We start from the raw sequence: 136,719 nt of genomic DNA, 5'->3' as shown, positions 1-136,719 counted from the left end.
TCGGACAAAAAGGAACAAAGAGAAATAAATATAATTGTTAATTTAGTTCCACGAGTCCACACTACCCACAGTGTAGCGTAGAACATCCGTAGCGAGCCGAAGCACGTAGGTTGCTTCGATGAGGCACTTGTACCGCACTAACCTCTTGATGAAATGCACCGTGTCCGAGAAGAACTCTACCACGTGGTCGTTTCCGCTTCGGTCACTTTGGACATCACCTTGTTCACCCATCCCAAAAAGATTGTAAAAAGATCGTCGTGCGTTGGCCACAGCTTGTCCTTTTTGCTCGGAGTGTTCGTACAAGTGGAACACTCCCAAAACAGAGCTGAGTCTACTTCGTAAGGAGCGAACTTGCCTAACACAACCAGGTCAATGAGCAGTTCCGGTGCAGTCACAAAGAAGTCGTTTTTTTTCTTACGTTCTTTAGGGCAGATTCCTATTTCGCTCCAGCGAGGGTTTTCTCCCGTGAAAATAGTCAGGCGTCCTCTCGCAAACATCTCGGCAGCTCGATCTTCCTCGAACGAATGACGGAAAACGTTCATGGCCTGGGGGCATATGACACATTGCGAAGATGTCAACATATTGAAAGTCACCCATGAGATAAGCCCCGCAACTTCGACATATGCTGGGAATATCACCGATTGTTCCAAACTGGACATGGCGACATCCAGCGCCGTACCCCTATATATTCCCACGAATACACATTATGCGACACCTTGTGGGAATATCACCAACTCTTCCAACTGGACAGGGCGGCATCCAGCGGCGTCTCCCATCACTTTCTCACGAGTACGTTTCAAGCGACAGCTTGTGGGAATATCACCAGATATTTTGAATTGCATATGGCGCCATTCAGCCATGTGTCTCAACAAATTCCCACGAGTATATCTCAAGCGCCACCTTGTAAAAGTATCTCCAATTATACTCTGAACTTGACATAACGTAACAGAAAAGCGAGTCCACGCACTTCCCACGATTGCACACGACATCTAAGCACGGCAGAGACACTTGCATCCGTGGCGGGGAGCGGTCGCGTCGGACTTCTAAAAAAAAGGTCGCTGGTTCGACTCCAGCCGAGGGGCAAGGACGTTCGGAGGAATTTTAACATTCCCAGATTTCAATACCAATAGGTCTATCCAATGACCGATGATCGATAATCGGTCGATGATCAAATTTATTAATCGATTATCAATATTCAACAACGAATAAAGTTGTGCAAGTTGGTTTGACATTATGAAAGGGGGACAGCGCGAAAATAAATGAGGGACAAGTAGAAGAGGTATGGCAGACACAGCTCCGTGTCTGTCGTTACCGCTTCTACTCGTCTCTCGTTTATTTTTGAGATGTTCCCTTCTCATGATATCAATATTCAGTTATCGAAAAAAAATTTTCCCGATATCAGGATTACCTGTTTCTGATATCTTAATAGCTTAGGATATGATAGGACCGTCTAACTGGTCGAGCGCTTCTAGGTCACAACAAGCAGCGGTCGACAGTCCAGTCAGTTAGATTTCGAAATAGTTAGGATCGATATCAGAAAATATATATCTGGATACCGGAAAGACTTGCAATTCTGAAGCGGGTGGTCTCATCCGAAACACAAGTTTTAGCATCGATTGATTATTGGGCTGATCGTATAGACTTTTGCTACTACTCCCGAGACTACCCGGCAATTTGTTTTCATGTCCGCCGCTTTGCAGAGCCGTGGGGCCCGTCTCCTTATAGCAACAGTGATAGTTGTCGACTTTCTAGTGATCGAATTCTTAGCAATCAAAAACGGTGGTTACGCTGTCCTCGGCAGAGCTGGTCATTCGGGTCCGTTTACATTGAGATCTTGTATTATCGACATTACTCCGCACACACAGAATAAAAAAAAAAAAAAAGAACAAGCGTCGCGGGAAAGGCTGTCTGCGTTTGTTGTGATCCAAGATCCACATGCTCCAATCATGCCGACCTCTCCGATTGGCTATTTGTGTACCCGAAGACGCTGTAACTATAGAAACAGCCTGCTCTCGCGGTGGTCGAGAACTTGCGGGACACCGGAAGCTCTATTTTTCCGCACGAAAAAGTCGTTTTCCGCCTCTCACTTCAAAATGCACCAGTGACGATCAATTTTACATTACTTAGGATGTGCATAACCTATGAACATTTTAGCTAAGTTATCGTAGCCCAAGAATTTCTTCGTGAATTTGGCATCTGGTGCTGAGGCAAACTCATCCGGTTAATAATGCTGGTAGAGGCATCACGGCCTCTTCAGCAAGAAGATGGGAAGTACCCTACCACCTTAGCAAGAAGCCCCCCAACCTGTCTTGCGAACTGGTGCATCGCGAATTTGTGAAGAATTCTAGTCAATTAATTTATCCGACTTGAAGGTTTTTTTTTATGAATCCGAGGAGGTAGAGGTGTCGCAAGCTCCCGATAGCATCGATTCACTAGACCTCTCGGAAGATTCCACACCGTAACTGGCGCAATACAACCCGCGACGGCGGCAAAGACGGTGAAAGAGGGAGCACGATCCTCAAGTAAATTATTTCCATGCCCTCATTGTTTGTTTGTTCTGTGTTTTTTTTTTTGTGGTGGGGGTGGGGGGGGGGGGGGACGCAGGGGGAGAGAAGAGAGAATAGCTCCCGTAGTGCAGTTGGGCGGGCGTCGTTCTGGGGCGCAACCATTTATTCCTGCAGCGCCACGACATCATTTTGTTTAAATTTGTAGTGCCTTGTGGAAGAGACGTAGCGGCAGTGACGCAGCCCACATCATCTATCCCACCACAGCCACATCCGTACCGTCCGGAAATACGTCGCCCCCGCGCTCGCTAATCTGCGAAGGCTCGACCATTGGTGACACGGAAGGAAATTAACTTTTAAGCCATCCCCTATTTATTTTTGGGGAGAGAAAAGGGCGATGTGTGGGCAACCTGGTGATCTAAAACATTCGACAATGTTGCCCGCATGTTAAATCATCCAGGATCATTTCCACCCTGCGGGGGCTAAGTGCAATCGGTCAGGCGATCGGTGCTCCGCCTCTGATAAAAGGCCATCGTAGCCTATGCGAGGGGGCTCTTTGAGTCGACGCGCTCTCGATAACTTAATAAATGACTACGTGCTGTTGAACGAGTGTGTTGTGTTACTCTCTGAAATGAGTAGCAGGAAGGGAAATCCCACACACTTTAATCATCCGTGTTCATGCGCCGGCCCCAGTCACTGTTCGAGAAAGACGACAGTGTTCGCGTGAGGGGGTTCGGTGCCTACGGGAGCGTGGTGTGATTGATGTAGCTTTAATCAGATGGCGCTTGACACGACAAAAAAAGTTGGAATTGCGCCGCTTGTATTCACGTAGATATTTAAGCTCTAAGTATGTAAGCAACCAGAGGGCTAGGCGAGGAGGAGCTCGGCCACCTTTTTGCACTGAGGGAGAGGAGCTCGTGAGCATGGAAGGCTCTGGAAGATTGCCAGGTTTATCAGACCCAAGAGCGGTAGTATCGTTGGTTGTTGGATACGTTTTATTCATATTTAGAAGGGGTACGACGCGACCGGTTTCATGCCTTGTCGTGAAGGGGAAGGGTATGAGGATGCAGGAAAGGGAGAGGGGGTGCGAGGGGGAAGAGGGCTTACAGAAGGCCGGCCAGACCGGCCGTCCTTACGTTAGCCAAGAGTGAGTTGAAGACCCGCCTCTTGACGTCTGGGGGGCCTGTCGGTGCTGTCCAGGCCTCGAACGTCATTTGTGGTGGTGGACCGTGCTGCGCGAGTGCTATGTCCCTCTCCTTTCGCCTTGCCGGGCACTCCCAGAGCAGGTGGCGCAGGGTGGCGAGATGCGCTGAGGACTGGGTGTTAATGGAAGTATCGGGGATTAGCCCGGCGGTTTGATTGACTTGAGGTGGCGATGTAGGGGTCGAACTACATCGGTCGCATATTGCATATTCTGGCGAACGTAGCTCGAAGCGGGCCAGGCGATACGGTGTCCATGCAAAACCGGTTGTGATTCGGCGTAGCCGGACCTCGGCCGCCCGCGGGTATCCCCTAGGGATACAGGTCGGGCACTCAGGCAGAAGGGTGGACAGGTGCGCGGGTGCTGTGGTGGTGAAGGGTCAGTGCTAGCGTCGGAGCCAGATGGTGCATCCAAGGGTCGCAGAAGCGGCTGACCGGCCGAGGGGAGAGACAAGAACGCCCTTGCCAGCCGGTGCGCCGCTTCATTGCCCTCTATGCCCGCGTGGCCCGGAACCCAAACGACCCTTATGTGTGCGGCCGATCCCAGGACCAACTCGAGTCCCGCTACAGCCGCCCGGATGGAGCAGACCGTTGGAGACCGAGGGGGGAGGGGGGGGGGGGGGCGCAGAAGAAAGACATGCCTTAAGGCTGCGGTCCCACGGCGGCCATGACATATGACGCTTTCAGCACGTTTTCGAAATGCGATCGTGGCGTGTTCAAGCTTGCTAAAATTATGTGTTATATATCATCTTGTAGTGTACAACATTATCTTTTATCTGATGTAGGATTTGTTTTCCTAGTGCAAAAAGCTAATTCAGAGGGCACCCGCGAACATTGACCTTTTCGGCAAAACATGGTTTCGTAATACAGTGGTACAGGGTGCACTATTGGAGCAATTTCTTTCTAATTTTAAAATGTTATAGAAGAAGAGTGCGTTCATTGTCAACGGAGGCCCTTTTTTCGTTTTTTATTTTATTTTGACAGATATTTACTTTAGAAAAATTGACTTTGCGGAAGCACTTCAGTCGCGAAGTTTTGGGCGCCTACTCGGTCATTTTATTTGAAACTTTTTACATCAGTTTGTAATTATGGTCGAAAGAGTTACGCTAAATTTCATTGTAATATGGCTTAAACTTTTTTCGGAATGCTCACGTGAAATGTGACAAAAACCGTTAATTTTGGCAAACTTCATTTGGTAGTACAGTGGTACAGCGCTTAGGGATTGGCACACATGAATAAAATTGTAGGCCCGCAAAGAAAAACATATTCTGCTTTGCAAAGCGAGGCCCTTTTTCTAAATTTCACTTTTGATTTTCCATAAAAAAAGTTTGAATATAGGTGAAATCACGTATTTGTTGATAGTCAAAAACGAGTATTTTGACCCCTTTTGGCAGACATTTAGGCCGATATTTTTAGTATTAAATGGAGATTACTGTTCCAGGTCCTGATTATTAGCCCACATTTTCACTAATCGAGCCTATTTATTAAAAAGAATCATAAAACTCACAGAAAACACAAATTGGATGTCTGGTTGCGCCCTCTATGTGGCGGTGGCTGAAATGTGACTACGCGAGGTTCAGGAAACTGCCGAGGATGGCGCTGATTCCAGCTGTGGTTGCCAGCTTCGGAAACTGGTTGTACACTTGGCTTCTTCCGTTTCTTGCAAAATAACGTGCTGGAAAACTTGGTCGAAACTCGTGAGGTCCTTTATAACACGGTACTTTCTGCTAATATAGCTTTTAGGAAGAATTTCAGTCGCTTTCATATTGTTAAATGATTTTTTTTTTATGCGAGGCTCCACCGGTTCAGTTTGCTGAATAAATTGTTCACGGAATCGATATCGAAGTTTCAAATTACCGAAATGCCAAAATCGCCAGTTCTGCGTAGATACGCAGCGTGACGCACGTGCTTCTGGTGCGTGTGCACGTACGTGTTTGCTGCGTAGTTCTTCGGTTGCTGCGAGTTTTCGCGTATTTATTGTGCACTGCTTACCTCCGTCTGCGCACGCATCTCATCCTTGTAACTACCCCTGCTCTGTTTGCCTAGAGTGAAGTTTGTGTCTGTCTTTTCGTTCGCTGACTAAGCTCGTGTCGGTGTCCTTCCTACTGGCTGCTGTTCGTGTTTGCGTACCGTGTGTGTCGCTTTGATTACTAGGTCCCCTGCTTATGGGGTGGAGCAAGCGGTGGGCGTCGCGCCAGGAGTGGGTCGTGATTGGGGAAACAGCTTAGCAGCCGACGCCGACTTCGGCGCGTTTCTTCTGCGCACGCGCGTACTGTCATTGAAATCGCTACTTCGCGCCGTGACGATGCGCTGATCTACAGGCCGGTCGGCGCTCGCGTGATATTGTTGAAAATTCTCGAGCGTGTATTTACGTTTCGAAAGCCATAATAGAATTAAAGTGGACATTTGGCCGGCAGCCGGCATACCGTGGCTCTGAAAACAGATTGCTAGGAGTGCCCTCTCATTCGCTGGTTCCACGCTGGGTGCGCGCAGTCCGTGCTTCTGGCCTCCCCGGCCGCCCAAATGCGTTTTTCAGATACTTGTTTTGTTTTCAGTAAACAGACAATAGATTCCTGCTGATATTCTCCTTTATAATCTTTACTCTTGACAACTCTTTAGTGTTGGAAGGAACTCCGTCAAATTTGACGATAATGCATGTGTAAGTACAACTGGAACCTCATAGTTGCAAGAATACTTTTCCTGGGTTGTCTGCATTAGAGTGCCTCCATGTGCGCTTCGCGCACATGAAGGCTCCCTAGTCTGCGCCTTTCTGATAATATGATCGGTCTCCATAAATTGCACTTCCCCGCTTCGGGAGCACGGCCAGCGGTGGTTCTCTGTCGGTCATCGAACCTCACACACGTGAAGCGTTGTCAAAGCTGTGATATACCGGGCGTTTTATTATTGTTTTTTTTTTTTTTGCTGAAAGAAATTATACTTTTGGTATTCCCGGGGATAACATTATCGGCTGCGGCGGACGTAAAGGAACGAGCGTAAATTGACAGTTAGTGGCCTAATAAACTAATATTTGCCATTTGCGAACGCTGGAGAGGGGGCGACCTCCTCTCCCCCGTTCGCTCCGCTGAAGTGGAACAGGGTGGGAGGAGCTCCCACTTCGTTCTTGACCTGTCACCGACTACAGTTGCGAATTCCACTTGTCATTTTGGAGCGATGACGAGATAGAGCTGAGTCATGTATTGCGTTCTCTGAGATGAAGAACGCAATGCGCGCGGAGTTGCTCCACGTATGCACCAGTCACCAGTAAAAACGACCTGTCCTCCGAGGAGGTCGAGCGAGACGCCGGCTGACATGGGGGTCGGTCACCTCACCGTCACCACCGTCTACCGTGCCTTCAAAAACACGGGGCGCAATATGTTTCTGCAGTATAACAAAAAATTGAACAAACAAGGTGCAAACTTTCATTTTTTTCCTAAGTGTGGTTTGCAGGGCTGAACCGAATACAAAAACGATACGCCGTGCTGGGATGACGTCGACTACAATGGTACACAATCATAACAAGAGCACAAATCCTGCCACGTTATTTTGCTACAGTGATAAGAGCATATATATCTTTGTCCGCGATGCGGCAACAGAGACATTATTTCCAAATTAGAGTTCGAAGTTAGCCTTCGATGCTAGCACTGACCAACTCACTTCACTCACAGGGTGAAAACGTGAAACTTTGTATCATTCGGACAGAGATCGAAAAATAACACGCACCGCTTCAACTTGGACACCCCAAAATAATTAACTGTAGTGGATCGCACGCAAAAGCTTCGCGTACGCAATAAAATTGCCGGTCAGAAGTACGGTTCCGCAAACAAAATCAACATATGAGTCATCAAATTATGAAGAAAAACCAGGTGTGAACGTGCCAAAAATATTCGACAATTATTGTTGTCAATATTTGTTTTTCTATCCACGTGCTTATGTCGCAGTGGAAAGCCGTGAAACTCCCTATAAAATTATTTTGGGCAGTGTTTCCGACGGTGCTCGCTCGATCGTAAAATGTCGCTTTGTTGCTACTTTGGCGAATCAAACAAGGAAGCCACGTTCACCTACAATGCCCTGTCCACAAGAAAGGAAATCGAAATTTTCGCTTCGTTTTCTTTTTTTTTTTATATTCTTCTCTTCTGCGCGATATAGGGTATGAATTATTATCCTTCCCTGTACTCTCGCTGCGACGAACAGTCCGATAAACGAGTCACCCTATGACATAGATGGGGGTCCCGAAAATCTCCTAAAATCGTGTTTGTTCTCAGAGACACATCCGTGTGTAAGAAAAACCGCGGCCCTCTCCACGAAGTACGGACATATTTGATAAATAGCGTTGACTTGAGGTTGAACTTTTCATTTGCTTTGTAAACACAAGCGTGACGTCACGTGCGCATCCCACGCGACCCGACTGAAGTCTGAACTGGTGTACTATGTGTGGACAATAGGGCATTATTTTGACTTCCCGGCCGCGACGACCTTGGCGAGGGAGGACAGATGGGGGTCCCGAAAATCCTAGAATCGTGGTTTGTTCGCAGGGACACACACATCCGTGTGTAACAAAAAACGCGGCCCTCTCCACGAAGCTTACACAGGCATTGTTGTGTGACTACTGAAGATGCCTCCCGCAAGGGAGGCGAAACTGGTCAGAACTTCAGCTTGGGCGAGCTGGTTATTCATGATTCATGGAGGCGTTTATTCATGGAGGCGAAACGTCTAGTGAAATTGTTTTTTCCTGTTCTGTGAAGTCGGTGCTTTTATTTTAATTATGTTACCAGTCGGCCTGTGTGACCAGTGCTCATTTGAAGAATCGCCTTTGTCTTTTTTGAACCCTAACAAAAACACCCTCATAACATTTTTTTTTACTGTTCGGCTACGTTGGCATAGCCTATAATCGACATAATTTTTGCGAAAGCCTACTTTTATTTTATAATTATCTGTAACCATTTCTAATTGAAGAAGTGACAAGTATAATAATTACATTATGATTTCATATCAAAATTCGATGAACCGGGAGATGCGAAATTCGGTGAAACAGCTTTTCAAAAAAATATCCGGTGCCCGAAACTTGCTTATATTAAAATGTCTAACATGTGTATGTGTTCTAATACAGAAGATGAGTGCAATGTGGAAACTGAATGGCCTCACAAACAATTGTCAACGAGTTGGAATTTTTGATGAATTACCCTTTGTCGAGTCATCCTACTACCGATTGGCCTCTTCAATCAATTGCCCGTCGACAAATATTGTTGTTGGTTTATTTGCCATCTGCTGTAAGGGGAGAGTGTGGGGCTCGTCAAGCCGACATCTGCCAGCATTTTCATCACGCCTCCAGCGCCTGTACCGACTGACGCCGACGAGTTGGCCTAGAAATAAATACCCACGGACTATACTAAAGCCGCTAAATATCTCTACGCGAACATGATTTGTTTTCAAAGGGGCACCCCCCTGTCGGTGCTTCTTTAAATTATACATACGTCACGGTCAAAACGTTCCGCAGCTAATGAGTGAAGGCCGACCAACCTATTTTGTCCAAATATCCGTGTATGGGAGATGAGAATGCCACTGCGTCAAAGGCAAGACGTGTGCGAGCGTCGCTAAAAATAGAGATCACTATCGATGTTTTAGTATACATGGTTTCATTCTTAGTCAGAGCGCAAACAGAGGTTAGATGTCACGAAAACACATACACAAAGACAAAAAGCACTTTATCACGGCGCATTGTATGAGTTGTTATATTAGTGGGTGGAATCACCCAAACAAAGATAGTGAATGCCGTGGCGTTTAGGTGTTGAGCTGTTGGTGATGCTTGATCGGCGCAATGTGTCAGTCGAGCTCCAACTGAGGGTGATATGCGGCGGGGCAGCTCTGTGGTTTTACTTGTTGTGTTGCATAGTTAGTTTCGGCCGTCAGCAAATAGTGAAAAATATCTATCTACCTATCTCTCTCTCTCTCTCTCTATATATATATATATATATATATATATATATATATACAAAGGCAAAAATGCGTACTGTCAGAGTTACTAATTCGAAGTTTACTACGACGTTTTGAGCGGGGACCACTCTTCATCACCTAATGAAGAACGGTCCCCGCTCGAAACGTCGGAATAAACTTCGAATTAATAACTCCGACAGTACGCATTTTTGACTTTATTTATATATATATATATATATATATATATATATATATATATATATATATATATATATATATATATATATATATATATATATATACATACATTTTACTAATACAATGTCTGGACATTTACACTTACCAAGTAACCATTTTCAGCTGTGATTTGAGACTGTGTTGCGCTTATCCCGCTCTTATTTATTTATTTTTTGTTTCTCTTGTTTCTGGCCTTTTTAGTATAGGCTTCCACCAGCTCGCTTGCGCGTGAACTCTAATTTCAAGTGAAACAAGTTTGTAAATTAGGGCGACACTATATAGGTTTAAAATCCTATAGCAATTTTATTGCCATTTGGTGAGCCACGTACGAATTTTGAAATATATCTTTTCATACAAATAATCGATTACTAAATCGAATAGCGATTCGGACGAATTTACTACGGCGGGAAGAACGAATTTGCAAATCTCATGGCAATTAGGAAATTTCAGCCATCCTTGGTTTCCGATTGGTCGCGCTCAGTAGCGGCTCCCTCCGCACAGAGTAGCCTCGAGTCAGAATTCGCGGAGTCTCTACTGACCGGCCAAAAAAGTGCGGCGCTTCAACTGCTCCCGCCCAGACGACTTGATGTATTTGTATACGCCCATGACATCGGCCGCGATCGGCGATTGAGGTTCCGTTAGCCGACGCAAGCGTCAGCGGACGTCTCATATTTCCATACTCTCATTTAACTACAGAAACAAAAACAACAACAAAAAAATCATCCAGTTCATGCTCAATATGTTCACCACTGACAAGATAGTCGGTAGTTTACGAGTTTCCGTGCAAAGCCGATCAAAACGAGGCACCAGATCAACTTTTACGGCTGCCATCAGGAAAGATCTGGCTTGTCGCGTTCCCTCAACGTCACTCCGAATATTGTTTGTGCCCCACGCACCATCCTCTTGTAGCAATATTTTTATTGTCCCCATGTGATTTCTTTTTTTATGTTCTTACTGGTGTTTGATCATAATTCGGTCATTGAAATCGTTTTTCCTGCCGACCCTACCATTATTTTGACCCTCTGGCAGCAAAGGAATATTATGCCGGCATTACACACGAAATAAGAATGTAGACACTCCGTCCCATATCTCAAATTACATCACAACGTGTTTACACAACTGTAGTGCAGAGGTACGATGAGCAGGGTCTGAGAAAATATTAGTTTCAGTATTTTCAAAAGAGCGACGAAACAAAATAAAGAAAGGACCGCCAATCGGCAGCGCGTGCAAGCAGAGGCAGTAGTGACAGGAAGCGCGAGGTGTGTCTTTCGTACGGCCGGCATCAACTCACGCACTGTCCGAAGATGTACTCTGTTTTACTCGTAGGATTGCAACGCTGCGGAATGTAGGCGTGTGATTTCAGAAAGCGCGTCCTACCATTTCTACGCGCGAGTGCTCCTGCAACCCAAGCATTGTATACAGTTACGTCCTCGCGCCCGTGCCTTGGCCAGCCCCGTACACAACTTATGCAGTATCGAAAAGGCATAGTTCAAAATTGACGGTCCCACTTTTCCATACCGCTTCAAAACCCCATCTCGCTCAAATCACTTGGCAGCCGGACAATTTTGGCAGGGGGCCTCAAGTTGGGGATTATCCGGTACATTGTCCTCCCAACAATGAACGTGGGCGCGACGCGCCAGAGGGTGAACACGTGAAAGGAGGGGCGTAAGAGTGGAGAAGGAAACTCAAGGTCGCAAGCGACGGGAAAAAGGGTTTCGAAATTGGCGCGCAGGTTTTGCAGCATTTGCTCATACGGACAGCCAACGCCGCCCTGGTGGTTCAACTAATGTTTTGTTCAAGATGGCCGCCGTGGTACCGCAGCCTTAACCGCTTCCGCAGAGTCTCTGCGCAGGAGGATCTCGGTGGGAGATAGCCCTCCGGTGGCGTTGTCGCGGAGCGCCAGTTCCGCTCTCAGCAGGATCGCCCGCAGCTCAGCCTCCAGCGAGTCAAGCCCCGGTGGAAGCCGGGCCGGGGCGGTAGTATCGCTCAATTTTAGGAAGAACAATCGAGTGTACACATGGTAGGCACTAAACTATCTGATGAAGAGTGCCGTCCAGGTACGTGACTGGCGTCTGGAAACTCAGAGAATTTCTAAACCTTTGCGCTGCTAGAATGTTATACTTATGCAGTACTATTGCCTATTGATTCGCCATACGTTTCAGTAAGGTTAGTTTGTCTGTGAAGTCCAGAAGCCTTTAGAATTAACGGTCGAATTTATCCAGAAGTTGGACGGCCCAGTCTGCTGGAAACTCTCGATTCCAGATGTAGAAACATGAAGAATGTATTCAAATTTGGTTATACACTCTCGTACATCTAGGCTATTGTTGTCTTCGCTTTCGGTTTCTTATAGTCCAAATAATGTTAAGCTATCTTTTTCAACTTTGGGTTTCAAATTCGTCCATCTTTTTTCTAGAGAGCAGATAGTATTCTCAAGTTTTTCGAGCTCGCTACTTTGCTCTTTCAAAACGATTTTGAACATGATCAACATCTTAACTCTCAGCGTCCATTGCATTCAATGTACTACGGGTTGCTTTTTGGCTTGATTTATTTTTCTTTATGTCGCTACCATTAAAGGGATACTGAAGCGAAACTTGAAATACACCTATTTTGGTCAGAAATAGGTTCAATATGATCAATGATATTCATAAATCATAATCGCGCGTTTGTATTTTGAACTGATGGCTATATTTTTCACCCTAAAGGGCCCGATTGGGCGCGCGCTCAAAAATCGGCCATCGGAGAGCGCGATGCGTCTTGGGATATTGGGCGCATTCGTGACGTCACTTGTGCCAGACGGGAAAGGCTACGGCGTGATTGTTGTGGTTACGAGTGTTGCCACTTGGTGGCGCGTCGACGATTTACGACCTGTGACAACGTGGCCGTTTGAGATGTGCAAGGGCTGCACGCACGCTGCACCACGGCAAGTCGGCAACCACGGCAGCACTGACAAAGCCAGCTCTGAGGCCGGATTCTCAAAGCGAACTCACGACGAAAAAAGTGCGTACGACAAATTTGAGAGAAAACCCGTACTCTCGAAACGAAATTGTCGCAACTTTTGCGCAGGTTACGACAGAATCCTACGACAGCTCCGAAGCTGTCTTACGCACTTTTTACGATCAAATCAACAAGGCCGACAGCGTCGCTCAGCTACTTGGTAGCGGCCACCAACGGACATTTATTTTTCTACGTGCTCTTCTCGTGCGTCCCGACTTCAACCAGCAAGGAAAAATGAAGGAGTACTTAAAACAGACCACGACGATCAAGAACGCAGGATCCACAAACACACGAGAAGAGCTACAACTGCTACAACGGCCACGATTCTGCCGACCGAGCGAGCTCGGCAGAATATAGTAGGCCTAGCAGCAACATCGACTCGGCGCACCGTTGCTCCGGCGGTCCTTGGCCAAGACCGTCTGTCCATGACCGGCTGACCCGCTGAATGAAATATGCCCGCGCGACCCTTGTGGACCCTTACCGGATGAGTAGTTTGATCCCTGAACTAAATTTTAGAGGTCAATATTTTCCCCTTGTCATCTCGATCTCCTTGTTTTCCGAGACCGCAGTGACGAACGCTGTCGTCGAAAAGCGACTCTCATTGATTCTATCTCCTTGTTTTGTATGATATAGAGCTCAAATAAACGCCATACGGATTACCTTCGCAACTCGGTATGTACACTCTGTTATTAGTATGCTATTTTTATTCTGACATGACGCTACGTCACTGTCGAGCTATAGCAGTTCGTGGGAGCTACGCGATGTCGGTCTAACCTTTCTTTGCCGAGTGTCATGTCAGTATCGCGTTGCAATTGTAAAAGATCGGTCCAGAAGCGCTTACCGAGACGCGGTCTAACAGAGCGAATCCAGCACTTCGATCAAACGCGCGTGTCCGCTCCGAGTGTGAACAGGTATTTTCGTGGCTCTTGCTGACACCCTTGTAGTTCAAACATATCCTTTTTAACGTCGGCTCGCAGCTCGCGACTCGCAGCAACTAATACCGGCCGTGCCAGAAGCATGCTCGGGTCGTGTCGTGCAAAGAGCCGCAACGAGAACGAGCTCACTGTGGCCAACTACACTTTGGCTTTCTCCGCCAAGGCTTTGCAAACGCGTTCAGGCCTAGGCGAATTATGCCGGCACGCCGTATTGCCGCAGAACGGTGCTGGTCCTAAGCCGCAAGTGATGTCACGAGAACTTCCCCCCTTCCACCAGATGAGAATTTGAAATCGTTTAATTATGTTTAAAATTAGTTCTCCTGTGTTTTACAGCGCGATATTTATATTTCCGAGGTGGTGCCTGTCCCTAGCCCATATTTATGCAACAAGATGGGCGCTAAAATTTCGTTTCACTACCCCTTTAACAGCAAGTGTTTTTCTTTATTGTCTCTATGCCGATACGACCTGGGTTAAGATCGATGTCTCCGCACAACACAAGCCAGCGTTTTAGCATCAGTGAGATATTGCAAAAAAAAAAAAAAAAATATATATATATATATATATATATATACATATATTTAAATTTACCAATTTAAGAAGAAAACATTTCCCCATAACTCTCTAATACTACTTTGTAAATAGAGGGCATCGCTCAATAACTCTAGGTGAAAAGCAGCACTCAACTTGCCATCTCCGCGGTCACCGATTCGGCTGCCGTTGCGGGCATGAAGGAGGAAGTTGTGGTACCCCTTTTTAAATCGCCACCAGACCGCGCTGCGTGCGAATCCGTGAAATGAAGGAACGGGAGCACCCTCCTTCCCTTCCGATGGTGACAAGAAAAAAAAAATATTTTCTACAATTCCATTTTTTGAGTAGGGAGAAAGAAAGAGAGCTTCAGCTGCGAAACCTAGGAATAATATGTCCTTAATCCCCACCCCTGCGCAAAGCCCCTCAATGTGTTTGCGTTTGTCTTCCAAGAAGCGCCAAAAGGGCCAGTGCACAAGGCCCGTGTCAGGAGTGGCCCTTGGAAGCAGATGGCGGCGCTAGGGTGTATAGATATACACACAACCAATGGAGTTCTAGGGTGTATAAATATACACACAACCTTTTCTTCTTTTTTTTTTTTTTTTGAAGCGAGTGGTGGCAGAGCAGCCACTCGTGGCATGTGTCTTGCGAGTTTGTACAACAATGGTGAGCGGTACTTGAAAACGTGAATTTTATCAAAGGGCTCTGCTCCTGCCCGTTCCCATCTGGGTAGCATCGCACCCGATTGCGATCGGATATAACCACTAGATAACGATGTTAGGAACCATAGGCTAGCAATCACACTGCTCTGGACAAATTGCGGATCTAGTGCAGAGACACGAGGCGTTCATTGAGGGTTACTTACCTGTACAGACAATACAATTACTGACTATAATTCGTTTTATACTCAGTGTACAACGTTAGCAATACTACTTGATCAAGCACGTGGCTCCACGAGGCGTGTTATTAGAGCTAGAGCACGGCCAAAATAACTTCAAACTGCTGGAAACGCCTCACGCCATTTCCAGCAGCTCTGATAGTTGAGTACAGTAACTATGAAACGGAGTTAATCCTTACCAGGGAGACAGAAATAAATGTAGCGCTGCAGCCTCAGTCTAGATCATCTCAGTCGGTGGCTTTGTCGTTTTTTTCAAAACGAACGGCATTATAGCCGAGTGGTCGTGTATTCAAAGAATACCGCATTGTGCTTCTTAAAGTTCCTAAGTTATCACTTGTAGCGATTTGTTTAGTACCGGAAATTTCGTTCACCCTTGCCTTAACCACCGCTCAAGTGTCTCGCAATATTGTTAAACAAAAACATTCCAAGGACACCTAAGCACTTATTATGGTTTGTGAATGTGAGAGCATGAATGCCGCTCTTCCCTTTCCTTAGTTCGTCTGCGGTTTATTGGCGTGGACGGCCACATTTCGCTACAGCTGAGGGTTGCAGCCTCCCACGATGCAGATGCCTCCGGCGCTGCCATGTTCCTCGGTGCCGAGAGGAGAAGTAGCGGCCGCAGCCCCCTCCCCCCTCCGGGAAACGCCTGACACGAGTGCGGCGGCCGACCGTGCGCTCTCGTCAAGCGGCCGCCAATGGCTATCGAGGAGCCGTTTCGGTCAGTCAATGGGAGAATGGGCATTTCTTTCGCGTTCTTTCGCGGTGCACAAGCCGCCTCCTCCGCACCGTGGTATAGTTGATGCTCTCGCATGAACGAAAAAAAAATAAATACGTGTGATCTGTGTCATCAGAACGTGCAGCGCCTCGGCTGTTGCCTCAGTTAACCTACAGAACACAAGAAAAAGTAGTAGTTTCTAATTTTCACCTTCCAGTTTTTGTTAAGTGGGAATCTTTCTATAGCTTGTCCCAAAAAATTAAGGAACTTTCAGTTCCTAATTTTTGATTAACAGTGACGTATGCTATAAATGCAGCAACACCGTTTTTTTTTTGCTGTTGCTGTTGTTTGGTTTAGACTGTGGCGTGTTCTAGATGCAGTGTAAGTATTTTGGTTAAGAACTTTGTCATTTGAACAGAAAACCGCAGAAACGTCGACAAGAGATTATATTGAATCGGGACCTATTTAAGCCAAATGAGACCATGAGACGTTTATATAAACTTACCTCACACACGATTGTTATGTGGCGCTGTAGCTCCAGAAGTAGCGATTTGTGTTTTGTAATTGGTAGAAATATAGCTATACCAGTTTTGTGCGAAGTCTGCCATTACTTTATTTCGGTAATTTCCGTGGATATGTCTAAGGAACCGCAATTTATTTGTTGGAAGAAGTGACCTCTGTTTTACCTTCAGATTAATCTGTACGCATCTTGTCCCCATGACTGACAATACCATCACCGTATTGTAGTGCACACTCTTGTTATGTTTGTTGAATGTGGCCCTTTTAGGAAGACGTGGAGGTAGCGCTGGCCTTGATGTTTGGTCCATCTACTTCTTGACGCATTTTTGCTTCAAACAATGCTGGAACATCAAAAGAATTAGCTTTTTAATTGAAACTGGAAGGAATTGACTTGAACTTGCTTCGGCGGTCGCCGTGTTGCTCGCCGCTGTAAGGTAAACACATGGTAACCTAACTATAAAAGCCTAAGTTAGGTTACTAAGGTGGTAACGCAGCGTGCAATAGGAGTAATTTTTTTTTGTTTCTGACTTTGATCGGTTGAATAATGTTGAAGCAGAAATGACTTTCCATTATCGTCTGAAAAAGAAATTGTTGACAAAGCGGAGTTTTCAGGGTATGCTGAAATTTATACGAAAGCGAATGATGGCAACATAGCATCATGGACTTTCGACTGTAGGGCTCCACGCAATACAATGCCGGCCTCACCTGCCGTTGGTAAGCTTGTAAGCGTTATACTACAAGGTTCTGAAGGTAGACGAAATACCTCATGTTTTTTTTTATGGAATTAGGCCACTTTGCCCAACTCTGAAACAAGGTCAATTTTGGGGGGAAGTGTTATCATTCGTAAACATTGCCCCTTCCCATTTATAAATCAGTTTTTGATATATATGAGGATAGACTTACACGCTCATCATCAATCCGTTCTGATAACAATAGAGAATTCGTGTGAAGACAACCAATCTGACTTTTTTTAAATTAGTAGTTTTCTGGTTGTTACCAAATATTGAAGGAAACATTTTTTAAATATTTTTGTCAGGTTTATTTCTTCCGGATTCAAATTTTGTGGTGTTTATTATCTTAAAATGCACTACTTTCGGAGGCTCTTGCTAGGAGTTTTGGACGAGAACACATGTTAGCTGGTGTTATTTCGTATCTCACGGAAGAAAGAAACGGCACACCGTTAAGTTGCATCGGCACCCTTCCTCACCTTTTATTTAGTTTCGCTACGGTGCTCGAAACACATCTCCGACTGGTGTGTTTACCGCGCCTAAAAAAGTGGTATCTCGATTTTCTCCCGATTACGTCATAAGTGCGTCATGCTGTTGCCGGCCGCAATCCTGGAGGTGTCCCAGCATCGGTGGTGCATGCGGCAGACGCCTGTGCCGCTGCACTGCGCCAGTTAACGGAAGCTTCGGCAGCCAGAAGTTGGGACGCCGCGGCGAGAGCGACACTCACGTTCGCTCGTTCTTTTCGCCAGCAGGTTTGCGACGCCCAACAGCATGACACGCCGGCCTCTATGACGTCATTTGTTGCCACTTCGGAATTACTTTTGCCGTAGGCTCAGACTGGTACGCCAAACACACCATCTGGAGGCGCGCTCTAGGCACCTTAATTGCGGGATAGCTGGGCCGTGATTATTCGAAGCGCTAAGATCGTCTGCGACTTTTGCAGGAGTTGAGGTGACGTTAAAACGCCGAGCTCTGATTGGTTCTGATTGTATGACAGTGGGTGTCGACCTCAAATCATATTGCCTTGAGATCACCCACTATCCTTAAATCAGAGGCAATCGGAGCTCGGCGTTGTGACCTAAACTCAACCCCTGCGATAGAAGCAGAAGAAGTCGCTCTCTGCATAGGCTGCGAAATCCATGTCGTCACGCAGACAGCCGGGGCGGAAGAAAACTCTTTTTGGACCTTCTGTGTTATTTCTTGATCCGAATTCGATTTCGTTTAAGTCGCCAGTAGTTCGTGATACAAGTTGGAAAAAAGTAAAACTTACATGTCCGTCTTTGCATTGCATTCCGTCCACAAGCACAACTTCCATGCACGTGCCGAAACGTTCAGAACAGCACCATGTGTAGCACTCAGAGGGTTTCCGGTCTTTCTGTGGACAAGACAGGTTGACGCATACTTTTGTGACCGGGGTACGAACGCGTATGCTGATGTTCTCATCCGGTACCTTTCGTGACACAAAAGAAAAGTAGCCTCGCAATGCATTGATGTTAATATTTTCTTTGCGGCAAAAGCACAAATAAAGTTCCGCACTTTTCGACTGAGAAACCGCTCTCTGACCTGGCCTAAGCTCTGCCTCGCTGGACACATTGGTACCCGAGGTCGGGATACTGTTTTTAGGTCTTCTGAGCCTTATTTAAAATTAGAGGATGTGCGTGTTTTCAAGATATTGAAATGCTGCTCTTGAGATTTTTATGTTCGTGACTTATAATACGGTGAGTAAGATGCAATATTATACATATGAATTCTGTTGGGCATAGTCGGGAGTAATAGCACCGCAAAATGTCCCCTCTCCTTAACGGGCAAAATGCACCGAACGACGTCAAGAAGGCAAAGCCGTACTACTCTGAAGAGCCCAGCTTTAGTCGTATACATTTATGCATAATTCTCCTGTAAGACGAGCTAATTTACTATACTTCAACCGCGTGCACTTCAGCTCCCCGAATGTAATTTCAGGTGTTTCGGTGCCGCACTGAAAAAAAAAAAAAAAATTGCCACGCGAAAGCATAAAAAGAAAAAAAAACGGTGAGACAAGTACTATTATACATTTCAAGCATTGAAGCCAAGTTATTAATGTCTCTGAAATGTTTTATACTTTCAAAACAAGACACGTTACAAAATAAGTCTACGTTAATGATGTTTGCACCAAGTGGATGCTTCTGGTGGATCCTCACTGGAAGAATCAGATCTAAATTTGGCGTTACGCTTCATCCTACGGAGGTCTGCGAGGAAGCCCTCACGATGCCTCCTTAAACCATTCGGATCGGGTTTTCTCATAGAGAAGTGGTTCTCAAATGTGGTTCCGCGGACTCTCTGAGTTCCGCGAAGCCCTGCGTCATCAGTCAAGCCTGGCAATAAGGTTTTTTTTTTTTAAAGTCGAGAAGATAGGTTAAGGTAGGGTTATTTTTGTTTTAGGACGAGTTTTCTCGTGTGTATGGAAGTAGGTTCTATTCTTCTCTGCTAAGATAGCATTGAAATCACTTAATTTTCGTCGCCTCTAAGGTCTTCACCTTGGCGATCATCTTGGTAATGATCGAGCCTGAACTTTCAGGCTAAGCCCATTCTGCTATTATTACTCATCTCTCTTTCCTCTCTTTCATTTTTTTTTTAAATTAATTATAGAAAACAAATTATGCTACGCATTTCTATGCTGTTTTCTTTTATCCTTGAATCGCTTCTAAGCAGTAGATCGAGTGAAAGGAGTTTGTCAAACTCACTTGGAGTCGAGTATGTTTCTCAGAAAGAAGCCGTGTGGCTCACTATTCAAATGACATTATAGGCGAAGTGCGCTCGGTTGGAGTGCAATAAGCTCGTTTCACAGAGGTATTATATGTTCATGTGCGCTACTGCATTTATCCGTACTTTTTATTGGAAAATACAATGTCACAATTGGAGTAAGGTGACCCCGTAACCCTCCTTCATGTAATACAAGGAGTACAGTCGTAACATGTTTCGTGCAAAAATGGTGCCGCGAAGGTGCACGTACGAGTGCCGGAATCTCATTATTATAGTGCGGCATCTTAATCTACACTCCGAGAAATCTGGAGAAGCTACTTCCCCGCCCGTAATTCGGGACGTCCGCTGCAATCTACAAAGTGATTTTGGCAAAGGAAAAGGGTAATCAAAAGCTTAGACCGGAAAAAAGGAATAGGCTGTGACATTTAACATGATGAAACATGATGCTCAGCATTACAACGGAAGCTATTTGTTAGGTATAAGCCGTGTCCAGCCTTGTCATTTTCAAAGGTCGACTGCAGCGAGTGGCTTTCCAGAGTGCTTTGCGGGAAAGTAGACGTTCCAGGGTTCTTAGAGTGTACAATGCTGCACAATGTCGCTATTTGTTTTTTTCTTGCTTAAGATATGTTTGAACCTCGATCGCCATGCCTTGGGACTTAGCTAAAAATAAGCCCCTGTTCGCGTTGAAAGCAGGGAAAGCGCACAATAAAGACGAATACGAAGACGGAGAGGCAAACAGGACGAGCGTTGCCTCTCCGTCTTCGTATTCGGCTTTATTGTGCGCTTTCACTACTTTCAACATGCATAACCAACTCGCCTGCATCGCCACATTAGTACACCTGTTCACGTGTTAGACTCGAAAAGAAAAATATTCCACAAAGTTCGGCTGTTAACATCATGTGTGAGAGACTCGGGCTCGGAAATAAAAAAAAAAAACAAAAAAAAAACAGAGGTACATATACCATAAGGTCTGCATTTAAATACTTGCCTTTATGTTGGTTGCTGCGCGCTTGATATTAGCTACAGAACACCTTGAAGCTCTTGCTTGGCTACATAGACCAGATTCCACCACCTTCAATGGTACTATATATTTGCTTATTGTCAAACCTGAGTGAAACATAAGGTCTTGCCTATTGTTTAATAACTTCAATATTCTTTATTACAACTGAAATTAGAGCCGATTATAAATTGTGGTGGGGCCATTTTTATGCCGCGTTTATTTGACACATAGACGTTAATTGTGTCCAGTGAAGACGACTAACGCCATAATCATATTGAAAGAGCGCGACTATTGACATGAACCAAGCGATAAGATGAACTAAAGGAAAGCTATCCGCTTCGATCGTGTCCAGATTCTCTTTTAATAAGAATACGTACCATCTCTCCAAGCAGGGGCGGACGCAAGTATTTCTTGAGGGGGGGGGGGGGGGGGGGGGGTCAGGTGTTGGTCAGCATATCATATGTTGAAGACCCCCCCCCCCCCTTTTCCCGCTCTTCCGCGCCCTAAATTTTTACAAATGCAGAATTCAAGAGGGGTGTCAGGACATCCCAACCCCCCTTCTGAATCCGCCCTTGTCTTCAAGTGTACCGTATTGGTACCGCAATAAAACACGAAATATAACGATACGAATAGAAACCGAGGGAGCGAGGGAGATTAGAGAGCGACGGAATGTCAAAGCACCAAGCTCTAGTTGTAATTATCACGTGGTTAACGCAAAAATAGGTCACTTTGTCTCTACCCTCTACTCAAAAGCAATCGTCCAAGGGCGGCGTCCGGCGTTCTAACGCGTTTCAACAATGAGTGGAGACCGGGGCAGAGTGATCTGGGTTATTCCACTGATGAGTCAAACCAGAGCTTGATGCTTCGACGTCCCCGCGCTTCTCCTTTCCTTCTTTTTTTTTAGTTCTTATGTCGTATAGACGAGATTTCTTTTAGCCGCGCCAGCAGAGGCGAGCGGTGCTCTACTTGGGACACGAACGGTATTTGCGGCGCTGGGGATTGCGGAAATCGCGGTGGTATGCCGCAAAATGCAGAGCCTACACGATTTCCTTTGGTGTGCCCCCTTTTTCTTTCGTCGTGTATTGGTTTCAGCCCCAAATGTACAAGAACTGTTCAACTGGACGGCATTTCAGTCCCCCTGCAAAACCACAGTTTCCACGAAGTGCCCGCGTGGAGCCGTCCCATTCGGCACAATATGGCCGCACGCTAAGATGACGAAAATTATTGTCTATACTCTACCCATATGTTTTCTACAGTCCTGGCGAAACCAACACCACCCAGACGGTAAAGACAGCACCCCCCCCCCCCTCGCCCCCCCGCCCCCCCCCCCCCCCCAAAAAAAAAAAAGAAAAGAGGCATCTACATTGCGTTAGCATCACCATCCGCGCTTGTCGGATTCGCAGTTTCTCACAATGAGCGCGACACTTTCACGCGGCGTCGCCAAGACGACCGGGTCCGTCCCTTTGCGTCTACTCTTGATTCACTGCAGGCATTTTCTTCGGAGTGACATCGCAAAGACACGAGCGTGCGGCTTTCAAGATGCCCTATTTGTGCTTGAGTTCGGGAGCACAACGCTTCCCACAGGGCCCCATTAAGTTGGACACTCAACGAGAAAGTTGGGAAGATCTCCGATCGCCCGGATGGGCCAGTCTTAAGGTGGAGCGTGGCACTGGCCGATCACGGCGCTCAGCGATCTCGCCGACTTTCTCGCCGAGCGTCCGGCATTGGGCCCGAGAGCTTCAGTACAGGCGCTCGCGATGAGACCAATCTCACCGGACAGTTTTCTGCGCTGCCTCGGCGGCGGTACATTAAAAACAACTTTTTTCATTCTGCACCTGTGAGAACACCACCGGAGCAATACGCGTGCAGAGGACGAGACGGCATCAGCCGTCTCCTACACTTTCGCTTGACTTGTGTCAACTAAAGCTATGGCGACGTTACACATGTACTGAAACCATAGAGATATCGGTATGTTGGCCATTAGAGACGCCGACTTGTGACAAAAATTGCACGATTAATTCTTATTTTTTACACATAGCGGAGTTTTCTTAAATAGCTTTCCAGAAAAGGTATTGTTGTAAGGCATACACATTAAACATATGACACCGTTGGGAGTGTAAATGGCTTGTCTATAACTAACGCCCTTGCTGGTGTAGCAAAACGCCCTAAGAAGAGGGTGTTATTCCTAACACCCCTAAAGGACAGCGTTATTCCGAACACCCTTAAATTAGAGTGTGATTCTACTGTACACAATTTTATTAGGGTGTTATGACTGTGCAGTACGCCCTCTAAATTGGGTGTACCACCGCTAGAAAGGAAAATAAAAAAAGCCGCGATGACCAACACCCATAAATGGGGTGTAATAACCCAAAAGAGCGAACGAAAAAAATGACTACGAATGATTCGAAACATGCCTGGTTCACTTTTTATTTTTCGATCAAGGTTGTACCAGGTTCTACTAAGTTCTCTACAGACGATTGCATGCAGGTTATCTGGCCGGAGCCATGTCTCTGCTTATGCGGGCAAGTGCGTGCAATTACCAGCTTGCCAAAGGGCAAATCTTTGTTCACGCGCACGTCATCAAACTTGGCGAAGGCAAGACTGAAAGAAATAGTTTTCCTTTATCCTAGCGATTCCACGGCGACGAGACGCTTCTGAACCAGTGGCGGTCCGTGCGTGTAAGGTTATGAACATTCCAATCGGATATTGTTTCATAACCCCTTCAAATTGTTCAATCGAAGGCCATAGTTATATCTCCAATTTTACTTTCTTGCGGCATTTATGCTTTCTAACACCGGTGACGTGAGCAAAACTGGCAGGCTTGCAAAGACGGAACGGCCGGGAGTTGCTTGGGACGTAAGCGGCAGTTCGTGTTTGTAAACAGTAAAATGGTCTATTGAGACGGAAGCAGGACTACTATCAAAAGCATGCTTGCAGAGTACTTACAAAGAAAACAGCGATCTCATGTAATCCTTGATAGATGAATAATCCGATTTGGGCAGCACAGAACAATCCACAAACACAGTGTTGAGGTTGAAGGCGGTCGATCACTGTCAACGAAAGTCTCACGGCCGCCGATGAGCAGCTCTTTGTCGAAAAGCGTCCAACACGCACAGCACAATAATTCCAGGGACTCCGACGAAACAAACGACAATTACCGGAAAGTTAGTATGGACGTATTCCGACCGTTCACGACGAAAAATCACGGCCGCGACTGCAACGCAATAAAAACAGGAAAACATTGACGGGCGCTTTTTGAAAGCCTGACCTACGTGGCCTCTACAACTCACCATAACTTGGCATACCGCAAAGACTACAGCCCCAGTGAGTCCATTAGCGCGTGAGAGCGAGTCACACGACAAATTTTCGTCCAAGCGTTTTTGTTCTTCGAAGAGCGGTCACGTGTTTCGCTCCACCCTTCTGATTTGCTAGAAGCGGCCTTCGCACTCGCTCATAGCCACCCGAAGACACAAAAGGTGTGGAAGCTCATCAGAAGACGCGGTCAAAGGGGGGTGGACAAAGCTGCTAATCTCCCTCCGCTGCTTTGTATTGCAAAACGCACTGTCTAGGGAAAGTCGCGAAATGGAACTCGTCAGGACTTGCTTTACAACCTTGAGCGTTTCCAACTGCCGGTTATGTAGAAGCGCATGCTCTTATGCGGACGGCGAGGTCACAAAATATAAATACAGAAAACAAATTTGAACGCCGTTGAAGCACGGGACAAAGCTAAGACGCTGAGAGCATGAAATAATAAGAAATGCGGCTTCATTAATACCCCCCCCCAAAAAAAAAAAAAAAAAAACGGGAAAAAGAAAGCGTCGGGACGCTAAATATTTTGGTGTCACCACGCAGAGTAAGAATTGCGGACCCGAGCGGGGGGTGTCATGAATCCGGCACTTTCGATCGTCTTGCGACATTGTTTCTTCAGAAGTGCACACAAAAACAAATAAAATTGAAGAGAAGGTGCTATAAGTAGTGCGAAACCCAGTCAGGTGAGATTGTAATACCCGTAATGAAGGCGCCACAGTTTGTTCAAGGCTTGAGCGCAGGAGGTCTTTCTCAGGTTAAATGTAAGCAGATTCCGTTTTGCTTAATCTTGTTTTGTGTTATTTTTAGCGTCGGATTTTAGGCAGTCAAGAAAAAAAAACATACCTAGCCGGCATAGCCGATTCACGCAGGACAATCTTGACACTCGACCAAAAGCGGCGCCGCGTACGGGATGTCAAGATGGCGTAGGCGCGACCCATCGCATTTTTTTACAGATATTGGCTATACCAAAATTGTGTGGGCACAATCTTTCCTATATAAACACACAACGGCGCAGTACTGTGTGCTGTCTGGGTTGTATATTATCTCGTGTTCGTTCTTTTTTTTTTTTTTTGCGAGCGGAGATAATTTTATTTTAATCAAAGTTGAACTAATAAAACGGATGCACGCGCGACACGCAATTTTCGGCTCGGGTCGTACGGAGAGTTCAATAGAAGATGCAAAAACTATTCTCCAGCACTTCCTAATCATACGCGACTCCGTGTGGCGATTAATGGTACTCGATGTTTGTACCGCCGTACATCAGCATGTTTCAGCAACGCAATAAATATGAACGGCTATGAAATCATGGGCGTATTTGACAGCATCACCATTACGCCCCTTTCACACCGTGTGAATGAAGGGCGTAAAATTCGCCCATACACCCTTTTTACACGATTTTAGACACCATAGCTTCAAGTGGGGCGTAAAAAGGGCGTGTAAGGGTGAAAAACGTCAGCACAATTTTTTTCACTCACCGATATTCAGAAATGGCGTGAAAAGGTGTAAAAAGGGTGTTTTTCTTAACTTACACCCTTCTCACACCCTTTTTACACGATTATGGTTGTTACAATGTTTAGTGTAGTTTAGCAAAGATTACTCGTCCAGTTCGCGTACGTCGTCGCCTGCCTTCCGGCACTGAAGTACACTTTCGGTTGGGCCTTTGCTGCCGAGCCATAGCAGCAGATTTTTGCGTCGTTTGCTTCTATGATTCTTGGCACAAACGTGGGAAACTTACGTAAATCAAAGGACCGAAGTCTGGAAAAGAGTCGCGACACAATTGTTCCTTCGTGATTTTCGCTCCCGGGAGTTCCGTCATATTTATATTGTAGCGTGTCTGTGACCTCACATCAAGGCAGGCTTGATCCAGAGTCCTAAAAAAAGCAAAAGTAAAGAACGCCTAATGATCCCCAAAGATCGAATATTGATTAAACCATCACACATTCGCGTGTTGCGCTACTTAAATGTATATGAAAGTTGCACAAACAAACAAGATATTCAGGAATATACCGATCTCACCAAGCGTCAGGCGCATGCGTGACGCCGCCATAACTATAGTTTGCTGCATGCAAGCTCCAGTGCGCGAGACGGCCTGTGCGAAGCCACATGTCAGGCGGCAATGCCCGAGACGGCTTGTCACGCGCAGAAATCTAGCGAAGTTGCCGCACGTTCAGAAAGACTAAAGTTCTCTCGACGCACTGTAGCAGCGGTGGCGCAGCGAAATTGACTGGAGAGATCGGTCTATTGTTAACAGCTCACTAAGAAAACTCGTCTCGGAGACTGCTCAATGTTCTCTGCAAAGAACCCTATCAGATGAAGTGGAACCCAAATTTGAGAAGTGTCTTTAGAATGCGTTTCAGATGTCACTGCTCGCCCCTGTCGGATACTTGACTCAAACTCATCTGCAGCGCTAGCTGTCGTTAGCTTGCGCCATACGAAATTATATCGTTCCGCCTAAAAAACGAAGTCTATCTTTCTAGTGAGGAAAAGACTGCCTGACCCGAAACATTAGCTTGGATTCCATTCTCCAAAAAGGCCTTTCAAGGGTTAATAACCCTAACATTTTGAGTGGATGGTTGGGTGGGGGAATGAACTGAACCCTTTGATTCTGGCGGCAGCTTTGGCCAACTGGCCAAAGCTTGAACTGTCTTCAATAGAGTTGTCTAAGGTCCGGGACATTTCTATCTGGCGAACTCTCATGGAAGTTTTAAACAAACCTCTCTAAGCAAATTATTTTTTTACAGTTGACTTAGGACTGCGTATTGTTTAATTTTTAACGAAATAAATAACCAAGGCAATGATAAATACAATTATAAATCACGAAAATCTGGAGAACGCACACTTTTTTTTACTAGGCTCGGCATAGTTCTGTGCATTGGATTCTAGTAACACATCTAGAAAATTCTTTTATTGTACCTACCACAATGAAGAACTAATATTGACATTTATTCTAGTAGTACGATACTCAGAGGAAATGTCGATATTAATGACTCAATATTTCCTAAATAAATATTTGATTTTTGGGTAATTTCTTGCATTTACCACTGTACCTGCGTTTGTAAAGTTACCATTCCAGTGTACGCCGAATAAATAAAACCATCTAAAGTTTAGAAGCGCTCCTACTATAAGATCAGCGCTATGAGGCGTTTGTCAAACCTTGAAAGTTTAAACACGACGTGTGGCCACTCACTGAAACTCATACAAAGCTTCTTACAATGTTGGCCTTGGTTCATCATTGTTGGACTCTATATAAGATGCTTGATTTTAAATCGAACAAAGTTCTTTCTTAGTTGTAGTTAACGCGGTTTTTTTCTTCATCGTGTCTTTATCAGGTTCGCGGGTATTAAATGATGATGACTGTCAAGTGAACGAATTTTAAAAGCGGTATCATGCGTCACAACAACTAATTGTAATAGCTTTACCGGCTATTACAATTAAAGGCTTTATCAATTTAAGCAAGTCTTCAAATTTGTATTAGGCGTAGAGGTATTGATTGATCATTTTTGATAGTTTTTTGTAAAATTAATATAAACTAAACGGAAACGAAGCACCAGGGCGTATTGGAACCTTTGATACATAAAAAACTTTGAGTACAAAGTTTTTTATGTATCCTACATACATAAAAAACTTTGTAAAGTAGTAGGGATAATGAACAAATATAGAAATGTATTTCCTGTAACTATAAAAAAATTAGTATATAATTCCCTTTTTCACTCAATTCTTTGTTATTGCCACCTGGTATGGGGGACAACAACAAAAAGTAACTTTGACAGGTTGAGGTTAATGCAAAAAAAAGCAATAAGGATACTTGAAAATGTCCCACGTGACCATAGTTCTCTTCCTTTATTTGCAAAGCATAAAAAACTTGACGTATCTAACATGTACTCTAATAGATTAACGGTCACATATCATCGTGCCTTAAGAGAACATATTACAGTAATTTTTGACCTCGCTAAACTTGAAAATAATGTATCATTATATTCCTCACGCCATTGGCGTCCATGGAGAATCCCATCATCTAGAACTAATTTTGGCTTCCAGAGGTTGAGTTACAGATTACCGTCACTGTTGAACACCTTATATTCCCAAGAAGTTGATTCACCTTCATTAAATGCCCATAGAACTGAGGCTTTCTTATATTGAGTGAAAATGTTTGTCATATGTTTGGTATATTTTCTACTTCAGTCTGTTTTTGAAGCGCAACCTATTTCCAATGACACTTATTTTATGCGATATCTTATATAAGTTATCTTTATTGTGTTTTTCTTTCGTGTCTGGAGATGAGTGTTGGTAAACTTTCGTTAAATGTCCATAAAACTTAAACTTGCCGGTAATAAATAGATTCTTTGCCTTATGTTTGTTATATCTATCTATCTCAATGTGTATTGAGACGATGCTTAATATATTGCTAAATATCATGTTACATCAGTTATTTTCACTGTTTTTTTTGTGTGTGTTTTTGATGACAGTGCCGCTCTGCCCTGTGTTTTTTGGGGGGCAGGAACCCGTCAAGCTGCAAACTTGCAGCTTTTTTTCCTGGCCCCCCTTGTCACATGTGTGTAAAAGCGCTGTAACAAAAATAAACTGATTCTGATTCTGATTCTGATTCTGAGTTGGAAAACAATAGAAGATCACAGGAACCACTTGGGGGAGTATTAAAGAGGGAACATAATATGGCCTTAAAGGTAAGTTCCAACTGAGCATTACACTTAGGACTTAATAGAATACCAAATATGGGTAGGACACAATGAAGCATTAAAGGTGTGCACAATACAGCCTTAAGGAAGTATAAAAAATAAAGCACGATTAATCATTAAAGATGGAACGCAACCAAGCAACCATGGTAGGACACAATGAGTCATGAAAAAATAGGTCGCTATAAAGCATCAAAATGAGGAAACAACGGAGCATTACAGGTGGGACACAAAGATGTTTAAAGCTATGTCAAAATAGACCACGAAATGAAGCACACAATGGAGCCCCAAATCTAGTACACACTGGAGAATCAGAATAGAACACTATGATGCTTCAAAGATGGGGCATAATGAATGATCAAAGGTTGGACATAATAAAACATCCATTATAGGACACAATGAGGCATGAAAATAGGACACAAGAAAGCGTAAAGAGTATAAGACAATACAGGATCAAACGTAGGTGGCAGTGAATAATCAAAAGTAGTGCGAAACGGAGCATTACGGGAGGGTCGCAGTGAAACCTTAGACATGACAATGTAGAACCTCAAAGGTAGGACACAATAGAGAGTCAAAGGTAGAACACAATAGCGACTGAAACCAAGGGCACATAGGAGCACCGAAGATGGAATACAAAGAAACATAAAAAATGGGGAATAGTGAATAAAATAAAGCATCAATGACGTACACGATGAGGCATAAATATAGGACGGTATAAAACAAAAGTAGAAGAAAATGAAGCACACAAAGGGGGGGGGGGGGAACAATGAAGCGCCAAATATAGGAGACCATCAGGAATAAAAAGTAGGACACAACGCAACATTACAGATAGGACACAGTGGAGCCTTAACGTTCTGACAAAATAGAACATCAATGGTAAGACACAATGAAGCAACAATGTTATGACAAAATAGAGCGTAAAAGGTAGGAAACATTAGAGCGTCAAATGGAGGACACAATAGAGCCTCGAATTTAGGACAGAATGGAGCATCAAAGGTAGGCTAGAATGGTACATTGCTATTAAATAATATAAATTCGTACCTAACAAACCCTTTCAATTGATCCAAGGAACACTCAGACCATTGTCCATTTCGTGCGCCGTTTGCACGTGGCGCCATTATGTAGCCATCTTTTGGGTTGCACACAAGATTTTTGTAAGCAGGAGTGTAATACCCCGGTTTGTCACCGTCGTGCACCATTCCAAGCCTGTTGAAAAAGTTAAAATTTCCAGGTTTGTTAGTGGCGTTCTCCCGAATTTATTAGATGCAGGTTTAAAGTGCACCAACATGTGCAATCAATATGTCAATAACATGTGAATATATCACGATATATGAGGGGACCGGATTTCAGAAGAAAACAGAGTCCAAGGGACAAGAACTGTCCCAACGAAATATCTTCTACAGATACCTTCTTGTTATCTGTCAAAAAATGAAAACTACGAGATTCGTTTGTGGCTTCCTTTTGAAATCGGAGGTCAAAGCAGGCACAAAAATCATCCACGTGTGACATATTATGCATCAGAAACACCTGTGAATATATTCCGATATGTAAGGGAAGTCATTTAAACAAATAATATTAATATCTAGTTGTTGCTTCGCCCCACCGTACATGTTGTAACGCGGGTGGGTGTTCACGTCATCATGAATGCCCGATAACTTAACTCAGCGCCACCGGTCGCTCTTGCATTGCCAGTTTTTCGCAAGATCTAACAGCGTCCCAAGGACACGAGTTTTCCCCAAGGCAAATCTGGTACTAAGTGTCCCCCCTAAATTGTTTCGTCTTTTTTTTAGTCGCAGAAGAAAAAATAAAGCGTGTATTCTGGAACGCAGTCTTTCCGCAAATATGGCGCTAGCGGTGCTGACTACACACGAAACATCAATGTTGACTGCAATCTGGTTAAATATACTACTCAATCTTCGGCAGTTTTAAATGGGGAAAGGGCGGATGACGAGGTTCAGAAATTCATGGAGAGTAATGGCGTCAGCCACCCCCAGGAATGGGCTCCACTTTTCCAATTAAGGTACTGAGAAATAATTTATAAATGTTAATTAACATGACGTTTATTTCTGAAAGATTGCCACCTGGTCCCTAACGCTAGCGCTATTATTTGGCAGTGACTCTGCATTCAACAAGCAACAAAATTGTTTTGTGAAAAAAAAAAAAAATTTGTAGACGCGCTGTAGTATGTTTGAAAGGGTTCGATTTGCTAATGTGTACAAACCAATATAATTTACAATTACGATGATAGTTCGAGTTTTACTGCACTTTCAACTCTGCAGAGGAATGAAACAATATGACATTCACGAAACAATGTCAGTGTTTCAAAGTATTTTCCGTGCATGTCCAGTGAATGCTACCATTGTTTTGGTATCTCTCTGTTTTTGCGTAGAAAAATCTGGTTTGCGGAGCTGCAGTCGGAAGAACGTGAGCGCGCGGTGTATTCGTTATCGGCGCTCACATTTTGCCTAACTGTTTACTCCATTCGTAAACTCTTCGCAATGATAGCGTCAGTTCCTGATAATGGGCTTGTAATCTGTCTGAATTGAAACTAGATGAAATTTCTTATTTAGAAGAAATTTGATTGTTCACCACTTTTTCAGGCGCACAAACGCATTGCTCTATGTGGTCGCGTGAGTTAACGCAAGCGCTAAAATTGAGTATGTTATTCAAAAACTCCCTATTGAGAAGGACGTGTACATGCGGTGCGTCGGCACTTTGAGAAGGATGCGTACATGAAGTTCCTTCGAGCTGTGCAACATGCTTTTTTTTTTTTTTTAATGAGCGTATTCTTAGCTTTTTGAAGGCCATAAAAATTGGGGTTCATATTTCCTTTTTAAATATTGAACGTGTTTCTTAGAAAGCACACGACTTTGAATATATTTGGCATACATAGTTTGAAGCTACTTGACCATAAAAACAAGAGCGAGTGGGACTGAAACCGGATAATTCTCGACCGGCTCTTTTTTAGGAGGAAAGAAAACAATTTCCAGTCTCCAATTGTGTTCTGCGTAGTTAGCCCTTATAGGTCATGTTCGAATAAAAACCTCGGCGAGCTTAAATACCCTTTAAGTGCGATAAGAAAAGAAGGGCATTGAAGACAAACAGACATGACAGGCTTTCGACGTTCAACAAAACGTTTACTGGCTCGACTTCGCTTCCTGAAGCTTGAGGGGGGTCGTCGGGGAGGTAGAAAGGGAGGGTGGTGGATGAGAGAAGCGTGAGCCATGTGGCCTTGCTTGAGGCTATGCCTGAACGGCGGAAGGTAGGGTTCTGCTCTGTGTCAATCGGCACGTCGCCGTAAACGCATGGCTGCGAGCAGGGTCTCACCTTCCGCCGTGCACCCATAGCTGCGATAAGGCCCACATTGCTCAAGCGCGAGACACATGGGCGGCAGAATCGTCCGATCCGACTTCCGATCCGGCAGTCCGAACGCCGCTCCGAATCGCCACACGCGACAGTTTGAGACACACGCTTCCGACCTTGCATGCGGCACGACGATCCGTTCGGCTCCGCCGAGGAGATCCAAGCACTTCAGCGGAGGTTCGCGTTCATAGATCTCTGGTCTCAAATTGATGGTTTAGCTTGCACGAGCGAAGTTAGGAGCTCGTTCTCTCTAGCGCGTGCATTCTCTACCGGGGCCATCTATTTCGAATGGGTCAGCGGGATCCACGCGTCCGGCTTCCCGTCGCCCGTCCCGTTTTCTTACTCGTCCCGCCAGATCCAGTACGTCATCATGACGTTCGCGCTAGCTGTGCTGTCATTGGCTGGACGCATTCGACAATCTCTCCGCCGTGCGAAACTATCTAGCGCGTTGGACGCACGTCGGATCGCCGATCCGACGTCTGAAGCGACAAAATTTTTCGGATCAGGCAGTCGTATTGCCGGATCGGGCGTCAGATCAGATATATTTTTCGCACGTGTCTCTCGCGCTTCACGCTACTCTCCCCAGCACCCTCCCTCTCTCCCAAGTAGCACGGATATTGGCCAAGCAACGGCCAATGGCTGGCGATGGTCCTTTGGCCAGTGGCCAAAGAATCGCCGTTCATTGGCCAACACTTGGCCGATGGCTGATTGCCAGTGGCCATTGGCCAATGGCAAGAGAAAGGCCGTTCATCGGCCAATCACAGGCCACCCAAGCAGCACGGATTTTGGCCAAGCAATGACCAATGTCTGGCGATGGTCTTTTGGCCAGTGGCCAGAGAGTGGCCATTCATTGGCCAATGCTTGGCCGATGGCTGATGGCCAGTGGCCATTGGCCAATGGCTAGATAAAGGCCAGTCACCGGCCAGTCTCTGGCCACTGTCTGGCTACTTGGCTAAGGACCATTGCCAGCCATTGGCCGATGACTGGCCAACTCTGTGCTGCTTGGGCACTGTCTAGCCGCTGGCCAAAGGAACATTTCTAGCCACTGGCCAATGATAGGCCCACTCTGTGCTGCTTGGGTCTACCTCTCAGACGCCCCCCGTCGAGTTTCAAAAGGCGAAGTTGAGTCAGTTAATGTTTTGTTTAAAGTCGAAAGGCCTGTCTTGTCCGTTTGTCTTCAATGCCCCTCTTTCCTTATCCTAAAATAGAAACCTAGACGCTGATTGGAGCGGAGCAATTGCGGCCAGTGTAGACTGCGAAACACGGTGCTCATTTTCCAAGCCCTGCTTCAGGCCATCGTAAGTACCCTTAGATGGGCATTTTGGTAACACAAGCAGAGTGCACAAAATGGCAAGCCAGCGGAGCCGTGACTTGTACAATTGCCTTTGTTCAAAGACCCGACCCGGCGCTTATTGAAAACCGTTAATGGTCTGATTGGTATGCACTCGGTGAATCACATGCTGCTTCTCATCGCATAAAGTTACAGCCGAGCCTGTTTCAGAAGGCCCTATGTAAGCGGCCAGGGACAGAGAAGCACATTTCCACCTGAAGGGTAAGTGGCGTTCGGACGGTAGCTGCTATAGCGTATGGTACACTTGTGCTGGTGATTTGAAAAATTTAATGACTTAAAATTACAAAATGCCGAGTCTCATATGTAATGCATTACCGTTACAAATTACTTTCGCTGACAAATGACGGATTAGATTACTCGTCACGTTACCAATTACTTTCACGTCATTTTTTTCCGTAGAACATTCAGAAGATAATAAAAACAATTATGATATTTTTTCAGAAGTTTTCACTATTTTCCTCTACTCATTCTTCCGTATTAGGGTAGTCTTTCTGAAAATAAAACATTCCATTAAAGAGAAAGAGTGTAGGTTCATTCCGTTCACCTGTAGGCTGACAAGGCACCGAAAGCTGCACCCAGACCCGCCATCCCGCTAGCTTACGGCCTCCGGAAATGATCCCTGAAATTGTGCAGACAAAGCTAGCGGTGCGTATGCTCAGTAGCAGCGTCTACGAGATTCGGAGCTAAAGAAGCGATCTACGAAAGCTTCCTTATGAGTCGGGGGTTTCGCCTGTTATTCACACGAAAGAAAAAACTCGGTGCTAACGTTACAATGTATAGCCAATGTAGAATGCAAGTGTCCCAGTTTACTTTGATGTGTTTACGTAGATTAGAGTTTGTTGTGTTGTTGATGACAATATGTGGTTTTTGGCAAGAAAGTAACACTGAAACTCTAGATTTCGTTCTCCTTAATGCTCTGTCTGAATTTTGAACATTTCCTTAAGAGATGGCCATGGAGACGACGGACTCTTCATGGCCGAAAACACGAGCAGTCAGTGAAAAAGTAGCGGATACGGGAACAGCGGTTCTCACTTTCATGCCAATATTCGTGGAGGCCAGGGAAGGGGAGGGCATAGAGAGTGAGAAAATCAGTGGCCATCGGTCTGACAAAACAATGAAGGAGCACACTACATTTACTCTCTCTCTGTCAGCACTCTTTAGGCGGCCTATCCACCCCTCCCCCCACCTCTTTATGTTGACAGTTGACTGTAAAGTAAGGAGTGGACTCGACAACCATGTCTACACAAGTAAACCAAAAGACGTATCGTCCGAACCCTCGAAAACGATGCTGTTATCCTCGCGCCAGACGCTTTTCAGCCGTGCCTCAAGAGCACGCTAGAATAAAGTAGCGCACCTCAAAGACAGAAAGAGTTCGACCACCTCGCGCGAGGCTACATCGCCTGTTACGCGACTCGAAGCCCGCGAATTGAGGGAATATGGACCCGCGTTTGATGTCTGTGCAGGTGGCGGGAAACGTCCAAGAAGTTGCAAAGGGTGAAACGGTGTAAAAAGATAAAAACAAACCGGAAGAACTTTCTCCTGTCTTAAAGAAAAAACAACAACAACAACAACAACAAAAAAACGGGATGGCAGGTGACGGAGACCGTTCTCGGCATTGTCTTACATGGTCTTGTATTTCACTAGTTGTGCATGCCTTGCCAGTCTTTCTAGTGGTTCTAGTGACCAGTCATACAAAAAATCGTGTTTTCTTTTCGGCTACTCTCCCCTTCCTTTTGTCTTCTATTTTGTTGAACTTGCTCTCTTTATGCTGCTGAATGTTCAGCTCTTATTGTTCCAGTTACTTTATTATGCTCTTATTTTGTTTTAAAGAAAGAGTAATTAAAGTAATTCGTTTCCAACTTGTTGTAACGAAATTACATTACAACCTAACTCCGAAAAAAAGTAACATGGTATTATGCAATTGCTTGAAAAAGTAACGAATTACCAATGATCCGTTACTTGTAACGGATTACTTCCCAAGTCTGGCATATTGGACCGGGGCCGCCATAGCATGCGGGACCGTGCCCAAGCAAGCCTGCTGCGGAAAGGGGGGGGGGGGGGGAGGCGCAAAGGCCTCGAAGAGCTCGTGGCATTGACAATGAATCACGACAGGCATTCAGAGCTAAATACCGGCCTCTACTGCCCTGGCGGGGAGCGCAAATTGCGCTTGGGATAAGTGAGGCGTCTTATGAGGAATGCGAGCTCATTGAGGACAGCCACTGGCCACGCCCTCAAAAGTAGGGGTTGCAGCAGTACTTACACACCTTGTCTCATAAATAACACCCCCAAAACAACAATTAGATGTCTAGTTTATTGACGTCGAACCGACGATGCCAAATAATACGAGCAGTTCGAATAGTAGAGTGGCACAAGTTATTAAAATAGGTAATGTACGCATAAAAACTACAAAAAAATATTAAAGTTTTTGTTAGTGGTGCTGCAAAACATCAGTGTTTTATGCTGTAGTCTTTTATGCTTACTTTAGCTATTTAGTATGTTATATCGCACAGCTCACAAGTTGCTTGTAAATGTTGAATCGTCAGTTCGACGTCAGTGGCCCGAACGTCGAAATGTAGTTTTGGGGTGTTATGTATGGGACAAGGGGTGTGAGCACTACACCACCTATTTCTGAGAATGCGGGACAGAGCCCGAAAGAATCAAGCTAAGCCGAGAGCGGTGATATGTTTGCTGTAGCATATGACAACTTTCAAATCTCAGCTCGCAGTTTTTTCACCTTGTGACGGCAGGGGTGGACACTAAACATTTAAAGTTGTAACGAGTATTTTTAGCTCGGAGGTGGAAGAACAATAGATACAGCGTAAAAAAAAAAAATAACAAGCAAGCGCTGTAAACGGGTTTTTCTGATGCATAATGCACACTCATATAAAGAGTCTCGATATCCCCTCACAAAGTCAACAAACTAGAGAAAAAGCGCTTGAAAGTAGCAACCGGGTCGGCGTGCATTGCCCTTTTCATGTTCCTGAAATGCGCTCTAGCCTCGTCCTGAAGGTAACACAGGCGCATCGTATTTTCTGATGCGGATACTTACAAGTGTCCCCATTCATGGGTGAGAATGCTGACCATGCTGAATGTATGGGGCATATCTTCTGTTGCGGCAACACGTAAAAATCTGCACAGTTGCCCAATGTAGGCAGCACCTGCAAGCAATATTGAAAAAAAAAAAAAAGAAATTCAAATTTCGAGTATGAAGCACTATTGTTTCTGTTTCTAATCAGTTTAATAACATGTACAAATACTGCGTGGTTGAAATTTTGAAGGGGATACATGAGTGCAAACATGAAAATGCACGCGCAAAACAGCAAAAAAAGTATTTTAAATTTTATAATGTAGGTCCATAATATTATGTCGTAAAAAAAATTACAATCGGCAATACTTATTACTTTTGTACGATATGAGCGTGTTGATGCTTTTTTTAAGGGTAAGAAACGGGAGACGCATAGGGACGAAACAGACAGGACAATCTTCCAACTTGAACTACATTTATTTTCGGCTTTAAGCACGGTGCCCCACCGCTGCGTTGGACGAAGAAAAATGAAAAGCTCTTGGGGAAGAAGGGAGGCGAGAAGAATGAAAGAAAAAGCCCCAAAAAAGAAGAGAGAGGGGGGAGCGTGCGAGCGGGATTACGGGATTACATAACGAAGACGGGTATACGTAACCGCCTCTGCTGGTGACCTCGTCGACTCGCCGTGTTCGTCAAAGTTCGACGTTCATCGTCGGCCTCGAGAAGGCTAGCTCCGTATATGATAGCAAGAAGGATAGAGTACCTATGTTCTGCGGGCTAATTGCGATTTGAAACGCCTAGATTATTTCTCTCCCGATGCGCTTGCGGTGGCCTCCCAGGTTCGTTGTGGCGGCAAAAACGCAGCCAGCGCAACTTTCCCATGAATGACAGTCGGGCGCTGGGAATCTGAAACAGCATTTTTTGCGTCTATCTGATGCTCTCGAAGCCGGTTGTTACTGGACCGGCTCCGAGAGCATCATATAAGGCGGTGTCGTCCCCATCCGGCTGAAGCCTCAATTCGGCTAGTGCCTCAATTCGGCTAGAAGTTTCAATTCGGCTGGACGTTCCAGTTCGGCTACATCCTCAATTCGGCTAGATGTTTCAATTCGGCTGGACGCTTCAGTTTGGCTAAATCTTCACTTCGGCTACAAGTTTCAATTCGGCTGCATGCTTCAGTTCGGCTAGATCCTTGTTTCAATTCGGCTGGACGTTCCAAGTTTATCAAGCTAGACACCCAAGCATAAGGTGCCCCCAATTTTTTTAGAGAGACGTTAACTATATCTGCATCTTGCCTTAACATTGCAACGTCCAAGCACAGATCAATAAGTTCAAGCAGCTACAGATGTTGGTGGGCGGTGAGCCAGCTTTTTAGGGCACTCCTTGGAGCCCGTAGGGTGGGCGCCTGTGCATAGAGCACATCGGGGCGTACACTCGTGGCCTTGTTCCGCCGCCTTTGCTCGTCCCACAAAATCTGCGGGCTAATGGCTTCCTTCATGATAGAAACTGTACCCGTCTTCACGTTACGAAGCCCAAATGGTTCGTTCGAAACTCTTATTTGTTTGGAGCATGGCTAGCACAACCACATCAGAGAACAGAATGGAACATATTTCTTTCGTGCTGCTGAGCTATTGTTGGGGTTCCGCAGGCTTTATTTGTTGCATTCGAAATTCTTCTAATCAGTTGGAAACAAGTTCTACTGCCAAAACCCAACCCCTCCCCACCCCGACGTCACAAATAGTGATGTCACATAGACTAGGGGAACACAACTACACCATAAACAGAATCACTTCTGCGCACTAAGGCATACATTGCCAAGATTGCAGATGTCGAGCAGAACTAAAAACATTGCCCCGTAATAAGTAAAAATAATAATCAACTAATTAGGGAAATTATTGAAGCTGAAAAGATTTCGAGGTTAGAAGAAAACTGTGTCACTAAACTTTGTCCAAATTTATTAAAAAAAAAATTAGATTATCTTGCATCCAGATGAAACCAGAAATAACAATAAAAAATCGTTTTGTTTAAAAAGACAGGCGCAGGCAGAGAAGAAAAAATACAAATCTGTGTTGCAAGTCAGAGCTTCATGAATGTCTTTTCCTTTTGTGTGTCCCTGTGCTTCGTTGCGATTTTTTCGCGCTGAGGAGGAGTATGCAACACCAGTTTGCCCGAGCCTCCATATTTTTAATACTGCCAGTAGAAACTTTCACTTTGAAAATATGATGAGGACCGAATTTGAAAATTAAATGTCGCCAAACAATGTTTTGCGGACGTAAAGTTTTGGTTACGAGGTCAGTCACAGCTACTGGTGTGTTTAGCCAATTTTGAGGCAAATTTGTGACCTTGAAAAAAAATTACAGGTATACTTTTACATCCTCCTTAGCCTCCTGAAGATGTAAATCACTGGATTGAACCCCTACCATATTGTTTTGTCTCATAACTGATGAAGGTATCTTCTTTTTTTCTTCAACTCAGTTCGACGTAGGAGCTGCCAAGGCGTCCTGTCCCTTTCACGTGAACAGTGGCCAGCACTGGAAGAAGCAATCTCTGGACTGCTGTAATCCATTCTTTGGGCAAGTGAATAAATTTCTTTGAAGCAGAGACCTGGTGTTCGCACAGCAGCTCCACAGAACAAACAACACAAACGCAAATGTTTCTGTGCCCAAAGCCTTCGTAGCTGCTTGAACTTATTGATCTGAGCTTGCACGTTGCAATGTTAAGGCAAGATGCAGATATAGTTAACATCTGTCTAAAAAAATTGGGGGCACCTTACGCTTGGATGTCTAGCTTGATCAACTTGGAACGTCCAGCCGAATTGAAACAAGGATCTAGCCGAACTGAAGCATGCAGCCGAATTGAAACTTGTAGCCGAACTGAAGATTTAGCCAAACTGAAGCGTCCAGCCGAATTGAAACTTCTAGCCGAATTGAGGATGTAGCCGAACTGGAACGTCCAGCCGAATTGAAACTTCTAGCCGAATTGAGGCACTATCCGAATTGAGGCTTCAGCCGGATTGGGACGTAACCATATAAGGCCGGGAGCTTAAGTCGGTCGGAAAAGCCGAGATAGGCTCCTGGCTTATCCGACCCCAAGATGCAGCAAAAAAAAAAAAAGAAAAAAGGCGGCGTCCACCGCCGTCAAGTTAAGAGTAGGAAAGGGGAAAATGGGGAGGTGACGAATGGAATTTTCAGCCTGGTTAAAACATATTGTGCTTGTAGGCGTTTAACGACCACCTGGGAAGACCGGCGTACTTGGCCCCGCAGGGCAGGCGAATAAGGAGCACCTTTGACTTGCAGACGGTGAACTTGCCTGCATGAACACCACCTGGCAGGCTAGTTAGTTATACATATAAGAATATCAAAGCGCATAACGACGAGGAAGAAAAAAAGAGTGAGACAGGAAAGAGCGCGCTTTGTCTTGTACCCAACTGTTTTCCTTCATCGTCGTTTTGCGCTTTAATATTCTAAAATTGCTTCGATGTTTTTGAGGCAGCTAAGGGGGGGGGGGGGGGGGGTCCCTCCGTGCTTAAGATCTTACACATGTCGCCGAGCCTAGGTTTGCACGTAAAACCGACTTTTTTTGACAAAATTGGAGACGAGTGCTTCTATGCGGTGAGATGTATGAACATACGAAATGCAAGGTGGTCTTCTTGTGGCAGGCGATGTGTTGACGTCTCCCTTAGGCGGGTGTTCTGTGGCAAATATTTTCTAGTTGGCCGGAGTAAGATCGCTAGGATAGCCTGCCCTCTGTGCACGCGCGCAATTCTGGTTTATGCTAGCAACCGGTGGTGGGTGCAAGATTTGGCGCACGCTGAGGAGTGCAGGCACCTGACGATGGCGTTTTTTATGTTTCCATTGTGCGCTTGAGAATGAGATCAGCGGCTTTGTTGTTCGCTGTTGTAACGAGCAGCATACTCTTTTTTCAGAAGATTGGAACCCTCTAGAAACTGCAATTCGCCTTCCGTAGAGCTCTCCCTCTTGAATGTCAGGTACCCAGGCGAAGCCGATGATTGACGTCGAGCGTCGACGAGCGCGATGAGATACGAGGTCATATATAAGAAGAGGCTGTTACGCAGATCCCCTTCATTTCGTAATCTCGCTATTCCCACCTCCTTCCCCCCCCCCCCCCCTTCCTCATAGAGGCTTCCTTAAAATCCCATACAACGGAGGAAATGAATTTGTAGGTGTATATTTACGGCGCGAAACGAATGTGTAGTTAGCGCCCGCGGGAGCCGCCGCGGGTCACGTGGTAGACCATTGCGCCGCCGCGCCGCGCCGCCGCCGCCGCACGCTGAGCGTGGTGCGCCGCCGGTTCAACTTGTTTGTTCTCGCCGCCACCGCCGCCGCGCTAATTCATCTGCTCCGGGGCGCCGTCGCCGGCACTTGACCGGAGCAAAGGTATATCACGTCAGCTTGCGCTTTATCAGGAGCTTCCTTCATTCTATAAAAGTTACTAAAAAACTTTCGTTTTTTTTTTTTTTTTTTTTTTTGCCTTTTAATCGAAGTGCAAATAAGTAACTCTCAGAGAACATAGGAAGCTTCCGAAAGAGCGGAAGCACCACGCGACAAATAGCGACCAGTCATGTGATAAATAGCGGCCACTTTTGCGCAGCGCCCGCGGTCGCCAACTGGAAATTTGCATCGCCCCGTAAATATAGCTCTAGAAACTTTTATATTCGTTGTAAATTCGTTTTTATGACTTCCCTTTCTCAACCATGCTGTTAAAAAAAATTATCTTGGCATGTGTCCTTTAAGTACATTTCTATATTGCATAGTTTTAACAAAAAACGAAAGGCAAAATTAGGTTGTATGGGAGCGAATATTTTCAACTTTGTAGAGTTATCCCAATCTGGACACATTGGGCGATGGAAGAATGTAGCAGCCTCTTTTGATACCTGTAGGTCTGTGATATATCCTAGCAAGAAAATAAACCTAAATAATCTTTTATTTTGCTTAGGAGGGATTGGGTTATACCAATCTTCTTTCTGTTTAGTTTTAGTGCAACTTGAATAGGCGATGTAATCGGTGGTCACAAAGCGCTTGATTTATAAATCGCTTTATCTTAGTTTCGAGGTTACCTCTCAGATGGGTTCCAAATACCACAAGCTAGTTTTAAAGCCGGTCTGAGAGAATAAGAATTAATGCTTGTTTCACACGGCGGAATGTATTCCCCAAACGTTTTTGTATAAAATACATAATTATTGTGGCCTTAACCACATTATTATCTTCTTGATCGTTTCATTTTAAGGGAGATCAATAATACACTTTGGAATCCTTAAAGTGTCTACATTTTGAAATATTTTATTTACTTGCCACAGAAGTGCCGAAGGACAGATAAAAAGTGAAGAAGGTAACGACAACACGAAGCGCGCTAAAAATTTAACGTTTATTACAAAACACGCTGACATAAATACCTAAATAACCCACGTCACTTCCAGCCACCCCAGTATCTCTCTCTCTCTCTCTCTTTAAAAAGCTTATAGGACATTTAAGCTTCGCCTTTAATTTTGAACGCGATAGCGTTATCGGGTCCCGATCACATCGCTTTCTCATTCGCCGTGCAAGAATGTCCTGCGTGGCCTACTCAGTAGCCTGCCTGGCTGGGGCAAACGACGGGTCGTTGGTTCAAATCACGCGTAACATTCCTCAATTTTTTTCTCCAAGGCAAGTGAACTACTTTATAAATTGAAATCATTTGAGACAAGCGGCGACGCTTAATACGCACTGTATGCCATGTTTTCTTCACTTTCGTTCCACGCGTGGCGTCACGGTCCACGTTAGCGTTGTGGGTTGTTCGAAATTCCCGGGCGAGGCCATGTGGCCGTGACGTCATGTCTCTATCAACGAATCAGGACTTTGTCGTCAAACGAACCAACGCCGGCTTTTCTGCGACACGAGCTCCTTAACGCTCTCGAGTTAACATAACATTTCCTTATCTCACAGGGTCATAGACGGCTCAGCGATACACTTCTCGGCGCACCCTGTTTCGATGACAAGCGATTTTGTGAATTTCCTGAACGGTTCTTCTGGTGTGCCGTTTCAGGATGGTTCTGTTTGAAAACAAGGGCTTGCTCCGGCCTTGATCGCAATGCACTGCCAAACGCCCAGGCGGCGTTTGTCTGAAAGCTCCTGCGTGTTCTCTAGCTCAGTAATTATCTAGTTCGTATTCATTAGCTCACAGCTTCGGTAAAAACGAATGTATTTAGAGTTCTGGTAAATTAGGATTTTTTTTTCAAGTATGACATTAGTCCTTTAGCACATATATGACAAATGCGAACCTTAAAAAAGCAAAAACAGACAAACAAAAACATCAGGTTTTTTTTTTATATGAGAATAATGAAGGAAATGGCCGCATAATCAGTATGCGTTTCTACGTACCCAGGACAACGCTGGAAAGTACGCCATTTTCATCAAGACTTGCGATGTCACGCCTAAAAAAATGTTAGAAGGTAATAGAAATACATTTTAACATTATAGAATAACGTTTCAATCACACACTCAACTAGACTCGTTTTCTGCATAAACGGAGGAATGGTTCAACTCTCTTTCTGCACTCACTGACAGTCTATAAAACACAATGCTTGGACAGTTCTATGAATGCAATTGTCGCTTCGCGGCCACTGAAATTGCGAAATGAACCAATAAAAATGAAAGCCGTTTACAACTCCCTGTAACGCCGAATTAGAGCGCAGCTCTGGAGGGGTCCTCCGGGGTTCACGTCCCCTCGGGAAGGGGGGGGGGGGGGGGGGGGAGGGGAGGAGAGGAATGGGGGGTTTCACGTGACCTTCCAGAAAAAATTTTCCGCTAGATTTAGCGCGGAAATTTTTCCGCTAAATCTAGAGGGGGCAATTTTTCCGCTACATTTATCGGGAAAACTTTTCTGCTACATTTAGCGGGGAAATTTTTCCGCTAGATTTAGCGGGGAAAATTTTTGCGCTAGATTTAGTTGGGAAATTATTCCGTTCGATTTAGCGGGAAAAGTGATTCGCTAAATTTAGCGGTGAAATCTTTCCGCTAGATTTAACGGGAAAATTTCCGCTAGATTTAGTGGGGAAATTATCCCGCTAAATGTAGCGGGGAACTTTTTCCCCAAGATTTAGCGGGAAAAATTTTTCCCTTAGATCTAGCGGGTAAATTTTTGCGCTAGATTTAGCAGGAAATTTTTGCGCTAGATTTAGCGGGAAAGTTTTCCGCTAGATATCGCGGGGAAATTTTTCCGGTTGATTTAGCGGGGAATGACTGAAAAGGAAACATCGCACCCTCAAAACAAGCACTCTAACCGTTCATGCACACAAAAAAAAAGAGCCACTTACACAGCGCTCACTGGCAACTTTACATTATATTTACAATATTCGTTTTCGTCTTTCTTTGGGACTAGGGTTTCTATGGCAATAAATTGCACTTTTCTTCTTCCTTCTTTTTCCTGTGTTTTTGTAATAGGAAGCTAAACCATAAAATTATTGTATGGCTAAGTACTCTAGTTCTTTGTTGGATAACGTTATGGAAGGAGTGCTGACACATCTCTCCTTTTGGCTGGCAACGTTCTCTGCTTCCATGATTTCTCTTGTCAACTTGTCGTAGTTCTTGCCTAACACTGTGCATTTCTCCAGCTGCGTTGTGCAGCCACAGTCTCGGCACTGAATTCCCAGGTGTCCGGAGTTTTTTTTGGTGATAGTGTAGTTCTGCTCACGAAGGCGATCGTTGACGCACGGTCCGGTCTGTCCTATGTATTGTCGTCCACAGGATAGAGGGAAGGAGTAAACCACCTTTTAGGTACACTGTACGACGTTGTTTTTATGTTTCTTCGTGCACTTGACTGTGGTTCTTGTGAATGTATTTACTCTCTTGCACAGGCTATGAAGTTTGTTAGGGGCTGAGAAGACGATGTCCAGGTTAACTCTATTAGCTATTTTCTTTAGAACGTGGGAAAAGTTGTGAATATATGGCACAATGATCGGTTTCTTGGCCCTGTCCTTTTCTTTTTGTTTAATGTGGTCCCCTTGCTTGATGACTTTGATGAGTCTTTTGGCCACTGATGTTAGTAAGTGGTTGGATGTCCTCCGCATTTTAATCGAGAGACTTGCCCGTTGAATCTTGTTTGCATGGAATGGTAGCATGATTTTGTAAGTGCGTTGTTGAGACTTAACCGCACAATGCTCCGCTTAACAAGTTTCGAGTGCGCCGAGTTGAAAGGTAGAAGTGGCTTTTTCCCCCTGGGCTCATAGGACCAGCATACATGATAAGGTAAAATAAAAAGTTGCAGATCCAGGAATCTTAACGAGTGATCAACTGGAAGTTCGTGCGTAATGTTTAATTGGTTCATGCACCTATTAAAGCTGTCTAGAACTTCGGCAACCATGGTTGTAAAGTCGTGATCATCTGTTTCTAGTACGATTAAATAATCGTCAACATACCGGAAGACTGATAACTATAGAAGCATCCAAGGTGTGCCCTAACTGCCTGTCTTGGTGGGCAAGATAGAGGTCGCTAATGACAGGGGCAATGCATGATCCTATGCAGACGCCCTGCTTTTGTATGTAGGTATGACCATCCCAAGTAGCGAACGTGGATTTGAGACAGAGGTTAATCGAGTTCAAAAATTCTCCTTGGAGATATGCCTGATGCATTCTGGAATGAAATAGTGCCATAGGTGTCTATGCGTTCCTCAATGCACTTTAGGAGACGGTCTTGGGGCAGTGCATAGTAGAGGTCCTTAATAACGATGGAGAACATTTGTAGATTTTTTCGGCTCTGATGCTCATGGTAGAAGGTGAAGACGTCGTAGGAACTTCTGATCAGGTACGGGTCGTCAACGGTGAGCATATTCAGTCTTTCTTGTCAATATTATTTTCTATCACAATAGCCACCTTAAAGAATCACTGCTATCACCTCCCCATCGTATTTTCCCGCGTCTAGATCACCTATGTAAATTACGTCCAATTCGATCATCAACTGTTTCTCACCAGACTTCCACACTACCATTGGCCATCGAGGATTGGAATTCACTACCTCATAACATCGTTTGTATTAATGATACTACTAAATTTGTTGAAGCCATTACCCTCTTTTTATCTAACCTACCTAGCTAGCTTACAGTGTTATAATTGCGTTTACTGTTCTATTTGTTTTTGTTCTATTGCCACCCCCTTGTATAATGCCCCACGGGCCCTCAAGGAAAATAAATGATGATGATTAGGCCACAGACTTTTGCCACGTTCTCCATTCAGAAATGATAACTCCAAGGGGACAGTTTGTTTTATGAGTTTTTGCGCTGAAGAATAATTCTAAGCTCAACTTTTTACTGCGATCAATATAGGAGCAGAGTTGTTTTAAATCTTGCGATTGGCAAAATTGTTTAGCTTCCCTTTTCACCTTTCCTAGAGAAGTCTCGTTGCGGCTGCAGAAAACAGATTCGATCGCTGTTAATGCCTTTTCTCGAAATGTGTCCTTCTGCATGAGGACTCTTTCCCTCTATCCTGTGGACGACAATACATAGCACAGACCGGACGGTGCGTCAACGATCGCCTTCGTGAGCACAACTGCACTATCACCAACAAGAACTCCGGACACCTGGGAATTCACTGCCGAGACTGTGGCTGCACAGCGCAGCTGGAGACATGCACAGTGTTAGGAAAGAACTACGACAAGCTGACAAGAGGAATCATGGAAGCAGAGAACATTGCCAGCCAAAAGGAGAGATGTGTCAGCGCTCCTTCCATAACGTTATCCAACAAAGAACTAGAGTACTTAGCCATACAATAATTTTATGGTTTAGCTTCCTATTACAAAAACACAGGAAAAAGAAGGAAGAAGAAAAGGGCATTTTTTTTGCCATATAAAGCCTAGTTCAAAGAAAGACGAAAACGAAAATTGTAAATATAACGTAGAGTTGTCAGTCAGCGCTGTGTAAGTGGCCCTTTCTTTTGTGTGCATGAACGGTTAGAGTGCTTGTTTTGAGGGTGCGCTGTTTCCTTGTCAGTCATGAACAACAAAATCGCCCGAACCTCCGTTTTAGCGGGGAAGTTTTCCCGCTAGATTTAGCGGGGAAATTCTTCCGCTAGATTTACCGGGGAAATTTTTACGCTAGATTTAGCGGGGATATTTTCCCTAGAATTAGTGGGGAAATTTTTTCGATAGATATAGGGGGCGAATTTTTCCGCTAGATTTAGCGGGGAAGTTTTTCCACTAGATTTAGCGGGGGAAGTTTTTCCGCTAGATTTAGCGGGTGAATTTTCCCGCTAGATTCAGTGGGGAAATTTTTCCACTAGATTTATTGGGGAAATTCACCCATAATGCACCGCGATTTTACGCCGACGCCGATGCCGACGTCGACGGCGACGCCGCTCAAGACGGAAACGGGCGCCTAAGAGCTGCGCTCTAACAACCCGGTGAATAAAACTCGAGGGATCAGGCCTGAACATAACTAGAAATATCCTGCCTTCTTCGGCAGTCAGGGACAACAAGAACTGAAAGCCGTTTACAAGCCCCTGTAACGCCGGATTAGAGCCCAGCTCTTGAGGAGGAGGATGGAAGGGCACTGAGGTGTAGGTGACTCCCTTAGGTCACGTGACCTCGGGGGGGGGGGGGGGTCACGTGACCTGCAAGGGATCACATGACCTAAAAAGGTCACGTGACCTCAGGGGGTAACGTGACATGAGGGGATCACGTGACCTGAGGGGGTCACGCGACTTCAGGGGGCCACATGACATTAGGGGGTCAATGACATCAGGGCCGGTTTGCTCATCTTGCGGCTGCGGCTGCGGCCGCGCACAAGAGGGATTTTCACGTCACGTGACCAGCTCCATGGGGACAAAGAAGTACCTAGCGTCCCTGCCTAATGGCGGAGAGATCCGCATCGCTTCAAGCACAAAAGCCTAATGTCGCTCGCAGGAACTGATTGCAGGGACTTTCAACTGAAGTCCAATTGACCGCCCCGTTATACTGTAGGAGCGGCAGGTAAAGTTACGGCCAGGGAGGGTAAATAGGAGCCCAAAGAAAGAAAAAAACACACGAGATAAAAGCGGTGGCAGCATATTTATCTACCTCTGCCGGCGCCGGCGCCTCGCGCGTTCTGCTGTGGTCGAGAGGTTAAACCGCCGGTACTTGTCGTCGCGGCGTGAAAGTTCCGGGTTCAAATTGCACTAGGGGCTTCTTTTTTTTTTCTTTTTTTGTATTTTGCGCGTGTCTTACTTTTTAACTGTGATCCTTTTTAGGAAATCATCCACTTGCACTACTGCACCTTAAACGGTTTTTACTGTTAGTCCCACCTGTTCAATCGAAACACCTGGAAGAAAAAAAAAAAAGGATCAACGCAAGTTAACGCGTTACTAGAATCATTTCATAATGTTCATTAAAAGGAAATCAAGATAACAGCATCGCTATGGCTTTCACACTAACGGAGCCGAAACAAGCATCCTTTCCCCAGCAACTAGTTTTATGTGTTTTTAAATATACAACGCTCTTGCTACGATTCCTTTCAATAACAAGAGATGCCTATTTAGGACTAATAAAAACTGCAGTTGTGACAATTAAAAAAAAAGCCTAGCAACTGTGGCTACACTGATTGACCGAAATCCTACAGGCAAGGCAGCAAGTCAAACGTCTAAGAAAGTAGTAAAACCGAAATAAAAGCGATCATACTTTTACTTGCATGGAATGTGATAAAAAGTATATTTATACTCTTTACATTTTGTTGTGGCAATCGTTTTGTAATAGTACCACATTACTTGTTGAATTTTAGTTAGATTAGCGGACGATCACGACCGAATGCAAAAATGAATCAGGCGTCGACATCGCAAACCCTCTCTCTAATGCAAACACCAAAAATGACTTTGGAACAACAAATGGAATTCATTATAATTAATTCCATTTATGATCCAAAGTCATTTTAGGTCCCTCAGTCTAATTCAAACTCCTAAAATGACTTTGGATCAACAAATGGAATGAAATGATTGTATTAGCGCGTTAACTTGCGTTCGTCTTTTTTTTTCTTCCCGATGTTTCGATTGAACAGGTGGGACTAACAGAAAAAAACGTGTAAGGCGCAGTAGTGCAAGTGGATGATTTCCTAAAAAGGATCACAGCTAAAAAGTAAGGCGCTCACGAAATACAAAAAAAAAGCAAAAAAAAAAGAAAGAAATCCTTAGCGCGATTTGGACCCGGAACTTTCACGCCGCGACGACAAGTACCGGCGCTTTAACCTCTGGACCAATGCAGAAGGCGCCGGCGCCGGCGGAGGTAGATAAATATACTGCTACCGCTTTTATCTCCTGTGGTTTCTTCTTTATTTTGACTCCTATTTACCCTCCCTGGCCGTAACTTTACCTGCCGCTCCTACAGTATAAAGGGGCGGTCAATTAGATTCCAGATGAAAGTCCCTGCAATCAGTTTCTGCGAGCGAAATTAGGCTTTTGTGCTTCAAGCCATGCGGATCACTCCGCCATAAGGCAGGGACGCTAGGTACTTCGTTGTCCCCATGGAGCTGGTCACGTGACGTAAAAATCCCTCCTGGCCGCAGCCGCGACCGCAGCCGCAAGATGAGCAAACCGGCCCAGGGGTCCCCGTGACCTCAGGGGGTAACCCTCATTACCCTCGTGAGGGTAACCCTATTGACTCTCGTGACCCTCGTGAGGGTAACCACCGTGACCCTCGTGACCCTTGTGAGGGCAACTCTCATGGCCCTTGTGAGGGTAACTCTCACGACCCTCGTGAGAGTAACTCTGGTGATCCTCGTGAGGGTGACTGTCATAACCCTGGTGAGGGTAACGCTCATAACCCTCGTGACCCTCGTGAGGGTAACCCTTTTGAGGGTAACTAACCTTCGTAACCCTCGTGAGGGTGACAAGAGTTTTCAGGGTTATTCTCACGAGGGTTACGAAGGTAACCCTCGTGATCCTCGTGAGGGTAACCCTCGTGAGAGCAACCCTCGTTATTCTTCACGAGGGTTACGAGGGTTGCGCGCGGTTATGCCGACGGCGATGCCGACGCCAACGCCGACATGACATCAGGGGTCATGTGACCTCAGGGGGATCACGTGACCTCAGAGGGTCACGTGACCTGAGGGGGTCACGTGATCCAGGGTGTCACTTGACATGAGGGTGGTGACGTGACCCCAGGGGGTCACGTGACTTGAGGGGGGTTACGTGACCTCGGGGGGTCACGTGACATCAGAGGTCATGGACACCAGGAGGTCACGTGATTTCAGGGGGGTCACGTGTCCTCAGGGGGTAACCCTCATGACATTCATGAGGTTAGCCCTCGTGAACCTCGTGAGGGTAACCCTCGCGACCCTCGTGAAGGTAACCCTAGTAACCCCCGTGAGAGTAATTCTCGTGACCCTCGTGAAGGTAATCCTCGTAACCCTCGTGAGAGTAAACCTGCTAACCCTCGTAACCCTCACGAGGGTTATGAGGGTTATTTATCTTCAAAAGGGTTACCCTCACGAGGGTTACGAGGGTTACGCACAGTTATGCCGATGGCGACGCCGCTCAAGCCGGAAACGGGCACCTAAGGGCTGCGCTCTAAAACAGAGATAAGCAGCAAGCTTGTTTCCACATCTAAATAAAACGAAAGATAAATAAAAATTAAACACCTTTACAATCCCCTGTAACACAGAATAAGAACCCATCTATTGAGGAGGAGGAGAAGAAGGTTCGGAGAGGAGGCTATGCCTATCCTCTTCATTTGTATCCTCCCCTCCTCCTCTTCTGCTCGCCTCCCATTTAGCGCCAAACTTTTCGGTAAATTTTCCGGTAAATTTAGCGTGGACATTTACATATAATGCAACGCGCGGTGACTTTACGAGTAACGTCACTCGTGACCCTTGTGTTTTCACACGGAACGTCACGTTCGACGTCATTCCGAGAAACATCCCATAATGCACCGCGCGGCTACGCCGACGCCGACGCAGCTCAAGCCGAAAACGGGCGACTAAGAGCTGTGCTCTCAAAAAAATATCAGCAATTGATTAAATGGCTCGCAGAAAACGCCCCTCCGCGTGGAAGTACAGGCAACGATTAAAAAAAATATTATCCCTCATTTTTTTTGTTGATTTTGCAAATTTCTACAAAATGACAAAAACGCTGATTTAAGAAAGCCTTTTGGGATAAGTCACCTCGTTGGTTTGGTGTTTTGAACACGATTAAGCGTCAATAAACCTCAAGACAGCAAAACCAGCGTAACAGGTGTTCTGGGCAAGACAAGGAGTGATAAAACAACAAGGTCACGGCATTCACCTCCTTTTAACGCCATAGCGTTAAGAAGTTCGTGTTGCGGAGGAAGCGGCGCCGGTGGCGTGACTGGAAAATGCTGATTGGTCGATAGGGTCCTTACGTCAACTCTACATGAACTCTCGCAAAAATTTCAAACAACCCGAAACCCTCAAAGCTCACGTGAAATGTGATGTCACGCTTGAGATAAAAGCCATTGAAACATGACATGTAATGCAAATTAAAGATCGCCGCACGTCTCGAATGATTTCACTTAAAAAAAATATCATGTATTGGCCTTAAAGAAAAAAAAAGGATTTTTGGGCGTGGTTGGAACCCATGACCCTTCGGTTCCAAGCCGGGCACGCTACTGGTTAGGCCACGCACGGTACGCGTGCTCGGTTTGGGAAGGGGCGGATCTTGTATGTTTAAATGCGTGCCGGTTATATGCGTGCCCGCTTTTCCGAGCATGAAAAGCGAATGAGAAGGGGATGCGAACGGAGCCCCATGACGCTATGGCGTGTCACTCGTAAGGGCGAAGTTTAAGCGTCCTCCAAATGTTGTGCTTGTGCTATGATCGGCTCAACTAATCAACTACGGTGAAGGAACCACGACCTTGAGGTTGAAGTATACCTGTTCGTATTTGTATGTATTAACCGCGCTCTGACCTGTTATAAAAAGAAGTCTAGGGTTTTACTGGCTGGTTTTAGAAAACGAACAATTTAAATAATGTCTCAAACTTATTTATACCTCTGATTTGAAATAAGAGCAAATAGAAATGCTTAGCTGAACGCCAAATTTCGATAATCATTTACTATTTACCGTGTGACTTAGCTAGTAGACTAGGACAGAAGCATGCTAATCTGTGGCCTCCAACAATATCTGGACTACCTGTTAAGACGGATACGATATGTGCAGAATGAGTGTTTGGAAATAATGGCGCAGGTACGGGTTGCAAGCTCTAGCTCGATTATTTGGCCACAGAAAACAAGAAGGAATTTTCGGGAAGGCTGACTCACCGCCTAAACCAGAAAGAGAGTTATTAATATAACATACAAAACTAAATCAAATATTCGTTTTTATCCATAGATGTATCTTCTTTTATGATTTATGCTGTTTGGCTAATCATTTTACACTAATTTTATCTTCAATAAATAAACAGAATATTGCGTAGAGCTTGATTGTTCTTACGATGTAACCAAGGTGACGAGGTCTCCGGGAAACTTGATCCTTGCGGTGTTGACTTTCCAGGCTAACTTAAGCAACGCTGGTCGCAAAAGGACATATCTTTTATTGTAGCCGGGCGGCTTGGCATAATCTTGAGCCACAACTGTTTTAATCTTAAGAAAAATGCGTTGTTAAATAACACAAGCCTTATCAACGCACATCGAACAATGTTTACTTCAGAGCTACTCATAAAAATAACATACCCCTGATATCTCAAGAACAGCAACCAGAACAAATTGAACTTTTGGATCCGAAGTGACGTCATATCGCATGTTGATCTAGACAGAACGCGTGGTAAATATTAGAACGTGTTTTCTATCAGCAAACAATAGAACTACTGTTTTCAACAATTTCCAGCCTCACCCGACGGCAGAAATGAGCCTTCAACTAAGTGTTGTAGATGACAAACCGAGTCAGTCAGCACTGCAAATTATAACTATTAAGATAAATTCAGTTACGAAATTTTACAAGCTGAAACAGCTCTTATCATGAGAAAACTCACACGCACATTGCGAGCGTACCCTATGTTCATCGGCGGTACAGCGTTCTGTGCGCGCTCCATTCACGAAATGTTCCGAGCGAAGTCGAGAGGATGGCGTTGAGGAAACGCCTTTTTGGTTTACGGACGCAATCCACTGCCGCCGGAGACAGGGGTCAACTGGAAAGCGATGGAGCTCAAAGACATTGCAGCCGCTCTCACCTTGCCGGGTTCCTTGCAAGCTACATATGTCCTCGGAGAGTATTCTATGCTTTCTGTTTTTATTCCTGCACCCTATGACCCAGCAATGGTGTCCCGATAAACGGGGGACTGCTGCCATCGAAGCCTCTGGCTCTAATTAAGTTTGCGAGTTTAAAAAGGGAAAGAAAGCGCGAACGAAGTTCGGGCACAGCAGACACCCAACACCGGCGAAGCCTCTCATCCGGGACTTTCGCTCTTTCTACACAATCAGAAAGGGGGAAAGCGAAGGTAGCCCTTTCCCCTTTTCTCTCTCGCCCTCTTTCAGTAAAACGGTCAATACACTGGTAAGTAATATTCTATTCTCGTGGTTTCCGGATTCTTTTTCAGCAGAAGGCGAGTGATTTCAGACTTTGGACTAAGAAAAGAAAAGTAAACTCCCTGTTTTTGAATTTTTGCGGAAAAGAAAACACGGAGGTCCTTAACTAGTAAAATACTCCCATTGAAAACAAAAGCTTATTTATATAACCAACATGCTGTAATACTATATAGAGGAACAATATGGATGCATGACCCGTTAGATGCATTTTTCTCAATGACGGGAGAGCAACTGAATATGATATTTGGTAGTTGAAAGGTTTTTGCGAACCATACTTTTACCTACTTGCTTACACTTTCGGATTGCACGAAAATTAGATTTTTTCTTACCTGTCGTAATAAATGCGTCAATAATCGATATTTGAATCAAGTTCATGTCACGCGCAAAACTGGCAACGTTGCTCTTGTTTTATGTTCATAATACGTGTTCGAGATAGGAAGATTATTTTGGATAAATCAAAATATAAAAGGTCCTCTTATGAAAAAATCTAATTTTAAGATGTTTACACGGACGAGTACTTTTTATTGTATTATGACGAATGAGTCGTACGGGTACATATGATTTTTTTCAGCAGGTTTTGGTGTTGCTCTCCTCCTGGTAATAAGGAGCTCACGAAACAAAAATATTTTGTGTTATCCCTCTTGTCGGTTGTCTCCTGGTTTTCTGAATTTTATAAAGGATTCAATTTGGTTCACTATTGTTTTTTTTTTCTTACATACACCAATAAATAAATGTACGCCTATACACTTTCATGGTCATTTTACGCAAATGCACTATAGAAAAAAGCTCGAAATTAATCCACAACAGACACGTTTATAAATTCTGCATGACCACGTTTCGATGTCTTCTAGGAAGACGTGCATTTTTTATAGGATGAGTTCTAGTACAAATATTTGTTTTTGTTTTTATTTTCTTAGATGAAATGCACCTTCGGAAAATGAGGATTTTAGCTGATACCTCTGCTTGAAGTCAATGATTTGCAAAGTGGAAATTCAAGTTCGCTGCTGGCTAAAACAAGTTTGCCAACAACAAGATATGTGTTGCAGTATTGTAAAGAAAGATAAAATAAAAACATTTTCGTGCAATTGACCATATCGAGCATTACCTCATGCACAAATTGAAAAAAAAAAGAATCGCAATAAACAATCCCGAACAAATTTCTATCATTAACAACACCTACACTTGCTTCCCCACCAAGATAGCCACTCGATCGCATACCACGATTTCCGAATTTCTTTTAATGTTTTATGCTTAGTAATGCTAACTTTGCATATCTGCGCCTCTAGCTTTCTTTGTAAACCTTATACAACATTTAATTATCGCAGATCCGTCGCGCATAATGTTTAAGAAAAGATAAAATGAATATATTACATAGAAAGGTAAACATTAACCTTGCCCTGAATAAAGCAAGCTCTCTTATATGTGGTGCTCGGCATTGCTTTATGATATTTTATAAGGTTCGGCAGGTTGTAGTTTTTCTTGGTCATCACTAAACAATATTTTGACCGTATATAAAACTGCGTATCATCTTCTGTATTGTGCCTAACGAATGGAGATATTAAAAAATAAACTTCCACAAAGAGTTAATCTTGAATATTGGGCGAAGCTTCTTTGTGTGATTGCTCTCAAGGCAAGCCACATTTAAATAATGTATTTCTTCGTCATGACCAGCACAGATCGTGTGAGGGTAAGTAGGACAACTCTACAGTTGCTAATAACTCTCTAATATTATTTCTGAATTATGGGAAAAAAAGCATTCAGAAACAGCTTAAGCTGCTTTTTTCGCACGTCATGAGTAGACAATAATGTGACACACAGAAAACTAAAACTTGCACGATAAACTTCACCAAGTAAGACGTCATACCAATTGAACAGTGAGTCCAGCATATTGCAAGAGGCTTTCTTTAGTCTTAAATTGCTTTCTGTGGTGCTGATCGAACACCATTGCCACCTCGACAAAGAAAACGCTCGGAATTTGTGTGGCTGATTGGTTTCCTGAAAAAGAATATGTCATCAAAGGGTCCATTCGAAGGTTTAAATTGAAGTACATAGAACGTTTGATACGTTTCATAAATTTGCAAGTGATATTTCAGTGACAAGTAAATGTTATTCACAAGTGAATAGCACTCCACGTGGTTCGATGCGAGCCCTAACTTATAGCCCCTTCACCGGGCAAATACCGAGCGCTCAGCGCTGGCGGTCGTCGAGCGGTCGGCCTGCGTGAGCGATCGGTCACGTGATCTATCCCAGTGGCACGCGTTGCGGAGCAAAATTGAGCGTAACGCTCCCAGCGCCACCGCTTACAGAGCGTCTGCTCTCGCTTTTGAACAGCTTAGGCTTTCACTGTTATCTTGCTGAAAGCATGAAGTTTAGAACTGAAGTTTATGCTTTGACAAAAAATTTATTATTTATTACTTGATTAGTGGTGACCCCGACGTTAAGACACAATTTTTGTTTTTACAGTTATAAAAGCCCGATAAAGACAACCAGAGGCACTTGTATGAGCCGTTGGATGCTATTAAGCAATACCAAACACGTATGCATCACTAAAAAATAGCGCAGGGACGACGGTGATGTTTACCCAACTGGCGCACCAGGTGATTTTAATGCAAAAACGTATGCCGTAAAGCGATCGTCATCTCCGAAGGCGACTTCCATCTGCGGAGTATTTGGCGTGTTGTCTCCTAATTATTCTAATCACATCACAGAGACCACTTCCGAATAGGCGCGCTCAAGCCTTCGACGTAACGCGTCATCTTGGGCCTCTTCGCTGGCCAGGCAAACGACGCGGCAAACACTTCGCTGGAACGGCTGCCTCGTCGTCACTCGAGCGGCAGCTAAGCTAATATCTTCGTCGCTGTCACAGCGCTTTATTAGACCTCCTGAAATTAACTGCAACGATGGCGTCGCCGTAGTATGCTCGGGCGAGTCGGTCATGAGGGGGGGGGGGGGGGGGGGCGAAAGCAATCACAGCAAGAAAGCCCACCCAGCAATCGAAAAAAGAGAGCCGCGAAACTCCTTCGCTCCCCCGTGGGAATGTCAATAACAGAACTGAAACGTTGCGAGTGACGACTGCAGATCGTACTCCTCCGAAAAGGGCTGAGCGGAGATCTACTCCGGACCGCTCGACGCGCTCCGCCACTTTTCCACGAAGCGGTTGGAGCCGCTCGGCGAGCAGAGAGCCCCACTGGCTCCGGATCTACAAGCGGCACACGGATAGATTGCTCCCCTTTAGCGAGGGAAACAGGAATACGCCCTGCGAGCACGCGCCGAGCGCTAGCTATTTGCCAGGGGAAGGAGCTATTACTCATAAACCAAAAGTTATCTATAAGAATAACTCTCGCAGTTAGAGAGAGTTTTGCTACTCTTATAAGCAGACTACCTGGGTTCTTACAAATCTTTCAAGCCGTTTTTGAAGTGCGCTATTCAAATAATAAAAACTATTTCATAACAGCAACCTATCATGGCGAAAAGGACGCTTCGTCGATAGACTTAATGAAAAAAACAGTGGTCCTATCAAGACAACAACATCTTTGTCACGCCCGTATCGGAAGTAATTCTTTCTGTCACCTTGCGTCGTAAGTATTGTCTAGTACCATCACACTTTTTTATGCCACCCTTTTTTTATTTATATAGCTTGGTGACCTTCATCTTACACATGGATGTGGTCATTTCAAAATCCCGGAGTTTTCGCTCTATTAGAAATTCCTTATATTAGAGTGTGCGACACAAGTGGAACACACTGGAGGGGGAAAGGTGTTTATATTTTTTGTCGAAATATAAAGTAATTTTGAGCACTGTCCAGTAAAATTAACTGATGTAGGGCATTCACCTACACGACGACCTTCGCTTCTCGACAATAAACTGTAGAAATACAACTAGAAGCACTGATACCGTGCTGGGGATGACAGGGTCCCACTGTTAAATTATTTCTTTTGGTCAGATAGGATAATTCAAATCCCTCCGCATTACGGAAATATCTAATGTGACCCTGTCACAGTTGGAACATTAAACCCTTGGATATATAAGACTATCGAATTTTTTGTCTCTAAAAGATGACTTTACTCACGTCGTCTCCCGAAGGCGTTCCGTTCTGCAGGTGCTGTAAAACAGAATAATCAAATGTGTACTAATTCTTAGATAACGGCACCACGAGCTTGAGGGATGAATAAATAAAAAAAGTAAAAATGCAACTTTGACAATTTTCTTTTCGTTTCGTTTCACCCAAAGAACCGTGGCTCGGTTTATAGCAAGGGTCGCAACTTTAATTATACGTTGGAAACTGTAGAAACTTTAAGGTTGATCGAGAAGTTTCTATAAAAAGAGGCATAAGATTGCTGATGGGAGTTAATCGCATCATTATCGCCTGCTTAGTTTACAGTACGTTTTTAGGTGCAGGTAGATGTTCGCCCAATAAAACATTTATCTTAAGACAACCTCTCAATTCGAGGCAGTTGCATTGTCAAATATCATTAAACTGAACATATTATTCATAAACGAAAATTGTTGTAAATGCGAAAAAAAGGTTGGTGGCCTCATTTTGTTCACAACTGTCGCAATCATGCTTCCTATGGCCATACGTGAAGATGCATTAGTTAACATGCTTGGTTATATAGGTATTTTAATAATTATGATATACGGTTAAAACAAAACATTTCCCGCCATATTTATGCCTAATTTAAAAAAAAGGAGCACTATAAGCCGCTCTTATCACGCGTTAAAACCATATATAAATCAGTGGGTAAGCAGATTAAAAGCCTTTGTGCTTTAACTAACGATATAAAACCTTACTGGGTTCTCATTTAAACATTCTGCCTTATTTCAAGTCGTGTCGTACTTTCCTTTTTTTGGCTGGTGATAAGAAGGAAAGGAAGCAAGTCATTTAGTAGTAAAAGTGCTACGTTGTTTCTCACCTATAAAATCATTTTTGTATTCCTCCGCCTCCTCAATTTCAAAGATTCTGTGTGCCCCGCATCCAGCTTCACAGCGTCCCATCAGTGGCAGAGGAGCAATCCTCAATGTGCGGCCCAAGGCCCCGGTCTTTGAGTAACATGAAAGTGGTTTATGAAACTTGCTTCTTGGAATAATAATGTATAATATTATTTTTACTCAATAATCTTGTATGTTCCGTTAACCCCCAAAAGCTTGTGTCCAGAGTAACATGTTTCAAGATGCAATAAGAAGTGACATAGCTCAGGATCTGTTCTACATAAGATATAGAAGAAGCCTGAAAGGAACGAAGTTTCAACATAAAACACCAGCAATCACAATAAAAATATGAGGCAATCAACCCAAACCCGCCAAGGGCGCAAATACATTCTACTTAAAAAAAAAAAGAAACTTGGCTTAGTGGCGCATGCGGTGTCTTTTGGGGATATTTTTTGTTCATCTTTTGTACTTTGAAAATATGTCATCTGTACAATATATTTCTAACTCCGGGTTTGTTTTGAAAATCTACAGAGATTAAGTTTGTAATCCGGCGCAAAAAAAAGGCTTATAGGATGAAGTGTCCCTTTTCAAAAGTCCACGATGACTTAATTACTGGATAACCCGTTTCCAAAAACTCGAAAGCAAATGAAAATAGTTTGATGGAAGTCAATGTAAATTAACTTTTCTTCGTGTTGAAAAACCTAGTACAGATTTCAAAGCTTTTTTGTTTTTTAGTCGAGCTGAGAAAAAAAGTATTATGAGCAAGCTAATCTGTGTTAACGATGCAGCATAAAAGGGTATGGAATGTAGACATCAAAATGCTCGCTTTTAATTTGATCGTGGTCTTTCATTATTGGCCGAGATTCAAAAAAAAATCTACGTTAAAGAAGTGTTTCTGATTGCATGCGCAGTTGAGTCAACCTTTCTTTGTATACACTTCATTGGGCATGCTTTCTATTTTGTATGAACAGACTGATGCAGTTTCATGTATTGTGAAGTTATTATATTGTTAAATAGCACGTTTCTGTGGTGCTTGATAATATTTTCGCAATATTTTGGTGAACTCTTCTTACGCGCCTGTTATAGCAGATAGATTACATAGTTGAGTTCTTTTTTCGGCTCATGTGGCTTTTGAATAAAATGAAATTAACGCTGTTGAGGGACCACGTCATCCAGAACTGACAGGCTGTGACGACCTCGACCATATGTATTGAATGAATATATGTATATATATATATATATATATATATATATATATATATATATACATATATAATGGGAATGAGTGAAGATTGACAAGTGCAGCCGTAGTAATATTTTGAACGAAGAGGGGAGAAGGTGAATATTGAATTTATTGCATTTGAAATAAACTGGTTTCGGCATTTGCATGTCGGTTCCGACGTTTTGCAAGCTGAGATGACGTGCCACGTCACTGCCGCATGTCGGAAATAGCGCGGGCCTTAAATCAGCAACGGTTGACGTCTACCAGGTTAAGCGAATTCGAAACTACACAGTACACAGAGAACTGGTCAGAAATTGAGTCCGCCGAAACCAGTGGCCGGGATGGTCTAATCGGTTAAGGCGTCGCCCCGGACAGGCGAAGGTTGCGGGTTCAATCCCCGCTCCTGGCCCAATTTTTCGCCAGCTCTCTGGCGAAAAACTCGCGATCGAGGAACACGCAGAGGATTGCGTTAGAACCCCATGTATCAACGTTCACACAAAAAACAAATTAAGAAAATACCTACAAAATGTTATGCCCCGAACAACAGCACGAGCTTGTGGCGGATTAGTTCAAAAAGAATAATTTTTAGGTATTTTAGTGTAAATATTTCTTTATAGTTTTGTATACGTTAAATTACCAGTAGTAACCTTTATTAGAACAACTGGTTTATGTATGTAATAAGTTTATCGTGCTCTACTTTGGGCCACTGAATGAAGAAGCAAACGCGCAAGGAAGTAGTTTACACTAAAACACCGTTGGTAGTCAGCTGTTTGTCCTCTTTTGTCCTTCCTTTATTCGTGATCAAGTATTGTTTTTAAATTCAAGGTGATACATTTACAAGTATGTACTGTAGGGCTCGGTGCTACCGCTCACCCGAAGGAAGGACCAACGAGGCAGGTCTCACAACACACACCTTTTCTCTTTGCTTGCGGCGTACGAACTGCCCGAGCCCAAGCGTGGCTCGCGCGAAGGTTGCGCGCCGGTCGGCTAGCCCGAGTTTCTTTTAGAGCGCAGCTCTTAGGCGCCCGTTCCCGGCTTGAGCGGCGTCGGCGTCGCCGTCGGCGTCGGCGTAACCCTCGTAGCCCTCGTGATCCTCGTGAAGGTAACCTTCGTGAGAGTAAACATCGTAACCCTCGTAACCCTCGTGAGGGTTACAAGGGTTACAAAAAAGTAACCTTCGTGAGAGTAACCATCGTAACCCTCGTAACCCTCGTGAGGGTTACAAGGGTTACGAGAGTTACTCTCACGAAGGTTACCTTCACGAGGATCACGAGGGCTACGAGGGTTACTAACTCTCGTAACCCTCACAAGGGTTACGAGGGCTAGTTACCCTCAAAAGGGTGACTTTCATGAGGGTCACGAGAGTTACCCTCACGAAAGTCACGAGAGTTGCCCTCACAAGGGTTTCTAGGGTTACCCTCACGAGGGTCAGGATGGTTATCCAGGTCACGAGACCCCCCCGGGGTCACGTGACCCCCCATTGACGTCATCGCCACTGATGACGTCATCAGTGACGTTACTGATGACGTAACCGGCATCCGCATCGTCATCGCCATCATCACTGATGGCGTCACCGACATCCGCATTGTCATCATCATCATCACTGATGACGTCATCAGTGACGTCACTGATGACGTCATCGGAATCCTCGCGTGACCCCGAGGTCACGTGACCCCCCGACGTCACGTGACACCCCAAGGTCACGTAACTTTCACAAGGTCACGTGACCCTCCCAAGGTCACATGACCCATCCCCCGCCCCAGTACCCTTCCCTCCTCCTCCTCAAGAGCTGCGCTCTAATTTGGCGTTACAGGGAGTTGTAAACTGCTTTCATTTTTTTTATTTTTTTTCTTAGCGACCGGCCTCTAAGCCCACAAGCCCACAAGCACCCCCCCCCCCCCCTCGTCCTTTTCTGCTGGTACGGCGGTTAGAGTGTCGGGGTCAGGACGGTCAAAACGGTCAAAACGGTTCATCGTGGTCTTCGATGTCGATTGCGTCCTTCGCCAGCGAGAGGGGGCCGGAGGAGGGCAGGTCTCAGGCTCCGGACGACCGCAAGGGCCCGAGCGTGGCTCGCGTGCATGGTGCGCGCCGGGCGGTAAGCCCGAGCTTTTTTTTTCTTTTTCTTAGCGACTGGCCGTGAAGGCCACAGTAGCCACTAACTCAACTATTAACCGTTGGTCTGCATAAAATTTCATTCTGTAATTGCACAGCATTTATTTATGAAATGTAACTTTTGTAAAATTATCCACATTTGCATTAAATTTTGCAATCTTTGCTAACTTGTAATGTTAGTTGCCATTAATGTTCTGTGAAAGTTGCCTTGTTTGGTGAAAACTAGGGTTGAATTGCTTCACGAGCTATGCGTACACAATAGGTATGGTGGTTAAGTGTTTTTTTTTTCGTCAATCAAATATAAGATATAATATTTTAAGAATGGCCATTAGTTGTACGCAGTAGTGATAAAACCCAGCCCCTTCGTCGAAAAAAACGTTGACCAGGGGCGGTATAGTTCGCATACATTAATGCAGCTCCAATGAATATTTTTATTATATTAGGAAGTATTTCGCTCTGAGATCATTAACTTCAAAATTGCCCATCTCATCTCAGAGGCATCATGAACAAGGGGGATGAAGGTGGTTTCAAAGCAGGGGCCAGCATATGAGATGTTTGAAGTCCCCTCCCCTTTCGTTTATCCTAAAAAGTTTACACATGCGAAATTTAAGGGCGGGGAGAGAAGGGAGGAGGGGGGGGGGGGGTCAGGACATCCAGAATCCCCCTCTGAATTCGCCAGTGATCACGGACAATGATGTTTAAACGTGGATCTGCTAAGAGTGGTGAATGTTGTGTTCTTACCACTTGCACAGTTCCGTTTTGCTCTGACAGAGACACAGCTGCCATCTGATTTTTATCGTGATAAATATTCTTTTCCACCTCCTTTCCGTCCACCTGTAAATAATAGATACGGATAGGAGCACTAAGTTTTTGTAAAATAATCACAATGGGACCATTTGTTTTTTTTTTTTGTTTTATCTGAATACACTAATTTACAAATACTTTAGGCTTGTGCGAACTTAGAAACGCGATAGTATAATTTTATTCAACGAATATTTTTTGGTTGTAGAATATTTTCTCTGTAAATTGTGGCTTATTATGCACCAATTGAACAATGATAGAACACGAGTTTTGTCTAATCAGTTTTCTAAGGTTGCTCGAAAGTTTTTTTTTACAAAACGTAAAAAAGACTTAGAAGTAAATAAATATATATATATATATATATATATATATATATATATATATATATATATATATATATATGTATATATATATATATATAGAGAGAGAGAGAGAGAGAGAGCGAGAAAGAAAGAGAGATAGACAGATCAACCACAATATTTAAAGTAAATTATATTTTTTTTCATTAGTTGCTCGTTTGTTTTTGAGTTGCGAGAATAAAAAATCCCCGGAAAGTATTTGTAATGTATGGACTGGCCTTCTTCGCATCTTAACTTCCTGTTTTGAGTTTAGACCCCTCCCGAGCCTCCATCCTTTGCCCTTCCCTCAAAATAATCCCCCATTTACCTGTTGCTGCTGGTTTACAGTTTTATAGTTCCTCTCTATTCCTCCTTGGTTTTTATTGGTTTGTACATTACATCATCACATAATCACCATCACTACACAAGGCACCGCGGGCCTCCTTGGTACGGGCTTTTGCCTTTCTGCGGTGCCGCGGCTCTCCTGAGCAAATAAAATATTATTATTATTATTATTATTATTATTAATTGAAGGTACACAGTTCACGCAGTAGTGCATAAATTAATCGTTTTTTTTTTATTTCGCCTCGTGCGAGAAGGTCGCAAAATAATGTTAGTTTTCGCGCAAGGCAGTGTCAATTCGATATGCGTTAACCTGAAGGCCCTTCGCGTGAGTTTCGCTTGGCTATGAAGACTCGAATGTTCTTGTTAGTAATCCTTATGCAGTAATTCAATTGCAACCGGTCGGCACTCTGGCGGCTCCCCAGCCCAGTTGCCCGACTGCGGTTCACTGGTGGCGGACTTTTCTGTGTGGCGGCGGAGTCAACCGGCCAGGCGCATATCACGCGCACCGCCTTGACAAGGTGGATTAGAAGGGTGCACAGGCGGTCGCTGCCTGCACCCATTCGCCACTGGTAATGATGTTAGTTTATTGATCGTATCGTCCTCGTCCAGTTAAATATAGCTTCATGTTGTTGAAACCGCCGGCTCTGTGTTTGTTCCCCGGGCCAAGTGTGCAGCGGGGCAAACCGACCACAAATCATACGGAAAAGTATAAGGTACCTCTACTTGAACCCACCCTCAAATCCTCCTGTGTAATAAACTTACGTCTTTGCGTAGAATAATCGAGCAGAAAAGCACCGCTTGAGAAGCGATAGCTTTGAGCGAGACGCCCATAAAGACTGAAATGCCTGTGCAACATGTTTTGTCTTTAACACACATAAAATAGTTGTTTTACTATATTAGTCATTGTTCCTGGCGGAAATGGCCTGCGGCCAAAGATAGTAGAAGTGCATGTATTGATATACTACTACTACTACCTCTGCTACTACTACTACTACTACTATAAATAACGTAATAACAATAATAATACTTTTTATTTTTGTGCCTAAAAACAACCACATCAGTCTTTTCCTCGGTGCACCAACCCAAACAATAAAACCAGCAAAAAATTCTAAACGCATAAAGTTAAGAGACAAATTTAGGATTATCCAAACGGCGACTGTACATTAAAACATATGCTCATTTATCAGGGCGGGGTGGAGCGATGGCCTCATATAATGACTGAATCCGAGAGAGAGTATAGGTATTGTAGAGTGAGCGAACACAAAAACATACAAAATGTCGGGTTAGACGTGAAAAAACATGAATTTCACCCTTTCAATGAACATCGGGGAATGAAATGCACCATTTGCAACCTATTGCAGAAAAAGTGTCTCGATCAGAGCTCCTAGTAGACAGAAAAGTTAAAATATTTGGCAAATATCATAAACAATTCGGATAAGAATTTTCTGAACATTTTCGAATGTTATAACTTGTGTCTTAGATATCGAGCTCCTTATGACAGAAGCAAACTCGAGTACTGACCTCAGTACAGATAGCGTTTTCTAACTTGCAACATTTATTTAACAAGACAAAGAAAGCAAATGTGAAGTTGAGAATTTTGGATAAAAATGCGAGTTCTTCCAGATTGTCTATCAAGTTAAACAAATATTTTGTAAATGCATTCTAGAAGATCGTGGTCGCTATTCAGAGTACCGATTAGGCCACACTTGCAAGTGTAGTCTACATGATTGGAGAGTTATTGTACATTCATGTAGAGATCAAGCTTGGTCTTTCGGCGTAAAAAAAATATAGCATATCAACGAAAAATACCAACCGTCATAATCTAAACCCTGAGATATTGAGAAATAAAATAATGTACAAGGCAAGTCAAAGCTCCTTAGATTTTGAACAGTCTTGTCTTTATTTTATTTCTCCGTGTCTTGGGATTTAGATTATAAAGTTCCCTAGCCAGCTTGCTTGCATGTTTTGCTTCTTGAAAAACAAACATAAAAAAAAAAATTTGAAGGTTGATAACAAAAAAGTAATTCCTTGAGATTGCACTTTTTGATACGTGGTTTTTACGCGAAATGGCGAAATTTTCAGCCAGCCTCAAGGTTTGTCGAATTGACTTAACATTTCTAAGCCACAAGAAAATGAAAACATTTCAAAGGCGGACGAAATAACGAACGCTAAGTTTTAGTCGAGTTAACTCTAATTTTTTACAGAATTAAAACTAATGTTGTGTTGAATGTAGAGTATATTGTTGCGAAATGTTTATAGAAAATATTCCTGTCATATACATTTTAGTGGCAAGCTGATTGGGTTGCTTGAAGTACTCAAGCATATATGAAACGCTTTTTGCACTTGGATGCCCATTCGCATTTGCTTTAATGAGTTTTATGTGTACAAAAGAGCAGCCTATGACCGACTAAATTGTGGTCGCAGCAATGAGCTCCGTTTGTGAAATTTCTGAATATTTTAAAAATATATCTGTTTAATAAATCCGAAAGAAGCGGTAAATACAGCCATGCATATCTGGAATTTAAAGTTTCTTTGGAGGGTCCTCGAAGTTTTGTTTGAAGTATCAGACGCAAACGTAATATATCAAATGATATTAGAAGCTTGGAAAACTAATTTATGAGTAAGAAAAGCTAATGAAATAAATAAATAAATAAATAAATGTCTTAATGGGGAAAATAATATAAGATAGAGAATATCACTGTAAGCAAAAATACATGTTTGAAGTCTAATTATTTTATGAGCTATCTATTCCAAAGGTGTGATTTCAGGCAGAGATGGCAGTGCAGTAATTGTGTGGTAATATATTTCCAAGCACAACAGCAATATATTTTTACTTGCAGTTAAATAAAAGCGAAATGTTCTCTTGCATTGGAACATGGGATGTTCAAACACTTCAGCATTTACAACTGCTGATTTCACAAAAAAATTATGAAGCTAAATTATGATAGAGATTGTTTTGAAATAATAAAAAATACCTTCACTACTTACAATCGTTTCTACTTGTTCAGCGCCATTAAGACTCGACACAACTAACTTTTCGGCGATAGCAGAGCTTTTCTCTAGACGGAGAGAAAGCTGTTCAGAGATTTGAAGGATTTTTTCTCCGTTGATCCCTCTTGCTTCCAGGAGTCTTGGATAAACAACATACTCTGGGGCTGGGCCTGCATTGTAGGTGATAAAAATGTAGTTTGTTTGCAGAAGTGCATGTGTATAATTGCAAAATTTCGCGGAAGTTTTTGTTGGTTTGGATCTACGTTATCATAAAAAACTTTTCAGTTTTTCTAAACGACTGGGCAATTCTAGTTTTAGTTTACAAACATGATACCACATAAAATGTGCAACCCATTATTGAACTGTACGTCAGAAGTTTCTTTAGTGAATGCTAAAGTTTTAATTGTTTTTGATGCATGGCTGACTCGCTGCATTCATAACAAATAAAAAGCTATTATTATGCAATTTGAAATGAAATAAACTCCGAGAATATTATGAAACCACCCAACTCTAGGTCCCCGAGGAAAACGTATGCTTTGTGAATATATGAAGAGAAAAACAGATATTTCAAACAGTGTTGTTTGAAATAATGGTTCTGGCTTCATCTTAAGTGTTTATTATTTCGGATGTATATAAATGTGTTCCCGTTTACTCCCGGCCATGAATATTAGTTATTTTTCTGACACACAGGAGTCACTGACCACCAAGAGAGAATGACAGTCCGCATCGTAATCTTATTGTGCTACTTTTAGAATTATAATGAACTTTGTTTTATTGAGGTACCACAGGAGCCGGAAAATATCATGATAATCTGACTCATTATGTTGACTTGTTTGCAGGCATTTTTGTCTTACGTTATATCATAAAACGATTGATTTGTTCTTTAGCGTTTTATCTATGTTGATTTGTTATTTGTATTTTTCTGGAGTGAAGGTTGAGCAGGGAAAACTGCTGGATGCCCAGGAACGTTGTAATAAACGATCTTCCTTTCGCATTTTTTAGCTTATCTGTCCCCGCTGTGAAAGTAAAGTGTATTAAAATATAGTGCCTTCTCGAAAATGCATCATTAATTCGCAATTCTGATGCGGACGAACGTAGAAACCAGCTCATCTGCGAACCTTGGTTCGACATCGCCAACACAAATACATACGACTTCTTCGAGCGGTATGTCAAGGCAGTCTGCGTGTTTTCAGCTCTAGAGGAGGTGACGCGAATCAGCGGGAAGGCCGTAAAGAAAAGAAGCAAACAGCATCAGCTATCCAGGTGTGTACTGAGGATTAACGATGCCTGGTACCCCCCGAAAACGCAGTTAAGTTTAGCCTTAAAAGGAATAAAAGTGCCGAAAATAACAAGGACGAAGACGAACTAATACAGTCACAAGGCGCAACAAGGACGCAGGCCCAAATAACCACTTTGCGAAAGGTGGGTTTTTCAACAAGATTAAATTAGCGATCAGAAGAGAAGTTGATTTCAATTTCGGTTTTATGCATCCGTCCTTTTTTACTCCAGGTGTCTTGTAGAAACGGATTAAAACCTACTTTTTGTGCCCAGACTACGTGAGAACCATGAGTAATGGTTTAAGCAGCTATGCACTATACTTATAATATTATTTCATACCTAGAAGGTTGAAACTAGCTTCATACTTTTATGTGAATTCAAAATAAACTACATTCATATGATTCAATTTTTTTCTTGTAAACGTTTGGATGCCCATGTTTCATCAAGCGAGTGCGTAGCCTAAAGAAACAATGAATACATGCCTTTTAACGGGCGCGATACATCGTTTCCCGAGCGCCATTCTGTGAAAGGTGAAGTGCCTTAGGCACAGTCGTGAAGGGACGCCTAGCGCAAGTACGTATGTAGTGAATCCAAGACACTTTTAAGGTCATTTGGAAGTGCGTAGATTGAATCCAGATGCGCTGGCTAGACGGTTTCCTGGTGCCTTTGGGCAGCTGAGGCAGCATGGTGTACCGTGTCCTTGTGGCATATGGTATTCTCGACGAACGTGCCGGAGGTTTTCAGTTTGAGCCTCAAGCCTTTCCTAGCTTGTCTTCTAGAAGTTTCCTCGTTTCGCTGGTGCAATTGTTCTGCCGGTCCCTCACTGTTTATATTTCCATCTCCACCATTTTACAAAACAATTGGTGCCTTCTGTCGCAGAGTGTGTTCGGAGATTTCCCGGTAGAATACCGAACGAAAGAAAGGGTACCATTAGAAATAGGAAAGAAGAAGCTTATATGAGTGAATTTGGCGGCAAAATATAGGTCGAGATAGACCCGTTTTCTTTAGTTCTTTGTCCAAATTTCCTTATCTCAGCCGAGTCAAGTTGATCTATTTTGTTGCTGGAAGGAATGTGCTCGACTTTATACCGCATAACTTTTTTTCTTAGAATAAAAAAAAGTAGCCAGTAATAAATGTCTAATATTAACTGCCTGCAATAAAAAAAGGAAGGTCGCTATTTATTTTATTTATTTTGTTGCTTCGAGCCTTTATTTCGTTTTCCAAATTATAAATCTTTTTATTTATTTACGCACTATCTTCGTTTTTGATGAGTATGTATGCATAGTTTTAGCATAAATGATATGACACAGAGTAGACGTGACGCAGACGTGCACATTTAAAAAAAATATTCTCGTGGGTATCACGTATTGTTTTTGGTTTCTGCTTTCTGCTAGAAGTATACTTATATCAACGCATTCGTTAAAAATATTTGGCTATGGCAATTTCCAGGATGCGTCTGTAGCAATTTATTTTTGGAGTAGTAAAATTTTCCAAAGATATTTTCTATCACGCAATTTACCTTTCTATTTGAAAGTCTTAATATTTGTTTAAAGATTTGTCACGTGATATCGCGCGAAGTCTACATTCTACTTTTGGGCCAGTCCTGTTTAAGTTTTTTTTTATTGCTTTTTAACATTCCAGGCTCTTGTGCCTCTGAGAGACTTTAGTTGAAGAAACCCCATACCAAAAGGGAAGGCGAATAACTTACATGAACTTCTATCAAACGTATTCAACATTTTTCGGTCACTAATAAAAACTATAGTGGCGAACGTATAGAGAACGCACAAGTTTCAGTGTATTACGTGTGATTAATGCTGCAGCAATGCCGTCTATTTCTCTTTGCCCATACTTAAAGATCCGACTTGCTTAGATGTAAATATTGTTTTGCCAGCTTTAATTACAGAGTGCTCCAAGTTAAAAGTAAAAATCGAGCACAATTTTGACTGTTGGTACCGCCAAAAACTGCGCGTTATAGAGGTGCTTGCGTTTTTGTGCGAACATATAAAAAACTGTTGATGGTTAGACAAGTTCTATCTTCACAGTGTACTAGTCAACCTAGGCAGATATTACATTAGGGATAATCGTCACGGTAAATTGACTAATTAGCTAAATGTGTTAAGAAACTTCTTAATTATTTGTTTTAAGTGACATTTTGTATTTTCAGTATTGGCGACAATTGGTGTTAGAGGTCAGAGTAATTAAAATAGTTTGAGAAAAGTTAATATTTTCTAAAAATATTAATGTATAAATTTACGCATTTTTTCTCTCTGCATTTTTGGAAATTTCTCTCTAAGAGAGCGCCTCAAGCCCAGCTCACAATGAGACTTGAAAGAGTGACGTAAACGTTTAAATCATATCGTCACTCTCGGCAGCGTGTCCTTGGTGGGTGCGCCTTCGAAACAAGTGACGACGTGAATGGAGGAACTAAGTGACTCTTCCAAGCGTCAATGTGGACAGGGCTTGCAACGCCCTTTTAGAGCGCAGCCCTTAGGCGCCCGTTTCCAGCTTGGGCGGCGTCAGCGCCGCCGTTGGCGTCGGCGCACCCGCGCGGTGCATGTGAGTAAACTACCCGCTAAATCTAGCGGAAAAATTCCCCACTAAATCTAGCGGAAAAATTTCCCCGCTAGATCTAGCAGAAAAATTGGCATGCTAGATCTAGCAGAAAAATTTTCCCGATAAATCTGGCGCAAACATTTTCCCGCTATATCTAGCGGAAAAATTTCCCCGCTAAACATAGCGGAAAAAGTTCCCGCTAAATCTAGCGGAAAAGTTCCCCCGCTAAATCTAGCGGAAAAATTCCGCGGCCAAATCTAGCGAAAAAATTTCTCTGGGGGTTACGTGATTCCCCCCCCCCCCCCCCCCCCCCGGGTCGCGTGACACCCCCCAGGTCATGTGACCGTTCCCCGAGGTCGCGTGGGGGGTCACGGGACCTCGGGGAGGGGTCATGTGGCCCTCCACGTGGACCCCCCCCCCCCCCTCTCGAGGTGACGCGACCTCACCAAGGTCACGTGACCTCGAGGGGGGTCACGTAACCCCCAAGGTCATGTGACTGAGGGTCACGTGCCCCGAGAGCACGTGACCCTCAGTACCGTTCCCTCCTTCTCCTCAAGAGCTGCGCTTTAATTCGACAATACAGGGAGTTGTAAAGGGCTTTCACATTTTGAGCCCTATTTCTAAATCGGACGAAAAAACGCAAACATTTTTTTCAAAATAATATGTAATAAAAAATCGATAACTTTTCGCAAAACTTTTAAATATATTTGGCCTCTAATATTAACTGCTGTCAAAACTGAAACTCTAGTATGACACATAAAACCATTATTTAAAACGCGTATTAACACATTTGAGCTCATTAATCAAATTAGCATGATTATTTTCCCCTCATCCTGTGCATGCTGAGACTGATAAATACGTGGCAGAGAGAGAACACTTCTTACGCTCAACTCCAACATAAAAATGGCTCAAATTAACATAAAATAAAATGTTCTGTATAACAGGCAGGCACTTCTTATGTGTTAAGCATAGGTCATATTTTCCAGTGAAATTTCGAATCTCCCGGTACTATATAATATTGTGTCTTTTTTTCATTTCCACTAAAATCCCGTTTTGTAATTTAAGCAATCATACTGCTGCCCGCTATTATTGCAAAAGGTATAGCGACTTTATTTCAATGCCAATGTGTCTCTTCTCAGCCTGTGTTTGATTTCTATAAGTGAAGTATTGAATGGTGAAATAATGATACATATATAACTACCACAGGTACAAAATGTAACGTTAATATTTAATGCTAACCCACACAAAAAAAATTGTCGACCTTATACCGGCAATATTATAATGAAACTTTTTAAGATAATACACGCGGTCTTGTTTTGTTTACCCACATATTTTCGCATAGTCTATATCTTCTTTTTTTGTCTACAACGAACCAGAGTGTACAACATATTCTAACACATTCTCTAGCAGCTGTAGTCTTCTTTTGCACAGAGAATTGTAAGGTTCATTGTTTCAATTTATCGAAGCAAGCTCGCCGATTCATGAATTTAGAAAAACAAATATTCATTCAAATCAATACGTGGCACGACATTACGTATACCATGACCTTCTAAACTGTTTGTTCAGTGGTCACCATGGTTGAGCTAAGACTGTTCAAGAAAAGCTATACTTGGGCTAGCGAACTTAACGGGACATTACCTGCAACGTATCTGCACTTTATTTCAAAGCATGGAATTGTTCACAAGGGGGAAGATTGCCCTATGGAGCATTTTATGTAAAAATGATTAATAGAAACCTTGTAATGCATGCCATTCTTATAGCACAAGAAATATTCATAAAATGATTTAAAGCATACCATGTTTGTATCATTATAATCAAACGCTCTAATGCGCTCTTCCCTCCATGTGCAAACAATATCCAACGGCACCTCATATCAGCACAACCGTTTTTGTTACTATTGCAAGATCAGCAAAACAATGTACACAAGCACTTGTTCGGAGTGAAACCAATATTTATTCCAATTTCACCTCAAACCAAGCTTGGCGGATTGAAGGTAGATGGCCTACCCCTTTTCAAGTTGAACAACTTCCTACATGTACCGGCTGTTTTGTATGTCCTTCTCCTCTTACCATAGTTACCGCATGCGGATGAACTCCACTGTGTATGGTGATGTTGTAGAGGAAGTTGACGGTGATATAGACCGCTTCATTTTAATTCATTTTATTAATTAGCCATTTTTAAGGGGGATGGCAGGTTGTGGCAGAAACAAAAGTACTGAATAGCACTCGAACAAGACCCCGAGCCGCATACAGGTTTCAGAGCGGCAACACAAATAAAAGCAAAAAACAAAAAAAAATCTAAACGAAAACAAGGTTGTTTCCACATTTTCACAAAGATATATTATTCATGCTTCAAAATATATTCCTTTATTCTTTTTCTGAACTTATCTAATGAATTTACTCCTTCAGCTATTTCACAGCTTGAGGATGCATCTTCAGAACCTGGGGAATTTGCTGTGTTAATGTTTGATCACCATAGCTCGTACGTGTTTGACCTCTAGCATAAAACACACGTCTTAAGTTGTAGTGAGTTTCTCTTAAGGAAATTGGGTGTGAAATGGCTCCGTGTCTGTTTTGAGACAATGAAAGATGACTTCTGTAAGGTTGAACATTATTAACTGCTGTAATTACCTTCACTGCCCAAAATTTGTTTTCAGATGTTTTTATGAGTTATAACGGTCAATTCTGAAATAAGTCATTTTATGTATGATAGATGTTTAAAATGAAGGACACTGTAATTTTTGTCTCCAATAAGGATGGCTTTACGTTATGCACAATACGAAGTAACTGAGAGTTTATTGAATTTTTGACTTAAGTTGTTAGGTGTACTCTCAGACGGCACCGCCAGAAAATGTATGATTACTTGACCAACACGTAACTCACCTGAGCGAAGGCCTTCCACCAACATGGCGAAGATTAACAGAAAAGCGAGCAGTACCGACATGCTTTTGAGTGCTCACCTTCAACCGCGACTTCTCTAAAACATAGACGCTCGCCTTGGTATGATGTTCAGTGCTACTGACACCACTATATATATATGCTCTGAAACATTCACCGATGTGGAGCAGTCAGCTCGCGGTCATGTGGATGAGGCGTCATTTGTCACTGTGATTTGTGACATTTGTCAAGACTCTAGAGCAGCTTGTCAGCTCAAGAAGCATTCTCGCCTGCCTAATAGCTTAGTCAGTCGTTGCTATGTGACAGATCGTTTGCAGACCTATGCATTACGTCATCTATTTTTTTGAAGGTGGTGGCGTCCAACGTATCAAGATCATATCAGTTGTGTAATGGCCTATGAACCTGTTTTCACGCACAGTAACCTCAATTTCCCCAAAGGTTCGCATACCGTCGTTCGGATCGCTATGACTTTGGAAACTAGTCTTGGTCATTATATTTTACTTTCCTTAACCTTAGTCTCGACATAAAATAGTTTTAAATAACAACATTTTCATGGCATTTGAAACGATGTCGGTGGCCCCGGGGGAAGCATGGGAGGAAGTAGTTTCTTGATGGAGTGCAAATGAATTTGATCGATCTGCTAAGTTTGGGTGCTTCAAACTAACAAACAGTGAATCCAAATTATCTTAAAAATCGTGTCGCTTCTTAAAACCAGGTGTCTCTGAGAAGAATCAAAAGGATTGTAGAAGATAATTTTTTTAGAGAAATATTTTTTATGTTTTATTTTACACACATGTTGCATTTCTTTTTTTTTATTTTACACGCGCAGCAAATGCAGTACAAAGTCATTTTGATGAAGGTTAACATGAGATGTTGGAAGGCAGACTTCTGCTTTATTGCGGTGATTGCAATTGAGAATTAAAAAAACAAAAGATGGAGGTAATCCGTATTGTCCTCTTTGAACTTTTTAATAATTTTAATGGGTACTTTTGTTTCGCATGCGTAATTTTGAATCAATACATGATTATACAGAGCTTTTCGCAAAGAACAGAATACATCTGACAAACGCTACTGCTTCGAGCTCACGCTCCATAATATTCAGATGATCATTCCCAATCTCTTATTATAACCCCTTAATCGGGAAAGAACAGACCCACATTTAAGGAATGTATACATATTTCCACTTTGGATGCATCTCTTAACGTAGAGCTCTTTAGAAAAAAATTACAATTTAAAATGAACATATGAATATGATATTAAATAAAAATCAACTCAATATATCAGTAATGCCTGGGCCGCTCATATTAACTCTCAATTTTGCTCCGTAACAAACTCACCGACAAAAAGAGAAGTTGCCTATACTCATCCACTTTAAACTTAGTGGAAATATCTTAACAAGGTTCACTCCGTTCAATACTAGAGCGTGTTGCTGCCATATAAACTGCCCCCCCCCCCCCAAAAAAAAACAACAACAACAACAACAAAACAACTAATACTTTTACCCAGCTTTAAATTTTTCATTACCGTGCCACGTGCTATATAGTGCCTAGATACGAGAGTGCTGAAAGCGTCATGGCAGTACAATTTAAATTTGTGCCTAAGTCTACTTACAACCTTCCGTCAACCTTGTACTCCTACGCGTCTTTCACAAACTATAGCACAATGGTACCGAAATCAGAAGGCATCTCTTGCAACACATTCGGGGTTATTCTCTTAGGCTAACTACCGCTGCCTTTCGAGGTTGCTTATGTTACTAGTGCTAGAAAGTGTAAAGGCTTCACGGACAACCAAGTTGGAGATTTAACGAGGGCCTACGGCTCTACAATTTAAGTTCATGGAGGGGGCAAGTTGGTTTACAAGAATATTCGAAAGATTTGAACAGATCTTGTGCTGCTTTTTTTTTTTTTTTGGAGTTCACCTGGAGCATTGGTGGTCGAACGTTTCATCGACATTGTAAGCGGCTGTGTTAATGAGGGCTTCGATCCTTCTTAAGCCGGAACTTCCCTGGCACGTCAAAAACTGGAGTACCGCCTGTGGGCATTTGTCATGACAGGGTCTATATCGTTTGCACGTGAATTTTTTTTTTGCTGTTGATAACCTACCTGTGCGTGAATGCATTTCGTTTTTGCAGTGATCAATTCATGTTGTTTTTGGTTTATGCTCTAGTGCAATTTGCTCAAATGATGTGAAATGTATTTATCACGTAATATCCTCCATAAAATGAAGATGAATTATCACGCTAATGAACAACAAAGAAATACAAGATTAAAGAGTCATATTTTTAGTAGTGCAATATTGTCGTGACAATTAGGTTTTCCTTCAACATGCGCACTACGTTCACTACAAATTTTTGAAAGTACAAAATTCGTACAATGTTATATATACGTTTACAGCGACCGTTTATTATGCTACACGCTATAATAAAAAAAAAAACTTAATATTTTCATAGCTTTCATTCGGGCTAGCCGGAAATGTGCTTTAATATTCATGCCCTTTCACGATATTAAAAGTTTGCTGAAAAACTCAAACAAACCCGGATGTGTGATAGGTGGTTTCAGCTCACAGATTTTTTTTCCCGGTGGCGTGCTCGCGTTGATCTGTTGAGCCACATAAATATCCCCCCCCCCCCTTTCAAAATAGTGTCCAACCTGAAAAAAAAAAAAAAAATTAAAAGACAAGCTACAAAGTTGTCACTGATTTATTCTTGTATTCTTTACGAATATAAAATTTTCCATGCGGGAAACATACTACGAATAAAAAAACATAATAATGCGCCCTTTAAAATTTAGTTTTGGGAAACCCTGCAACGCCTAAGCATTCTAGCAGCATAGTGAGGTCTTTAATATAGCATATGAGAACCCTATGGCTATAGAAAAATATAACATGCGTTAAATTAAAATTAGCACAGGTAATCTCCACAACATAATAAACCAGATACATTCTACAAACACCTATTTAAATATCAGAAGGTGAAATCAAATATATTATCAAAACACAACAACGTAAAAGAAAAAGTAAGTTCAGAATACGGTGATAATTACAAAAAACAACGGAAATTTCCTCCTAGTGTAGATGATATCTACAGGCAATTATATGCACTCATGTTTATGCTCTTGAAACATATGTAAGTTGCATTGTTGGTTTGACATTTTATTTTTAATAGTCGCTTCTGTCACTTAAAATATTTTATATGTAATTGTGATGTAAGATTTGCCTCTCTGATAGTTATTGGTTGGCGCGAATAATTCACTGCGCGAATGACGGGGAGCAAGGACGTGTGCGATTGCAGCTCTGCCCAATCTTTTGCGACACAAACATATTTGCACTGTGCGTCATGTTCTCGATGGTTCCACTGCAAGTGCCTAGATATTCAGGCAGCACAATACGACATCTTGATGCAGTCTAAAAAAGCAGTTGCAAGTGCAGGGATTGTTCAAGGCGCACAAATCCTTCTGCGACGAGGCTTATAGGCGCTGAGATTGATGGCGGGGCTACACCGAACACAACGAACGCGGAATTGAAGAACGGCGGAAGCGACAACGGTGAATCGACACAGGCAAGGATTTCTTCGTAAATCCTTTGTCTGCTCGTGGGGCTTTCATCTCGGCTTGAAATTTTGGCGACTGAGGTTGAGCTGCTACGCGCAGACAACAGAGTACTACGAGTGGAAGTCTCCCAGCTTTCCCAAGCAGTTGTGAACGAGACCATGGCGGGGGCTCCGAAGAACTCGTCATCCCAGGCTGTGGGTTAACTGCGCCGTCCTACGTTTCTGTTGCTCTGAGTGCCCGACCCAAGTCTCCGACTCAACGAAAACGTCATGATGTTCCTGTAAATACCACAGCTCGTGGAATATCGTCATCATCTGCACATCCTGGCAACGGCAACGCTGTGGACGCTGAGGGATTGAAGACTGTCGCAAGGAAAAAAAAGACCCAGGTCTGCCGAGGGAAAGAACGCCGGCAGCAAGCTGAGCTCTGTGCCACGGCAAGCCAGACGCCGAGGGCTCTTCGTCTCCCGGCTGGATCCTCAAAAAACGGAAGCTGACATTACGGAATTCCTGGCAAGTGTTCTGAGAGACAAGTCAGTGACGTGCACCTAGCTTGTAACAAAATACGATAGCTATGCCTCCTTTCACATGGCTGTCGAGAAAGACGACTTTGACAATATCAATGTGCCTGACATTTCACAAACCGCATGCCTTTTTCTCCCTTTTTTGGCATCCTTGGATTCACGTTGGGGACAGTGGTCAATGTAGATACTTATCCTTTTAACCTTCTACTATGGAATGCACGCTTTACTACCAGAACGTTCGCGGCGTTAGAACAAAGTCCTCCGAGTTTATGTCGGAAATTATAGGCAATCCATACACGATTTCTTGCCTTACTGAAACTTGGCTAGAGGACGATATTACTAGCTCTCAATATTTTTCTTCATCATATACAGTATTTCGGAAACACCTTGATTATGCCATTACGGGGCAGAAATATGGAGGAGGTGTATTAACAGCCGTGAACGCGTCACTGTGTGCATGTAGAAGATATGACCTAAAGACTTACTCGGAATGTGTATGGGTTGAAGTTACGTCCCGTGACGGGCTGAATTATCTAATACGGACCTATTACTTGCCACCACACTCTGACTCAGAGGCTTTTGCACGTCATTTTCAAAATCTACGACAACAGCTTGATATGACGAAGTTCCGTGTTCAGATATATGGGGATTGTAGTCTACCAAAAATTGACTGGCTGGCAGGTTATGACTCGATGGCGATCAAGGTCACCCGCTTGAAAGTATCGAGCTTGTTAGATTTTATTTATTTTAACGAAATTTTACAACGCAATATTATCCAGAATTCAGTGGGAAATCTACTTTACCTTGTTTTAGTTTCCGGGCCAATTGTTTGTATCTTTCCAGTTGTGGACCCCTTAACACGTGTTGATAATTTCTATCCACCTTTCCTTGCGTCCTTTCTCTTTCCGCTGCATCAACGAGGCTCTCGCAGACAGGAATATATTATGTACAGTGAAGGAGATTACCTTAATATGTGCAAGCACTTGCAGCGCTATGACTGGCAACCGATCTTGACAGATAATTGCGCGGATTCGGCTGCTGAGGCTCTTACAACAGTAGTTTCGAGCGCCATGGTAAATACTTGCCTAACCATTTTTCTCGGGCCAACAAGTACACGTCATGGTTTCGAAGGACGCTCAGGCGTTTCTTACGACGTAAGCTTCATTATAATCGTATTTTTAAAAATGCCTGGGCTGCATAAAAAGTTTCGTGGGTGTCATGCATTGGCAAAACAACTCTTTAAACAAGACGAAAGTATGCATATGGCTGTACTTGAGACCTATATGCACACGAAGCCAAAAACTTTTGGAAGTATGTACCATCAAAAACGATGCGAAACCATAATGTTGTCCCAATAATAGATGATTGTAGTTACACATGTAATTCAAGTAAAATTACCAACAAGTTCGCAATGCATTTTAAATCATGTTTTTCTTCTGCGGCAGTCGCTGACGGCAGCACGACGTGCCAAGGCACGTAAGATTTTCTTTCTTTTACCCTATTTGACGAACTTGAAATTAAGGAAAGCATTTTTAAAATGAACCCTAAGCTGTCTTGTGGTACAGATGGCATTCCCAGTTTTATTGTGAAAGGGTGTGCGGAGTTTCTGTCTCCTGTCTTATTACACATATTCAATTTATTATTTCGTTAGGAATATTTCTCTCTATCTGGAAAAACGCCGTAGTTGTTCCGATTCATAAATCAGGCGATCCTAGTATTGTAAACAACTACCGTCCCGTTTTATTGTTGTGCAGTTTGTCCAAGTTTTTTGAGATGGCAATACAGAAACGTCTGTACAGTTAGTTTAGCCTAAAAATAAACCCGGAGCAACACGGATTTTCGAAGGGCAAGTCGGTTCAATCTAGTCTGTGCACTTGTTTAGATTATACTGTTCCATTTGTTCATCACCATGCACAAGTCGATGCAATATATTTTTATATGACGAAGGAATTCGTTAAGGTTGATCACAATACTCTCTTTACCAATCTAGATAGTTATGGTTTCTGTCCAACGTACGGCCATTGGTTTCAAAGTTATCTCTCATGTTGTGAAAATTATTAAACATGAGGAAGATTCATAGAAAGGGGGGACGGACAACGAAGTCTTCGTTGTCCGTCCCCCTTTTTTATGTATCTTCCTTATGTTTAATTACTGTTAGCAACACGCTCGTTTTGCACTTAAGTGAAAATTATGTTCGTCTGTCAGGACTCGTGTCTGATAAATTTTTGTCGCCTTCCGGAGTGCCCCAAAGGAAGCAACCTTGGTCCACTTTTATTCTTGATTTTTGCGAACGACATCTCTCATAGCGTGAAATACTTACGTATTACTATTTGCCGACGAAATCAAACTGTTTCGCTGTGTTTGTTTTTACTCGGAGTGCAAACGTCTTCAGGATGACGCGTTGGAAATTTTAAGGTGGTGTTCGATGAACCATCTTTTGCTTAATGCGCAAAATACTAAAATAAATACAAAATACAAAAAGCGTGATTCACTTGTGTTCCCTTACACAATAGAAACAGTGTCATCTCCCGAGTATCCGTCATTCGTGATCTTGGAATTTTCGATGATTCATAATTTCAACAATCATATTTCAGCTATATCTGATGCATCTCTTAGGAATCCTGGGGCGATATCTTGTTTTACGAGGCAATTTGCTTCGCCTGCTTGTCTTGTGCGTTTATTTTTCTTCTTACTGCGTACAAAGCTAAAGTTTGCTTCAATTGTTTGGAATTGTATCAACCACATTGCGTCATGCTCTATTGAGCGTGTTCAAAGACGCTTCATAGGCATAATCTATGACAGGCATTTTGGGCGCAAGTGTTACCACAACTATAATGTACCACATAAAAAACTAGGATTGCGCACTTTCCTCGATAGAAGGCGTTTACATGATTTTATGTTTTTACATTGGGTTGTCAACGGAAGTACTGACTCATCACTTTTGTTGAGTACTGTTTGTTTTCATGTTCCCTTGTGGTCTAGTCGGGTTCAGAGCCGTTCTACCCTTTGAGTTTATATGAAGTCAGGGGGTAGAAGAATGCAACTGGAATTTAACAGGCTGGACCAATCCGCTATAGACATTTTAGGTACGCTGGAGTCGATAAATTGTGTGTAAATTTGGATCTATGTGGTTGTCTGTATTTCATTTTTAATGGCGAACTGTGTAACACTATTTAGGCTATGCGCTGTTTGTGGGCACAACAAAATAAAGATTATTATTATTATTATTATTATTATTATTATCACCTGAAATGTTTTATATATAATTGTGATTCTATTCTGGGATTCGAATAATTCAACACATCGAGGGCCTCTGGAGAAACTGGGTTTCTTTTAATAGCGCTATTTATAGGGTGGCCAATTCCTCACAGTCACCGCAGTGATTAGAGAAAAGCCTGTATTGTGAAGTTTTGACTGTTCTGCAATGTCTATAAATGTTGTTATTTATATATTTTTCGATAACGGCAGCCCCACACGAGCTCGTGCAACCCGGTGGGCAAAAATGTGTAAAACCCAGCGATGTCACCATTTTAAATTTGTGTACCTGGCGCCATTTAGGACCAGCTTTTTGCCTTCCAGAATAGTTGCTACTTTTATATTGTGAAATACATGTAAGTCCTGAAACACAGGACCCCACCAAGGACCGTTTTTCCAAAGGTTAGAGTGGGGTAGAAAACGAAAAAATGTTCAAAAATCTTTTAATGTACGTATAATGTAAAAAAAAAACACTATAGGTACATTTCTAGATAATCATTTAACAGATTAAGTAAGTTATTACTAGGCCCAGCTCCTAGACGCGTTTTACGTAGGAGGTTTTTATCGGGGTACTCGGTCCTTCCGATTAACTGGAAAAAATACAAGACTGAAAAAAAATTTTTACACTAAATGTAAAACATATTTAAAAGAACTCTCCGCGTAATCCTATCTCATATTTAAACAGTTCATAAACCGCGCCCCTAGCGGTTGTACGCACCCCCCTTCCCCCCTCAAAGATTTTGTCGCCTTAGCGTTAGGTCATATTATCAAGAGTTCTCCAAAGAATTCATACCCCACAGTCGTTGTTTCCTTATCAAGGCCGGCTGTTCCTCTTTTTGAATTTATAAATTTTTGGATAGACGAGACATACGAACGAATTTTTTTCATTTTTATGCCGTAGTTTAAATATGAGATTTGCGAACATTTATTTGCAAATACTACACACTATGCACGACCAGCCATAGTTCCTTGGACGATATTTGATATGTACAGGCTATTTTTTGTTTTTAGGGCCAAAACATATTCACTTATTCTTTCAATCGCAATTATGACTGGAGGTATTATTTAATTTTTTAATGTGTGTATGTGTGCTAAAAATATATTTTTTATTTTGTTTTGGGAAGCTATTGTCTTAAAACAGTTACGAAAAAGTTAGATATTGAAATAGTTAGTTCTTGCTTGAGTGGTATCAGTAATGCTCGAAATTTCCGAATCTAGTTTTAGTTTTTCAGACAACTTAAGAATGCTTTTGAATTTGTGTGGCAGCTTCTACTAGTGTAAAAAAAAAACTTATTGACATCAGTAATGATATATACTGGGTCTTTTGAAGAAGACTATTAAAAATGCCTTAAAATTGAGTGATTACTAACAAAAACAACTCTTTCCAGGAACAAACTGCCAGCCACGTCGGATGTCAATGATTGCTAAAAACAAGGTATTTAGCTAAAAAAAACGTAAAATTGAGTAATCAACCTTTTTAATTTGGGAAAATAAACATGATTTCAATGAGTATCTTGCTAAGCATATTTGAAAACCACAAAGACAAATCATTTTCGAAAGATATAACGCATTGACAATTTTCCGAGCGTTAAAAAATAATTGCTAAATTTGAAAGCATTTTTTAGGTTTCAGTTTCTTAGTGGAGCGAATCTTTGCTCCCGTGGTCCAGCTCCGCGGCAACAGAGGTGCTGAACTATCGCCTCGCCTCCGTCGGTGAAAGGGGGAAGTATGGCCCACGTATGGTGCGCGACTCGGCCACCGAGATAACGGACCACGGGCTCAAAGATACGCTCCGTTTACAAAGCGAAACAAAGAAATGCGTCAATATATGTTTTTTTTTTTTTTATTTCGGAACACCAGATGATGCTGCTTACAAAACGAAGCGAAGAAATGCGTCAACATGTAGCGTTTTTATTTCGGAACGCCGGAACATGCATCCAGGTGCCTTGTATATTTTTAAATGTGTTATTTAGTGATTCTTTGTGATGTTTAGCAAGTTTATAATTCAAAAACATATATTTTATTGTACTAGTTATGTCGTGCACCAGAAAATTTTACTTCGTTATTTAGCTAATTATATGTTTTTCCAAAACTGGACATTCGTCTTTGCTGGCAATTTATTCATGGACAGGGTTTCTTCTTTTACCGAGCAACCCTATTTTTAGTGATTTTTGAATTCCTGCACTGAAGCACCCGGTATACGAACTAAATTTACCTCTTAGGCAAGCTGAATATTTGAACTTAGCCTCATTATAGAAACTTATACCTACAGTCGGGGAAAACATTTTCGAACTCCGACAGTGGCCATAAATGTTTATTGCCGAACCTCTTGACGCGGCGACTGCTGACAAGACCCGCGCAGGGACATCTGCAGTAGACAGTCCTAAGAACTGTCACGAGATGCGTCCAAGGTAGCAGTCATCCAGTGCCGTCGGCGAAATCACCCTACAACGTTGCCGCAGGACGAAATAAATATATTCAATCAACTTCAAATAATGCAAACTTGAGCCATATCTAATTCGCCTACTGAATGATCCGACTCTTGAAAAGGCCTGATCACACGCAAAAAAAGAAAAAAATGCCAAGACAATATAATTGCTGATCTCGCTGCCGGTAACACCTTCATGACCTTATTCCGTAATATACTACTATTAATATTTGTGATGCGCACGAATAATTAGCTCAGACATTTATATCCGGTATTTCAAGGTAACGTGATATTTTACCAAACTATTTATTAAACCTCGTTAAATTAAGACACAAAAAGCGTTGATATTAAAACTCACTGCTTAACACTGTCGTGTACAAATATCAACGACGTTGAGAATTAATCGCGCCGGTTGACCGGTGCCGCCAATGAATGCCTGATCGACTACTGTTCTGCGAAAAAAAAAGACAACCACCACCTTATGAGATTTTTCAATTATTTGATCACATCCTCAATTTAACGTCCGACGCGACACACCAACAGCCCTAAAAAAGATAAAACCACTTACCCCCTCGCGCCTTAAATGTAGGCAACCCCCGATTCAAAAGGCGTCTTGTCGCCCGGCTCCAGGCTCGCCGGGCCACCGCTCTCCCCCTTCCTCCACCCGCATACACATACACCGGGAAAAGCTCCTGGCTACGCCACTGGTTAGCGTATGGCAACCTCCTAAGTACGCGCTAGTGCAAGCGACAGTCATCCCTGTTCTTTCTCCTTATGAACTTCGATGGTCTAAACCGTGTCTGCGTTCGCGCCACAGACTAATTTTATCGAACGCTAGACGCCTTCAAACATGCAAGCACGCCCGCCAACCCCTTGTCTAAGGAAGACGGGGGTCGCCTTCCCGGAGCGGTCATAACCGACGCCAACTGCCGCTTACGCAGAACATTTCCTTACCTGCATACGGTGCACATGACTTGGATCTTCGACTGAAGTAAGTGTAGCGCTCTCTGTGACTTCCTAAGAAGAGACTGAGCCGAACTGGGACGCCTCCGTCGAACTTTCGAGAAGAAAGACCGTTATGACCGGAGGGGAGCGTCGGCGGGGAACGCGATCGGTACCGGGCAGGCGCACTCCCACGCATGCGCGAAGAATGACGTGTCATACGAGGAGACCAATTGGCGAACTCGTTTGCGCCTTGCCACAGCCCATCGCAGCGCCCAGGCTCTGGCAGTGCCCAAACAGGTGCACCCTCTGGGAGGTAATACTTACCTCGTTGCTGCTCCTTTGCGGCGAACTGCACCTTATTGCAACGCATTCTTAGTGTCGCTGCACCTGTGGAGGTAACAAGCTAATCGCCTCCCCCCTGGCCGGGAGAAGGGTGGTAAAAGCGGTCTGTTAACTCATTTCGGTCCCCTTTTTTCTAAGAGTGCAGAAAGTGTAAAGAGGCTGGAAGTTTGGGTAAAATTAACCGCACCTTTGTAAGGAGCGGCGAGCAGTGTCAGTAACGAGAAAAGTTTCCTTATTAGAAATTTAATACAGCAAAAAGATAAATTGGTAGATTCTTCGGGAATGCGCTAGAATGACCTTTGGCTGGCGCCACAAATGTCGCTTTTCGGGAGTCGATAACGCTGACTTATTCACTTTTCTGTTTTGTCTTTTTCTTTTGCTCTCTATATTTTTCGCTTCATATTTTCAGCCTCGTTTCGTGGTCTGTGTTAGTTTTTCATAAAAGATCGTCGCGTTCTCAAAACTGCGGCGTTCTCTACGTTTCATGCTAACATATTTTCTAAGAGTCCACCAATGGATATTGGAGTAACCTTTCACCCCTATGTTTCTACTCTGCCTGTCAGAGTACGTTGACGCCCTTGGATACGGTGATATATATCACTCGTAAAACAAGCCACCTCCATACCAATCCACCGTTTTAACTACTCACACATATCAAAGCTCACGTACCGCTAATGAGCAAGCCCACAGCGAAGGACATCTGGCGACGGCAGCGCGACGACTGGGCACGCCTGCACTACCCTGCTCCGCGGCGCACCACTTCACGAGAAAGCCGCGCTGATGAAGCACTCATTTCCAATCTGTGTCCAGGTTTGATCGTCTCTGATGCGCCATCTCGTTCCGCACTACGGCTTTGTCATCTAGGTATTAGGGAGGTGCCTCCTTCTGTGTCTCCGCGGTATATGTGGGCGTAACTGACAAAAACGAAGGGGCTTGTTTTGACGAAAACCCGGTGGTGTCTGCCAGTTTGTCAGCGCCGGGAAGAGGGAGAGGTTGACGCGGGCTGCCGTCAGCGTTTCTGACCAATGGAATTGTCGAAAGTCTGATCCTCTCCCCTTCATTTTCCCTCTCTCCATGGTGGTAACAAACAAAATACACTACCGAGTTTTCGTCAAAACGAGCGTTATTCGCGTCTCCAGCTCGTTGCTCGCCCTCCCGCGGTGAAAACAGGAAACGCTCTAGTGAGGGTCTCCCAGTTCTTCTACTAAGCGGGCGCGGCGGAACTGCGCGCGAACATGGCTCGCGAAATGTCATTTCCGAACAGAAACAACACTCTTCACTGTCGCAACGCAGTGGTGCAGCCGGCATGCGATTGTATCTTACTATAGAGTTTTCTTGTTGCGAAGCGCAAGCGGTGTGCGTTTGCGTTAAAGTTGCGTGCCCCACACTGTGCGTGTGCCCCTTCCCCATGCGCCAATCCAAGACCGCAATTTTGGGCTCCCCGCATGCGCTAACGCAAACACACAGCCCTTGCGTTCGCTCGTATACGCAATACTAAAACTCACAAATGTTACACCGGCTTTCAGCGCCAACGCAACGTGCTGCAGTGAACACACGTGCAAGCGGGTAGGCGTTCCTTCGTACTGGACAGGCTGAAATTGGCAAAACGACGGCGCGTAAAAGTGAAAGTCACTAAATGTTATGGCGATTAAAAGAAAACTTTTTTTTATTTGGGGCATCTGGTGAGGGAGGATTTTGGCGGCGACTTTGTAACTCTTGCCGATTGTCAAAAGTTGCAAGTTTGATACCAAAATATGGTTTACCAACAATAGACCGTTTTCAAAAGTCCATCAAGCAACATTGGGGCTCACCATTGCTTGCTCACGAAGCGCGTGATTGAATCTGAGTCTTCGCCGAACGCTGACGCAGGTCTCATGTCCAATAGGAGCTTCAGAATATGTGAGCAAGGAATAGTGGTCAGGCGTTGGCGCGGAATTTAGAAGATAGTCTATTAATGTAATTTTACGTGGACTTCTGACATTAGCGAGAATGTTTTGATTGATTTTAGACTTTTTTATATATTATATCTTGACAATTAAAAGTGCTGAATTCGCGCTAGTGATGATAATTAGCACACTTTTGATTGACATACTTGTTCGAACGTTTGAAATTAGATCATAAGCAACAAATCATGCTAGAGTTTCAAAAATTGCTTATTAAAATATCTGAATTATATTATTAATATTATTATTATCATTAATAATATTAATACAAATCACTGGATTGCGCGCTCCAATTAACGCTAGGATCACAAAAATACGCCATTTAACAAATATAGTATTTCCAGAAAGATATCATTTTTATTTTTACTTCAGCATATGAAAACTCTTGCATCGTTATCAAGATAGACAAACCGTCAAACACTGGGTGTAGAACATGCACTTCAGCTGTCTGACTAGGATTCTTTCTCAGGGTTGTTTTAGTTATAGCAGCGTTTATTAATTTAGAAGTTTTGTGGACATATTGGAAAAATTTGATTTATTCTGTTATTCTTGTGCTAGGAAAAATGTTAAAGGACTTCTTCACCTAAATTCCCAAAACCCATTAAAAGGCCCGCAGTTCATTACCTCCCACGACAATTATCTGAGCAAGAAAATACAGCGGCAACGCACAAATATCAGCACTGATTTTTTTTAACAACTACAATGCTTTATGTTACCTATAAGGTGTTCGAAAGACACTGTATTTAAAGGAACACTGAAATCTCCAAAATATCTTGAAGTACCTGAATCGAACATGTATGTCATAAAGTAAGGTTTCTGAAAAGAACCTCTTTAAATAAATAATTACGATGTGAGACACATCTTGAGCTATAAGAAGATTTCATAAGTAAGACCTAAATAAAACAAAAATTAAATCCGAAATAGAGGTTAATTTCGGTTTCGTTCCAGAATTGAAACGTGTCTCCTTGAGTAAGTATTCCGCTAAGCACCGTTTTGTTTTCAGGATAAAGAGGTGACCTGCGCTCATAACATCCTAGCTTCCTGGTATTCCCAGAAATAATTTGTGTCGCTCAGTGAAGCCAGCACACTAGTCAGGTTAAGCTGCGGCACGCATGTCCGACCATCACAATAACCGCCATTTTGGAAAACGAGTGGTGCCACCTAAAGATAGTTAAAGTCGCGAATAACGCTAACGCAATATATAAGTCAATAAACAAGTCTAGGGCTTGCGACTACCTTTGCCCTTTATCGAGCGGCCTCAAGGAGTCGTGCAACCATATTGGCATTGAATGTCTTTCACTTTGCACTTCCTTGCTGGAAGTTGAAATTAGGTTGACCTAAGGATAATCGTGTGCCACACCACTGACCAATAAGTTTATATGACTCAGCTTTATTTAAATTAAAGATTTGTTGCTTCACTGTCGTTGCCGGACTAGGGAATACTCTTCAAGGAATACATTTATATTTTATTTATCTTTTTTTTCCAAACTTTCCTTTGCAGTCCAGGATGATATAGTCCCGTACTAGCATTGATGACGTGGGACTCCCGTGGTGGTGATAGTCAAACTCTAAACTCTTATTGTTGATTGATTACAATCCCAGCGTGATCACTCAATTGGACTTGTAGCAGTGGGCGCCTCGACAAGCATTCGGTTAGCGGACGATGGCCAATGAATGAGAGGAAGGAAATATCTCAACTCAAACAATGTCTGAACGTCAACGCGTTCCTTATGCATTTCGAATACGAGCACGTGATTACGAGCATTGGCGGCATATAATCCGCTACAGATCAAAACACTACCTGTTCTGGGTTGGACTTTGGGGGGCCAAGCGCTAATACAATTTTTTTCTATATTTTTTGCGACTCCCTTTCCGTAGACAAAAAATCTAGCGCGTGCTTAGCAGGTTAGAACATGAAGGTTTAACCCTATACGGTTTCGTATTTTAGAATAACATACGGAAAATCCTTGTGTGTGCATACAATAGCGTTGTGGCGAATGTCTGCTCCTGCATGTAGTTCGTTTTAGATTGGCGCATGGCGACGACGCTATTTCATTGCGTACACTATTCTTAAATTCGGTAGCATTTATTTAATATACACAACACGTTGTAGCATATTCATATAAAAAGAACTACGTGCAGCCTCCTTCTAGGGCGTTGTCAGATAGCTTCTTTGATGTAAGCTGGTAGAGATTTAAACAAACTCGGAACTGTTTTGCAATCCATTTTCCCTTTTATTTCTATCACATGTCTGGAGTACTGAAATATCATTAAAATAGTTTCATGTTCACAGACTTAATGTGCCCTTTCTACCGGGTACCTTTCTCCACCTTCGATAGTTCGATGAATCGCGATGAATCACGCTCGAGGGAATACTATTCATGACGCCTATCCCTTGTTTTGATAATCCAAAATTGAAAAAATGGCAATCGCAAGTGTGACTTGGGTATATCCGCCTGCCATTAAAAGCAATGAGCTGCCGCACATCGCATGATGCTCAGGCAACGAGAATCGGTAGTGAGGTCGGGTATTACATCTTGGACAACGTGTTTGCTGTGTCAATCGGTGCATCGGTCAGTCCTGATGCGGTTCACAGTAAACACTGCACCAGTTTAAAAAATTGACGTAGGTAACCTTTCTAAAGAAGATTTAATGTTACTTTGCACTCATCTGCGTTTTACCCGTAGACGAGCAGTATGTGAGACAATATAACTTCGCAAAAATATTGGAATCAATGTACAGTCGCAAGCGCAATGGGGGCACACAACTCCACTGATCAGTTGTTTGAGCGTATAATTGATTAAATAACAATGCTTTACTCCAGGCATTCGATACAAACAAATGATTGCATTACAGTAAATCATAAAAACAAACGATCCTTTCCAGATGTTTTAAAATCGCAACAGCCTACATCATTGACGTGGCAGGACGACATGTTAGACGGAAAATTAGAAGGCAAACATGCCTTTAAGAACTTTGTGCAGCAGAGCTCGCTTTTTGTCTGATATTACTTTTTGTTCTTAATTTTATATGTTACAATATTTGACTGCGTCAACATTCCTCTCCGATCTTACATTACGCAGGTGCCGATAATCTGGCCCGAACTTTCAGGCTCCTTAAACTTTCTCATTACGCCGTGAGGCAATTTTGAGGTCGAAGCTAATGAAGCGAAATCAGACAGACGCAATGATATCGAATTTGTTCCCATCGTATCGCTGCAGCAAAAACAGTTTCCTAAAACTATCTAGTGTCAAGTCAGACGAGTGCTTCATTTCGTCCCGTTTTCCGGTTTCTCTACGGAGGATCATAATTCCTCTCCACTGAATAAGATTATCCTCTGTAAATGTGGTATCGAGCAGCATTACCACCTTGTGTTTTGTTTTACAACTGTTGGTTAAACAATGTTAGTATTTTCTTTTTATTGTTGTGCTTGTTGTACTTGCATGCATACCTTCATGCTTGTGTTAAATATGCCTCACCTTCATGTTTGCGTTCAATATGCCTCTCTTTTACAAGTACTCGTCGTTGGGCTAGTCGGTCAATACTGTTTTGAACCAGGGTTAAAAGCGCTAAGACGTCGAATGGAACAAAGGAGCGTACGGTGTTTGTCTTCTCTCTTGTGTTCAGTGTTAGTATATTTGCTATTTTTGTCTTGTATACCAGTATTTGTATATCAAAATACTTTTGAAATTAATGCTGCCTAACCCTGTTACTCATGCACTGTCCGGTTAGAGCATTAAGATATTTATCTATGAATAAAAATTGTGACACTGTAGCTGAAGGATCGAATACCACACCAGAAGCCAACCCTTCATTTTCAGAACTTTCTCAGAGTCTAGTTGCAAGTTGTGTATTTTTAATAAAAATTGATCTCATGGAAGCGCTCTAAACAATCTCTGTCCAGCAATCCAGCATGAATACAAAAAAAAAAAAATCCTACCGTTGGACGACTCTTTGATATATTCTTGTACCTGCGGATATTATATGATATTAGAAATTCAGTGCATTTTTTTCAGTGGTACATATGCAAGTTCTCGTCGGGGAATCACGTTTTTTCGCCTTTATTGACAATACCCTTGACTTGAACAAACCTACCAACAATCAAGATAAGAGCCTTCGCCAGCTGTTCACACGTCTTCCAGAATTTAAGGGGGGTCTTATCGCTCTAAATTATGAATGTAGAGTCAACAAGCTGGGTTTTGTAGGCCTTCGGGTAGACGTGTTTTCGCATCGTCCTTTTTAAAACAATTTTCAGATCATCAAAAATGCTCCTCCGAGACAAAGAAGAAGAAACTTCGCGAATTTTATAACCCAATGCTCCTCTACTTAATATTAGTTTTTTTTTTTTATTTCGCTATGAACTTCAGGTTCCTTAACACCATTCTTACCATCTACCTCAAGAATTCCGCAGCACACGACCCCTATGTAGCGGTGGAATTCTTATTCCAGCAATTGCCGATTTCTAGTTCCAAATAAATTAATTTTTTAACACATAACTTCAACAGATGGGTGCTGCAGCACCTTCGGACTTGAGTAATCCGTCTTCGCTTAGAATATTTAGGCATTTCCTCAAAGGTCGTCAGTGCGTCGTTATGACGGACCGCAATCATTTACGTACGCCCTAACATCTAAGAAGTGGTCATACATCAGAAGAGAAATCCACCTGCTGCCGGGCATTTCAGAGCGGAGAAATGTCATTTAATTCATCACGAGCGGAAACAACATGGCAGCTGACTCGTTGCCACGAACAGGTTCCAACCACCACTATGAGAACACTACTGCCAAGATTTCGTCAGATTTGACCTGAAGCACCGAACTCACGTATTTTTCAGAAAAAAAAAAACGGTCACACGTCCACTTCAGTGCCCACATGACGGAACTTATGCTATCATTCAACGTCCAGTCAAAACCTAGACTTTGTCAGTGAAAGGTCGACAGGAAGTTGTCTCAGTGGACGGCCTAAATTTTTCACATATGTCAAACAAGGGCTTGATAGAAATTTTACCTGCTGCCGTAAAAAGCACATCAGCAAAACCGCTTTTCTTTACCAGCTTCTTGTTAGAGGGAAATCACGTAGGGCCAGCCAGCGAGGCTGGCACTACGTGATTTCAATTTATTTGTAAATACATTACATGAAGGTCAAAGTGCGGATTATCTTCCATAACACGAATTGAAGCCCGCACGTCAATAGAAACAAATTAAAAAAAAACACTTGGCATATGCTTTGATAACGTCTGCAATACTATAAAATCTTCATAACCACGAATGTGTTTTGGAACAAACTCTCATGGTCCATCTCCTCTGATACTAACCGAACTTTCACTTTATGAAGCAAAGAATGCTATTGCACAATTTGGAGATGGCGACGGTGGACTCTGGGCACAAATCAAAACTCCCATTGTATTCCAACCTTTTGCAGCTGAAGCACAATAAGAATGTTTTTAGCATTATGTTCATAGAATTTGAACTCGTATACATGCCGAATTAAATATACAAAAACGACCTGTTGTGGTGCTTGCTTAGGCGTGACTGCTCAACAATTTATGCTTGACATTGTTTTGTACGTTCATATTAAGGCTTTCGCTGCAATCTGGGTTTCAGACCTCAGACTGATATTTTCTGAAGTGCAAAACCTGGAGTTAAAGTTGGTAGTTAAAATTTGTGTCAACAAGAAGCAGTTATCGCAATAGGTTTGTTTATGTTTGTATAAACCCATCTCCTGACCTTTGCGGTGAGAGAGCAGCTGATTTAGGAATATAATGCAGTATTTGCAAATCTAAATACACAGTATTATCATACGAACATTTACACTGCAACAAAAAAACGCAAGTGATTCTAAAACTATACGGCTTTTCACCTAACGACATTTTGCAAAACCACAAATAATTGAAACAGGGCACTTTGAAGGAAAATAGTTCGACCTAATGCATCTAGCCTGTGAACAGCATCATAAAATAAACATTTTATATTCTGTTTTGTGTTCATTCATACTGAAGCTGCCGCGACGTAGTAGACGGGTATGTTAATCTATTAAAAATAACACCACAATAAAACGTTCCAAATGAGCACAAATGAATCTGTGTGCTCCAACTAGTTTAGGCAATGTTGACTGTAAAATTTGAAAAAGAAACGTATGTGCCATTAGATTGTATCACCTAAACAGCGAATAAAAGAAGACTTATTCAGACTTTATTTTGTTGTCTGTGTTGTACGCCAGAATCCTTCAAGTAATTTTTTTAGGCTGCTTCGATTATCAAATAGTTCAACTGAATCATGCCTTTCTTAATTCAGTTTTTCCACTAGTCGTAAATGAGTTTAGTATATAGAAATAATATTTTCTTGGTTTATTTTATGTTTCTTAAATATATTTGAACCTATTTTATTGAATAAGTTGTTTTTGATCAACTCTCATAAGCTTGTGTAATCCAAGTGATTTCTAATGAGCGAACTAAACTAACTTGACGAGCAGAGACCATGTCTGCAGCTACCTGCGCCTTGCAGCTCGCACCGAGCAGCTGAACTTCCACACCGCAAGGAAGTGATGTCCCGAAAATTTTGCAGAGGCTGCGTCATCTCTCCCCAAAGCAATTTCAATTTTAGATTCATATTGTCACAAAGTACATGTGAGGAGTGGAACGATTCATAACTTACCTTACCTGGTAAATCTCTCCATGCGCTTTTGTTTCACCTCGTCCTCAGCCAGTAACAAAAGACGCTTGACTGCTTCGGCATCGAGCGTTCGCAGCAAGAGTTTTATATTTGCCATTAATTGGCATGCTGCTGCTTGCATTTCGATGCATATGACACGCTTTTGGGAAGAATAGTACGCCGTACTGACGTTACACTTGAATATACACTAGATTTAACATATACATCAATATGTATTCGCGTTTGATCGATTGACTGAAGAAAGGGGTGCACCGCACGGACCGTGAGATTTGACAGTCAATCTGCGCAGTGGCTTACTAGCTTGGGTACCGCTTTATTATCGCGGTAGAGTGCCGCGGCCGCCCAAGCAATGGCACGAGGCCGATGTAACGACGAGGATTCTGTTGTCACGGTTAAAGAAACCTACCGCGCCCGATTATGTGTAGGGCTTTCGGCAGATTTGTTCAGGACTGAGCATCGCGCGACAGATATATTGCAATAATATCTTACAAATAATTAAAAAATTTAGACGAATGTTTGAGAAAGAAACCATCTTGATATAAAAGTATCGCAATAGTATGTTACACCATTTGAATTCTTGATCAGAAACACGTTTGAAAAATATATTTGTATCTGAGTAGAGAACTACAAGATTGCATAGATTTATCGGATGATTATGGTAGGCGTATTTGTATTTATAGATTTATTATCGAACAATTAACTGCCGTGTGTTTGACGGTAAACGACGAACCACCGTGTTCGTGCAAAAAGTGTCTGATGATGTGATATGAACTTGCCTCATAACCTCTTGTTCAAGTGGGGAAGACTTTTCAGGTGGGTAACCTGCATTTTCTTAAATTTGATTCTGTGGGAAAGTGAATACCACACTTGCCCACTGTGGATTCTGTCAGTACTTTTTTAAGAAATGCCTTCGGCACAAGCATTTTAGCTTAAATTTGCGTGGTCCTATTGCCCTCAGGCGGAACGACAGCGATTGCAGCACGCGCGTGACATCCGAAATATCCGCTTTGTACCATTCTTTACCCTCGATTTCTTCAGTTTTCATGGTTACGCAATGAATAATTTAACGCCATTTATTATGTTTCTACCATTCCCTTGTCGCGAAACACGATTCCTTTATAGTGTTAACAGAGGCTTAGGGGGACGAATCTGCGATGGAACACTTCTTGACCTGTATGAGCCTCTGAGTTTTTCCCACAGTCCTCACCACTTCTCCTGATGAAACCCCTTGTTGTGACATGTTAACAAGCGTTTACCGTACCTTCTCATCAGCAGAAAATTGTCAAACTTTTCGTGCGCATCTCAATCAACGGGCAGTGATCGCTGCATAAGAATTTGCTGTGTCTCGTTTATTTTGACCAAGCATTAACGCGTATGTTCATCGCAGAGCGCGAATGCGTCTTATTTCCTTTGACGTAAAGACCACACGGTATGCAAGGTACACGTTCACCTACAGCTAACTCTTTTTTTTTCCACGAATATCGAGGTTAATTTATGTTTCTTGCAACTTAATCGGATATCTCTAGTGATGTTCAGAATTCCGTAGTTTAATTACGTGCAATTGTCTGTTCATGTTTTCGCCATGGAACAAAACTCACTAATGGATGGTTCGGCTCTCTACACATATCGATCGTGACAGGGGTCGGAAATTTCAGTGCGCCTTTTTTGCTCTTTTTGTCGCGGTATCGGGGGACCGCGCCATTCTCACTACCACCTTGCAGCATTAAGCTAATTGTATTGTGTTCCAGGCACATAGACGCATGAAGCCGGTTCTTGCTAATTAAAAGCCGGGAAAACATTACGCCTGAAAACTTCACTACATTTTTTTGTTTTCTTTTGTCTCTCAAAGTGAATCTTTGGTGCAAGACGTATGTGCTGGTAGTGCAGAATGTGCACCATTGAGCTTCCTTGGTCACGATACATTGCTATGCCCACAGTTTCGTTGCAGGAGAGGCGCGAGATTAAATTTTGAAGGATCATTCATCGGGGACGGACCTAACACAGGAGCCGGACAGACAAATGTAACAGGACATCGCTGGAGGCACAACGATTTACTCTAGCAGTTTACCAGTGGAAATGAGAGGTGAATGAAAGAACAAATGACAAAAGAATTGCCCACCTTTACTTGAAACCTGTTTTTTTTTTTGCTAGAGTCACACAAACTTTCCAGATACAGTTAAGCTTTATCAAATTTTTAGTGTCTTAAATCGATCATGATATTGTCTCAGCAGCCATGTCACTATCACGATACCGGTATCGAACTGAGTTATACAGACTTTGAATAAACTGCCTGTTAATTTATTGGTTCTTGTCATGGCAACACACTCGGCTTCGATAGTCGAGCAGCTTAATGGAGAATGTCATCGTTACGAATAGCTTTTTATCGGTGGCATTTCCAGCAGCTTGTAGTGAACTATAGTAGGAGACGACAACTAAACCAGCACAAGCAACAGGGCACAAGACGGACGAGAGGTCGTGTGGTCTTTTCCACTGCCGACATCGTTCGGAACCACTTCGTTATTTTAGCAGCAATAAACAAGTTATAAGTCGTGACCCGGACGTGGTGCATCATCGCCTTCGGTGCACCGCCATTAGCAACAACGAAGACTCCACGACAGGCGAAATTTCATCTGTACACGTTCGTCTTCCGAAGTATTGAACCGCCGATCCAGAGGTATGGTTTGCTCAAGTCGAAAGCCACTTTTCCACGTATCCCATCACTTCGCAAATCCGCATGTTCCACTACGTCGTCGCCGCTGTTCCTCCCGACATAGCGATCGAAGTATAAGATTTAATCTTCGTTCCACCACCGAGCGAACTTTACACCACCTTGAAGACGGAACTGGTGAAGCGCACGCCGGAATCAGAACAGCGCCAACTACACCAACTGTTGACAAGCGAAGAACTCGGCGACGGGAAACCCTCGCAGTTGCTCAGAAGCCTCCAACAACCCCTCGGCGAGAAAGCAGCATCATTCGACACGTCACTTCTGAAGGAACTATTTCTTCAACGATTGCCAACCAATGTTCGCATGGGGCTTGTCACGACGTCAGACCTCCAGTTGCCCGCTCTGGCACAGCTGGCAGTTCCGATTATGGAGGTTGCCACGCCGCTGGTAGCAGAGTGGCATCAATCGCAATGATCGACAAGAGCATCTGTTGAATCACCATCAACCGATTTTTCTACAGAGCTGCACCAGCTACGGGGTGTTTTCGAACTAGGGTTGAGTGAACTCAGAAATAAAATAGCTGCAGTTTCGATGCGCTCTCGATCAGCAACGCGGCAACGCAACAATGAACGCTATCCTCGGAACTTCTCAATTTCACCGCAATCCAGAGTCTGCTGGTACCACCGAACATTCGGAGACGGGGCCAGGAACAGCACGCCATCGTGAGCAGCGAATGAAAATGACAACCCTCCCACTAGAAGCGGCGAGTGGTGCTGGGACGGATGCGGGTCGCTTATTCTTCGTCACAGATCGCGATACCGGCAAGTGCCTCCTTATCGACACTGGCGCTGAGGTAAACGCACTGCCTTCATCTACACCTCCTCGTCAGCCTCAGCAACCCCACTCCTCCCTTCAGGCTGCCAATAGAACATCCATCGCAACCTACGGTGAGCGAGTTTTGACAATCAACATGGGACTGTGGAGAGTCTTCCGACGTGTATTGTTAGTCCCGGACGTTGCTTACCGAATATTGGGTGCTGACTTTCTCACGCATTTCAACCTCAGTGTTGATATGTTGAACAAGCGTCTTGTAGACCCAATCCTTTATCTCAAGGCTCAGGGAATAGCACTCACTAACTCTGATACACGTCCTAGAGAGCACCAAGAGTCAGAGTTGAGGTACGAGACGCTACTTCAGTATGTTCCATCGTTAATTTGCCCTCATAACCTTCACCATCCAATCAAACATGACTTGACCCACCACATTGTTACTACGGGGCAACCTCTTTATGCTTGACCCCGTCGGCTATACCCGGATCGCTTGAGGATTGCACAACAGGAATTCGCCCTCATGCGTATATTAGGAATCATACCTCCCTCATCAAGTCCATGGGCATCGCCTCTAAACATGGTGCCGACAAAAACACCCGAGGATTGGCGACCTTTTGGCGATTACGGCGCCCTAAACAACTCAACAGTACCGGGTCGCTATCCCCTCCCACGTATCGAAACTTTCACGGCATCCCTTCATGGCGCTAAAATCCTATTCTCCATTCTGATGTTAGCCTGAGACTGAGGCAGGAAAAGAGGAAGTTTCAAAGTAGAAGAAAAAGGAACAGTCGAGGATACGTCTCTAACACAGCTAAAGACAAGTTTATTCGGTCACCCTCTTATATACACTCCACAATCTTCACCACAGAACCTTCGCGACCTCCAAAGCCAAAAGATAACAAGGAACTCATCTCTTTCCACCACAATAATCAAACGACCTTGACAATCCTACAAAGCCCCCTCACCAACACAACCTATCTCCTCTCTCCCGGAAGACGATCGACCTTTGAAACTTCCTCTTTTCCTGCCTCAGTCTCAGGCTAACATCAGAATGGTTAATTTCCACCAGCTCGCCTGCGCACTCACTACATGGTGCCGACAAAAACACCCGAGGATTGGCGACCTTTTGGCGATTACGGCGATTCTCCAATTTCGGAAAGGAAATCCTTTCCGAAATTGACCTCGTCAAAGCGTACCATCAATACCTGTACACCCTGCTGATATCGCCAAGACCGTCATTACTACCCAATTCGGTATTTTTGAATACGTCAGAATGGTATTTGGCATAAGTAATGCTGCGCAGATCTTACAGCGTTTTGTCGCCCACGTAACTCGGGACGTTCCCTTTTGTTATGCATATCTTGATGACGTCCTCATCTACAGCCTCGATCCTAAAGAACACTTGGAACATCTCGAACTTCTTTTCTATAGGCTTGATGAATATGGGCTCATAATTAACAAGGTCAAGTAGGAATTGGGTGTCACCGAAATAAACTTTTTCGGCCACCACCTCGACCAGCATGGACTTCAACCTCTCAACGAGAAAGTCGAGGCTGTTCGAGATTTCCTACGATGTCCTACCTCCATCCGGAAATTTCGGGAATTCCTGGGTTTGATTAATTTCTACCGCCGTTTTATTCCTAACTGCGCTGACATACTCAAACCATTAACCGACCTCATTAAGGGCACCCACACACCTGCGGCAATGCTTCAGTGGTCTGCCGAAACGGCGCAAGCATTTGACCAACCTAGACAAAGACTAGCCAAGGCCACTCTCCTATTTTATCCGACGCCCAATGCTCCGCTTAGTCATATGGTTGGCGCTTCTAATACTGCTGTTGGGGCCATCTTGCAGCAGTATGTCGGAACAGATTGGCACCGCATTTTATTCATCTTAAAGAAGCTGTAATCTGCAGAGTGCCACTGCAGTAGATTCGGCCGTGAGGTCCTTGCTATCTACCTCGCAATGAAGCAGTTCCAACATTTTTTGGAAGTCCGAGATTTTTTATACTCACGGACCACACACTTTGACTTCTGCGTTAAATTTGGCCAGCGATAAGTTTTCTCCACAAGAAATACGTCACTTCACAGCATCACTAAGTTCACAACGGACAATCGACACGTTAAGGGAACCCACAATCCAGCAGCAGACGCTCTCTCGCGCATTTCATCTACTTTCAATTCCAAGACCTTTCCATCTTCCATTGACTTCAATGCAGTGGTTTCTGCACAGCATATCGACGGTGCCATTTCTTTGCTTAGTCAGTGTTCTAACAAGTTAAAGCTTGAGAATATCACTATCCCGCTTGGTGATAATCCTCTTCTTTGTGATATATCAACTGGAGTGCCTCGTCCAGCTGTTCCTGTTGCATTCCGCCACCAGGACTTTGATGCTCTCCACGGATTGTCATACCCCGGCGTACGCGCGACACAACGCGTGGTCACTGAACGTTTCCTTTGGCAGGGCATAAATAAGGACGCCCGGGAATGGACACGAACATGTTTAGGCTGTCAAAAATAAAAGATTCATCGTCATACCTCAGCACCGTTTCAATCCTTCCCGGAAGCAAGCAACCGTTTTGATCACGTTCATCTTGACATCGTGGGCCCATTACCTCCGTCAAAGGGCAACACCTACATACTTATCTGTATTGACTAATTTACTAGTTGGCCAGAGGCCTTCCCGATTCCCAACAGTACAGCTGCTACCATTGCACAAGTATTTGTAAGCGGATGGGTGGCAAAGTTTGTATACCATCCAGCATAACAACAGATCGGGGACGACAGTTTGAATCATCTTTATTTCGTTCCTTCGAACTGCTTCTCGGTGCCGAACAGATGCAAACAACATCATATTATCCCATCGACAACTGCATGGTTGAAAGATTCCATCAATCACTCAAGTCATCACTCAAGGCAGAAGGGGATCCAACACATTGGACCAGACACCTGCCTCTAGTTCTCCTTGAACTTCGATCGGCAGTCAAAGCTGATCTCAGCTGCAGCCCAGCAGAGTTCATTTATGACACCACTCTACGCCTTCCAGGAGATTTTTTTACCGACCATAAAGTCTTGCTTGATCCCGGAACCTTGGCTAGCGAACTTAAAGCTTTCTTGAGACAAGTTCGGGCAGTGCAACCAGGGTACCAACAAAGGCCGTCGATTTATGTGCCACAAGATCTTGAAACATCCACGCACGTTTTCGTCCGACGAAGTGCTGTACAAGAGCCGTTACAGCAGCCATATGACGAACCATTTAAAGTCATGGAACGGCGAGACAAGCATTTTCGTTTGGATTTAGGTGGTCGAACAGACACCGTATCTGTCGACTGACTTAAACCGGCCCACTTGGCAACGGCCACCAACACTCGCCGAGCTCGTCATACTTCTGCTAGCCAACCGCCTGCATTTCTTTTCTCCACCTCTACACACAAGTTCCTCCTTCGTCACATAACGTGGGCTACGCCTCCCTGCAGCCTGCTTTTTGAGGATGGGAGGCACCTGTAGTGTACTATAGCAGGAGACGCTTACGAAACCAGAATGAGCAATAAAGCACGCGACGGACGAGAGCCCGTGTGGTCTTTTCCGCTGCAGACATCATTCGGAACCACTTCGTTATTTTAGCAGCATTAAACAAGTTATAAGGTCATTGGAAACTTATTAGTGTTATAAAAAAATGATGTCAACTGTTGGATGCACGCATTTCCTGTGATAACGAATTTCAGGCACTTACTTAAACTTCAGTATCAGGAAGTCATATTTTCAGCAAATATTAAACGTGACACGTTTATTTATGCTGCTCAGGGTCCGTCGAATTCAATACAATGTCTGCATCGCCACTGCCCATCACGTTCTACATATCAAACCATCTTCGTGTTTGTCCAGTACATAGTTTACATCAGGGGCGGATTCAGAGGGGGGGGGGGGGGGGGGGGTCCGGATGTCTTGACCCCCCTCTTGAACTCTGCATGTGTAAAAATTTAAAGGGTGGGTACGGGAAGGGGGGGGGGGGGGTGTCTTAAACATATGATACGCTGACCAACACCTGACCCCCCCCCCTCCAAAAATACCTGCGTTCACCCCTGGTTTACATACCTTATCCATTCACAGACGCCGCCGCAAACCAGCACTAAAGATTTTCGGCATCCATTATGCTCATATTCATATCTTTCTGTATTGCTAGTTCGAGGTCGCATGCAACAGAACACGTCCAGGGTGCGGCCGTAAGGACAAACGCAATTGGCACAGATTGCAAAATTTTAATTCCAAACTTATATACCTAAAGTTCATAGTGGAACATAAAAGAAGTTAAATTAAAAACAAATTAAAAATGTAAGTGTATATTAATGCTTCTAAAGCTCAACTTTTAGACGCCCATTTCCGGGTTGAGCGACGTCGGCGTCGGCGCAACCGCGCGTTTCATTATTGGATGTTTCCCATAATGAGGCCTCCCGCCACGTCACGTGTGACGTCAAGAAGGTAAAACTTTCCCGCTGACCTTGGAGGAGAACGTTTTCGCTCAATTTGGCGGGAAATCTTTCCGCTTGATTCGGCGGAAAATTTGTCCGTTAAATTCAACGGGAAAAGTTTGCCGCTAAATGTTGCGGGAAAATGCTTTCGCTAAATTTAGCGAAAAATGTTGGTAAACTTCCCTCTAAATTTAGAGGGGAAATTTTCGCTTAATTTAGCGAAGAAAATTTAGTTTTTGTTGACGCGCGTGTAAAATCCACGGGACCCTAGCCATAAACAGCTTCGCTGTATAACTTAATAAGCACGGTTTCATGTGGTTCAAATTGGAAGCAGTACCAGTAAGAGACACAGAGTAAATTGCGGCGTACGACTGGGTAGCACATTTGGTCCGTGAGTTTTTTCAATATATATGTAAACGATTTAGGGTTATTACTGTTGCGATCTAGAATGTTTCAGTTCTCGGACGGTACCGTTCGTTTGTTGCTGCACGACAATTACAGCCAAGCGGTTTCGCTGCTTCAGAGCGAGATAAATTGATTATTTAAATGTTTTACATGTGATATAGCTTCTTTCAATATTAATAAAAACTAAATTAGTTTGCTTTCGCATGATCCATAAACAAGTCACCTTAGTACCCAACATAGATATTCATCTCCGTAATCATGCTCAACTAATCTGCACGTGTAGACCATTACCATATGATTCGGCATTTAAATATTTAGGTTGAAAATTTTACCATGATGTCCGGAGGAACCACAAATTAGAGTGTAATATTTAAATAATGCGGGTGGTATCCAGGTGTCCTTACAAGCTAAAAAGTGTTTGTTCGGTGATATCGCAGAGAACAGTTTTAGATCTTTAGGAGAATCAGTCATACGGTACGGAATCACGATATGCGGTAATTCTTCGGTGTTCGAAAACAGAGAATTCACAAAATCATAAAACATATTGTAAACAATATTTCGTACTGATGAATATATAAAATCTTGGGCATCAAAAAAGAATGCACGCTTTTCACAAATTGTTATTTTATCAGTTTCATATTTACGTGATAATAACAAACATGTATTGTCGCGGCACCTTTAAACAAGAGATGGGGAGAAGTAACTTACGACGTGTTGAACGGTTCAAAGTTTCTATATAGAAACCAATTATGGAACAAAATTAAAATATCACTACCTTCCCTTATTATTCCGCACTTTGCCTGGGTCTTTGCTAAATTTAACATCCTTCCGCGCGGTAAAGGGAATCTGAGAGGGTGGTGCCTCATGCTTGCGCGATAAGAATTTTATAATTGCCTAACGCGTGTTGTGGACTGCTGATGTTGTTTTTCAATGTTTAATTCTGTCACTAATGTTCGCTGGCTGCCTAATCCCACACACATGTATCTTGGCTTTGGTGGGCCAGCAAGCTTCATTATGTATTTTTCGTGGATAATAAGCGCGTTATTATTAATGATAATATTAGTATCACAGCTTTTGATATATTCAGTTGTAACACATCGTTCGGGAAGCTATTACCAAGATTCAGTCCAACTTCCACTTCAGCTCCCCATGTCAACTTGTATTTACATGGCTCTTCGTGACAATCTTGTAGTTCAAGCGTATCTTTTTAGTCGTGGGCTCCCAGCATCATCGCTGAGGCCAAAAAACTCCGCGGTGATTTGTTTTCACGTACACCGCCTTGAAAAGCCGTGGACCCGTCTCCTTTTAGCAGCGATGAGTGTTGTTGACTTCGGAGCGATCGAATTCCTAGCAATCGATCACGGCGGTTATCATTTCTTCGCCAGAGTTGGACATTCCGGTGCGCTTAAATTGATATTTTGTAGTATCCACCTTATTCCGCACAGGCGTGATCTCAAAACAAGCATCGCCAGAAAGGCCGCCGGCGTTTGATTTGATCCAACATACATGTGCTCCGATCATACCAAACTCTTCGATTGGTTATTCGTGTTGCCAAAGGCGCTGTCGCCATACCAACAGCCCACTTTTGCGGTGATCGGGAGCTTGCGAGACACCCGAAGTTCTATTTTACCACACGAGAACGTCGATTTCCTCCCCTCACTTAAGAAAGCATTCGTGAAGATCGATTCCTCAACTTCTTACGATGTGCGTAAACTATAAACGTCTTAGCTAAGTTGTCGTAGCCAAAGAAGTTCTTCGTGAATCAGGCATCTTGTGCTGAGGCGAACATATCCAATGAATGATGCGGGTAGTGATGCTGCTAAAGGCTTCTTAGGCTTCATGGCCTCTAGAAAAAATATGGGAGGGCCCCTACCGTGTTAGCAAGAAGCCCTCCTACCGGTCTTACGAACTGGCGCATCCCGAATCTGGTGAAGAATGCCAGTCGATTTGTTTATCCGACCTAAAGGCGTTTCATAAATCCTGGTAGGTAAAGTTGTCGAAGGCTCCAGATAGCAACAATCCACACGACCTCTCGGAAAATTCCGCACCTTCTACGGCACAATACAACCCTTGACGGCGTTGAAGATGGTAAAAGAGGGAGCACGAGCCTTAAATGCATTATACTCCTGCACTCTTATTTGCTTGTTTCTTGTTTTTTGTTTTTTTTTTTGCGGCGTCCGGGGGGGGGGGGGGGGGAGGGAGGGAGGGAGAGAAGAGAAAGTAGCCGTGTTCTGGTAATGCAGTTGGGCGGGCGTCGTTCTTGAGCCCAGCCACCTATTCGTACCGCCGCCACGACACCATTTTGTTCAAATTTTAGTGTCTCGTGACAGAGACGGAGCGGCGGTGACGCATGCCACATCATCAGCCCCACCACAGTTGCATCCGTTCCCTCCGCAAGGAATCACGTAGCACCCGCGCTCGCCTCTCTGCGGGTCAAACGGACGATTCCGTGTCCGACGGACGATTCTGGGTAAGACGGACCCGCAAGGGTCCTTCTGACCCGGATTGAAGGTCACACAAAAAACCTTTTCAGCCGTCCACTATTTTTTGGGGGGGTGGGGGGGGGAGGGAGGGGAGGGTGAAATGTGTTGGCAACCTGGTGATCCAAAGAGATGGACCAGGTTGCCCACATGTTAAATCATTCGTGGTCGGTTCCACCGCGACGGGGCCAAGTGCAATTGGCGAAGTGGGCGGTACTCCGCCACTGATTAAAGGCCGTCGTGGCGTATGCACTCTGCTATTTTGATCGTTGCGCGGGCGATACGCTTAATAAATAACTACCTGCTTTTGAACCAATGCGTTCTGTCATTTTCCGAGACTGGTAGTATCAAGGGAAATCGCACACACTTTAAACATTCTCCTTCGTGATCCTGCCCCAGGCATCGTTGGAAAAAAAACGACAGTATTTGCGTGCGAAGTTCGACGTTTACGGCGACGTGGTGTGATTGATGCAGCCTTTTCCAGATGGCGTTCAACACAAAAAACAAAAGTCGTAATTGCGCCGCCCGTATTGACGTCGCCATTTAAGCTCTAAGTACATAGACAACCCGAGGGCTAGACGAGGAGGAGCTCGAACACTGGTGTATATTGAGGGAAAGGAAGCGCGAGTATCAAAGGTTCTGAAAGGTTGCCAGGTTTATCAGCCTGATTAGCGGTAGTATCTCTCCAACCAGGGAACAACTATAAAGTGTACTCATGGTACGCGTTAAACAATCTGATGAAGAGCGCCACGAACGGAGGCGTCTGGCGCTTGGAAACTCAGATTACCTCTAAAGGTTCGTTCTTCTAGGATGCTTGACGCATGCAGCACAATTATGTATTAATTTGCCATTGCTTATTGTACTGTTAGTCTGACTCTAAAGCCCAGAAGCTTTAGAATTAACTGTTGAATTTATCCAGAAGTGGTGTGGATCCTCTCGATTCCAGATGTAGAAGCGTTAAGAATATCTTCCAATATTGTTATGCACACTCTCACATCTTATTCATTTCTGTCTTCGCTTTCGGTTTGTTCTAGTACAAATAATATTAAGTTATTTCTTCGACTCCGGTTTTGAAAGTCGTCCATTTTATTTCGTAGAGTGATAGCATTCTCAAGTTTGTCGAGTTAACTATTTTGCTCTTTCGAAACGACTTTAACGCGAACGATTTATTAATTTTCAGCTTTAATGCCGTCCAATGTACTACAGATTGCCTTCTGGCTTGATTTAATTTTTGTATGTCGCTAGCAGTAACGTTGGTGTTTCCTATTGTGTTCTCTCTCCTAACAGGACCTGGGTTCATATCTATGCTTCCGCACAACAATAGCAAACTTGTCAGCATCAGTGGAATATTGCAAAAATATGTATTTCTTGGAGTTTACACATCCAAGGAAAAATAATGAAAAAATAAAATAACTCTCCAATAGTGATATCTAAATATAGCAAATCGTTCTACAGCTCTAGGTATGCGAAAGGCAGCCAAGCACTCAAGTTGACATCTCTGGTATCACCGGTTCGGCTGCCTCTGCCGCCGTGAGCATGGTGGCGAAAGATTTTCGTCCATTTTTAAAATCACCTCCAGACGGTGCTGCCCGTGAATCGGTGAAATGAAGGAACGGTAAAATCCTCCTTCTTTCCGTTGGTGCCAGGGAAGAAAATAGTTTCTCACCTTCTTTTTTTTTTTTAGTGTGTAGAGAAAGAGAGTGAGCTTTAGCTGGCAAAGCCGAGGCAGACTATGTTCCATTTTCCTAAAGCTAGACTCCTCAATGTATTTGCGTTTGTCTTTCAAGTTGCGTCAAATACACCAGTGCACGACGCCCGTGTCTGGAGCAGCCCTTGGAAGCAATTGTCGACGCAGTACTGAAATGAACGGCCCGAGAAAGCGAATGGCGGCGGAGCACCCGCTCGTAGTACGTGTCTTGTGAGTTTCCACAAAAATCGTGGGTGGTACTTGAAAGCCTGAATTTTGTGAAGTGAATTTTTTCCTGCCGTTTTTATCTAGATGAGCATTCTAGTCAGGCGCGATCGGGTATAACCACTAGATAAAACGTTAAAACAACCATTGGCAAGCAATTGTACTGTTCTGGAGAAATTTCAAATCTACTGCGGATACACGACACGTCCATTGGAGGTGACCGACCTGTACACACAACGCCATTAATGACCATACTTCGCTCTATACACAATGTCACAAAAACATTTACATTTTTTTACTGCAAAAATAAACTAGGCATCGCCGAACGGTCATTCTCCGCCCAAAGGTAGCGCTAAAGGTGACAACCAGGTGCCAAAGTTTCAGCCCGATCCGATACCTTAATCAAAAGTTATGAGGGATTTTCTGAAAATTTCAATGGGAAAATGGCGGCCCACGGAGTCTTCGAATACATGAGGCTCTATTGCACCAGAAACCGGAAACGGAAAAAAATGGGCCCCATTTTCCCAATGACATTTTCAGAAAATTACTTATTACTTTTCAATAAGGTACCGGATCGGGCTGAAACTTTGGCATCCAGTTGTGACCTCTGGAGCTACCTTTTGTCGGAGAATGAGCGTTCGGCGATGCCTAGTTTATTTTTGCGGTTAAAAAAAACCTGTAAATATTTGTTTTGGTACACCCTGCACTTAGTGTACAATGGAAGCAATACTCCATGATCGAGCGTGTGGTTCTATCAAGTGTCTTATTCGGGCTAGAACATGGTCAAATTAACCGGCAGTCCATGCGTCACGCCGTCCCCAGTATCTCTAATAGAGTTTTACCCCAGGTATGAAACTAAGTATAGCTTTAACAAGGGGAAAGAAACAAAGGTCGCGCTGGAGTGCTAGAGATTCAACTGTAGATCACCTCAGTCGGTGGCTTCGTCTTTTTCAATGAGAAAACGCCTTTTAGCCGCGTGGTTGTGTGTTCAGAAAATACCGCATTGGGCTTGTTTACCGTCCCAAGTTATCATTTATAGCGATTTGTGCAATCTCAGAAACAAGGTTCGCCCTTGCATTTACCACCGCTTAGGTGTCTGGTAATATTGTCAAGTAAATAAATACAAAATGAATATGCATATTCTGTGTGAATGAGCAGCGCCTCGGCTGTCGCCCCAGTTAACCTGCAGAACACGGGAAAAAGCAGTATTTTTTTCGCCTTCTAGTTTTTTTTTTTTTTTTTTTTTTTTACGTGGAGATTCCTTTATACTTAATCCCAGAAATTTTAGGAACTTTTAGTTCCTAATCTTGGTTGACAGGGATATATGCTATAGTAGCAGAAACACCGTTTTTTTCAGTTTGTGTTAAGCTGTTGTGTTTACTAGATGCAATGAAAGTATTTCAATTCAAAACTCTTCACTTGAACGCAAAACCACAGATACGTTGATAGGAGATTAATTTTGTAACGGGACCTATTTAAGCCACATGAGAGGGTAACACGTTTAATTAACTTTAGCTTAAAAAGTTTGTGATGCCGGAAGTCGTGATTTGTGACGTAGCTTCTCTTGCATTTTGTAATTTGCAGTGATCTAGCTATACTAGTTTTGTGGGAAGTCTTCTATTACTTTATTTTGGTAATTTCTGGAGACATGACTAAAGCACCTGAATTTGTTTTCATGTATGTCTTGTGTGAAGATACATCTTTCTGACCTTTAGTGAGGCCAGTCAATCTTCGCGCCACATATTGTCTTCAACTATAGGTATGTTGTGCCCATTTCTGCAATGCCATCGCCGTATTGTAGTGGAGACCCTCCGTGTAATGCTCGCTGTATGTGGCCCTTTTGGAAGATTTTGGTGGCGCTGGTCTCGATGCTTGGTCCACCTACTTTTTGACGCATCTGTGCATTACGCAATGCTGCAACATAAAAATAAGTATGTTTTTAATCGGCGCTGGAGGGAACTGATTTGGATCTGGTTAGCGGTCGCCAGCTTGCTTATTGCAGCACGGTCATCACATGGTCCCGTGTATATACAAGCTTATGTATGATGTCACTAGGGTGGAATCGTAGCATGGAATATGAGTCATTATTTGCTTCCGGCATTCATCAGGTGACATAAGTTAAGGCAAAGTTGACGCTTTCGTACCTTCTGAAACAACTAGGCAAATAGCGGCATCTCTAGTCTGCGCCAAAAGTTACCCCAATTCGAATCATGACTAAACAGCATCACGGATTTTTCACTGTGAAGCTCTACGTAATACAATGGCGGCTTCACGTGCCGTTGGTGAACTTATAAACATTATACGACCGGATACTGAAGATAGAGGAAATATCTCTTTATGGAAGGATGCCCCTTTTCCCGATTCGTAAGCAAGACCAATCTTCAGGGATAATTTTATCATGCGCAAACATTACCCATTCACATATATAAGTTAGTTTGTGACATGGAAGAGGATGAGCGTACACGCTCATTGTCAAGCCTTTCTGATAATAATTAGATATGTGTGTGACGTTCAATTTGACTGCTTTAATAAGCAGGTTTCTCATATCTTTGTCACCAAATAATCAATATCATTCTTTTATATTTTTTCAAGTATCCTTCTTGCGGATTCAAACTTTGTGGTCTTTATTACCTTATAAATGTAGTCCGTTCGGAGCTTTTTGCTACGAGTTGCGGACGGGAACATATTTCGTTAGCTGGTGTTCTTTGTTATCTCACGCAAGAGGGAGACTGCACACCGTTAAGCTGCAGCGGCGCCCTTTATCGCCTTTTATTTCGTTGCTCCACGGTGCCCCGAACGCCTCACCCAGTAGTTTGTTTTCCGCGTTTATAAAGTGGTCCCTTAATGTTCGCCCGATGACGTCACAGACGTGTCATACTGTTCCCGGTCGCGATCCTGGTGGTGTCCCAGCAGCTGTGGTGTATACGGCAGACCCGTGTTCTGTTGCAGCGTGAGAGTCCACGGAAGCTTCGGCAGCCAGGGTAGCTAAACTCGTGGAGCAAAACATTCTTCGCTTTTTGACGTAGCGGGGGGAGTGGCCAAAAGAACGCCGCAAATTTTCCTCCTCCCTGCGCGCGCTCAACTTCACAACTTTTGACGAAAAATCCCCCGCGATTCCTAGGCGGGGCACGAGACCACGAGGCAGCGCGGGGAGGCGAGCGTTCACGCCGCTCGCTGTACGTTGTCTTTGTGCTCTCTAGCGCCGACAATCCCGTCATGCCTCGCTTAGGCAAGGAGCAAGAGCAGACGACGAGAGTTCGTCTGCTAAGATGCGGCATTCGCACAGCGGAACTGAGAGAAAAAGTTGGTTTTCTGCTCGAAAACGCGTCCCGCGTGCCACAAACTCAAACGCGAGCTTGAATTGTAAGCGTCTAATATTTCCCGAAAAGAGGAATCGACGGCCCGTGTTTTATTTGCAAAATTTGAGTCGTTTTGTAGCCGTACAGACGCTTAAACCTAACAGTGTGTAATGAAAGGCCCAGGACAACCACAGAGGCCGCGAGATCTAGCATCATTTGTGTCTGGGTGAAAAGTGGAACATTTTTCGACAAAGCTCCCACAGCAGAAACCTGTGACTCATTCACTCAGCGTCCGGGAAGGCTAAACATGAAGACGTTGCCCGAGACTCAGGCAAAGTCATATTTGAACGGCAGATACCTTGCCCCGTCATAGTTTGTTTTGAGAAAGCTCTCGTTCTCAATGCCCTCACCAAGGAAATAAAAAAAGTATTACGAAACGTATTGCTAGATGTTCCAAAGAACTAGATTTAAGCCGTATCCTTTCAGTGGTTCACTCATAATACTATGCTTAAAACGAAGCAAGCCCTTGCGAGTACAGTGCCATCAATTTTCTCAAGTGTATGCTGTTTTCTAGTCAGCTGGTTTCGGAAACTTACGCCGTCTGTAGATATCTCTGACAGCCGAGTTGCTTAATTGGAAGTCATCGCAAATGTAAGTTCCACGTCGCAGCAACCAACGTTTACAGATAAACGATGGCACCGACTGGGCACTCTCGCATTTCCACCCATTACGTCGAACAAAAAGGCACTAGTTTCGGTTTGAGGTCGGTACTTTTCTACAGCTATAGCGACAGCATTAGTCTGCACTCGGTGCATTCAGCAAGTTCGTTCGGGGCCTGTCCTCCGTGCAGCACTCCGCGGGTGTAACGCATTAGAACTCTCACAGTGCAAGTCTGGATCGCGAATCGAGAGCCCGTCACTGGCCTCGCCGGCGGCCATTGCTTGACGACAGGCAATACGCCGCGTACTGTCTAGTTCTCCCTTCGTTTTCGTCCTTGTTGTTTTGGCCTATTACACCACGAGGCAATACACGCAAGTCTAAGGGAGAAACACGCAAAGTTTGGAAGCTTGTACGCAGTGCTCGAGGGCAAGCATTTTATGACGTGCTGCGATGATTGTGTCAGGTTCTTGGAAATCAAATAGACATTGGTCAAGCGTTTGAACATCGATTACAAAAAAAAAAAAAAATTGGCCAGAGCACCATTGAATTTACCGACGTCGCTTGCTTCGGTTGCTCAATAAATGGCACGTTGAGCGACTGAACGCCACGCTCCGAGTTTCCGTTTGTCACGGAAGTCCCCACAGCAGTTCAAAGAAAAAGCTTTCACCATGAAGTACTATGTACAAGCGGTTAAAACGATGCGAATGTACCCAGTAAAGGCCTTCTAATTTATCGTTTGCTGAGCTTTGATGACTCCGAAATCACGGATGACTCCACAATAACTCTCGATGGCCCTTGTTTTCATTAAACACATCACACTTAACGCCCAACAAAGTAGCCCTCGACCCTCAACCACACAACATTTATTTAAAGAAGATTGGTATTCTAAAGCGTTTAATATTCTTTCCCACAATATTAACTGTTATTTGCGGAAACACGTTAGAAGTTTCATGGCAGAGAACAACCTACTAACGTAACAAAATTGACTTTTCCCGTTTCTCCTCTATCATGCATAAAATCGTGTCAAGCGATGACTGCCGGTGATCCCGCTCGACCCCAGCAATACAGGCCTCTATCCGCGATGTAGCCTCCTAAGAATTCAGTGGTGCCAGTGCTATTAGGCATAAATCGTTTATTTGCATCGGTACACCCATACCTGCCGGATGTCGGGCCAAGGCGCAAAACCGTACATCCGGCCAATATTGAAGCCAGTTTTTGGCCGAAATTGCCTCGACACTCGCTAAGAAGCAACATGCTGTTTCGGCGACTCGTTGGTGTAATTTATTTGTTCAGTGATACTATTGGGTCCCGGGCCACTGTTTACACCCCAAGAAAGAAATGTACTGTGGTAATTACACCTTGACGAGAAGCAGGCACGTAGCCAGAATTTTGTCTAAGGGAGGGGGGGGGGGGGGAGGGCAGGCCCCAGCAATATGGAAGATTTCGGGGAGGGGGGGGGGGGGGCGCGACTTATGCCCCCCCTCCTGGCTACGTGCCTGACGAGAAGGGGTATTGTAATTTTATATCTTCATAAAAAGGTGTATTGCATTATAAGACGTTTTAGGAAACGTGTTTAAAAAATCACACATTTTTTAAAGGTGCGAGGTTTACATTTCTTTATACGGTCTATTGCTACCCTTATCAGGCTGTTAGTTATAAGACACCCTACTAAAATGTATAGCCTGACGAGAAGGGGTATTGTAGTTTTACATCTTTATAAAAAGGTGTAGTGCATTATCATTCGTTTTAAGAAACGTGTTTAAAAAATCACAAATTTTTAAAGGTGTGAGGTTTACATTTCTTTTATAAGGTCCATCGCTACACTTAATAGGGTGTTAGTTATAGGACACCCCACTTACATGTATAAAGGTGTGAAAACGTTTAATGTGTATATATCTCTAATGGGAAAAAATCGCTTTCATGTGATTAGATCGCGTGCCGATGAAACGATCTGTCGATGACACGTCGTTCGATGAACTGATTTGACCGCCAATGAGTAACGACTGCCAGTAGAATTTCGGGGAAATATTTCTATCGGCTGCCGAGAGACTCCACCCTACCCAAGAATTACCCCGGTTTTTGTTTGTTTCCCGACATTTTGAATTGTATACCAGCTTCAGGTCTTTAGATACTATAGAAAAAAAAAAAAAAAACGATGGCAGCCGCAAAAACTCTGACAGCCCGGCTCACAGTCATGTGGGAGACTGACACCTGCTCGTCAGTCGCCACCATGCCTTGAAAGCTACCGGTTCCAAAGAACCGGAGCGCGCAGCGAACTTGTTGTTCCACGGTCATGGTCGGCGCGATTGTCCGCCGCCTCGAAGTCTGGGCGCCGAACGAAGCTCGTCGCAGTGTCAACGCACAACGGTTTTCGATAGCCGGTACTGTCGCCGAAAGTCGTCGTCGGGGAGTTGAAAGGCGTTCCCGGTGGTCTTAGTAGCGACGCCGACGGTGGCGGAAGATAAGCTCGGCCGCAGCGTACGGCACCGCCATGTTGACAAAGTTTAACTTCGCCTCGTTCCGAAGCGAAGATCTCGAGTTCAAACCACGGTTCTCGCGAAGTTCGGAAACGTCACTTTGACGTCAGCGACAACTTCGACAAACGAGGTTTCTTTTCTGCACAAACTTCGGAGGGATTTTGAGCGTCAGCAGGTCGCCTAGGGACAATCTGCAAAGCATTAATTTTAGCTTGGCGCAGGGATGTAGGGACAAATGGGCGCTACGTCATCGGCGAAGCCGTTCAATCAGCGGGCTCCTCGCGCCCCTCACGTGCCGCACGCGCGCCTCAATGAACTTTGCTACATTCTGCCTCTCTCAAAGAAATGAGCGTTCGAATGATTGGCACCTAGCTCGGCGCGACGTCAGCGTCTCAAGAATCCAATAAGCGCGTTCCGCAAACTTCGGGCACAAAGTTGTGCTTGACGAGTTCAGCGTCCCAGGAGTTGGGACGCCGCGACAACAGCGGCACTGGCGTTCGCTTGTGCGTTTCGCCAGCATTTTTACGACCAACCGCAAGGATCGCGACATCCAACAACGTTACACTCCGTCGTGTGTGATGTCATTTGTTGCCATTCCGAGGTCACTTTTGTTGTACGGGCAGCATGGGACGCTAGGCAGACGAGACGGAGACCCGCTCCAGCCACATTACTTGTGGCATCGCTGGGCCGTGAATATTCGTTGGTTTTGATAGCCGACCACCTGAAGTTATGTAGGCAACGACCACTGACAGCTCAATAAAATAAGGGCGTGGTCTCTTAAACTCACACCTCTTGCATTGCGATTGGTTCTCCTGCATTTTAACGGGTAATTCCGCCATATTATTGGCTGAAAAGCTATAATAGGATGCTCAGGACTCACAACACCCTGCATTTGATGAGCTCTCAGCGACTATGTGGAGTCCATGTTCGTCCGCTTCTGTTGCAAGGATTGCGGTAATTTGTATAGACCACAAATCTTGCTGCCTTGAGGTCTATCCACTCTCCTCCAATCCGAGGCAATTGGAGCTCGGCGTTCTGACCTCACCATAGCCCCTGCGAAAGAAGCAGATGAAGTTGCTCTCTGCATGGGCAGCGAAATCCAATTCGTAACGCAGACAGCCTAGGCAAAAGGAAACTCCTGTCGGAGCTTCTGGGTGGTTTCGAGACGTGGCGGGGATTCCGCTGGAGTAGATAGTGGTTCGTAGTACAAGTTGCAAAATGTAAAACTTACATGTCCGCGTTTACATTCCATTCCGTCCACAAGCTAAAGACACCTGCACTTGTGGAAACGTTTAAAACAGCACACAGTCTGGCACTCAGGGAGTCTCCGGGTTTTCTGTGGACAAGATAGGCTGACGTCTAATTTCGTGACAGCGTTACGAATGCGTGTACTGATGTTCTCATTCGGCACCTCTCGCGACATAAAGGAAAAGTAGTGTCGCACTGCATTGATTTTAACTTTTCTTTCCTGCTAAAGCGCAAAGAAATTTCCGGCCCTTTTAAAGTAATGTAGCGCTCGGTGACCTGGCCTAGTTATGCCTTGCTGTACAGATTTGTACCCTGGACGCGTATTGTTTTTAGGCTTTCTCAAACTTATTTTAAATTAAGCGACGCGCGTGTTTTTAGACACTTGAAATGCTGCCCTTGAGATTCTCATTATTGTGGGCTTTTATACGGTGGGTCATATACACTAGAATACAAGTAAGCATGGTGGAGTGTAGTTTGGAGTAATAGCACCACGATGTGGCCCCGTTTTTTAACGGACAATGCACCGAAGGTCTTTAAGAAGGCAAAAGCGTACTAGCCTGAAGAGTCGATCTTCATTCGTATACATTTATGCACTAATGTCCCTTTCAGCCGAGCTAATTTACTGCAGTCCAACCGCGTGCACTTCAGCTCCCAGAACACTTCAAGTGTTTTGGTGCCACAGTGAAAAAAAACTAGTCACTCGTAAAGGGCGGAAATAACGGTGTGTAAAATACTATTGGACGTTGCAAATATTATAGTCAATATAAAAATGTCTCTGAAATGTTTTATGTATTTTAATCAGGACGACTTAGATTTAGAATATAAATCTACAATAATGAATGATCTTTACACTAATTGGGCGCTTCTAACGGACCTTCACAAGAAGAAGCAGATCCAGCCTTGGCGTTTCGCTTTGTCCTATGGAGTTCTGCGAAAAAAGCATAGCACTGTCTTCTTAGACCATACAGATCGTGCTATATCATTCACGTACACGTCGAAACTGGAGTAGCCTCTATCCTTCTTTGCTAAGATTGCATTGAAATACTTACTTCGCCGTCGTCTTTTATTGATGCACCGTGGCGCTAATCTTGGTAATGATCAAGCCTAAACCACAGTGCCAACTCCGCTTTGCTATTTTTTTAAAATAATAATTCTCTCTTTTCTTATTTCACTGTTATTTTCATAAAAATTGATATAAAATAACGCGACATTTTTTTTATTTTTGTATTGTATTACTCTTGAAACACCGCTGCGCATTCGATCGAGTAAAGGGAGTTGGTCAAGCACACTTAAAGCCGAGTGTGTCCTGTAGGGAGAAGCTGTGTGGCACACTATACAAATGATAATATAGGGAAAATGCACTTGGTTGGTGTGCACTACGTTAGCCTGTGTGAGAGGGGTATTATATATACCTGAGGGCGCTTATATCTTCATCCGTACTTTTTTTTAAAGCAATCCCACAAACTCAGTAACAGCGACCTCATAAGATTCCTTCATTTGATACATGCAATACAGTCGTAACATGTTTCGTGCAAAAACAATGTAACGAAGACGCACGTAAAAGTGCCAGAATCTCATTAGTATAGTGCGACACCTTGATCTTCCCTCCAAGAAATCAGAAGAGGCTTCTTTCCCGCCCGTAACTCGCGATGGCACAATGACTGCAGTCTAGAGAGGGATAGATAGGCAAGTGGGAAGATTAATCAAATGTTTAGAACAAGAAAAAAAAAAGAAAAAGATTACACTGGGACGCTTTAGTTGATGAAGCATGATGCTCAGCAACACCGTGGAAGCTGTTCGTAAGGTGTAAGCATTGTCCAGCGTTGTCATTCCCTGAGCTGCACTGCAGCGAGTGGCTTTCCAGAGTGCTTTATGAGAAATTAGACTTCAAAGGTTTCTTAAAGAGTACAACGCTGCACAATATTGGGTGTTTTTACTTCAATGTACAAATTATCAGGTTAAAGTTATCGGGGTACTCTCGTTTCTTATTGATGGCTTAAGCAGAAGATGTGTTAAAGAAAGCCAGATGCGGTAATCAAGTAATAAGCGAAGTACGAGATAAAAAAAAAAGACGGCTGTTGCTCTATATATACCTAATGTGTCACACGGACTAAGGAGGATAGGAAACAGTATTAACATCAGCGTAGCCTTTTCTGCACCGAGTATGCTTCTGAGCTTATGCAGGAAAGTCAATGTGTCAACGGACCGTCAAGCTGGTTGTACAAAAAATCACCAAAAGAGGTTTGTTACTTGCATCGAGGGGGTAGTTAGTTTAGTCTAATCCACTCTCATGTGGTAGAGAATATATAGGACAAACCGGCAGGTTTTTAAATAATACTTAAGAGAGCACTTCTATCGCACCCACAGAGCCGTTTGAGGACACCTGGGAACAGTGTAGGGATTCTGGATGTGTTCCAAATTTTGAAAAATGTCTTGAAGCAGGAAAAACTCGGGAACCGCTGACAAGAGAGATAATGGAAAAAAAAAATAGCGCTTCTCGACGACAAGTGTGTTAGTGGTCCGTCCTTAACAGTGTCTCAAAAAAAGCTGATATTGGGAATCTAGAAGCATATTTAGAAGCGGTTCTTGTATTCGTGCTATTGTGCTGGTCATAGAGATTGTGGAGTCAGCCCAATGCCGAGAACAAAACGTTCGAGGTACACTGAAGGCCCGTTCACACATGCAGCGGAGCGCTACAAGCACAGCGCTGACCTCGCGCTAAGCGCGTGCTGACGGCAGCGTTCACCAGCTTTGTATCGCACCATCAAAACGGTTGCTCATGGCTGACGATAAGTAGCTGACGGCACGTGCGGAGCGCTACATCAGCGCTTCGCTGCATGTGTGAACCGGCGTTTAAGCATTTCTGGTGAGTTCTGAATGCCAAAGCATGCAAGCCGCTCATCGGCTCCCTTTGTCGTCTGCTCGTCCGCTCCCTTTGTCGTCTGCTCCGTACCAGCTCTAGCTCCTCGGGATCTTGAGGGCCACGGCGCAGCGGCCAATGGGAGCCCCGTCGACGCGCGCCAGCCAATAGAACCGAAGGTGCGCGGAAACTATCTGCCGTTTTCGCGCTTCCAACTGATGACATGAGCTCGCTCCATGAGACAGCTAATTCTTTCGCATTAAAAAATTAACAGAATACAAAACGAGTTGTAAGTCAGCGCGTGTATTTGTCCTTTCGTGTTTTGGTGTGTGACTGATCTTGCGCTGTTAACCTGAAAAGTTTTTATCTTGCTCAAGATACGCGTAAACCTCGATCGCCTTGCCTTTTGACTAAGTTAAAATGAAATCCCCTGCTCACCCGTTCGACATTACAAAAAAAGTAATTCGGGAACTTCGACTGTTAACATCGAGGTGATACTCGGGCACGAAAATGAGTAAACAGAGGTACGTACCTCATTGAGTCTGTATTATAGTACTAGCTTTTACGTTGGTATCTGTGCGCTCATTAGTGGCTATATGGCACTTCACAGGTCTCGCTTGGCTGTCTAAAGCTGTTATAACAATCAATCAATAGAATGGAATGAAAGTGTATTTTTTTTCAATGTCACGCCTAAGTGGAACGAAATGTGTCGCCTATTCTTTGGTAACTTAGTATTCTTTAATAAAAGTGAATTTACATCCGAGTATAAGACGCGATAACGGCAGTTTTATGCCGCGTTTATTTTACGCAATTGTGCTAATTGTATTAAGTAACTACGACTGACGCCATAACGACATTAAAACAGCGTGAATATAAATATGAACCAGACGATAAGGTGGACGAAAGAAACAACGTCCGCTTCGCCCATGTCCAGTTACTCTTTAATAGGAATACGTACCATATCTCCAAGTTAACCATTCTCGTACCGCTATAAAACACGAAATAGGGGTGTCCTCAAACAAAAAAAAAAAATATATACGTTTATGTTTTTCTTATATTGCAAATATAAACAATGCACAGCCGAACACTGGTTTTCCGTCCAAAGGTAGCGATGGAAATCCGAACCAGACGCTAACGTTTCAGCACGAACCGCTATTTTATTCAAACGTTACAAGTGATTTCTAAAAATGACAATAGGAAAATGGTGGCCGATGGAACTCTCGAATGCATAGAACTCTGTGGTGCCACAGACGAAAAACAGGCAAAAATGAGCCCCATTGTTTTATTAAAAGTTTCACAAAACCACTTATAATTTGAAATACAATATCGGTTCGCGCTGTAAATTTGGCAGCTGGTTCGGACCTCTAGCGCTACCATCGGGCGCAGAATAAAGGCCGGTTCACACATACAGCGGAGCGCTAATTTAGCGCTACGTGAGCGCTACGTGAGCGCTCCAAGGAGCGCTCATGTGGCGCTTCCTGGCGCGTGATGTAGCGCTCTGTTAGCGCTTCAGAAACGCTTTGTTAGCGCTCTGTTAGCGCTACAGAAGCGCTCTGCTAGCGCTCTCACGCCCCTTGTGCTGTGCTTGCTGCTGCGGAATAGCGCGTGCACGGCGATTCCTTGGTTGCTCTATTTCCTTTGGCATTGAAAGAAGTGGAAGTAAAAGCCGCTCTCTAAGCAGAGGGTCGGGTCGGCGACCCAGAGTTACGGACTCTAAGTGAGTAATTGATTGGGTACGACCCCATAGCTTTCAAAAATAATCGCCTTCGAAAGAGCTCTGTGTCTCGTTTCCTCAACCTAGGAACAAGGTTCGCCGGGTACCCGTCGGTATCTGGGTGGCGAAAGATTTCGCGCACCCAAAAGGCTCTCCTGGGAGTTAAGCCTTCCACACAGATATGCACTAATCGCGTATGTAAGAGCATTTTCTGAATTTCTATTTCAGCATCCCACATGTCCGCCATGGTGCTGCTGATGCACACCCAACCACAGGAACCGAAACCGCAGTGCACCTGCTAATCCGCAGCACCGCGGTACAAGAAGCGCTAATGACGCGCTAACACGGCGCTACTGAAGCGCTAACAAGGCGCTATTGGAGCGCTAACAAGGCGCTACTGGAGCGTTAACAAGGCGCTACTAAAGCGCTTACCACGCGCTATATTAGAACAAAGTCACGCGCTGGAAGCGCCACATGAGCGCTCCTTGGAGCGCTCACGTAGCGCTAACTTAGCGCTCCGCTGTATGTGTGAACAGGCCTTAAATGTTCTGGGTTGCGTAGTTTATTGCGCGCGATGAAAAAACAAAAACCTGCAATATTTTTTTTTAGACACTCTGTGTAGATAAACACATAAAAACTGAGGGACCGTAGAAGATTATAGCGCCGCGGGATGTCGAAGCACCAAGCTCTAGTTGGAATTATCAGTGGGTGAACTCAGTCTCTACTCGCTGCTCTGAAGCAAACACCGAACGGCGGCATCCGACCTTCAAACGCGTTTCACCAATGATAAAAGACCAAGGCAGATAGACTTCTATCTTCGCACTGACCATTTGAACCAGAGCTTGGTAGTCTGACGTTTCTTCACCTCTCACTTACTTCTGTCTTTCAACTTTTACGCCCTATAGACCAGAATGTTTTAGCCTCGCAAGTAGAGGCGAGCGGCGCTCTATGCTCTCGACACCGGACGGTTCATATGGCGCAGGGTACTGCATCCATCGGGTGGTATGCCGCAGTATGCACGACTTACACTGTTTCCTTGCTCGTGCTCATTTATTCTTTCGTCGTGTGTGGGTTTTATCTCCGGATGCAACAGAACTATTCATCTGGAAGGCATTGCAGCCCCCCCCGCAAAACCGCAGTGCTCAAGAAGTGCCCGCGGGGCTTCGCCCCAGTCGGCACAATATGGCCGCTCGCTGAAACGTCCAAAATCTGTTCTGTACTCTACCTCGCATGTTGTCTACAGTCCTGGCGAAACCGAAAACCACCGAGAAAATAAAGACAGCGCCACTCCTCCCCAAAATGGCATTACTATTGTATTCACAGAGTGTCGTGCGCGTCTCGGACTAGCAGCATCTCACGAGTGCGACGATGGCACCGGGCGTAGCCAAACGACCGCGTCCACCGCTTTCCGGGTACTTTCGTCGACATTCAGAGCAAGCCGTATCTTCTATGTGACAGCGGAGAAACAGGACCGTGCGATTTTAAAATATGCCTACTTTACACTTGAGGTCGGGACCTGCAGCGATGCGTCTCCATGTTTGAGAATAGTAAGCACTATTTAGCTTCCTTAAATATTTTTACAGAGGATATTGAGTTTTTTTTTTTTTGTAAAACGGATAGTTTTACAAGATTACTCGTTTAGTTTGTAAGTCGCCGCCGGTCTTCCTGCATTCAAGGACACGTTCGGTTGTTTCTATGCTGCAGAATCGTAAAAGCGTTGTTTAGCTTTATAATGCGTGGTCCAAAGAGGGGAAACTTGCGTCATCGAAAATCATAGGACCAAAGTTTGGGAAAGCTTCACACTTTTAGAAAAAACGGCCAGTATAGTCCTCCCTAAAGGGAGGAACGCTCTTGACAGATATGTTCCTTCAGAAAGGAAGAAAATTTCTTCCCTAAAGCAGGGGAGCAAAAGTTCCTCCGTCGCCTGCATCTCATTATGGCGGCCACGAATTGAGCAAATCGAGCTCAATCAGGCTTAACGAGAACACTAAGTCTATTTTACGGAGCTAGAGGAGCAGCAAATAAAAACGTAACACGAGCTTTCTGCGAACTGTATTTATTTCCGAAGCCGGCTTCCCCCTGCCGGTAAAGGAACTTACGTTTCGAAAGCATGCAGTCACTCAGTCTTCTCATCGTCAGCACGGAGGCAACCGGCACCCAGTTCGCGCACTTTATGTCTTACCTTTGCTATTCCTCGAGCCACAATTCCTTCGTTGACCGTTGCGTCAACCGCACATCACGGAGTGGTGAACCATTCGCCCGCAAAGTCAAAAGCCGCCCCTAATGAAGTTCTGAGACAAGAATGTTTCAAACTCCAGGTGCAGTACCGAGACTTCACAAGTTTCTACACTGATGTGTGCAAAACTGATTCCTATGTATGCTCCTCAGTGGTAGGGCCTTCTGTGAAGTGTGTCCAAAGAATTAGCAATAGTGCCTGTACTCTTTCCGCAGAGCTTTATGGCTTAGTCCTAGACATAGACAACAATCTTAAAAAGAAGATCCGTAAGTCAATTTTTTACACTGACTCACTTAGTGCTTTACGAGCTCTGGACACAACGGAAGATGTTCAAAATCCACTTTTTCTAGAAATAAGGAACCGGTTATTTTCAGCATCAAAAAGGAAGAAAGAAATAATATTATGGCTGGGTACCTTCCCACGTAGAAATCCCTGGGAATGAGGATGCTGACCGTGCAGCGAGCACTGCTAAGGACCGACAAGTGGATCTGTACAAAATACCCCACAGAGATCATAAGCATGCCCTGAAAAAGTCTACAAAGTGCAGGTGGCAAGAGGAGTGGAAGCAAGAAATGAACAATAAGTTGTCTGCCGTAAAACCTTTAATTCAGGAATGGGAGAGCACACGTCATCGCGAGCAATTTTATGAGGTGGTATTATGTCGACTCCGAATTGGTCATACAAGTTTTACCCATGGGCACCTTTTGCGAGGGGAGAATGCTCCAGAGTGTGAACACAGTCTTATACTATTAAGCATCCTGCACATTTTACCTGTATGTCCTATGTATGACCATGAACGTCACAGACGTTTTGCACGAATTTTCCAAGAGCATGCCCCATTACAATTGGTTATCTTTCTCGGAGACGAACCGCTAATACCACACAAGGGTGTTTTTAATTTTTTTAGAGATATTTGGCTACAATACAAGCTATAATTTAACGTGTTTCCTGGAATAATGGCCATGTGTATATTCTTTTACGTTCATAGTTTTTATAACGCACAAGCTACTGCAGCTTGTGCGTTATAACCCTATAACTCTATAACACTGGTTTTCTGCAATAGTCATAGTTGGCGCATTATGGCCTCGGATGCTGCTGCGCCACTAAACCTCAATCAATCAATCACTCAGTGACTCGTCTACCTATTAAGCGACTTCAAAACTAACAGTACGCAGAGCCGACCAAAAACCGAGTCCGCCAAAACCAGTGGCCGGGATGGCATATAAGGTTAAAACGTCGCCTCGGATAGGCGAAAGTTGCGGGTTCAATCCCCGCTCGTGGACTAATTTTTCGGCAGCTATCTTTCCTGTTCCATTTCCCTTTCCATAAGATTAATGCAATAAATTTAATAGGCAATTTACCCTCATGGGTTACAATACTACAACGGCTGCACTTGTCACTCTACCCTCACTCCCATTTTTTATGCGGTGCAGCCTGTCCCCATGGGGAGGAGTGGTTCTATAGATATCGGGAAGACGGGCCCTTTCCGACTTTTGCATGCGAAAATGACGTGCTACGTCACTGCCACAACATGAAACTGGCCCTTTAATGAGCAATGGCTGTCGTCTACGCATTAATCGAATTCGAAATCGGCAGTACGCGGAGAGCCGGTCAAAATTAGCCCGGCCGAAACCGGTGGCCGGGATGGTCTGATCGGTTAAAGCGCGAAACACATGTAGGACGAAACCGTTCGATCCGACGTCCGATCAGGCAATACGACGGTCGGAGGCGAGGGTCTTCAACCCTCTCCGGTGCTACGAAAACCCTCGCCCCCGAAGGTCATTCCGGCAATTCGCACGTCGGACCGGACGGTTTCGTCGTACATGTGGTTCCGCTTAAAGGGCCCCTGAAAAGAAGAAAAAAGTTTTTCAAAAACAGTCTGGTTGAGACACGCGTGTCGAAAAATGAATTTTACGCGAAAAAAAATTTTTTTTAGAGCAATATTGACCGCGCCAGACGCAATTTAGTCGGCAGTCACCTCCTTTCCACTTTTCTCTCTCTCGGCATCTCGGGCGCGTGGAGGAGAGGTAGTCCCCGCCTCTTCGTAGAGGATCGGCTTGGCTGCTTTCCTGGCTTGGCTGCGCCCCGCACGAGAGCCATTGCTACTTCCTGGCCGTGTTCCAAAATTGACTCGATCTTACCCCGGGGTGAGGGTTTTGTACTCTTGGCGTTCTAAAACCTACCCGCGTACCGCGTTTTTCAATCTGTGCTGTCACGTGATACGATCCGCCGGAGAAACTCGGATCCATTTGGAGATTTCGAACACAGCCCCTGGCCGGCTGTCTGCCGGTCGAACGACATACCGCGTCGTATCGTGCACGTACCGTGGTCACCGTGGTCGTACACACAGTACATAGTCGTCGCGGTGGACCCCGACCTGAAGCGTCGGTTGCTTCAACGCTGCCAGCAGCTGGGCCTTCGCCCGTACGAGGACACGCCTCGCCAGCCGGAAGGCGTCCGCTCCGATCGCCGCGAGGCACCCGCTTCGCCGCGGCGAAGCGGGTGCCTCGACGAGTTCGTTCGAGCCGCACGATCCTTCAAGCCGCCGCGAGGACACGCAGTGGTAACTGATTTTTTTTTTTATTAAACGTTGAGTGCGGTGCCGCGTGCCTCACTAAACTTTTTACGGGAACCACGGGAACCGACATCTAAAAAAACATTGACACTGGCGCGCGCCAGAAAACAAACAAAAGATGCGGTAAACGGGACACACGAATCGCGCAAAGAAGAGCAGAAAAACAAAAACCTGTCACCCCGCGCCACTTTCTAAGTACTTACTATGACTGACTAACTAACACAAGCAACAAGCCCTCTTCAGAACGCGAAACGCGAAGACGGCGACCACGACAGAAAACAAAATGGCGAAGCTTTTGTTTGTTGTTTTGTTGTGGTATCCGAACGGAAGTTACGATTTTGTAAAACGTTTGTAAACAATTGCGACATTCATTCGATGGATTGTTTCTTAAACCTAAAAATATGTAATTCAAAAGGCGATTTAAAAAAAATCACGAAGATTTTAAAACCAACATTTAAGCTGTCACTCATTCTATTGGCCAATGAGAAGCTGAGTTGAATGACCATCGCTACCAATGAGAAGCCGAGCTGAATGACCATGGAATTTGCGCGCAAAACTTCAAATAAATCTCTCGCCGTCAATATTGCTCTAAAAAAATTTTTTTTTCGCGTAAAATTCATTTTTTGACACGCGTGTTCCAACCAGACTGTTTAAAAAAAACTTTTTTTTTCTTTTCAGGGGCCCTTTAAGGCGTCGCCCCGGGCAGGCGAAGGTTCCGGGTTTGCTCCTGGCCTCATTTTTCGCCAGCTCTCTTCCCTTTCCCTTTCCCTAGCATTGTTTCAAATGCTGAATAACCACTTTCTTCGATCTTCATTCGCATTATGCAGCTGCACTTCTCAGTTTTCCTTACTCCAGATATGTACATGATCATATAACAGGACCACAATTCGAAAATGAGGATATATTTTTGTTTATCTGTCAGACGCTCGGATACCTTGCGTTGAAAGCTAACGGTAGTGCTCGCCTATTTAAGGTTTTTTTTTTTTTTTTTTTTAATTTCTAGCAAATCTTTTTACACACGTTGAGCACCGATATTTATGAAATTGAGCAGATATTTTGCGGCCTACATTCATTATTAATTGTTACAATTTTCAGGCGTAAACGAAGTGGTTGTCGTGGAACGTGATCATCCATTTCCCCTTCTGAAGCCCAATTTCATAATTATAGATGTCTAAAATAAAATAAAGGAGGGCCACGAAGCGCGAAGCAAAGTCTTTTCATCTACTTAACTTAAAAGCTTCAAAAACAAATCTCGGAAGTGTAAATTCTTTCCATTTTTGGTAAAACGCTCTCGTGAACGAAAATGGCAGTTTTCAAGAGGTCGTATAATGATGAGCTTTTCATTTACACATATTTATATATATATATATATATATATATATATATATATTAAGGTAAGAACCTTTCCTTACTCTCCAAATTCATATGCAATAAATGTTTTTATGGAGACACCGAGCGCTAAACTTCTTTTCGGTTCAAGTCTAGACGTAGCCGACGCTACGAGCTAATGCGATCAATCATGAAATGACAAAACAGAAACTCACTAAACCTTTTCTTGTTAATATTGGTTCAGCGATGTCGAACACAACTGAAACATGACGGACACCATGATGGTCCGCTTTTTATGCTCTCTGATTGGTCCAATCATTTCGCTAGTAGTGTAGTAGCGTCGGTCGCGTCTGTTTTTAAGGTGGTGCAGACGTGCCAAAATAAAATATGAAAAAAAGGATACTCGTGGGACACATTGTAAGCTCTTATAACACTGCTAAAGCTTTTTCAAAAATAGCGCGATAGTTTCGTGGTTAAATCGATCTGTATGTAGGGCCCTGGAATCCGCCCCATGCGAAGATGCTGTCGTACTTGTTGGATCGGTGACGTCATCTGCACAACGCGCGGCGCCTGCCTTGCACGCGCTCGCAGACTTGGCTCCCTCGGCGCCTCCCGCTTCGGCTTCCACGAATACCTTCCGCGTTTTGAGAACGCTGTTTCGAGACGGTGACGCTAACGGCATCACTCGCTTTGTCGGAGTTTATGACCCGGATCGTAGCAGCAGTGATAGCGATAATACAAAGAGATGTGGGAAGCTGGTCATTTTGTTCTGAGCGACTGGCGACCCGCTCCATCGAGAAGGTCAGAAGCAAACTCGCCGTGGCCTCCACTATCCCGCAAGTGCATGCATGGTGGAAGATGAAAGGTCAAGAAGGGGAGAGCGAGAATATACGCTGGTGTAGCCGAATAGCTCGGGAGTGCGATCGTACAGTGCCTAGGCGAGCATGAAGTAGCATTGGGGTGAGAGTGTGTTCAACTAAATGAAATAGTCACATGGTTTAGGGGCACCATGGTGTGACTAACTTGAGCAGTGTTACCTCGTCGCCAGACGAAAATTATTAACATTCGTAAGTTAATTATTGCAGTTCCTATATCCCTAAAAATGGCGAAACTTAGCGTATACACTAAGTAATCGATAAGCGCTTCATCTCAGGAATAATCTACCCCTTTAATGTTAATGTCGTGATCCAAATAAGGTGAAACGGAGCATAGAGATGCGATCCCAACACCTACTTATAAAAGCATTTTTTTATGGCCGACGTGGGGCTCAGCCTTGAGCTGAACACACACAGGCCACAAAACGCATAGCGGACCTTGGTTCAACCTGTTAGGTGTAGCGGAGCCTATTTTCACTCGTAAACCAAAACTCCTGCATCCGGCCGTCGCACAGTCCTTCTGCCAGGACGCAGCTAGTTGGTGCCGTGGTGGGTTCAGTGGCCGATGATGTTGACGTACCGCGGTTGGACGGTAGGACGTGGAGCTAACACTCGCTCGCGAGACGTGAAAACACAACTTTTACGTGTACTAAAGTTGAAAGAGTTACTCCGGCGTTTTATTCATAGTTACCGATTTTGCTATAGGTTCCTTACTGACGACTGTAGCAGATGTTTTAAACAAAATTAGATGGGGTAATCAAGTAATAAACGAAGTGAGAGATAAAACGAAAAAGACGGCTGTTGTCCCATATATACATAACGTGTCACACAGAATAAACAGGACAGGAAACCGTATCAACATCGCTGTAGCCTTTTATGCACCGGATATGCTTCTGCGCTTATGCTGGAAAGTCAATGTGTCAGCCCACCCTCAAGCTCGTTGTACAAAAAAAAAAAAAGAAACAAAAGCAACAACAGCAGAGTTTTTTTTACTTGCATCGTATAGGTAATTTATTCTATTCCACTTAGAGTGCCTCAATGTCCTTTTAATTCCACTCTCGTGTGGTAGAGAATATCTAGGACAAACCGGCGGGTGTTTGAACGATCGTTTAAGAGAGCACTTCTATAACACCCACATATTCGTTTCGGGACACCTGGGCGTACACTGTAGGCATCGTGGGTGCGTTCCGAATTTTGAAAAACGTCCTGTATTAAGAAGTCGAGACCCGCTGACCAGAGAGATAATGAAAACTTAAAAAATAGCGCTTCTCGCTGACAAGTGTGTTAGTAGTCCATCCTTAACACTGTCTCAAAAAGTGCATGTATTTTTATCCTGATAATTGCGGTGAGGGGCGAGAAGCATATTTATAGGAGTTTCCTGTATTCGTGCTATTATGCTGGTCATAGATATTGGGAGAGTCAAGCCCATGACGAGAGCAAAGAAGTAGCAGAATGCAAAACGAGTTGTAAGTCAGCGTGTGTGTTTGTCCTTTCTGTGTCTGTGTGTGTGATTGATCTTGCGCTGTAAACCTTAGAATAAACTGACCAAAAAACATTGCTGATATAGTACTCCCCAATATTGGGTCAAAACAGTCCATTTTTTTGCGATGTTATTGAATTTACAATTTTGATCCACAGAATGTTTTAAAAAATGGAAGTCTCTACTGGCAACAATAAAAAAAAACGATGTCATCGGAACGTAGGCATTCACTCTTTTGAGTGTAACGCTTTGTTCTCTACGGATTAGAACCAGTTTCACGCTGTTAAAGGTTTTGAAAGCTAGCTCTGGGCACCCCCGCATCAGCACGGATCAAATGATCGGAATAGTCTATTTTTAGACTGTCCGCTCGACCGGCAAGCCCAATTTCCACTGTCGTCGCGACATTACAAAGCGTGGGTTTATTTGAATGTTCGGTTTTGCATCATTTTCACTATTCAATTTGACTATAACGACACCGAAAATCGTAATACTAATTCTTATACTAGAAAGGATAAAAAAACTGGTGATTCCAAAATTATGGTTTGTATGGGTAGCTAAAGCAATTCGCCAGAGTAACTCTTTAGGATAGTGTTAGAAGCTGGTGAGGTGTTTTCACTTCAACCAAACAGTACTGGCAGGCTTCCCCTCCTTGCGGTCTCTGTGTTTTAAGAAAAAAGAGGAGCAGCGGTTTCTGTGTTGTTTCAAGCTAGCAAGGTGGATTTGAAAAGGATAAACTCAATGTCATTAAAATATGGAAAGAATGTAAAATAGGGATGGTCGCGAAAATGATAGGTGAAGTAATTAAGGCCTCGTTTTCGGTAAAGATTTTTTTTTTTTTTAATATAGTAGGACATTGCTGGCCATTTAGGGTAGCAGAAAGTTGCACTTGCCTTTCTCGAAATTCGCATGCCAACAATTGTGACTAATTATTTGAATGGTTTCAAAAAGTCAGGGGGGGGGGGCATCTTTTTTGCTTAGGTAGTTTCCCCCAGAAGAAGTGTGATGTTATGTCTCTGCATCTACAATGCCTGTATTACTCCTTTCTTCAGCCCCTTTTGCTCTTAATGAAAAGGGATTTGTTAGAGGTCAGCGTGGTCATGAATTAACCTAATTCCAAAATAATCGTGGTAAGACATTTATTTAAAAGTAAACATTTGACAGAGATCTGTCTGGTTGGGAGTAATTAATATTAAAAAATTCGAACACCAACCAAGCCCTTCTGTAGGGACCCACCGTTTCAAGGCCGATTCGGCCCCTTCTTCAGGGGCGACTACGGCTATGGCCGTTGAGGAGCAGTGTCCTTTTCTTTATCTTCTACGGCGTGTGTCTGGTCTTCTTCTTCTACGGCTCTGCCTTTTTCAATAATGTGACGAAGCCCATTCACATAGGCGGATGGCAAAGCCCCTAGAGATCTGTTCATGTTCTGTGGCGTTGTTTGAATGTGCCATGATTCTAGGAACAGTCTTTTTCGAGGATTTGTCTCAACGTCAACGATGCATGTGTTCGCGAAGTCAATGCGATGGTCCTTGACGTCGCAATGCTCAGCGACCGCGCTACACTCGTGATCGAACTTGCGCACGTCGTTTTTAAGTTGACGGATTCTCTCTCTAAAGTTCTTCGTTTCGCCGCTGTATGAGGCCGCGCAAACCCCGCACGGAATCTTATATACAACGCCTTGGGCCTTTTCTTTACCAGGGCGATCTTTTGGGCGTGGCATGAGTCGTCCAAGGGTAGACACAGGTTTGTGCGCTAGTTGGATCTCCTCTTTCGCAAGCACACGTGCCAGTGCCTCGCTTGTTCCGTTGATGTAGGGGACGCTGATGCGGGAGGTTGGGTGGAAATTCGCACTTAACTGTTGCTGCACGGGTCGTTGGTTTCGGCCTACACGGCGGGGAACACGATGGATGAAGCTGCTCGTGTAGCCGTTTTGCTTAAAGTCAGCAACGACGGTTTTTTCCTCCTTTCTTTTGTCCTCTTCTGATGAGCAGATGGTCTTTGCCCTGGTTAAGAGTGTCCTGACCACCGACGCCTTATGATTGGCTGGGTGGCTGGATTGAAACTGGAGGTAGCGTCCAGTGTGCGTCGGATTTCGGTATACAGAGAATTTTAGCTGTTCCTTTGGCCGTTTTACTAGCACGTCCAAGAAAGGTAAGGTGCCGTCCTTTTCGCGCTCCACAGTAAACTGGATGGCCGGCTGGATGGTGTTGAGATGCGCCAGGAATTTGTCCACTTCAGATTTTGCCAGGACGCAGAAGCTGTCATCTACATACTGCAAGAAAATCTTGGGTGGTGTAGATAATGAGTGCAGTGCCTTCTGTTCAATAGCTTCCATGCAGAGGTTTGCCGTGGTGACGGAGACGGAAGCACCCACCGCGGTTCCACTGGTCTGCTTGAAGAACTCCCCCTTAAAGCTGAAATATGTACTGTCGAGGCAGAGCTCAAGGAGGCGGCACAGTTCATCCATGCTGAGGTTCGTTCTGTCGCTGAGGTCTTTGTCTTTTTCTAAAGCGTTTTTAGCCGTGGCGACTGCCAGGGGAACAGGAACACTTGTAAAAAGCGAGATGACGTCGAACGATACCATGGTGTCCTCAGCGCTTAACTTTAATAGTGCAACCTTCTCTACGAAATCGCTGGAATTGCGCACATATGTCGTCGTATTTCCCACAAGAGGAGAAAAGGTGCGATGAAGATAGTTGGAAAGAGCACGAAGTGGCGAGGCGGTAAAATCTACAATAGGCCGAAGAGGAACGCTAGGCTTGTGAATCTTCGGAAGACCATACAAGCCTGGAGCAGATCCATTCCTACAGAGAAGTCGCAGGTGGAGGCTTCTTGAATCAGGGTGCTTCTTGAAGATGTCCGCTAGGACTTTGTTCATTCTTGCCTGGACTTGTGATGTAGGACACTGCTCCTCAACGGCCATAGCCGTAGTCGCCCCTGAAGAAGAGGCCGAATTGGCCTTGAAACGTTGGGTCCCTACAGAAGGGCTTGGTTGATGTTCGAATTTTTTAATATTAATCACTCCCAACCAGACAGATCTCTGTCAAATGTTTACTATTAAATCTTTACGTATTGACTTCGGAGAGGAGACACCGCAGCTCGCTAAACGGTAAGTGAATATTGCTCGGAGCATCTCTATTTTCAAGACTCACCTGGTCTTTACGGTTGCCTGCTGGGACTCCCATGTGGTTCCCCAAAGCCTTAGCATTAAGCGCCTCGTTCATACGCCGGAAGGACACAGATCCTCGAGCAGGCTGAGCGCCGTCTCAATAAAGCCCGCATCCACGAATGCCACGCCACTTTAAAGAAAAAGAAACTGGACCTTTTTTTTCACTCGACGGTAGCTAGAATATAGCATTCCAGACGTATTCCCATCTCTACAGTCTTTCACCGAAACTGTCGCCTTCACTGCTGCTGAAAAACAGCAAGCATCTCAAGGCAAAAAGTTTTTGAGACTGCAAAACAGACAAACAACACAACGCAGCACCAACACCGCTAGTTTTGTCACGAACCTCTCGTCCAGGTTACTCTCCCCTTGTGAGATTAATGTATTAGCCAAGGGCCATGGGTTTAACGTGACCACAACGTTGACGTCTTTGCCAAAAATGGTCGCAGCCCTTGAAGACGGCATCGCGCAGATGAATCCAAGCTCTCGCGAACGAACCCGACAAAAGGTGATCGGCATCTTGTCTAAGATACCGCAACATCAGCGACACAACCTACCAAAAGAAGAAGTAAAAGCACTTCGAGGGCTTCGAGAAGATGACAAGGTTGTGCTCCTTCCAGCCGACAAGGGCAACTCGACTGTCGTCTTGGACCGTGATGACTACGAGAAAAAGGTTCACGATGTTCTTGATACTTCCGCTTATAAAAAGCTGCCGAAGGACCCTACATCACAAGTCCAGGCAAGAATGAAGAAAGTTCTAGCGGACATCTTCAAGAAGCACCCTGATTCAAGAAGCCTCCACCTGCGACTTCTCTGTAGGAATGGATCTGCTCCAGGCTTGTATGGTCTTCCGAAGATTCACAAGCCTAGCGTTCCTCTTCGGCCTATTGTAGATTATACCACCTCGCCACTTCGTGCTCTTTCCAACTATCTTCATCGCACCTTTTCTCCTCTTGTGGGAAATACGACGACCTATGTGCGCAATTCCAGCGATTTCGTAGAGAAGGTAGCACTATTAAAGTTGAGCGCTCAGGACACCATGGTATCGTTCGACGTCATCTCGCTTTTTACAAGTGTTCCTGTTCCCCTGGCAGTCGCCACGGCTAGGAACGCTTTAGAAAAAGACAAAAACCTCAGCGACAGAACAAACCTCAGCGTGGATGAACTGTGCCGCCTCCTTGAGCTCTGCCTCGACAGTACATATTTCAGCTTTAAGGGGGAGTTCTTCAAGCAGACCAGTGGAACCGCGATGGGTGCTTCCATCTCCGTTACCACGGCAAACCTTTGCATGGAAGCTATTGAACAGACGGCACTGCACTCATTATCTACACCACCCAAGATTTTCTTGCGGTATGTAGATGACTGCTTCTGCGTCCTGGCAAAATCTGAAGTGGACAAATTCCTGGCGCATCTCAACACCATCGAGCCGGCCATCCAGTTCACTGTTGAGCGCGAAAAGGACGGCACCTTACCTTTCCTGGACGTGCTAGTAAAACGGCAAAAGGAACAGCTAATATTCTCTGTATACCGAAAACCGACGCACACTGGACGCTACCTCCAGTTTCAATCCAGCCACCCAGCCAATCATAAGGCGTCGGTGGTAAGGACACTCTTAACCAGGGCAAAGACCATCTGCTCATCAGAAGAGGACAAAAGAAAGGAGGAACAAACCGTGATTGCTGACCTTAAGAAAAACGGCTACACGAGCAGCTTCATCCATCGCGTTGCCCGCCGTGTAGGCCGAAACCAACGACACGTGCAGCAACAGTTAAGTGCGAATTTCCGCCAAACCTCCCGCATCAGCGTTCCCTACATCAACGGAACAAGCGAGGCACTGGTACGTGTGCTTGCGAAAGAGGGTATCCAACTGGCGCACAAACCTGTGTCTCCCCTTGGACGACTCATGCCACGCCCAAAAGATCGCCCCGGGAAAGAAAGGGCCCAAGGCGTTGTATATAAGATTCCGTGCGGGGTTTGCGCGGTCTCATACATCGGCGAAACGAAGAACTTTAGAGAGAGAATCCGTCAACATAAAACGGCGTGCGCAAGTTCGATCACGAGCGTAGCGCGGTCGCTGAGCATTGCGTTGTCGAGGACCATCGCGTTGAATTCGACAACGCATGCATCGTTGACGTTGAGACAAATCCTCGAAAAAGACTGTTCCTAGAATCATGGCACATTCAAACAACGCAACAGAACATCAACATATCTCTAGGGGATTTACCATCCGCCTTTGTGAATGGGCTTCGTCACATTATTGAAAAAGGCAGAGCCGTAGAAGAAGACCAGACACACGCCGTAGAAGAAAAAGAAAAGGACACTGCTCCTCTACGGCCATAGCCGTAGTCGCCCCTGAAGAAGAGGCCGAATTGGCCTTGAAACGTTGGGTCCCTACAGAAGGCCTTGGTTGGTGTTCAAATTTTTTACTAAGACTTTTTATTATTTAACTTATTGATACCTTCGGTCCAGAGCTGGTAATTTTATCAGAAGAAAAGGAGTTCGCATTGGGTCGCCGCTGCTGCATCCTAGTCCGAGATATATTTTGCTCTATTGGATTTGGTAGTGCGGCATTTGGCACCGTCATTGCCAAAGGTGATAGTTTTGCTTCAATGTATTTCGAAGACATTTTAATACGGTAAGAGGTAGAGGGACTCCTTCCTAATGTCAGATGTGTCATAAAGCAAGCGGCGCTTGAGTTAGTTTTCAGTTTCGATGAAGCTGTTTCGGAGTGTCGTAGTTACTGGATTTGAGGTTGAGCGCGTCAGATGAGCTGCGGTGGGAACATAGTAAGCTTGCAGCGAAACCATCTCCCATTTCCAGTGAAGCCAATCAAAATAAGTTAAACGAGGTGCAGTGGCATCCTTGCTAGGCAATGCTCTGAAAAAGCTAGTCTATAAAAGTTCGCTGAGGCAGCTAAGAATCCGTTGTTGCCCTTGACGGATGCGGGGTACTAGAATAACTTAATGGTGCGGGTACACTCAAAATGCTTAAAGCGTTTTTGTTCCATTGAAAAGAAAACGAGAGAGAAGCTGGAGATAGTGGCCTATATCTTGTTTTAATGGGTTTTTGCACGATTTGATATCGAATGCAAATAGGTTAAGAATAAAGGTGGTCTCCCATTGAAACAACAAGATTAACAGGCTGTTATCATTTTAGGAGTTAGAAGTGTTTCATAAAGGTACACTGTAAAAAAAAACCGTAAGTTAACAGCCTTTTTCAAAACTGGAGAGCGCCGTGGGAGGCGCGCACGGGCAAAACGCCGTAGAGGCGACATGACGGCACGAGTCCGTAAATGTACGGCTTCACATATTTCTTAGTTCAGGTCTGTGTTCCCTTTTCTTTCAAGTAAAAACACATAACACACGCCACGTTTTCTCTAGAGATAGTTTTCTTGTTGGCAGATGTCTCATCTTACCTGTCATTCGTGCCAATGCTAAAATCTCTTTCGAACGGCGGAGGGAGACCCACCCAAAGGCCGGCGCACTTAGCTCGCGGACGACGACAACCGAGCGAGGAGCGCCGTCCATCACGTGATGTTTACTTCCCGGTTCGCACGCTCGCTCGCGCGTGAACCACCACGGGCGGTTACGGCGGCAGCACTCTTCGTCGTCGCGGCGATCATCTTTCAACATTCAACCGGACTAAGAAGGTAAGCTATCTCATTTTCGCATGCGCCTTGCGAGATAACCGAAGTGCAGAAGGAATCAAAGACGCGTAACTTAACGCAATAGCGCGGGCTGAGTCAGAAAACGCGCCATATTTTTTGCTTTAGCTTCCCGACTCAGTTGCGCGAGGGAAACCTATCCACGCATCAGACTCGACTCGATGGACGTGTGCAGGCGCGGGGCTCATCGCCATGAGTGTTTGGTTTGCTCTGGGCTGAGTGGGCTCTCCCGAACTCCTTCTCTTTGTACCTTTTTTTGCTTTCGGGCGCCGTTACCCTTTCGCTTTCGGGCTCGGTAAGAACCGCAGAAATCAGATTTTAACATGAAAGACTGAATCGCGCTCGTTGAATAATCATAATGAGCGCTGTCGCGTAATGAATTTAAAAGCATGTCGTGTTTTCTCTAGTTTATACACTGATGTTTAGGACAATTGCTGGATCGCGTACCCCCGCTTGATCGCTGCAGCCCGAGTGCGGCCACCGGACGGCAATCTTGCATGTTGAGAAAACGCGCTTTTGGGGCGTTGCGGAGGCTGGCGGCAGCGTGCTGAAGACACGGTTTCTACTCGTTCGTCCTCATTCACCGAAGAAGTTCTTTAAAACTCTATGTAAGACGTGAGACTTGCCTTGAGAACACGTGACAATTTTTACCGAAGCGCAGTGCAGCAGAAAAAAGGCACAACTCGTCGAACGCAAGTTTCGCCAATCTCGCGGCATGTTCAAAGCTTCCGTGGCACCCCGAAGCGCTGCGCCTCTATGCCTTCGCACGCTTGGATGCCGGTCAAGAATCGACACCGTGTGAATGTGTTTTGCGATTGCAATGTGCCTGTAGCCGTATGTGCCTCTGGAGCACCGGTTTACTTTACTCTGACGACTGTATTTGTAACAAAGTGGCGACGGAAAAAAAGAAAAGGTACTTTTTTTTTTCTTTTTTTTTTTGTTAGACGGTTCAGAGAATATCGCGCACAACAGCTCCTCATCAGTGATCAGCGGTGTCTCATTATCAACCTATTTAATTTCACTTTACGTTTGAGCACGGCTTGCCTAATTGTGATTGGTCAACAGACTGCACACGACCATATGGACTGTGCTTCAAAGATCTTCATTCTCGCCGTCTTGTACTTTTGTTTTCGAAACCCTCCTTGCTCTACAGCGTTGCTCTATTTGTGCTGCTATGTGATCTATTAGAGTAGATTTGGAACACAGCCATGGTTATTAGTGCATAAGAGCAACTGTACAGATTGCGTTCCCCCCTTTATTGATAGCACCTCGCCTGAACATCTGGATGCTCCAGAACTCTAGCCGATATAAGATGCAAAGACATCTATGCCCGACACACCTGCAAAACCTTTTCGCGGCACCAATTCTTGATCGGTATCCTAGAGTGCGAAGGCACAGAGACTCAGCGCTTCGGCATGCTTTGATCATGCCGCAAGACCGTCGAAACTTGCTTTCGACGAATTGTGCCTTTCTCTTGCGGCACTGCGCTTCCGTAAAAATTCACACGTTACTCGCTTATATTTGGCTATGTAAAAGAGACTATTAAAATAAATGCTCAAGCAGAAAGTGGCCACTTTCACAGAAAAGAGTGTCCAACCCTTAGTTTTCCTTTTGTAGTAGCTTCTCCTTGGCCGATTATTGATGCCTTGCGTGGGAGGAAGAGCGGTGTCAATCATTGTTTTGGTGGCACCAATTACTTGAGGAACACTCGTATGAATCTTCCTTCCATTATTTTCATTTTAGGGAAAAATGCTTGTTGTGACGTGTGGTTTATTCGTTATGTTTAAATAGTTTTGTTGCTTTGCAGTTGTCGAAGGTGGGACTGACTTAGTTATTGCATCAAGCTTTAAAGGCAATGAGGTCATTGCCGAAGTTCTGTGTTTTTGCTTTCTATCCCCTTTTCCAACAGCAATCTTTTTGCTGTGAATAATTGTGTGTCATAATTGCAGTTATAATAGTTTTTTTGACACTGTGAGGAACTGCGGGAATTTCTATAGTACTTGCATGGTTTTTTGCAATGTAATAAACCGGAATCGCCTACTCCAAAAGCTCAAATGTGGGGGACACGCTACCACAGCCGTGATGAAGCACTCACACATCTTTTTGCTGCAGATTACACTTCTGAGCGTCGCCAGCAATGACGAGGCCCATATGCTGGACGAACCACAGGACGCCACGAAATTGATTCTTCTCGAGCCAACCACGGGAAAACAGTGGTTCCTGGGACCCATCTTGGTAGATTTCAAGTTGGGAGCATTAGGAGCCTGCCAGCACTGGTCTTCAGCTACGATGCCTGTACAGAAGCCGCTATCCCACACCAGTCATTCGAGGCACGCCACCACAGCCATGAAGGAACGCTCGGACATCTTTTTTGCTGCAGGCTCTTTATTTGAATACTTTAACTTGCCGTCGCTCAAGCAACTATTGTCTGCTAGTGGTATCCTGCCCCGGTGCTTGGTTGTGCTGTTTTCGTTGTGTGTGGTCTTGGTTTCGGGACGTCATGTCCTTAAGTTTGCAGTGTGAAATAAATTAAATGAAATATGTGCTACAAAAGCCGTGTTTTTGCTGCAGAAGCTGCTACAAGCAGTTCTTTTCTAAGCTTCACCACTGGTCATTACATTTTGTCTGTGAATGCATGGAAACATTAGCCACTTTTGCTTTCTTGCCTTTGAGACATGCTCAGATAAATATATGGTTTGAAGTTGAACGGGGGGGGGGGGGGGGGGGGGGTGCGGGGTCTTCATTGTTTACTTTTAGAATGTAACACGCATCTCCAGTGCTCTACTCAGAGTTTCCCGCAGCGTCCATCTGCATCACACTGGGCAAGCCTTTGTGCATCTTTTGGCATGCAGGATACAACGCTACTTTATTTCAGTTGTAGGCTACTCTATTACCGTAAAATACCAGGCAAGCGCCCACTCATAATTTAGAGATAATAGCGAGAAAATGGGGAATGGGCGCTTGCCTGGTCATCAATTTTACATATAAATGTACTGTGCATATTTTCTCAGATCTTAGAAATTTGGGTATCGGCGCTTAATGTGGAATGGGCGGATGCATGGTGTTCTACGGTAGCTAAGACTTGTACTTGGAGAGTTGTACTTGGAGTGTCGTTCGGTACAAGGAAAATAGTTTTTCTTCATATGTTCACAAATCTAGCGTGCGAAGGCATAGAGACTCAGCGCTTCGGCATGCCAAGGAAGCTTTGATCAGGCCGCAAGACCGTCGAAACTTGCTTTCGACGAGTTATGCCTTTTTCTTGCAGCACTGTGCTTCCGTAAAAATTCACACATGTTCTCATTAGCAAGTATCCGGCTTACACAGGGTTTTAAAAAAACATTTTTGGCGATTGACGACAAACAAGTAGAAAACGTGTCTTCAGCACGCTGCGGGCCAGCCTTCGCAACGCTCCAAAAACACGATTTTTCGACGTGCCAGATTGCCGTCTGGTGGCCGCACTCGCGGAGCGGGGATGCGTGATTGAACAATTGTCATAGAGATCAGTGAGTTTATGTGTAAAAAAAGTTCTTGTGTATGGGAGTTTGTTTTGTGATAGGCCAATAATATCCACTAGAGGGCTGGATGGCGCATTGAGCGAACATGTACGAAGCCACCGGAAGTAAGCAGCTTGTCCCTGAAGTGAGCGCTTGACAGGCTTTCCCACTCTTACGAGCGGTGGTCCAAACAGTGTCCAAGGCGCTTGATTTGCTCTTGTTATAACAATACAGCCTGCTTGTCGCTCAATAACAGTTCATGCAGGCCCGAGATGTCTTCTTGGAAGCCATTTCATGTCTGAGAATTTCGAGATTCTAGTTGATTATGTGTACACTCCCCAAGTTCAAGTGCCTCATTCTCAAGATTGATTACTAAAAGGGATTATTAAAACCCACGTAAAAATGCAAGTAAGCATGAACCAAAACATTAACTAAATCCACTATAAAATCCAGCAAACACTCGACTTCTGGGACAAGCATCAAACTTCCGATGGCTTCACTCGTGCCCGACTCCGAGCTAGGCTAAGCGCCTTCCAGGCCCCTATATTAGAGATCAGTGAGGTAGCCCTACCGCGCGAACGACGGTTGTGTGTGCATGACGTCGGTGGTACCATG

General features: G+C 44.0%; 1 protein-coding gene and 1 pseudogene across 1 annotated transcript; one reads left to right on the top strand and one right to left on the bottom strand.

The window, feature by feature from the left end:
• Positions 1-16,766: 16,766 nt before the first annotated feature.
• LOC115330622 (A disintegrin and metalloproteinase with thrombospondin motifs 2-like) lies at positions 16,767-72,658 on the bottom strand. Its single transcript, XM_042293574.1, has 15 exons — positions 72,598-72,658; positions 65,882-66,054; positions 62,151-62,243; positions 58,060-58,186; positions 57,216-57,248; positions 56,359-56,370; positions 55,011-55,129; positions 52,295-52,369; positions 52,056-52,204; positions 43,036-43,088; positions 36,689-36,797; positions 29,967-30,131; positions 25,970-26,105; positions 18,457-18,636; positions 16,767-16,799 (listed from the first exon to the last, which is right to left on the bottom strand). Exons 1-15 carry the CDS (start codon positions 72,656-72,658, stop codon positions 16,767-16,769), a joined length of 1,518 nt encoding a protein of 505 aa, XP_042149508.1.
• A 3,774-nt stretch (positions 72,659-76,432) lies between these two features.
• On the top strand, positions 76,433-77,042 carry LOC121837769 (annotated as a pseudogene).
• The last annotated feature ends 59,677 nt before the right edge of the window (positions 77,043-136,719 follow it).

This window comes from Ixodes scapularis, unplaced genomic scaffold (genome assembly GCF_016920785.2).
Source record: "Ixodes scapularis isolate PalLabHiFi unplaced genomic scaffold, ASM1692078v2 PGA_scaffold4__175_contigs__length_147842914, whole genome shotgun sequence".
In the NCBI taxonomy this organism is placed as follows: Eukaryota; Metazoa; Arthropoda; class Arachnida; order Ixodida; family Ixodidae; genus Ixodes; species Ixodes scapularis.
Note: the sequence above shows the minus strand (reverse complement) of the source record. Positions and strands in the feature narration are given on the sequence as shown.

Coding starts and splice junctions, on each gene's coding strand:
- LOC115330622 (XM_042293574.1), bottom strand. CDS start 72,658: ATGTCGGTACTGCTCGCTTTTCTGTTAATCTTCGCCATGTTGGTGGAA. Junction 18,637..25,969: donor ACTTCGGTCCTTTGATTTAC/GTAAGTTTCCCA, acceptor GTGTCACGAAAG/GTACCGGATGAGAACATCAG. Junction 16,800..18,456: donor TGCAATGCAAAGACGGACAT/GTAAGTTTTACT, acceptor TTGATGTTCCAG/CATTGTTTGAAGCAAAAATG.